At 40.6% G+C, this 110,864-nt stretch overlaps 2 protein-coding genes across 3 annotated transcripts; one reads left to right on the forward strand and one right to left on the reverse strand.

Moving 5' to 3' along the window:
* Window positions 1-1,378: 1,378 nt before the first annotated feature.
* Window positions 1,379-3,092, reverse strand: c2cd4a (C2 calcium dependent domain containing 4A). Its single transcript, XM_082540684.1, has 2 exons — window positions 2,878-3,092; window positions 1,379-2,761 (listed from the first exon to the last, which is right to left on the reverse strand). Exon 2 carries the CDS (start codon window positions 2,733-2,735, stop codon window positions 1,392-1,394), a length of 1,344 nt encoding a protein of 447 aa, XP_082396810.1. The 5' UTR covers window positions 2,736-2,761; window positions 2,878-3,092; the 3' UTR covers window positions 1,379-1,391.
* A 2,763-nt stretch (window positions 3,093-5,855) lies between these two features.
* Window positions 5,856-99,745, forward strand: tln2b (talin 2b). Of its 2 annotated transcripts, none has more exons than XM_082542534.1 (57): window positions 5,856-5,972; window positions 46,055-46,231; window positions 46,319-46,416; window positions 46,605-46,734; window positions 47,387-47,542; window positions 47,986-48,128; window positions 55,694-55,821; window positions 56,118-56,181; window positions 56,340-56,444; window positions 58,203-58,358; window positions 59,089-59,190; window positions 59,310-59,386; window positions 61,669-61,852; window positions 62,070-62,183; window positions 62,599-62,707; window positions 63,311-63,519; window positions 63,766-63,864; window positions 64,518-64,685; window positions 65,037-65,331; window positions 68,317-68,483; window positions 69,155-69,283; window positions 70,573-70,686; window positions 70,862-70,975; window positions 71,065-71,199; window positions 73,001-73,129; window positions 73,273-73,375; window positions 74,104-74,312; window positions 74,752-74,871; window positions 75,039-75,236; window positions 76,725-76,864; window positions 77,387-77,480; window positions 77,930-78,019; window positions 78,126-78,248; window positions 79,331-79,474; window positions 79,699-79,884; window positions 80,009-80,149; window positions 80,845-81,026; window positions 81,799-81,931; window positions 82,049-82,150; window positions 82,266-82,436; window positions 83,146-83,292; window positions 84,370-84,471; window positions 84,600-84,719; window positions 85,388-85,534; window positions 86,437-86,603; window positions 86,955-87,138; window positions 87,493-87,618; window positions 89,121-89,237; window positions 89,690-89,875; window positions 90,356-90,463; window positions 91,184-91,289; window positions 92,582-92,706; window positions 95,050-95,175; window positions 95,271-95,333; window positions 95,434-95,616; window positions 95,698-95,823; window positions 97,559-99,745. In XM_082542534.1, exons 2-57 carry the CDS (start codon window positions 46,096-46,098, stop codon window positions 97,685-97,687), a joined length of 7,659 nt encoding a protein of 2,552 aa, XP_082398660.1. In that variant the 5' UTR covers window positions 5,856-5,972; window positions 46,055-46,095; the 3' UTR covers window positions 97,688-99,745. The 2 variants fall into 2 exon arrangements, with proteins under 2 accessions (XP_082398660.1, XP_082398661.1); XM_082542535.1 differs by having other exon boundaries at window positions 79,699-79,860.
* Window positions 99,746-110,864: the final 11,119 nt, after the last annotated feature.

The following is a 110,864-nucleotide window of genomic DNA, read 5'->3' on the forward strand; positions in this document are numbered from 1 at the left end:
TATGACCTTTCACATTACAGTAATACAAATGTGTTGAACAACAAACTAAATAAAAAGGTTTATTTTCACACAAACAAGTGTGAGGAGAGGGGATTTTCAGGCCTTTCTGACTATTGTGGAGCTGTAGTTCAAACTAAAGCTCGCACTGAGCTGTGTTTGTCCAAAGGCTTTTCTCAGGGACGTCATTCAAACTGTAATCCAGTAAACATATTCATTAAAAGCATCTGGCTTTATAATAATTAAAATCCAGCAGGTTATTGTTATAGCTTTGGTAGTATTTTTTTATTGTTAATGTATTTGTTTATTTTTCCCATTTCCTTGCATTACTGCACATCATTTTGTTATATAGTTTAGTTTATAACCAAAAGTTGTAAGCCCCCCGTCAGAGACATTCTGAGCCTGGAGAAACATATTAATCTTTAACCAGTAGTTATCGTGGCAGCTGGTGCTTTTAAGCCGGATCTTTATTACTCAGAGCAGCAGGATATGCTTGGAGCGTGTCTGCATTTAGAGGTGCTGCTCTGCTCGGTCGAGTAAACATATGTGTATATACACACGTTGCACTAAGATGCTGGTTTTTGGCTATTAAGGTGGCTGGAAGGAGCAAACATATTTAACTCGTACACTGTATTTAACGAAAAGCAGTGTATTATATTCAGAAATTAAAGGGACTTTTTGTTTGTTTGTTTTTATTTCCCATTTACATTTTTGCTTTGCTGTATTCTAAATAAAAGAGGATATTAGCAGGTTATTATTTGATATAGATTGACTTGTATGTGAAGAAAGACTGTTTATTTAGGAAATATGAGAAAAAAAACTTTCTTTAACTACAATTTGGTGCATGAGATGCTCTTTTGATCTTCAGCAGATAATAATGAAATATGGCAGGAGGTGGATAAAGAAAACAGAGCTTCTCTTGTGCACCGCTGAAATTATACATACTCAAAGGTGAAATGGAAAAAAGCCCATGTGAGCTTTCTGGGTTTTATATATATTTTTGATCACAGAAAAGGTCAGGAAGAGGACAAAAGGCTTAGGAGAAATGGAGATGGGAGCCATCTCACTCCAGCGGATGGTACAACCACATTAACAAATTAATCACTGACAGGCTGTAAAGGGATATTTTTAAATGCGTGTTTTGTTTTTAACTTTTTCTTGGTGATTTGGACTTTTTTATTAAATAAAAATGTCTCTGTCCCAGGCTCAGTTTGTAATATCATGGTGTAACTCATCCTAAATTTAAAATTGAAAACGTACTCAAAAAATGTACTCGAGACAGATAAAGTCAACTTTTTCCATAATTTAATTATTACAAAATCTTCTTTTATAATACAAAAATTTAAATAAATAATTCAGTACATAAAAAAAAAAAACTGCCAAAGTACTTCACTTTATAAGGTTACAATGCTTGAAAGAGGCAAATCACAATCACCAAGCAGATAGTCTCTTTTCAGAGTGGACATTTTGTTCACGACTTTAAAGCGAAGGGACCGCTGGCTGAGGTCTTCCTCTGAGATACCATCAAAGAAGAAATCCTCATTGAAGATCGGATTACGGCTCTTTCTGATGACAGTGCTGCGTTGCTTCTGGATTTTTCCGGGAATCAGAGACAGGCTGACACTACAGTTGATAATCTTGGGGTCTACAGACAGAGGATAAAGGCCCTCTGCACTGATGAGTCGAACGCGCAGTCTTCGGTTATCTGGACAGTATTCTGCTGAGAGTCTCAGACTGCCCTCTTTTCCAATGGGCACCATTTTTTCCTTCATGACCCTCTCTCTATGCAGAATCAAGTCCATGGGGAAAATGGTGGGTGGTGCCAGGCTGTAGTTGCTGGGCAGCCCTTCAGCCAACCCCTCTGATGCCCTCCTCATGACATTGGGGCTGTTGTCGGTGGAGCTGCCTTCATCTGTGGACAGGGAATTGTTCCTAGACACCATTGCTTTCCTTATGTTCCTTGACAACAGCAGTTCATGGCTCAGCGCTTTGAAGAGGGAAGACTTGGCAGGGCACCTGGCCAGCAGCGGCGAGCTGAAAGGAGAGGATTCAGTAGAGGAAGTGGTATCACTGTCTAGAGTGGTCTGCCAGTTTAGGGTGTAGCCTCTTGGGGAAAGCCTGGAGGTCAGGCTGTTAAGGCTGAAGGAGGAAGGAGAGGAGGAGGGCGAGGTGGAGGGGGTGAGTTTGGAACACATGCTGGATCGACTTCTGGGCAGCAGCAGGGGAGAAGAGCCTGGATCAGAATGGAAAATTGACTCCTTTCTTCTTGTGTGGGGGCTCTCTAGTAAAGTGCAAAAGCCATAGCTGGTCTGGGTTTTGGCTAAGTGTGGAAGCGATAAGGCAGCCTGGCTCTGAGGGTCTGCATTGGTGCTCTCTTCATCACTGCAGCCATCGTAGGGGCTCTCATCCACACTTTCTACCTGAATAATGTGTTGGTTGAACGGCTCATGAAACGTCATCTCCGTCTCAGGGCTGGGTCCTTCACCTGGAGGCACCTTCATAATGCGAGCTGCTCGGCTTTGCTCCGTGTTCTTCTCCTGCAAGGACAGGATCGTTGGGGGAATGCAGAATTCTGGGATGTTGTCAGGGGTGATGATATTAGGACAAAGAGAAATCCGTTTGGATTTGTCAGCCTTTTCTCCCAGCATGATGTCACCAAGTTTATAGCTGAGTTCTGCTGTCAAGGTAGGCAGGCTAGTTCTCTCCACTGACATGCGGATCCTCTCCACCATCCACATGGGTCCTCTGGTAGAAATCCAAAACTCTGTGAAAAAATAAAATAAAATAATACTTGAGTTGCTGAATTATGTTTTGAAATCAAATGCATTCACAAATAGTCAGGATATCCCCAACAAGTACTTGGCAGGAAGGTTTTCTTACCTTATATTCTGGGGCTATGGATAATCCACAATATTATCCCAAAAAAGGACAAAAGCTCCAGTAAGGTGCTGAAAGATAGAGAAGTTGTAAGGGCTCTCTTGACAGCAGATGGAGGTCCTGCAGATCTGTGGCTCTTTGAGAGACGCAGGCGGTTTAAATGTAGCAGGAAACCAATAAATCTAACACACGCCTCCAGCTCAAACAGGATCCTCCTGCTCTCCTTAGCCGCTGGTTCCCATGGAAATATCCGAACCACAACAAAGCTCAGTGTGCCTGTAGTGGCTGCCGTGCTGTTTAGCAAGATAAGCGTGTTACTGTACTTTGAAAGTGAGCAGCTGGTTTTTAAACAAACTGTTTTTAAACAGACTTCTAAATCAGATGTTTGTTTTTCCATGGAAATTAAATTAGAATGTGGGCTTTACCTTGTTCTAAGAACATAAAAAAGGTGATCTGTTTGATAAGAGTTCTGAACACAATTAAATAATAACTCTTGCCATTGATGTCTAAATTGCATTGTCAAAAGTTCAGGACACAAAACTGCCTTGCGTATTAACTTTAGGAGACATCGTTTGGTTTAAAGAGTTTAAGAAAAATAAGCAACCTGGTTTTTAATATAATGCCGATGAGTGTTTTAATGAAATAAAGGTGGAAATTTCTGTTGTTTGAACCAGGTGAGGTTGTTTATATTTGCACTCTTATCAATGTCATACTTTTATGTAATGTGGCAATATGCATCGAGCATATTGGTGATGTAATGATGCAAAAGTAATTTACTGCCATATCACTGCATCACCAATATTCCTGATGCAGTTTGCTTCATTACACACATGTCCTTATAAATGAGCCGAGTACATTTTCTGTCTTGAGAGTACTTTGAATGTTTATTTGAAATTTGAGAGAAAGATAGCTTTCCGCACTACGGGACTGGAGTTTTATGAAGGAAATCATCTGTGAAATTGGAAAAATTAAGAATGTGCTAAATGTGCTTGCTGTAACTCTTAAAATGATTGCAAGAATTGCAACAATATTTTCGATGGCATTAAAATACAGGATCTTTAGAATCTCTCAGGAAAATAGATTTTTTTTCACCTAACTTCTATCTTTACATTACTTTTCTTGGTTAAAAAGATACAATCTGGAGAACTCGAGACCCCAAAAATAAAAAAATCCCATAACCTGATTCTTTTATATACAGATCTACTGTATTTATATCAATATGTTATAGATATACAGAGTATTTATCTATAAAAGATGACGTTTGATATACTGAAGAAGGTCCTATTACAAATCTGGCTTTTGAAATATCAATATCATAATTAAACAAAGGCCAATGATAACATTTATTGGTATACTGAACATTGCTCTTTAGATCTTCACATATCAATGCAATGTTATGTCAATGCTTCCCTCTTGTGGTGAGACAGTTTGACACCTAGATTTAATTTTTCTTGGACAGCACAACAAAAGTTAGCTTTAACTATTAGTTAAACTCAAACACTGCAGAAGAAAACCTACATCAGTTTTCTCTACCCTTTTTTTTTTAAATTACCTGGTACTACTACATCAAAGGCAGTTTGACCATCTTCATACTGAAAAGACCCAAGTGGAAAAAAACTCCACTCTGAACACGACAAAGTTCAAGTGGAGTAACTTGGTTACTGCGTGTTACCAGGCAATAAATGACAGGATGATGTCAGAGCTAACGCTGTACCTGGAAAGTGTCCTAAACGAGAGTCGCCACTTAGAAATGTTTGCCAAAATGTTCACGCCGCATCACTAATTCACACGTACCTTTCGAACACCTTGTACCCTTTATAGTATTGTATTATTTTGTGAAGTGAAGGCTCACATTGGATAGCGTGAGAAAATGAAAAAACAAAGCAAACACATTTTGATTGGGCTTTGTAGACTAGGATAATCGGTCCCGCTGTGATATTTTAATAGTCTTTTTGGAATACCAATCATCCATACCTATTTTGCAAAATACCGACAATACTTTTCACTCTGTCCGAGTCCATCCCTTATTTTCTCAGAGATGAGCATGTCCTTGTATTTCCTGTTGGAATGCTTTCAGACATGTTTTGTTGGATGCGCTAACAAATTGATTGAGTGATTGATTGTTTGAGTGATATATCAACTAGGTCGTATGTTGAGTGTCTGTATGGGGCCTTAGGCCTGGATTGCTTGGGTGTATCTACGGTATGAGAATACTGTATTTTATATGTATTTCTATCTTTTATATCCTATCATTATAGTTTTTAAGTATTTAATTATAGTTTTTAAGTATTTATCTTTTGTGATGTTGCACTGACCAGAGACATCTTTCAATTTCATTGTACCTGTGACAATGACAATAAAGAATATTCATACCATAAATGCTTCCATATCTCCATTAGGGGGTAGTATATGTTTAGAAAACAATAGTGCACCCACCGATAGGGGAGGTGCTGGCCATATTGATACATTAAATAATATTCTCATTTTGTCGCTAAAATATATCTTAATGCCTTATCTTAATTTGACTGCTTGATTATTGGGTTAGTGTAAGTGTAATTAATCACGAAAAAACAGACAGATACTCTTTTTCAATGTTGTGTGGGATGTACGTTCCTGCACGTTATAGCAAGACTTGTGGAGGTTGCCCCCACTTTAAACATAAACCTCCATGCCAGGCTTCCATTAACGCTTAGTGTGAAGACACGCTTTTGGCAGGTGCTCTACACTGCACAAATTAAAGCATTTTCAAAATAAGAGAGGTCAGTCTCTCAGATCTTCCGTGCGTCTATCCCTGTGCATGATTGCCAGGTTAATTTTATCTGCTCATCGCACTGGTAAGGTTGTAAATCTGTCTTCATCGGGATACATATTATCTGACACTGTGCGTGAGTGTGACGCCGCTTCCTTTTTGCGGCGCACAGATTTGTGGTCTTTTTTTTCTTCTCCCCCCCTCATCCTTCTCCACTGTACGATAAACGAGGAGGGGCTTGATGCCGTGGAGGAGGGAGGCAGTCAGGCTGAGCTGACCCGCTTGCGGTGTGTGTCGCTTCGCCTACATTCAAGTCAGCTCGCATGCACTGACGAGTGAGGGACATCAGGTAGGATTTTGCCTTTTAAGAGATTCTATCCAGTTTCTTTTTAAATCCTGGCGTTATTCTTCAAGGTGCTGTTCCTCCCAAATGATCTCACTACAGGGAGGCGGACCGCTCGATGTTGGCTCAGCAGAAGCGCTGGCAACATTTCACATGAGCAGTCTGCAGACGACCTTTTCACTTGATTAGTGTGATGTTTTCCACTCTGGTATTTCCTTTTGCTCTTCTTTGGACCTGACATCTGTCGATTCGTTTGCGCGTTAAAATAAGACTGGTAAATCTAGCCCATTTCTTCGCCTACTGTATAACTGATTGCTTTTGACATTGACAGATAAGAGGTAACAGTATTTGATTGACCCACTTGTTTGGCGTTGGTGTTGCATTTTAAATATCTAGGCTTCCCCAGTTTCGTCCTTAGAAGTACGCTAAATAGGTAACTAATGCTGCTCAGCTCCAGCATCCTCGCTGCTCTGCAAAAAAATGTTTTGTACAGTAACTTGGACTTGACCTGAATGTTATCTGGATCGGCTCAACATCAAAGCTGACATTGACGATGTGTAGTGCGCATGCAGGGATGTAGCCACTGGTGAATGACTTACTGTAGGTTAATGAAAATGTAGGGAGAATAAAATACTGGTCAGTATGTTAAGACTGTTAACGCTTGCAGGGACTGTTGTGCTTTGCCTCAGTTTTAAAAATCTGATCATTAATTCATCTTAGAAGAAAGATTAGTGCTTTTCCCTCGTCTGATACCTTTACCAATCCTCAGAGTGAACATTCACCTTATTTTCTCCATGATGCCAACAGGGAAGACGCATAACTTCTGAATGAAGGACACGTCTCCTTAACCATTAGAAGCCCTTCTGCCTCATACAGATGCGCTGTGAAGAGAGCTTTTTTGAGCTATGGGCTATGTGGGTGTTTCACAGATACAGCTGTCAATGCTGCTTCAGCACAGTGACTCTGGGCTGAAGGTGCCAAACTGTAAATCCCCGAGATGGTTTTACATTGAGTAACATGGATCATATGTGTTTTTACTGGTTTGACTCATATAGCAAACCACGTTAGCTGCAGACTTGCACAGCTTCTTTTCTCTGTAATGGAAAAACTGTTTTTTGTTGTTGTTGTTGTTGTCGTCGTCGTCGTCGTTTTTAAAGTCCATTTCCTCTTAAGTATATAATACAGCAGCTGTGCATTTACCACAAGAGGCATCCTGGATATTGATGGTCAATTCAAGGATACCGATGCCGTCAGGGAGTTTCAGACAGTGGAGTGACATGTTTTACCTGAGTGATGTGACTAGAAAGGTCAAGCTGTCTCAGCATGATGTCGACAGCTGAGATTCTGGATGGCTTAAAGGCATCACTGGCATGCTAGAGCTTTGATTCCAACTGGGAGTACCCATCCTTAAAATGCACTCCCAAATGGTACAGTAAGGCACTAGAGAGTGTGGGATAAAAGCTTCCACCAACCACACATTTCCAGCAAGAAATGGTGTAGGAGTACCTCTGTAGTGTGTTTAAAGCACCACTAATGCAAAACACTCTTGCATTTTACAAGGTATTTTGTGTGCCTTCCTGACTTTGTATCGCTTGGTCTTACTTTAAAGTGTAAGCATCATATATACAGCTTTATATTCATGGTAATTTGGGGCTTTAAATGGTTTCATTTAACTGTTAACTGCACAGCATACAGCTTTAATGACTTTAACAAGAATTGGGTGCACAAGTTTGAATTTATTGGATTTTTCTCTAATCTTGCATTAGAGTTAGACAAAAAGGAATTTTATCCCCAATTCTTTTAAATCTTTATGTTGATGGCTTGTCAAAGAAGCCGAGAACCCGTTAAACTTGGTGCAAGGTTGATAGTCTTTTAGCGAACCATATGATGTATGCAGATGATCCTGTGGTCTTTAGTCCTTGTAGTGCTGGTCTCCAGCAGCTCATCCACATACAGTGGTGTGGAAAAGTGTTTGCCCCCTTCCCCATGTCATATTTCTTTCTATGTTTGTCACACTTAAATGTCTCAGATCACCAAACAAATTTAAATATTTAAGAAAGAAAACATAAGTAAACACAAAATGCAGTTTCTAAATAAAGGTATTTTGAAACTGCTATCTGTGGTGTATCCCACAGATAGCTGAATTCAAACAAAGTGAAGATCTCTCAGTCTAGAAAAGGTTATAAAGTGATTTCTAAAGCAGTGGGACTCCAGCAAACCACAGTGAGAGACAATATCCACAAATGGCAATAACATGGCACAGTGATAAACCCTGAGTGGCTGGCTGACCAAAATTAGCCCAAGAGCACAGCGGCGACTCATCCAAGAGGTCACAAAAGACCCCAGAACAACATCCAAAGAACTGGAGGCCTCACTTGCCTCAGTTAAGGTCAGTGTTCATGATGCCACCATAAGAAATAGACTGGGCAAACACGGCCTGTTCTAAGATGAAAACCCCTGCTGAGCAAAAAGTTTGCCTCAGTTTTGACAGAAAACATCTTGATGATCCCCAAGACTTTGGGGAAAATACTGTGTGGACTGACAAGACAAAAGTTGAACTTTTTGGAAGGTGTTTGTCCCATTACATCCGGCATAAAAGTAACACAACATTTCAGAAAAGGAGCATCATACTAACAGTAAAATATTTTTGTGTTAGTTTGATAGTCTGGTGCTGTTTTACTGCATCAGGACCTGGAAGACTTGCTGTGGTAAATGGAACCATGAATTCTGTTGTCTACAAAAACATCCTGAAGGAGAATGTCAAGCCATCTCAAGCTGAAGCGCGTTTGGGTTCAGCAGCACCAATGAGGACAAACATCGAAGATTTCCAGAGTTTAAAATGTCAAATAATAATCTTGCTGTCTATAATAAGGTCAGACATCTTGAACATCTTATTACAGAACAAAAAAAGTTAATGCATATACAGATTGAATAAAGATCTCTTTATTTAGACAGATCTGTGGAATTACAGAAAAGCAAGTTTATGGAAATTTCATGTAGTTTATAATGTCACCATTATGTAATTAATGAAAAGAGCAAGACGCCTCAGTGCAAACATGTAACTGCTGGAGTCAGTACATTTGAAGCTTTATTAAGAAATCTCATATATACATTGATTTCCAGGCTCAACACTTAACAAATATAAGGTGTGGCACCACACATTATCAGTTTTTATTGTGGAGACATTGGTATAGTTGTTGCTTTGAGGGAAGGCGATTTGGGTGCCTTGCACTGAACGGGCTTTCAAGCATAGTCCAGAAATTTTCAGGGTAGAGGTAAAGTCTTCGGGAAGTCCATTCCAGTAGCTTATTGTTAGCCTGCTTTATCCATTCCAAAAAACAGCTTCAGTGCATGTTTGGCATCATTGTCCTGTTGGAACACCCAGCTGTGTCCAAGTCTAGCTATTGATTTGAGGTGAAGTTGAAGAATTTGAAGATAGTCTTCCTTCATTACTCCATCCACTGCAATATACCAGTACCACTGGAAGCAAAAAAGCCCCAAAGCATGATGTTACCGCCATCATGCTTGACAGTTGATACAGTGTTCTTAAATTTGAAAGCCTCACTTTACCGTGCCTCTTGTCATTATGGCCAAATATCTCAATCTTTGTCTCAGCTGACCATAAAACCTTTTTCAAGAAGGAACTTGGCTTGTTCATGTTGGTAGCTGCATATTTTAGTCAGTTTGAAGGTGTCCGTTTTGTAGCAGAGACTTCTGTCTTGGTTCATACCCTCTCAGTCAATGATGTGAAACTCACTTCACTGTGGACAGTGATCTTGGTGTCCAGCCACTTTTAGTTCATGGGCACCCAGAGCCATTATATTTCCTGGGTTGTTCTTGAACACCCCAACCAGTTTCCTCTCATCCAAGGGTGAAAGTTTGGGTCTTCTTCCAGACTCTAGCAAAGTGGAGACGAAAAGTTGAAAAGGTTGTACTTGGATACCTTGGAATCTGCAGTTGTTCAGAAATGGCTTGAAGAGACCTTCCTAACTTACATAAATCTGCAATCTGCAGATCGAGTTCTTAGGATTTTCTTTTCACTTGTTGTTCACAATATAAGCCCATGGCTTGCCTGTGTTTCAAAGAAGAGACCTTCTCCTGCCTGAGCATCTACAATGAGTTCTGTACGCTTTCTCCACAATACAGTATTACACAGATATAATTAGATCTCAGGAACACCAATGTCACAAGCTCACATGCAACATGCATCTGCCAGCGGCAACTGACTGCTGCTTCAAACAAAACACTAGATGCTATTCACAAGACCCAAGGTTATGAAAGCAGAGTTTGTAAGCTTCATCAAAAAGAGATATGAAAAGTTTAGCTCAGAACACAAATAGAGATTCAACACTTCTAAGATTAAATAATATTCAGTATTTCAGTTTTATTGAGCACTGGCAATTAAAACCAAGGACTATTTAAATTGTAGCTTTTCACATTTATTGCCAACTACTTCGGAGGTCATTACTGCAATGATTTTGTATTATAGGAAGCTATAGCAACATCTCTGCTAGCATAGCTGTAGTTCACACTTTCAGCTCAGTGCCTAATTTGCTAATTTACATGTTTCAAACGTGTTCATGAAATACACCACACTCTCTCATGAAACACTTTTAGTCTGTGTTTGTTCAATTTCTGCGTTCTGGGGCGCAATAAGTAACACTAAAACTGCTCCGTGAGAACAATAACAAGGTCATGCATTTACGAGTAACTATTTTGAGCCACAAAACATCGAGAACAAGCAAATGCTAAAGACAAGGCCTCCTGCTGTTCATTAGAGAAGTGATTTTCCTCTCAGCTGTTGTAGTTGCTCTGTCATCAAGAATATATTCCTGGTTGGAATTCCCCAGGAAATGTTCAGTTGGAGGGTGGGAAGTAAGGGTTCTGAGAGTCATTGGAGAGTGTGATTGTTGAACTATATTGGATGCACGAGTGTGTAGGAGGTGGAAACTAAAACACACCCCATGCTGTCGGTGTGACCCAGCCTTTGTGTTCTGTGTTTACAAGGGAAATAGATTGGTCCTGTGTTTTCTCTCGCTGCTGTCACTGTGATCACAGCCTCTTTAGGGGCTGGCTTGCGTTTAGATTACTTTCTATAGAACAAATGTTTGAGCTGGCCACCATTCCCAAACCCCTGCTATTACAGCAATCTGAAAGAACAGTTTCTCGAATTTTTCCATACAGATGAATGTGGCAGACAGGCAATTTGTTAAAGCTATATATAATGCGGATTTTTAATCGGCAAACACTTGACCATATTTCTAATTTGCTTTCAGATATGAAGTGAGGCTGAGCTCTCTTTCAATTAAGAAATGTAGTGGGATTAGATTAGACTGACTCCACACTTGATTAATAATGGTTGGACATTACAGCATAGCATTTAGACTGATCACATCCACAAGTCACTCAGTTGTTAAATTGTTAGTGCGTGAGGTTTAATGCAATATTGTTTTATTTTGGTGCTTTTAACTCACAGAAAAGCGAGCAAGCAATTCATTAATAATTCGAATTTCTATTATATACACATTTATATACACTATAAATGTGCTTTAAACTGGTGTGGCTGTGCCGGGATAAATCAACAGACTCAAAAAGTAGGTCAGTAGATGCCGCCATGATGTAGTTTAGGTCAGTGGCAGTCGCACAGCCTGTGGCACTTCTCATCAGCATGTCAAATTAAAATGCCAGTTTGAAGTACTAGACAACAGGTTTACCTTCGCTGCAATGCACACAGTATAGGGCTGTGCAAAATCTCATATCCTGATATAAGACATCTATCGTCCGATAACGATATAAATCACAAAAATGTAACATTTTCTGTTAATTCTGTGAATCTCGTGCACGTCGACTTGCGTGAAGTGTTTCCAGCTGCGCGTCGTGTACCTGGAGTCGAGTGTTTTAACTGATGCATGAAACTATACATTTTTAGAAATAAGTTGTAACAGCCGCTGTTTTCTTTGTGAGTATTTATTACACGGCGTGCTGCGGGGAAAAGCTTGTTCTAACGTTTGAGTCTAAGGTTTATTTTTTTAGCACCTGGCGGTTTTTTGTTTTTTTTTTTTACTTCTCATCCGTAATAATCTGCTCTTTAAGTGATTCAGTTTATTTTGAAAAGTTTTAACAGGATCTTGAGCTTTATTGTGAAAGGTTTATGTGGAACATAAACAACCGGACACGCAACAGTGTTACCGTCGTTGTTGCTAACGACAGCGCATAAAACAGGCTCTTGTCCGTCAGTAGTGTGGTTATATTAAATATAAGAGAAAGAGAGAAAGACGAAATTAATATAGCCACTACAGCGACCATCAAAAGGATGAAAACATATCGCCGTAAACAGTTTATTTTGCGACACCACGAAACAAATGATAGCATAAAATGAAACAGACGTTTTTATATCGTCATCCAATACATATCGGTATATCGAACAGCCCTAACGCAGTACACTATTCCAAATTGTGTTAGTGACATAAAGTGGCATCCTCTTACTTTCTGTGAATTTTTTTTCACATAAATTATTTGTAAATCAAAGAGTAATTGCTATTTTCCACTTAATTTGTGTGTGTGTTTTTTGAGTTCAGGCCACTTTGTTGACATTTAATCTAGCAGTGAGCACTTATCTAAATATTTGAACAAAGAAATTAAATTGTTTGCTCCTGTTCATATCGTATAAATTACTCATTGAGGAATCAGTTGTACTGGTAAAGTGCCAGTGAACAGGGTTGTGTTCAGCGCTGTTGACAGCACATACTAAGGGTTTTTTCAGTTAAAAAAAAAAAACATCAATGCTTTGGTTTTGAAGAGAAACATGATCTACTTTACTTGAATCAAACTAATGATCAGCGCTGAAGGTCATTTGATATATCCCATTAAAAGAGGAGCACAGCTCAACTTATGCCCCTTTGTCCCCAAAGAGTGAATACAGTTAGGTATTGCGTTTTCATTGCAGGAGCTGATTTGCTGCGTTTTTTTTAAGTCAGTTTATTTTGCTCTGTTTTTACAGTGCAAACGGCTGCTTCAGACAGGTTATCGCCTGGTTGTCTGTGTTGAGTTACAATGGTTTGATAATAATAATAATAATAATAATGGATACTTTATTGATCCCCATGGGGAAATTACTTGTTTTTCTCTGCATTTGACCCATTCACTCTGTGAAGCAGTGGGCAGCCCACTAAGCAGGCGCCCGGGGAGCAGTGTGTAGGGACGGTACCTTGCTCAGGGGTACCTCAGGGTAGCCGTTAAGTGGATTCGAACCGCCGACCTTCCGATCATGGGGCGACCACTTTACCTACTGAGTGAATAGTGACCATGCTGTAACCTGCCCAGTTTCTCTTTGCACCATTGTAAACTTACTGGTAGTGCCTCCAAGCTTCCTCTGCCAGAAACAGTGTGTTTGTGGGAACTGTGTATTGATATACTCAAAAGAAATCAAATACTTAAGTTTCTTATGCAGTCAAAGTCTTCTGAATAGCACCGTTATAATAATATTAATGCCAGCTGTAATTGCTTTACTACAGTCTAATGTACTGTATAGTGGTATTTATTTTTGTTCTGCTTTTGAAGACATTTCCATGTTCAGTTTCTGAAAGATCTCTCAAAGACATGATGGTACACCCACGATCCTCTTTTGTGAGAGCATTTTTCACTGGAATAGAATTCCCTTAAAATGCCACTCAACCAAAGGTCAATGTCAGTGTTGCCTAAATCCAACTATCCATCTGCTATGTGCGCGATAAATGCATCAAAGACAAATCCAGAGCACTGTAACGAAGTGCAGTTAAGACATTTTGTGGCTCGAAGACAAAAAAAGAGTAGCATTTGAAATATGAATGTGTCTACACCCTGCTAAATTTCTACATTTCTAAAATCCAATACACCGCTAAATCTCTAAAAACCAATCAAGTATGCGGGTCTATGACACAGATATGGAAGTTCAGGAAAATAAAAACAGGTGTATGGAACATGCAGCTGCACCGTGGGGAAAAAAAACAGCCAGAGTGTGTGGAAATATTTCATGTCTGTGTCACATGATCATAGACACAGATGTTTAAGATCTGTACAGATAATTCAAGGTGTGCTGGATTCAGTAACAGCCAGATAAAGTAACTAAAATGACATTATTATAGTATATTGGTTTAGGGACAATTGACGTGGCAGTGGTTTAACATCAAGGTTAATTGTGGGCTGTCAGGTCCTTTGTGTGCACAGTAGCTGTCAGCCTGTTTTTGCGACTGCTTGGGGAAAGGACTCCCCTGTCTGAAGAACAGCACTGAAATTACTGCTATCCTCTGCTCTGATCCTCTGCAGGCTGCTGACCAAGCGAGAACTCCTCCTTTTCTCCCCCTCTCTCCCCCCTGGCTCAGGGCTATGTAGTGTCAGCACCTCAGTTCTTCTTAGAGAACTGTGGACTCTCACAGACTATCAAAATTATTTTATATTGGTATGTCTAAAGTGCATTTAGCAGCCGGATGCTGTAAAGTGTAACTAATTGCGTTACTTAAGCCTTATATATTTAGATTAGGTGTACAGTATCTTATTGATATCTTATTCCAGTGTTTTTCTCTAATTTTTCTATACAACTTTGCACTGTCCACTGTTGTAACAAAACAAATTTCCCACACGTGAGACTAATAAAGCTTATCTTATCTTATCAGGAGTAGTGGCCTTGTGTTTAGAGCAAAATTATTGTCTGATTACATTGAGCAGAAGACACTATCAGGTTCTTTTTGAGGGGTTTTAGCAATTAGAGCTCATACAGCAATTGTTTTGGACTGAAACTGGATGAAACATATCTTGCTGTTCTTTAGAAACATGTAGGCCTTTCGTAGTCACACATAAAAAATAAAAAAAAAGTAGCTTTTTCAAAATTTACTTAGTGCTGATGTCATTTTATGTATATGGCTATAGACTGGCCACATATGAAGTACGCCAAAGACAGAGGATCAGCAGAGCTGTTTCACTAATGCTGCCTAACAGCAGCTAACACCAGCAACAAAACAGCAGCACTTACCAAGTGCTGTAGGATATCTTCAACAACTCACTTCTGTATCGCTGTCATCGGTCAGAAGTGAGCTTCACTGACTCATCGACTCGCATCCCTTTCATAAACCTTTACAACCTCCTCCACAGTGAACAGATGTAGACGCACATTGACAACTGAGGTAAAGAGCGGACTTGCAGCCTACACTGTAGATGAAAATAGGCCAGAGGTTGTCCTACACTGTAGGGGTGCAACGATACTCGTATCGATATTGAACCGTTCGATACAGTGCTTTCGGTTCGGTACACACATGTATCGAACAATACAAAATTTGTAATTTATTTTATCAACTTTCCTTCTGACGATGCTGTCTGTGTTGAGCGCTCAGTGAATCTGCGTTCGACTACTCCGCCTAGGCTGTGTGAGCTCAGACTCACTGGTGAGATGAAGTGAAGAAGACTGGATCATAAGTGAGGAAAACTCAGTATGATCCAATCTGTGTTATAAGAAAGAAAACTTAAAACAGAACAGTCATCAGTCATGTGCTTAACCTTAGTCCAGTCTTTATCTCAGTGTCCAGTTGGTCTAATTGGAGAAAAACACCTTTCTCTACTATTACAAATGACCTATTTTGAGCTGGAGATTTCTTTAACACGGAAAGCAGTCCTACAGAATGGTGAGTAGAACTATATCAAGGAAATTAAACTTGATGGGTAAATTAAAATGAAGAAAAAATATCCATCAACTAACAAAAAATACACAATTGAACTGCATGCTTCTGTCATCTATTGCTGCTAACCAGCCTGCAGGGCCTTGTTAGTCAGCAGCTTCACCTAAGTGCAAGCAGGATGCAACCCAATTGTGTATTTTTTGTTAGTTGATGGATATTTTTTCTTATATTAAACTATTTTATTTGCTGCACTGTCGAGCGCAGATCCACTGAGCGTTCAACACAGACAGCATCATCAGAAGGAAGAGCGCAGGGCAAACTAGCGAGACAGAAGTTAAGCTCTCCTTGCAACATGGCAAATTGAACCTCCCCCACCCTCATTCAGAACTGGCGTTTGGAATTATTTTGATTTTCATGTGACGTATGACCCTGAAGGTAAGCGCGTCATGGACTAAAGTAAAACAGTATGTTGGATGTGCCACGCAATGCTCAATTACATGGGTGGGAACTAGTGTGTTAGCGCAGTTAGCTCGTTAACGTGTTGGCCGTCTAGCCCCACGCACAGGGCGATCAGGGGTAGCTCGTTAACAAAGATTTACCGTGTTGTGGCGTTAACGTCATTTCAACGAGATTAACGCTGACAGCACTAGTGGGAACACAACGAATATGACTGCACATGTACACCGACATCATTCTAGTGCAAAGACAAGTGGAAGCAGACAAAAACAACAAGCATGCATGCTACTAACTTTACCCGAGTCATTTAGACAACCGTTAGCACATGATTCTCCTTATGGGGACCTGATATGTTTAATATTGTGGCGAGCTCAGACAAGGAGGAGACGGAGGTGTCGTTTGGTCTTGCTTCCCGTGAGCTAGCCAGGGAGCACAGCCGTTTATTGACATCTGCAGAAGAACACTGCCGCTAGCTAACTGCTCAGCGCGGCAACCGCACAGCAGTAACAACAACAACAACAACACACAGGGCGCCCCCTGACCCCAGAAGGACAGACCGTGGCAGCGAGAGGGCGTCACCTGTCACTATGGCAACATAAACAAAACAGAACTGTACAAACAGAACCCCGAACAGCCCTGACCCGCTACATAGCCCCCACCTAAGGGGTCAGTCGTCCCCGACGACCCCACTACCCCACACAAAGTCCTGCAAATGTCCAGGTGCCTTCTTTTGGCGCACCGGCCGGTCACGACTGGCGGGGGAAAAGTCACTCGGGTCAGAACATGGGGTGCCACCATCATCCCACTTCTGACACCAATGTGGCGAGCTCAGACAAGGAGGAGACGGAGGTGTCGTTTGGTCTTGCTTCCCGTGAGCTAGCCAGGGAGCACAGCCGTTTATTGACATCTGCAGAAGAACACTGCCGCTAGCTAACTGCTCAGCGCGGCAACCTCACAGCAACAACAACAACAACAACAACAACAACACACAGGGCGCCCTCTAACCCCGGAAGGACACACCGTTGCAGCGAGAGGGCGTCACCCGTCACTATGGCAACATAAACAAAACATAACTGTACAAACAGAACCCCAAACAGCCCTGACCCGCTACAATATGCTAGCGATTTTTCCAGTCGGGCTACCAAAATCTATCTCTGCCCTGCCCGTCGGGCTATTGTAGGAAGGAAAAATATATGTCAATGCTTTTGCATACTTTCGGAAATGTAGCTGGGTAATTATGTCATTGGCATCGGTGAGCCACTGTCAATATGTGACATATTGAAATCCCGTTTGAATTTGCGCTTGTTTTTTGCTTTCACTTGTTTCACTTTGCAATCGCGCAAACTGTGTATAGAGAGCGACAGCACTGATTGGTGAGTGATGATAATTTGCGCACCAATTCCTCTGACATCGTCTTATCAATCGTTAGCTTACTATACAAACATGACAAGTGAAATCTCCCGCAGCAAGCTTAAACATATGAGAGGTTGATCGCGCAGAGAATCGCTGACCGTTATGTGTGTGTGTGTGTGTGTGTGTGTGTGTGTGTGTGTGTGTGTGTGTGTGTGTGTGTGTGTGTGTGTGTGTGTGTGTGTGTAAAAGCAGCAGGATATATATTTTAGTTCTGCTGAGCCAAATAAGACAGGTCAGGGTGAAGGAGTGACAGCCAAAGAAAAGCTTACCACAAAACGGAAAAGTTATGACAAATCAGACTATAAGGCAAAAAGAAAGTGCAGCTTTATGGTTTCATGGACAAAAGAATTTCTGTGGCTGCAATATGACGAGCTATATAACCAGGGCTGCACATAAGTGGTCCGCAGGTGCGCATTCGCTGTCAAAAAAAAAAAAAACGCGCACAAGATATGAAGTTGCAACGCGTGTTTGCATACATAAGATTTTCTGGAGGAGAACAGACATTTGTTTAAAACTCTTAAAGATGTCGAAGAAGCTCCTTTAAGCAATTACTTTGGTGTTCCTCCACCTCCAAAGAAATGTCAGGAGTCCGAACCACAAAAGAAGCACGTATTCTCGGAAAAGTGGTTGCAGGAGGTGAGCTGGCTTCAAACAAATGATGAACGCACAGAGATGTGGTGCGGAATGTGCCGTGAAAATCCCACTCTAGCGGACAAAAACAGTGCTTTTTATATGGACGCAAACGCGCGTTGCAACTTCTTATCTGGTGCGCGTCTTTTATTTTGACAGCGAATGCGCACATGCGGACCACTTGTGTGCACCCGTGTAAATAACATAATGTTCTGCCGGGTGTGTTGTTGGTTGGTCGATTTATGAGTCGACAAGCGCCTTTGTTACTGGGACCAGTCATTTTAAGAAAGGCCCCCATTAGAACCCATGAGAAATGCAAGAAATGCATTATTGCTCAGTCTGCAATATCTTTCCCAGAACAAACACCAATTGAAAATAACATACTAAAAATAAACCTGAAAAATCTGTTTAGAACAGCGTACTATGTTGCAAAGAGTGAACCACCACTGGCAAAATTTAGCAGTCTTTGCAAACTTCAAAAAGCAAATGGCCTCGATCTTGGTTCCACTTGCCTCTTACTCGTGACTTCAGCGGAAATTTCAAATTCAGGATCTGACACAGACTGATTCATGTCCTACACAGTTCTTACAAGTTCATAGAAATTTCTGTTCAATTAGAACCAAGTATTTGAGTTGATGATTGTAATTTTTATACAATGTTGTAATTTGTTTTTCAACAATTTTTTGATTAATGTTTTGTTTCCTTTACAATATTATACTTTAATGTATAATATTGTAAAGGAAACAAAACATCAATCAAAAAAATTGCTCTCTTTTTTATTCAGGCTACTTACATTTATTTTGGGCTACCAAAAACTGAAGAGTCCCTGCCCGAAGGGCTACCAGGGATTTTGAAATTTTGAGAGCCCTGAGATATATTTATTTTTTTAATTACTTTTGTTTCAGCAACATTAAATTTAAAAACTGTACTTTTGAGTTAAAATATATATTTATAATTTTAATAAATGACAAATTAAAAAGGCATGAACATCTTTTTGTATCGAAAAAATATCGAACCGTGACACCAAAGTATCGAACCAAACCGAACCGTGAATTTTGTGTATCGTTGCACCCCTACTACACTGATCACTATAGTTAGAATTAAGCACTTGAATTTTGAAAACAGAATCCAGCTGACCGCAGTGTGCAATCTACTGACATCTGGAGGTGATATTTTACACACTGTAACATTAATTCACCAAACAATAAAGCTCAAACTGTTGCCTAACAGCTAAGATGTTCTCGATATAAACCTGCTTTGAGGCTATTTTGTGTGGAGCTTGTAAGCACTGAATCTCCGTATATTGATGGCTTTTTGTTATTTGTCTGTGCATGTCTGTGCATGTTAGACCCTGTCTTGTGGCCTGTCCAGGGTATCCTCTGCCTGTCACCAGGTAGTAAAGACTGGTTGGAAAGCAGTTAAAACAAATGGATAGGTGGAAATAAAATGTGCAGCATGTAACACCTGTTCTTTTCTCAGCAGTTGCAATCTTCTGACCTCGTGAGTTTTTTGTCACAACCTTAGTTGTTATGCTGATTCATTAGGCCAAGTCCAACATAAATCATAAATTACCGCTGTGGGAATAAGGATCAGGCTTAATGATACAACAACTTTAGCAAATGAGGATATTTTCATTCAAATCATGTATTAATTATACAAAATACTGATGCTATGTACTGTAACCTTGCTTGAGTGTACATTGCTGTTCCTAGAAAAGAACGAGCACTGAATATAAATGTTGACTTTCTTAAGAACATGCATTGTTTGGCAAACCCGTAATCAATTTCCTGTTACTGTGTGAGCAGCCACTAAAACAGAGAAGAAAGCAGAAGACTCATAAAGCAGAGGTTAACAAATATTTCTCTCTCAATGTTTTTTTTTTTTAATCTACTATGATTCCCAATTTTATCTATGGTTGTTAATGTGTGTTCATCTCTTGCAAAGTAAAGTCACTTTGACCTTTACAGTGGGGAAGGAAAAAGACTTTTTGCTATATAGCTGTTGGAACGGTCAACAAAAATAGCCCATCATATCATGTGTGCATTATTTGATTGTTTCCCTTCCATTATGCTCTCTAATTTCCTTCCTGCAGTCATTTGCTTGTGACAAATCTGTTACAAGCACAGGGAACATGCCTGCTGTGAACATGTGCATTATGGTAAAACAATTACTCAGCAGAATAATCATGATATTTATAGAAGAATTGTTCTGTTTCACTGTGAGTTTTAAAGTAGGTTGTCAAAGACATAAAAACAAGTGGTGATTGTTTCAATGAATTGCAGAACATCCTGAATAATTTTATAATGTAAGATGAGATATTAAAAAGCTTTAAATAGGGTATCAGCATAAACCTAAATCATGTATATTTCACAGATTTCTTCCTCAAGCAGTAAGATTTGATTTTTCATTTGGTGACAGCATATCTTAAATGATACTGTGTGCAATATTAATAAGATTAAAGCCACAGCTTTATCAGTCAAAGTGATGACTTGCTGTTTTTGATTCCCTTATCGTTAATGGGTTTTTTATATGGACAGATGACAGGTTTTTTTTTTAGACAAAAAGCAGCACTGTGTCTGCAAGCTTGTGTAAGTTTTCAAGTAAGTGTCTTAGCCCCAGGAAAAGAGAGAACCCTGAATATCATAAAAATTATGCAAACCTGCAGTTACATTTCAAATGTATAAAAAAAACACGTGTTATTTAAAATCATCATACCTTGATGTGCATTTGTAGAATTTACCTGTGTTTTTCAGGAAAGAATTTGAATGTTTTCGGCTTTGAATGCAGGGGCTGAAGTGCCGCTGGCAGCCCAGTAACTTTGTTACCATCCCTTGAAATACTGCAACATTTGTCACATTCCTGTCAGTGCGGGTGGCATAGGAAAAAAAAAATGATGCTGTTGATATGGAGCACGGTGTGCTGACACCAAGTGTCTAATTCCATAGCATATGAGGATGACTTGCAGGACACATGGCTCGGCATACTATCTCTCCCTCATATCTTGAAAAACGGTAAAAACACAACTTCTTTCCCATTTTCTGTGTCTTTTTATAAATAATGCCTGTCAATTTTTTCTTTTTTAAACCCCCAAACTGCTGCTGCGATACAGATAAGACTTTGGTATTGTGTTTTTATGCATGTACTGTTCAACAATATACACAAACTGCTTTACTGAACCATAAATTGTCATGCTGATAATAGATGGCTCTATATGCACCGCTCACTTTACGCAAGGAATCATCAAACCATTTTCTCATAGTGACAAATGTGAACAAATTGCATGCGTTGCGCTCTTCCAAATATATGCAAGATAAAATGTCATGCAAAAGCCAAGCATCAGTGCATTAGGCAGCCTGAGAAGTGTATTTTGTCAAAGTGGCAGACATGCGTCTTTTCTTTTCCCAAATTGAGATGCCGTGTGGATGTTTAAAATGATATGGTGTTACTTTTTTGCCACCATTACCATCTGCTCAGTCCACTATATGGCAGCTGTTTGCTTCTCCCTCTCTCCGTTGAGTCTTCAATTTCCACAGACACAGAGATTGATGGAGCTGCAGCTAATGGAGGGCGGCTGCCCACCCACAGTGGACACGGTACACTTGTGAGGCTATACCCACAAGATGACACTCTCCTTTCGGTCTGGCTGATCTGGTGTCATATAACATACATACCCAAGTGTATCTGTGCCAGGCTCGGGTCAAAGGTCGTTCCAGTACAAATGAGCACAGCTGGTTCTTTGCTGATCATGCCTTTAAAAACAGAATGACTTAGATGATTTTTGGGGGGCTTGATACCTCTGGTAATGCTGAATTTCTCCTGGTTTGCTTCTGGTGTGTCTCATTCATTAGCTATGCTTTCTGCCCTTTTCATAATCTCAAATCAAATGTACTGCTGCCACATGTGGGATTATTGATGCTGTTATTTAATGACTGTCAGGATCTCTGGCATTTATTTGTGATCTATGGTCTCTGTGAAGAGCTCATACTGGGAAACATGCACTATATTTACAGTTTGATTTGATTTCTCTGTGCCTGGGAAAAGGCTGTCATAAATTACAGGAATCTCATGGAGTGAGGCACTGTGAAGCTTTATAAATTCCCCACAGGGAGGAGGGACAAAGAGACAGTGGAGGAGGCTGTGCTCTGAAAGGGCGATCTGTATGCGACTTCAGTGGGAGACAGCATCCTCGACTCATGGCACAAGCTCAGAGGCATTGCTTAGAATGTGGCTGGCTTGTCATGTAAGGCGAGACTGGCCGAGGCTCTCTGCTAGCCTCGGCCTGGAAACGCTTCTCATTCAGTCCCTCTTTGTGTCGGTAATGTTTTTCATGAGCGCTAAGGGCATTTAAGGAGCAACATCTTCAAGATGCTATTAGATATATTCCTGCATTTTGGTGTTCTTAGCAGTCTTTTAGCAAATGACACTATCTAATTTGGACCATCAGCCTGATCTGCTGCCAATTTTTCGGTGCATACACCAGCACAGCACATCCTGGGTGTCGTCCAGTGAGATAGATCTGTCTCCCTCTCTTCGGTGCAGAACCGTGGGACTAATTGAATTACACTTCTTAGTCCCATGGGAGTGCACAACTAATCAGCTGGAATCTCCGTGTTTGAAGGGGATGGTATGTCGTATCAAGGCTATACAATGCTTCCCCTGTGAGAAAGCGTTTGTATAGTTTTCTGTGACTGTAACATCTCCGAAAGGTGCTTAATCGATTGTTCTTTAACCTCTTGCTCCGTTTCCTAAAACTCATCTAAATAAATGTTTTAATAACTGTGTTTCGTATGTTCCAATAGATTGTTTTTGTTTTCAGGTATTATCTTATGTATTAATTTATTCTATATATTATGAGGATAATATTAACTATTATTACCTATTTAGAAGATAAGCTCATAATATCTTTTACAAGACAAAGATGGACAAGTAAGCAGCCATACAACCCAAAACATCTCAAAAAGTGGCTTCTGAAAAGAAACAAGCCTCAAAGTCTTCTTCCCTAGATTCCTTAATGTTTTCAACAAGAGATAGAAGCATGTTTAAATTTAGGTCTTTCTGTAAATAATTACGCAATCGAGGTGCACAAGAAGAAAATGCTGTTTTCCCAAGGTATGTCAGAAGTCATCATACATACATCAAAAAGAAACAGTTTAGAAGAGCATATCTGGTAACTGGGACAGAGAAGGTTGCAGAAGTCAACTGAAAGTTTACCTAAAAGGGCTTTATAGGGGAAAATATGCCAGTGCTGTTCTTTGAGTAGTCAATAATAGCCCACCATAATAACCAACCCACCAAATCATTAAGAATGCAATGGTGAGTTAGAGACTTTGCTTTTGCAATCCTAGAAAACTGAACAAGAAGCATGCAGAAACTTGGGACATAATTAGGATAACAGACCTTTCCATGCACAAAGAAGAGGAGTGTGTGAATGCCAAACATTATTAAATGTTTTAAGGATACTGTGAAGACAATAAAATGTATTGTGAAAATGTCAGCAACTAGTAAAACTTTCTGATCATCATAATTTACAGATCGTATTAACAAAACACCAGCCTTTTTTGCTCGTATGAAATGGTTTTTGTTTGCTTTGTTTTCATCATGAAAGTTAATACCATGCTTATAAATTGACCTCTGGTTGCAGCTGCATGAAAGTGTGTTCTTCATTAGAAAACTACTCTCTTTCCTTGTTAAACACAGGTAAGGCTGTGGGGAGAACTGCGGGTGTCTCCTACTGTGGACCCCTTCGTCTGTGGCTTTCTTTGTTGTCACCCTTTCATAAATCAGATTTACTGCTACATCTGTAGTGCCCATACTAATGAAGTAACACCCAGTGCAGAGACACAGCATTGATTTCATTTCCTGCCTCTTTGCCTGCTCCCTGGGTAGCTCGATGGAGATTACATGATGATATCATATAAAAGAAGAGATTAAAAAATCTGTATCCAACTGCAGTGTCACAGCTGTGTGCTCAGCTTCACAATTAGGTGCTGGAGTTTAAGAGGGAACTGCAGAGATGACCCTCGGTACCATGGGATAAGTTTTTTTTTTTTTTTTTTTTTTTTTTTCTCCTCTTTGGAGATGCTTGGAGCATAATTTTTTTTGTCTCGTTAAACCACATCGTTTCAGATGGGGAGATTTTTTTTTCTTTTCTCTTTTCTTTCTTTGTTTTTTTTTTTAACTGGCCACCTTATTAGTTATGTCTGGTTGGGCTGAGCCCATTTTTGCTGTCAGAACTAGCTTAATTCTTAATTACACAGATTTAACTAAACGTCACACCGCACAGTTGCTGCACATTTGTCGGGTGCACATCAGTAACTCAAATCTCTGATTCCACCACATCCCAAATGAGATCTATTAGATTGAGATCTGGTGAGTGTGAAGGCCGTTTGAGAACAATGAACTCACTGTCATGTTCAAGAAATCAGTTTGAGATTAATTGGGCTTTGTGACATGATGCAGTATCCTGCTTAAAACAGCCACTAGAACATGGGCGCACTGTGTTCATAAAGGGGGGGTTGAACATGGTCAACAGCAATGCTCAGGTAGGCTGTGATGTTTTAACAATGCTCGATTGCAACTAAGGGGCAAAAGTGGGCCAAGAAAATCTCCCCACACCATTACACCACCAGCACAAGCCTGAACCACTGATACAAGGCAGGATGGATCCATGCTCTTGTGGTATTTACACCAATTTTTGACTAAACTATCTAAATGTTGCAATAATTTTTCACATTTTCTATATTAAATATATACATTGTAGCCTCAGCTTCCTGATCTTTGCTGATAGAAGTGGTAACTGGTGTGGTCTTCTGTTGCTGTACATAATCTGCTTCAAGGTTTGACATGTTGTGCATTCAGACATGCTCTTCTGACTACCTTGGTTGTACCAAGTAGCTATTTGAGTTACTGTTGCCCTCCTGTCAGCTGAGTGCAGTCCAGCCATTCTTCTCTGATTTTTGGCAACAAGGCATTTTTCCCAGAGCTGCCCCTCACTGGATATTTTCTCTATTTTAGACCATTCTCTGTGAACCCTGGAGATGGTCGTGTGGGATAATCCTAGTAGATCAGGAGTTTCTATAATAACAGCCAAGTCACATTCAAAGTCACTTAAATCACCTTTCTCCCCCATTCTGTTGCTCAGTTTGAACTTCACCAGGTCATCTCGACCATGTCTGCATACTTAAATGCTTTGAGCTCCTGTCATATCATTGGCTGATTATATATTTATGTTAATGAGCAGTTGAAAGGAATGTTTAATGAAGTGGCTGGTGAGGGTATCTAGTATTTAAAATGACGAACTTTACAAGACCGCTGACTGACAACTAATAATGAGACAGATTTTAATGTAAACAATAACATTGTGAAAAAATGATTAACACCAGGTTCAAAAAATTGCTGAGAGGAAACCATTTACAACAAAAAAGTGCAGCCAAAAGGTATAAACATGTTTTGCTTGCTTCTGTGTTGACTTTCTCAAACAGTTTTATGAGCTCTATTGCTCATCTTTCTTTTTGATCGTGCCATTAAACATATGGTTTGGAGAAATAATGCATTAGATGGAGTGCATTACAATAAATACTCGTGCAGTTTCTAGGATATTAGAATAAATGTTCTAGTTCATTCTTTGCTAACTTTATGATCCCCAAGAGGAAGAATGTGGAAGATTAACATGACAAGTTGATAATGCCAAAATTTTCTTAAGAACAGATCAAGAGAGAAAAAGAAAGAAGTTATATTTTGACTGTTTAATAATAACGCTAACTCATATGAAGAAGAATGATGTACATATAGTATAAACAGCTGATATTTTTAGTCAAGATAGATAATCATCCATCTGATGTCCTTTGATTTTTGTTTGCATGTTTTTGATGTTTTGGCATCTTGTTTCTACCTGCTGTAGTTTTTCCTTGAAATTGTCTCCGTGACATCTCTTTGTGGCAGATGATTGTCATGTTCTGATCAGGCACCACTGCCACACTTCTCATTTCTCATTTAATGGCAAACTGTGGAAAGCAGTTATTGAAAATAACATTTATTCTGAAAAGGGTGCGGGTAACATACAATTTCTGAGGTGTTGTTTTGTGTAGATAATGGACTGTTATCATAGTTACTCAAAAAGCAGAAATAATAAGTATTCAAGTTATCAGCTGGCTCAGTGCCCCCATTTAACTAATTAGAAGCCTGTGTCAGCATTAATGAGTTGTGCGCAATGGTGGCAGAATTCATTGGGCTAATTAGTGAATCTCAGAAAGCATGACACTCTGTGGCAATTTGCTGAGCTATACAGTCCATGGGTACCTCATAACTGACAGCCGTATGCAGGCCTGAGAATGACCATGGGTATAATAACAGTGGCAATCAGCCACGGAAAAATTACACATTATGCTGATGAACTGCACGTCTCATGCTTTAAGAAATGGGAGTGTGATGTAAAGTCTGATTTGTTGCACGTGTGTCATGGAAAAATCTGTTCCGCTGAGTGAGCAAATTAACTTTGTGTATGCAGGAATTAGGAGCAGATGATGAGAATATGCCATGAAAGAAACCTTTGTAATCTTCCAAATTTACATTCATCCATGCTATCTGTTTGCACCCCAGTTGTTGACTTTGAGCTGTTCAATAGTGAACAGAAAGGTCAACATCTGGGATAGATATTGTCTCTGAAATTATTGGGGAAAAGCAGAACATTGTGTTTATTTATAAACTCAGATACAGTAAGTTGATTTCATTAATGACCAACGCAGTGTGCCAAGGGGACGGCAAATTAACATGGGGCAGCAAACAAATACCACTTGTGAGGATGCAAGTAATCTACTAACAACAACACAGGCACAGCTTGTTACTTGAAATCTGACAAACATGATAAAGTTGTAGATTTTATTCATGTGTTTGTGAACAGTAGCACAGACCAAATGAGAGGCTGCTGAAGGACAAGCGGTCTGCTTTATAACTGGAAGTGTTAGTGGATCGTTCTACCAATTACAGGAAAATTACTCCAATGTTGCAATATTCGATCCACTCCCAAAAGGAACATCTATAACTATATTGTGGGGAAGTTTAATGCATTAGGGGAAAGGTGAATTTCCGTGGAATGGAGTTGTTTTTTGTTGCTTCCAGCTGGTTGTGGGACTGTTTTCAACATTAAAACATTGTTGTGTTTATGGATGCATTCTCCTAACTATATACAACACATGGCCTGCCTGATTATTAAAGTAACTATAAAAATCTGCCAATATGTAGCTGACAATTTAAAACAAACATTTATGGAACCATAATTAGATAAATAATCATAACATATTGACTGGCCTAGTGTTTAGTAGATCAAGATTTTTATCAGTCACACAGGAAGCAGATATGTGATGGTTATTGTTAATTATTTATAGTGTATTATTGTGTTACAGGACTTTATGGGTGAACCCAAATTACTATTATAACTTTCAAATTAGCTCACTCTACCGCTCCACTCATCTTGGCCACTTTCCCTGAATTTTCTCTCCATCTGGTAGCTGAAAGTTGGCAACCATGTCACAAACGCAACAATATTTCAGTGTGGAGTGACTAAACGCAAAGCAAAATTAAAGTAGACATTATTTAATAGGCAGTAGTACGAGATTAGCATGACAGCTGTGGCATGTAGATGTTATTTTGTTGTTTTTGTTCTTATAGTAAGGCTCATCTTTAACATATTATGATGCACTCGCCTAGATGCAATTTAAGAAAAAGATTGGAGAACAAAAGTGTGATGCTAAATGTCATTTCACAAAAAGATACATGACCCTTTTGTTACGTGCTGTGATTAAGATTCAAGGAGTAGCATGTCTTTTTCTGTTAACATCGTTGCAGAGATCCTTTTCACTCCCACAGGATTTGTCATTTACCAACCACTGGAGAGAAACCTACACACTTTCTATGTTTTTTTTAACAAGTTTTTCCGACTGTGTTTCAGTTTGAGTCATTATATATATCGGGCAAACTGACACAATTTGTTTTTGGTGGTATGTTTAAGAAATCATGAGAATCTTTCAGAAGCTAACCTGCAGAGCATGGAGATGAGTGGTGTAGCTCAGGGGATGTGATATCCTCAAGCACAGACAGATTTTTAGATTATTAAATGGAAATCTGCCAGTGATACATTTTCCTATACTTGTTAGCAACAATTAAACCTAGTTTAACCCTTTCAGGAAGTAACCTGTGTATCTTTATAGAGCAGACTGTCTAAACTCTGAATTATTGCATTTTAATGGGTCTTGAATGTAGCAGAAGGGGCAGAATACCTTTTTGTGAGCAGGACACTCTCAGCTGTTCTTGTAGTCACTTCATCCTTTGTAACAAGCTTCGTCGTTGACAGGCAGGGTAAAAAAACGGTGGCATTTTCAGTCTTGAAACCTGTGCACATAAAAACTAGGTGTGTGCACGTGAGATGAAAGCACAGAAAAGTGCCTTTGAGCAGAAAGGCATCCTTGCGAGGGAACATTAATTCTTTGCATTCACAAATCAGTTGTTTCTCTTGGAAAACGGCACCATCATTCAAAGAAGATCGCTTGGAGCTCGGTTCACAGAGGGTAAGAGGGTCTCTTAAGAGGATAAGCGTTCAGGGACCAGCAAAACCATTTAGCTTCCCCAATGGCATCTAGGCTATATGAGAAATATGGATTCTTACTGGACTGAGCTAAAATTTGCATACATATGCATCTAAGAAACACATCAGTTTATTTGAGTACACAGTTATAATCAGATTAACTGCTGTGGCTTGATTGATATATTGATAAGGCAGCTAACTGGAAATGCTCTCACTGATCTGCTATGTTCAATGAAAGGATGATCAGCCTCAGATACTGTATGTCTGATTTTGTGCAAATTTAAAACATGAACTTGAATCAGTAAATACTGCAATGTGGATCACAGCAATAGTAAATAAGGCATTTTATTTACTTACTTTTGCTTTAAACAACTAACAGCTGGTGATTTTTGTCGATGTTCAGTCAAAGGTTAAAAAATACTTTTGAGATAAAAGTTGAACCAACATAGACCTCACCTTGAACATTACCTTGAACATCCTTGTTAGACTCTCTAGAAAATTCTCATCTCTTATTTATTTTTAAACAATTTCAATAGAAAGAATTTTAAAAATAAAACACGTGTCCACTTCAGGCATGAACCTGTGACCTTTTGGGCCCATTTGGTTTCCTATGGAGCTAACTGATGCGACACTTAAGTAATTATATTACTCTGGACAAATTCAATAAATGTGACAGACGTTAGATGCACATAAATATAAATCGGTGTTGCTTTAAACAAACCTGTCTAAAACTAGTCTTTGTAAATGGGAAAAACACGATATGTGGCCATCCGTTCAAAACCATGCACTAACCAGCTTGGAAAAAACCCCACACAGTTGCATTTAAGTGCCGCATTGCAATAATTTTCACTGTGGTTAGCTTCACAGCAAGAAGGTCCTGAGTTCAATTCCACCATCAGGCCAGGGCCTTTCTGTGTGCAGCTTGCATGTTCTCCCCGTGTTCATGTGGTACTTCGGCTACCTCCCACAGTCCAAAGACATGCAGTTTTTTGGGGATAGATTAATTGGATTGGTTAGGTTAATTGTCAATGCACTAGCAGTGCGACCTGGGAAAGGTGTCAGGGTTTGATGTCCGTTGATAATGTCATTTTCTTAGGAACTATGATTGTTTTGCTGCATACGAATTTGCCAAAAATCACATCTTCCATGAAAACATAGCTTCCCTGAAACTAAATATGTTGTGTAACAGCCTATCAGACTTTTTCTTATTAGTGAGAAATAATAATGACTAGTTGTTCCTAAAATAAGTATCTACCTTCATGTCCTTTCCTCTAGTTAATGTATAGAGGTTTTCTCCCTTTTGTGTGTTGTTTCTTGTGAGTTTGGTCAGTTTTAGTTAGCTGAGTTTCGGTTTGATGAAGCCATCAGTTTAACTCTTTTATAGATTTTTCTTTTGTTCTTTTATACGTGTATTTGCATTTTTATAAATAGTGGTTCATATGTTTTGAGTAAAATTTAACCCATTTAAAAAAAATCTTATTTCTTTTGCCTCACCAGTTCAAAATATATGAAATTTATATTGTTTATTAAATATATGACATAAATTACATTATATATAACATTATAATTATTTGAATAGTATGAAAGTAAAACGTATTTCTGTGGACCCCCCACACTGTTGCTCAAACATGCTGTCTACTCTGGAAAAGTGAAATGCTGAGAATGAACAGCTGTGCCTTAATCTCCTAAACTTTGTTCCTTCTTAATGTGTTCTTATGTTCTTCTGTTTTTGATGAAGTACTATAATTACATTTTGAATTACATTTTCTTACTGCATGAGTCACATAGACTACATTGCAAATGCAATCACAAACCTGATGGGATGAAGTAACTACTAAACTTTTTTAAACTTTCTGCACAGGCACGGTAAGTGTGTATAGTGAAAGCATGATCATAAACCTAGGAAATGAAATCATTATTCATAACTTTATATGACTAAGATGAACAAATAATAGTAAACTCAGCATTTATTTATTTATTGCAGGCACTGAGTTGGGAATGATTTGTAATAGTCAGGTACATATATTTATACCTTTTTGGGGAAAAGGATCATTTATTTGCATTTTGACAGCTTCTCGATGATTTACCTCTTGCTTCACCTTCAGGAGAAAATTGCAGTTTCCTATTCTGATCCGCCTGTCTCTAACACTTTCTGGCTAATGGGCCATCTAGCTACAGAGGGTTGCAGCATGATGATGTGCTTTGCATTCAGCTAGGAGTGAGAGTCAGGGAGTGCAGTGTTGTTTGTCTACATCCACATTAGATGTTGTGCATCCAACAGTCTCTAAGCTCATTACGGTAATCAGGTTAAAGAGAGGAGAACTGGGGAGTGCTTGGCTTATGGCATGTTTCCTCTGGACTTCCCCAGTGAGAAGGAGAACCTCTCACACAAGCTCCGACTGAGCTTGTGGGACCCAGCCCTGCAGACGCCTGCTTCTAATGATCGGCTCCTGCTGCTTCTGTTTGTATGAAACCCACACTGGGGTATCCAAATGCACCCATGCTGTCATAATGACCAGCTTGTAATTGTAAAGCCTTTCTCATACACGCCCATTCTTTTCTGTGTTCTGAGTTTCTGACCCATTTATTGTGGTTTAGTTTAGTAAATAGAAAATCCTGCTTTGTGAAATGAACTGTGTTTTTTGTACATCTGGAGCAATCTGCAAGAATGCAACAGATAAAAAAACACATGAGTCTTTAATGTGTTCACAAATCTGCAAAAATAGTAGAGAACCTGTGGAATATAGTTGACTGTATAAAGCAGAGAAAAATTGTTGCCTTTGGTTTTTGTTAGTTATAGTTGTATGAGTCACAAAAGCTGTAATTCAGAGAAATAATAGTGTTTGCCCTGCATTTGCCTCTCCTGTTTATGCCTTGGTTTCTCCTGAAATTCTTGAACTCTTACTGCTGTTTGTGTTTTGCCTTCCTTGCGAGAAGCTGCATAAAAGTTCACTAAAAGTGTTTGAGACGCACTTCAGCTGGTCTGTGGCAGTGATGGGTTGTCTCTTAAAACACTGAGTGTTTGCGAAGCCATTCAAGTAAGTTCAGTTACCATCCTAAGAACTACTTCTCTTTTTTTTATTATCAATTGATTTCTTAAGCACACTGCACCCATTTTTTTTCCTGCTTTGGAGCTGACAAAAGCCACCTGACCTGAGAAATTCCCAAAACCAGGGTTTCCATGGCAACCAGCAGATGTAGAGCATGAAATATGGAGTCTGTGAGCCCTTAACTAAGCATGGCAGCATCCCTTAAATGCTCCACTCCATAGCATGTGGCTTCCCTATCTTAGCGAAGGTCCATGTCTGTGATGCTCCTCTGCCCCGCTGAGCACACACAAAAAAGGCTTTTAAACAGTCAGCATGGTTCTCATCAGTTGACCGTGTTGCACAATATGCCAAAGATTTCCACGCTGTGTGTGGGAGGGTGGTTAGTTGACCAGATGTTTCTGATGTGGATTTAAGCCAGAGATGTTTGTTTCAGCTAATCAAAAAGATTTTTTGTTTAGGGTTGGAACTCCAGAGAGTAGGTGTTGTCTGCACTTCTAGTCTTATAACAATATGAGGGTAATACACTGAACTCTTTCCCCTTCCCCTTCTTCTTCTTGTTTTTTTTTTTTTTATATATAATCAAAAATGCCTTTTTCTAAAGAAAATATTGTTGTGACTTTTGAGGGCTATGAAGTTTCTGTAAATACTTTTGTCGAATACAAAAATCTGAAATTTGCCCTTTTCTGTTTGCTGTTTCTGTGTGCTTCAAAAACATTCTTCAAAAAGTCTCCCAATTTGTCAGCGGGTCTCCTGCACTCAGCCTCTTCTCATAGAACTTTCTGAAGTGTACAGTGCTTGTGTGAGGGCACATTGTTGTATACACCTTCCCCAGCCAATTTAAACATTTGATTCTCCAGTGCTTTTAGTCCTTGCTGAGAGAAAAACAAAGCTGCGAGGAGTCACACAACAATACAGTGCCTGGAATGTACTCCCAAGCTAACTAAATAATGGGTTTTCTTGTTTGCCTTGGTCTTCCACAGTTTGCTCTAAATTTTTAGTTTCATTTGAGATATTGACCAATCATTCATCGTTTTTGGAGAGTTTGCACTAATGAAAGCTGTTTCATTATTGACTGGAGGGGAAAGGTTCTCACTTAAGGGCCTTCTCTGTACGTTGTGCGTCTGGCAGTCTTTGTGCATGTACATCTTCTTCACTATACTGTAGGGATCAATGCACCACTAGGCGATTTCACAGACAGTCTCTCATTCTCACAGCTCAGCTCTCCACACATAATACTATATTATGTTTCTCCGCAGAACCTTCAACAAAGCAGCGAAACTGAAATGACACTCTCACTGAAAGGTGTTTTCATTTTTCAGACATGCTCTATCAAAGTGAATCAAAGTCAACTCCTTCAATCTCTTTTTCTGCTTAACATCTCAACGTACTTGTGACAGGATAGCCGCGAGGCCCTGTGGATCAGCCAGGATTGCATAGTCGCGTACACAGAAGAAACAGCCCTTAAATTGTTGACGCTCACGCTTAGACGCTCGTCTAGTTGACATTTAAAAGCCAGCTTTACCTAAATTCCTTAAATAACTGCAGACTATCCTACACCCAGATGACCGCAGAAGAAGATGCAGCCTTGGACCAGAGGGCAGGAGGGTGATGGTGACTGCTCCTTCTGCTGCTGTCCAGCCTTATATGTCCAGGAAAAGGTGGACACGCCAGCAGCCATGGCAACTTGGGCAGAGTTGGTGATCTGGAAACAATGGGCCAACAACATAGCCTCTCCCTGAACCTCCTCTCGCATAACTACATAGTTTCACTCACTGCACTGTCAACAGTAGATATTACACTTACACAGACCATTTTGATTATTATTATTACTAGCAAAACTCCTCCTACAGTTGGTTATTACCAGACCTGTGGTCCCTTTTTTCTTCGCTCATGTCGCAGTGTGTTCTGATATCAGCTACTACACACAATGCATGTAATTTGTAAGGATTTGAACAGAGATGTTGATAATCGTCTTGCCCTACGCAGTTAAAACACTAAGTTCTAATTCGATAAAAATGTGTCTAGGACTTCGGGAACAGACAGGCATACACTACAATCATATTAGTAACTATTAGTGAGTTCAGTAATTATTATTACTATTATGTTAATAAGGGTTAAGGGTTAATACTTTACAACTGGACTAATTATTCTACTGATGATGCCCTTAGCTAGAGCGTGTTTCCTTTGCTTTCCTTTGTTTTGTTTTGCTTGAAGAGCCAGAACAACGAATCTCTACCATTGTGTCAAGATCCCTTCCTTACAGCATGCCAGAGGATATAAAATGCTGATAGAGTCCCTCACTGTATCACACTTTGGAGCGCAGCCAGCATATGTTCCATTTCACTGCTCTTGATACTGTAATCAGCATGCAAGTGGTAGTAGGCAACTGCCAGCTACTGAAGTATGAGAAAGTGACTCAGTGGTTGGGAGGCAGCGCAGACAGAAGATTGGAGTTACCTGATTTGGAGGATATGAGACTCCAGGCAGAACATACTGAGCGATCATGGGAGCAAGAGTCGTGAGAGTGCAGTCTAATACTTAATCCTCTAATACTGCTGTCTTTGATTGTCCACTGGAGGGTGATTCATTTTTGAATATTTAAATATGTGAAGTCTGTAGGGTTTGCATACAGAGTCCGGGTGTGCCACCGTGTGTTATATGTCTCAAGCTCTGTGCAGCCATCATCAAACATAAAAGACACGATCCCATCTCATTTGTTTTTCTGTCATTAAAAAATTGTGCTGTTCATTTTTTAACAAGTATTGTCATTATCAGTTGTCTGATTAGCAGACAGCTCTTGCAAGCTGGAAAGACGTCATATGTTTGATGCTGGTGTATGGTGTTGGAAGGGAGGAGAGAAACTGGTGTTGAGAAACTTAGAGTGGGGTTGGCATCTTAATTGTGACCTTTATAATTGTGATGCAATGATTTCATGAGCCGTGTCGGCCTTGTACTTACTTATTCTTCCACTAATTACTGTCACATCTGTGGAGTTTTTCCTTGCTACCCCTTAATCTTCCCAGTTCTAAAATTGTGTTATAGTTTATCACTGGTATATACTGTATTCCTACTATCAAAGCAGAATGTTTGAAAAATATGGATGAAAGAATCTATAAGAACACACCCTCTGACTCGGTTTAACTTTGCTGTGTACTGAAATTTATTTTGTGTTTAGAAAGGTTGCATACTATACAGGGTGTTATTAGAGAGCAGTAGTTGAAATGGTTCATTCAAATTGACTCTGCCCTTTTCTTCTGTGTGACCCTCAATTTGCACAGGGCTCAGCGGCATGTACTGTCTCATTGACTAAGTTGGCATCAACTTAGCATTCATCAGCGTTTTGCTAAAGGTCACAAATTACAGTCGAGAGTTAAGATCTGTCTAGGATCGCCCATTCTGCTGATGTCATTCAAGCTTATCAAAAGGACATTAAGATCTGGATAAAATCCAGTTGTGCCTGTTAGAGGTACAAAAACACTGTTTATTTGACTTTGTATTGCTCATTAAGGTGACATCCCATTTTTAATCCATAGGGTTTAATATGTGAGAACATCCTAAAAGTGTTCTGTTGGGTTGAGTTCAGGACTCTGTGCAGGCCAGTCAAGTTCTTCCACACCAAACTCACTTATCCATGTCTTTATGGATTTTTATTTGTGCACTGGTGTGTAATCATGTTGGAACAGGAGGTGCCAACCTCAAACTGTTACCGGAAATTTGGGAACATGAAATTTTCAAAAATATCTTGGTATACTGAAGCATTAAGAGTTCCTTTCACTGGTACTAAAGGGCTGAGCCCCACACCATAATCGCCCCTCCAACAAACTTTCCACTTTCCAAAGTTCAGTCAGACAAGTTGTCCTCCCAACCGCCAAAACCCAGACTATCCAACAGATTGCGAGACAGAGAAGCTTGATTTGTAACGCCAGAGAACACATCTCCACTGCTCTAGAGTTCAATCGCAGCGTGCTTTACACCAATGCATCCAAAGCTTTGCATTAAGTTTAGGGTGTACGGCTTGGGTGTAGCTGTTTCTGTGGAAACCATGAAACTCTCTATGCAATGGTCTTGAGCGAATCTGAAAGAAAGTTGGCGACCTCTGCACACTCTGCAATGACCGCGCTCATGGCCGTGTTTCCATTGTTCTCATTTGCTTCCACTTTCTTATAATACCAATAGCAGTTGACTGTGGGATATATAGTAGTGACTTGTTGCACCGGTGACATCCTATCACAGTATTTACTGAGCTCCCTAGAGCGACCCATTCTATCACACGTGTTTGTAGAAGCAGTCTGCATGCCAAGGTGCTTGATTTTATATACCTATGGCCAAGGAAGTGATTGGAATACCTGAGTTCAATGATGGGTAAGTGAATACGTTTGGGAATGTAGTGCAGATCAGTTATTGTTGGTGCTCATGTTCTGTCTAAAGTGTCGCCGTTGTCCCATGTTGAAGTGACCCTCATTAATTAAACAAACCTCATTTTATACAGCAGAAAATGAGGTTTTCTCCATCCATTATATCTCCTCCGATGAGCTGAGTGAGGTAGTTGATTGCATAACAAAACTCAGTTTTATTACTGTTGCACACAAGACACGTCTCAGATGACAGCGTAAATGGCAGGGTGATGCCATCAAAAACTGAAAGTATGAGTGCAAAAATGCATATGTGAAGTAGGAGATGTCCATCAAGTGACAAACTGTGATCAGCCCAGATTGTTTAGAGGTACCTGTTGAAACTGTTAGAATGAAACTGTCCTTTTTTGACATAAAATGAAAAGCAGTCTGCTTGTGTCGTTCTTTTACCTGTGCTGGCCGCTGGGACCACAGAGATGAGATGTTAGAACTGAGAGGCAATACTTTTTTTTTTTGGTTTTCTTTCTGTGAGCAGCAACTAAACACAAGATTATAGCTGAAAGCAGCAATCAGAGGGCAAAGCAGTAGGCACCAGCCTGTACAGCAAGAAGAGAGATGTTTTTTGTTTTGTTTTTTTGACAAGATCTAGAAAGTGTTTGAGCCAATACAGCCATTTCAATATTATTTTTTTACTTTTATTGAAATATGTATCTTCTACACTGATTTCAACTAGCTGTAATAAGCTAAAACTAAATTTCTGTAAGAGTTCATCTGTGTCAGTTCTCTTAAAGATTCCTTTAGATGGTGGGCCTTGTATTTGTTTGTATTTACTTAACCCTGAGTCACAATTCAAGTTTGGTTTTGACTGATCAAAATGATGCTTGGATATTACTTGATCTCTGTATTGGTGGCTTTGCACTGATTCTGACTGTTAATAATGGACGAACTCTTGGTAAAAATCCAAAATTCCATGATAACTTTGGTGAGAAGGTTTGGGCTTTTGAACTCTGCCGCAAAGTTCATTGAGGTTCTGAATATTGACTGATTTGAGGAATCTAAATGTTTCTTTATTTATTTATTTTTATTGATTGTACAGTAGATATCAGGAGAAGAACATGTTAGTTTTTGGCTGACTACAGCGTGTCTAACCTTTCCATGTGGACATTTGCATGTTTGCATTGTGTGTGTGTGGGGGTTTCCTGGGGATACTCTGGATTCCTCTTACGTGTCAGGTTAATTGGCGATTCTAAATTTGACATAGGTGTGGATGTGAGCGGGGATGGTTAAGTCTCCATGTTAGAGCTGTGATGGGCTGCTAACCTGTCCAGGGTAAATCCAGCCTCTTGCCATATGTTACTCATTGGCCACCAAGCCTATGCTACTTGAGCTGAAACATCTATGTAGTGATACTAACAGTAAAACCAAGTTTGATTATTAAGATCAGCATGAGCTTTCTGATGAAATGCTTTTTACAATGCTGAAGTGCTTTTTTTTTTTTTTTTTGGGCAAATTAGAATAATTCAACTATATTTGTGGATTATTAAAACACAAACAAAAAAACATCCATTGTATTTTTCTGGTTTTAAATTATATTCTGGATTTAATTGTGTAGAATTAATGCTTTCCAGACTGAACATAGAAAAATATGTTCAATCTGGAAACCCTCAAACCCACCATATGGTCGGCAGTGAGCAGTGCATAATAGGCACACCTGCGTGGATTGAGTGGTTGAATATACTTGACAAACACCTGTTCTGTATTTTATAGTCGTAATAATCATAAATACAGCGATCACGTACCCAAATATGTATCTGTGACATTGGATAAATCTGTAAAGAATTTACTTGTTACTCACTCCTCGGCATGAGCTAAGTGCTGCTCATTAACAGGGTAGTGGATAGCAGATTTTAATTATTACCATTTTTAAATAATTAAATATTTTTCTAAATTTTGGTACTTAAAGGAAATTTTCTACATCACTTTTGCTCTATTTTTATGTTCGTTTGAAATTTCACAACGCTGAACTACTGACTCCCAACATAGTTTCCATTTCATGTTATTGCATCACTTTGTCTGCCATAGTTGTTATCAGACAAAAAGCAGATGTAGGCCAGTGGAGTAGAGGCCACTTAGTGTAAATTCTCATTAAGAGATTTATGGCTAAAACTGTGCTTGACAATGATAATGAAATCATTGTGGGGTAAGATTTTCTGCTGGGGACTGATCTGTATCCATCAGTGTATGTCATAAAATAAAAATGTTTGGGCAACATCTGCCCGAGCCACAGTTAACCGCTCCCACTGCGAAGCCAGGCCAACTCACAGTCAGTCTCCCAACTTAGTGAATGGCTCAAGGACTGACTGACTGACTGACTGACTGATTGACTAAAGGACCAACTCACTGGTTGACTGAGTCCAGCTGGGAGGGTGGAGTTCTCCTCCTACAGAAGCTGTTTCTGCCTCCATTGATTAGGAAGCCAATTCTTCAAATCTCTAAATGAGGGATGGTACATTCAGAATATTTTCTGTGTTGTACTGAGTCCAAACTGCTGGACCTCCTAACGTAATGACATGTCAGTGTAACTTAGAAGAATTGGCATAAGGATGCACTTGCCCAAGTTCTCAATTTACCAGCTAATGTATTGAGTGCTTGTCTAACCTTGAAATAGAATAAAGAACTGTAAAGATTTTTTTATTTTTTTTTACTCCCTGTCAGCTACAAGTGTAAGTGAATGCCATTTGCTTTTAAAAATAAAGGAGAAAGTGTTAGATGTATTGCTCTGTTTCTGCTGTGGATCCTTTTGAAGCAGAGCTGCTGGAGGACGCTCTACTTCACTGGATATTTTTAGTGTAAGAGGAGCTGTTCTCTCCCTTCTTACAACAAGGACAAGAATCATAATTTCTGTCAGTATCTGTACCCACAAATTGCATTACAGCAGTGTGCATCACCCAAGAGCAAATCCTATAGTCCACACAATGGGTTACAGCTGCAAGGTTCTTTTATAAATGTAGCTGGGAAAAAACAAGTTGATGTAACTGTGAATGTCTCTCATTTTAGACTCTGGGTCTAATGCTTTTTTTAATCGTAATCAACAAGCACTGCTTGACTACCAGCCCATTAGTTAAAATAGTACTGTGCAAACCTCTTATAACAGCTTGTTCATAGTAATCATGCTGAACTTAAAATAGCAAGGGTCAGTGCAGCTTTATCATGCTGTCCATTGATTGCTATGTCCTGCATGAGCAATGATTAATTCATTTATGAAACGTGGAGGAAATGATAAGGGTTAGATGAAAGCCTTTGACTTATTAATTATTTGAATTGCATTCAGATTGGTGCAGTGACTTTCTTTCTGCATGGAAATGGGCGAAAGGACACCTTGATACAAAATTTGATATAGTCTCTGCAAGACATGTAAACCTAGTGTACTACTGTATTGTTGAGCTATATATTCCTTCAAAGAATAGAGCAAATATGCCCCACCCATCATTCTTTTGGCATTCCTTGAGTATTTAATTTTTTTTGCATCAGTGTACCATATTAGCTTCAGCTGAACAAAGGGTGTCTCTGTGGCTCCATGTGATTTTCAGATGAATAACCTGGGGCTATTAAAGCAACAATATGCATCATATCTTACTGTGGAAAGGGTCTCAGTTGTTTTGCAACAGCAAGAAGTGGCCGCTCGAGATCCTTATTGGTGCTACTTTTGTTTCTTTAATGTCTGTTTCATATGGACATCAGAATCTCTGGTTTTCTTGTCTGCTACAGCATAGAAGTCACACAGCCAGCACAGGAAGTTTCACAATTTCAGCTTACTACAGCGACCATGTCTCTAGTCGCCTAACGCCAGTGGTTGGGGTAGGGTATTTTGTAATCGGTGCATGAAGGTATATAAGTGCAGTGGAGGTAGGTTAAAAACCATAACTCATGCTGCTCTCCAGTGGTCACTTGCCAAGAAGTCTTTATTGTTTTTAGTGTTGGAGAGTAACTGGTTATATGTAATAGAGTAATTGAATTATAAAATTAATGTACCCTGGTTCTTCCATATCTTACATATTGTGTGGAAGTGTGGGGAAATGCATATAAAAATACAACTAATCCATTAGTCACAGTACAGAAACGAGCACTGCGTATTATTCACAGGGCTGGTTATCTAGATCATACTCACAAATTCTTTCTTCAGGCAAAGTTACTTAAATTCCAGGATCTGGTTGTATAAAGCTTTTACTAAACTTTTACCGGCAAATTTACAAACTAGATTTGAAATTCGAGAAAAGGTTTATAATGTGAGAGGCTTTGGAGAATTCAAATTACCCAGAACTCGAACAACCCGTAAAGGTTTTCGTGTGTCTGTATGGGGTGTGAAAATCTGGAACAGTCTGAGTTTACAACTGAAACAATGCAAAAATATTCGATTGATAGATTTAAATTTCTCTACAAACAGTTGGTCTGGTCACAGTATACTCAATGATGGTTTTTAGTGTGCTCTGTAATGTCTGTTCTCTTACCATTGCTGGTATGGATTCCAAAAAAAAAAAAAAGTGTGCGCATGTATGTACATATATGTACATGTGTGTGTAGATATATATGCATGTATATGTATATGTGTTTGTTACTTGTAGTTATTACTGCCTGTTACCTGTGGTAATGCAATTTATAATTTATATATTCTGTATTCAGTTATGAAGGCTCTAATTGTTGTTTGCGAGCTGCTGTTTAGATGCTTGTATGTGCCCGGGGCTGTTGATGGGTCTGTATGCAATGATGGGCGTAGCTGCGGGAAGTTTATTGTTTTTTTTGTTGCTGAGTGAGTATAGGGGTGGGATTTAATAAGTTTTCTTTGTCCCACTCCTTTTTCAGGCAATTTTTGTTTTTTGTTTTGTGCATTTTATGTTCAATATAGGTATTTGTTGTGCCTGAAAATGAACGAATGAATGAATGAATGTAGCTGTAATCAGATACTGTAAGAAGGCATGTAATTATAGTTGCTAATCAAAATCATCTGTAATTTCTTTAGTGAGGTGCTTCTATGCAGAAATTCATTCTGTTGCTTTACATCTTTTTGGGACATACTTCAGTGTTTATACATGAAACATTGGATGGCTTACAAAGAGCTTCCAGAATGTACTTTTCTTTTCTTTCTTTTCTGTTGTTTGAATTTGCAACACCTCATCTGCCTGCTCAACACAAAGTAAGTCTGCTATCCCTAAGCCCAGCTGGCCACGCTAAATTCAGTAGCCATGTCATCTAACAAGAAAATGTCTTCCAATGTTTTCTCTTTGACTTTTGAAAACTTCTCCCATATTAACTTTATTAATGTATAAAGCATATAAAGGTTGGCAAACCTGAAGAGCAAATCCTGCAGTGTATGCAGGAATTTCCTACTTTGTTGTAAAGTTTGTTGGAAAACAAATCAAAAAGTAATTATGATATAAGATTGTATATAATAAACGGGGTGGCTCAAGTGGTATAGCGTGTTGTCTACCAACTGGACAGTCAGTGAATGGATCCCTGACTTCTCCAGTCTGCATGCAGAAGCATGCAAAGCACCCTAGATAGCAGACCTGAGTTACTCCCAATGGATCAAACAGAGTGCGAACAATGGAATGTGTGTTTGAATGGGTGAATGAGACAGCTGTAGAAAGAGCTTTGAGTGCTCAACTGAGTAGAAAGACACTATACAAGGGCTAGTCCATTTAAATTAAACAACCTTTCATAAGGATCTTTTACAACTTTTGTCATTATGTTAACTGATTTGTCCTCTGATTGCTTGTTTTTCACCAGTGTACCGGCTAGCTTTAGCTGACTTTACAGTGATAACTTTAGTGAATACCATAGTGTATATACATATTTGGAGTAGCCTGATAGCTACATTTTCAAGAGAAGGTGAAAAATGAAACGCTATCTTTTGAATATTGCCCATTTTAAAAAGTCTGCACTGTGTTTGTTGTAAATGAAGTCATAATAAAGATGTACAGTATTTATGGTGGCTGATTATTGCCTGTTTTCTTTGTAACACATCTGAGCTTGGTTGCTCTCAGTTTGTGGAGCTAAATATAAATTTAGTTTGTGAATTGCTGAGATATAGAATTTAACTCCATAGCTGATTAAAAAGGCCCTCTCTTGCCATTACATGCCCTGCTGTTGAACTTTCCGCGCTCCAGATGGTATCCAGAGGCATACAGTGGACATGAAGGGAACTGACCTTGCTTTCAGTCAGGCAGGGATAAAAGGCTGATGTTTTGCTGAGTGTCAATGCAGGATGTAAAGAGGTGGCAGAGGAGGTGGGGTGTGGAGCGGTTTAGCCAGTTAACATTTTCTCATTGCACATATGCTTTAATGCTGCTGTTTGAACAGTCCTGAGAACTGCTGAAGTCGGGAATTACTCTCAGCTCTCCATTCATACAACATCTACCTTTCAAAATAATAATACACCATGGGCTGAAGATAATAATGCATACTATATAGCTACACTACCTGCTGTTTTACTGACGGCTTCGCTCCAGAGTTACATTCACTTGCATTCCAGCTTGTTAAAATCTAATTGTTGGTCTTTACAATAGCAGTGCTTAGTTTAGAGTTGCCCTGTGATCTACCTTTTATCTCAGAGTGGCTGTTTTTTATGCTCACAGTAATAGCTGCTGATTGTGTAAGTAGAATAAGAGTGGTTTGCATCTGCATGCCTATTTCTGTGACTTTTCTACAAATGCAGCAGAAAAAAATTCAAAGAAATAATTTCGGTCTTTCCAGTGTTGTAAGTTGCAGTGGAGTGACCTTGAAACTCCTGTTGCACTGTGTGGAAATATTTTATACTCAAAGAAAAAGCTATTGTAAATGAATAAAATATATATATATTTATCATTGTGCCACTGTTTTTTTTTTTTTTTTTTTGTTTCTTTTTCAGAAGGTTTTGTCAACCTAAAGCAATCATTTCAGAGAGCAATGTGCCGTAGTGTTACGTTATCCTTCAAGGATTGTCATTCGCACTTCTTTTAAGCCTCATTCTGCGTCAGGTTTTTCATTTTGTTTGGAAGCATTTATAAAATCAGGTCTGATTAGGCCCAATATTGTTTTCTGTCTAGCCACCTCCTCAGTTGTTCTGTGACAGACTTGTGCAATAATCCAAGCAGTTGTAGCTCTCAGGTTCTGCTCTGCTGCTGGTGTTACAGTCAGTCATTAGAGCTGTATCCTCTCCAGATGGCTCCTGACTTCCATCATCTCTATTGAATTGTACACGTTCAGACTCCCCAGCAAGCTGCTCTTTGGCCATTTTCATGTCTTAATATTTGCAGGAGCAAACAAACCTAATCTAATGCAGGACTCTGCTGATGGACTAGTGATGGTCAAGGGAGATGGAATTACAGAAATGTTTGTCTACCGTGCTGTTTTAGTGAGCGTGATAAAATACAAGAATATGAGGTTGAACAGAGAGGCACACACAGTCTTGATAAAAAAGGAAAGTATATCCTCCTTAAATTCTAAGGTTTTATGTACCAGGACACATATAAGTATGGTCTGGTCCTTAGTGGGTCTTGGAATTAGATAAATACAACTTCAGATGACCCATGACATATTACACTGTGTCATTATTATACAATCTAAACCAAAATTCAGGAGCAGTCCATGCACATCCTTACTGCTGAGAATAAATAGGAATTTAAAGGGTTAAGTAGCAGCCAGGTGCTGTTAATCAGATCCACATCATTAAGTAATTATCAGCGTCGCCACGACGGTAAGAGCAGATGTTTTGGCATTTTGCTTACTGCAGCATTCAGGAGTGGATTAACACAATGACAAGGAGGAAAAACATCAGCGGTGATCTTATAGAATCAATTGCTGCCCATCAGTCTGAGAAGGGTTATAAGACCATCTCAAAACAATTTGAAGTGAATTATTCTACAATCAGAAAAATTATTCGTGGGAAAAGTCAAATTCCAGACCTCAGCCTGATTGAAATTCTGTGGCGAGATTTTAGAAGAGCTCTGCATAAATGAATGGCTGCAGACCTCCATGAACTGAAACAATGTTGCAAAGAAGAATGAGCCAAAATTCCTCCACAATGATGTGCAAGACTTATTAAGTAATTTAAAAAATAATTAGTTCAAGTTACTGCTGCTAAAGGTGATTCTACAAGTTACTGAATCATGAGGTGCACTTATTTTTTTACACAATGCATTTCCATTTTGCCTTAATGTTAGTTAAACAAACGATGACAGTGTGATATGTCAGGCGTTGTTCGTCTCAGGCTGCACTGACCTAATTTTAAGGCCTCGTAAAATCCAGGATGAGTTTTCACTGACAGAGGGTGTGCTTTCTTTTCACCATGACTGTGAGTTTTGTCTCATCTTTTCTCGAAAGCAGAACTGAAGAAGTGTTGAATGCTTTCGAGTGTTTGCATGAGGATCTAAGTGAAAATTTTTCTCTCACACTACTGTAAGCTCAGGGATTATCATTATCCTTCTGGATTTCATCATGTGGTTTCGGCACTACTTACTCTCTGATGTCACCGATGCTACTGACAACTTACTAAAGCGACTGTTTCTGCAGACCCAGTCTCCACAAAGTATTTGTCATCACAGGTAACTGTTGCTTTTTGGATGAGACGGCCTCTGTTTTGAGAAACGTCCACAAAAATGCAAACATTTTCTGCTCCCTCCTTATATTTAGCGTGTGGTGGGAGATGCCACAGAGCCTGCTGTATCGTCAGTCTGGGGGTCTCTTGCTGCTTGTCTGGAAGAGTGTATCTGTGGAAGTGCTGGATGACAAAAACTCAGTGGGACTTCTCTACCAGCCTGCATAGAGGAGAGCTCATGCGGCGCCATTACCCCTTCTTCTTTGTGCTCATCTTTTCCACTTTGTTTGAAGAAAAACTCGTAGAAGGAAAGGAGCTATTGGAGAGGAACTCACGTCTATGACAGAGGCTCCATCACAGACGGTCTCATTCATGCCATCATTATAGAAAATTTACTTCGCAGACTTTCTCTGCTTCGACTCAAAGGGGGACTGTGGCTCAGCACAAAAAAACTCATTGTTTCCGAGTGTGGCTGAAGTCTGAATCCTGTCAGTGTGAAGACTTGAACTTTTGCCTTTATATTCAACCATGGAATAAAATACTAAAAATTCTTTTGGTGTCACAGTACATTTTAGAACATATAATCAAAAAAACATCAGATAGTCAAGTGTTAATTCAGAGCATAAATGTGTCTCTTTTTGATTTTCAGCTAAATATCTGGATATATAATATTTAGATCAGCAGTATGAATGTCTCCAGGTTTAAATGGATTTATCAGGCCATTGCCGATAAACTACCCAGGCTATAGGTCGTTTTATTTTTTCATTCATCTCTATGTAAAATTGAAGGTCAAGGAAAGCTGGAGGAACTCAGTCTCTTTCCTTTTTTTGCACACGCCTAAGAATACCAGAATTGACTCACCCTAATAGCAGTAAATGATAAGACACCCACTGATTTGTCTCACACTGAAGTCTTCTTCCGGAGGAGAGTGCGAACAGGGAGAAGTGAGAATAATGATGCAGGGGTGGGGGGTGTTTTGACTTGTCTCCGTTATTCTTGCCAATTAGAGAGATTTGCACTTCTTTTCCCCGCGCTCTTCTCCTGAAAGGTTATGTTTCTTGCCTTAGTTCAGCTAATTTTACATATACTGCAATCAGGCAGAAGCTCTTCTTGGGGTAACACTTTAATATCAGAACAACTCAGAAATGATGAGCTGCTAAGGCAGAGCACAATGCACATTCAATTCCAGGTAAAAATGCCCCCGCAGGAGGTAATTGTGAGGATTTGTTCTGCGCCTTTAGGTGTTATATTCGGCCCCTGAGATTTCCTTTTCACAGTTTTGACCTGAGTGTTGTTGGAGAGCGCGTTTTAATAATGACCTGTTGACATAGACGCAAACACATTGGAGCATTGATATGACTTCACAATCTCTCCTTCTGTGTCTTCCAGGAGTATAGGTCGGTCGCAAGGCCGTTATACTACCCACCAAGATGGTGGCCTTATCGTTGAAGATTTGCGTGCGCCAGTGCAATGTGGTGAAGACGATGCAGTTTGAACCGTCCACCCCTGTGTATGATGCCTGCAGAATCATCAGAGAGAGAGTCCCTGAAGCCCAGACAGGACAAGGTTGGAGGATGATTGGTGAAGCCGAGTTACATAATGGAACTTTATGGGCTTCTACATTTGTATTCTCTGTTGCTTTTTCTGTTTCAGCCTCGGATTATGGCCTCTTCCTGTCTGACGATGATCCCAGGAAAGGAATCTGGCTCGAGTCTGGAAGAACCCTGGATTACTACATGCTGCGAAACGGAGTAAGATTTAGTCATATAGTCCTGGGTGGAGAACTGTCAGTGTCAGTTATGGGTCCTTAAAGTGATCTATATTTTCTAGTGGAAGCCGAGACACTTATTCCTCCCAGCTTGCTGGAAGCGGCAGTTTACGGCTGAGGATGATTAGTAGGGCTGTGGATGTCATCGCGTTTCCTTTGCTGTTTTCTCAGGATGTCTTGGAGTATAAGAAGAAACAAAGGCCACAGAAGATCAAGATGCTGGATGGTGCCATTAAAACTATCATGGTGGATGACTCAAAAACAGTTGGCGAGCTGCTCGTCACCATATGCAGTAGAATAGGTTTGTATCTGTGCTATGAGTTCGGTGAAGATTAATCATGTCATGCCACCACCCAAAGCTTAAATTATTCATCTTCTGTTTTATTTTTAGTCAAAGGCATACCACTGACTTCATCTTCAGCTACATTAGGAGACTATGTTATCATGTGCTGTTTAGTTTGTATTTGAAAAGCATATTTGTCTATGCTTGATAAAGTCCTAATCGTGTTTTGCTTAGACCAATGTGGACATGATTCATCGGGATAAAACAAGCTTGTTTCTAATCAGCGACTTAAGTATTCTTCCTAATGCCCAGAAAATGCTGTCACTCTTTGTCATAGAGGTGTTCCCTAAGCTGTATATTTCAATTACAATGAGCTGCTCCCATGCCTAATTGGGTGAGGAAGAGAGGGATGTGTGTCTGGCAGATAGCTTTATTGGAAAATGTTTATTTAGAGTAGGGCTTTCTGCTTGGCTTCTTCTCCTCTTCAGCTTCAATTTTACTTTGCTGGCTCTATACCAGCTTTCCTGAACTTCTGTTTCAAAGCAAAGAGAAATGGATAAAAAGAGAGTTGCAACAGTATTGCAGTGATGCTTTTCTCTGTCGTGATTATTGAACCACTTACTTGAAGCATTTCCACCTCCTAAAAAAAACTCCCTGGCTAACTTTTCAGGAATCACCAACTATGAGGAATACTCCCTCATTCAAGAGGTGCCAGAGGATAAGAAGGAGGATGGGATGGGGACACTGAAGAAAGACAGGACCCTGCTGCTGAGAGATGAAAGGAAGATGGAAAAGCTCAAAGCAAAACTTCACACAGATGACGACTGTGAGTGCAAGCTTGAAAAAGCCAAAATGCTACTGGAATCTTGATGGCTTTACGGCAGCCATCTGACTCAACACCATCATATGGACGTGTACTTTATCACTCGAATCAAATTTATTGCATTGACATATGAAAGTTAATTAATTTTGTGTTATCTTTTTCCCCCAGAGGACACCAAAAATGTTTTTGCAAATGTATAAATCAACCTTCAACTAGCTTTCGTCTCAGCAGAAAATAATGCAAATGAGACTCTTCACGGCCCGTCAGGATTTTCACTTCCCAGTATTAAATTTGGTAGATTTTTTGTCAAAGCTGACGGGTCTGCAGTTCTCAAAATCCCTGGTTAATTTCACTATTACCATCCTCCTCTAGTAACATCTTTGTAAAACTGAATGCCTGTTCATTTTGATGTATTTAGTAATGGAGCATGTGTATTGATTGGGCAGTGAACTGGCTGGACCACAGCAGGACATTCAGAGAACAGGGGGTGGAGGAAAGCGAGACTCTACTGCTCAGGCGCAAGTTCTTCTATTCAGACCAGAATGTGGATTCACGGGATCCTGTTCAGCTAAACCTGCTCTATGTTCAGGTAAACCTGTTACACACATCTTTATAATAAGATAGCAAAAGAGAGAACAATAAGAGAGAGACCCGAACCCCCCCCCCCAATGTAAGGCCCATAATAACCAAGCATATGAAATATTTCAGACACAGGACCCAATAACTGTGTCGTCTTTGTGCCTGTAACTTCTGACCAGGCCCCGACAGACTGAAATGTGGTTAGCTTAGATGTGGTCCCGACAGGTTTGACTTGTTTCTTCGCTCTTACAATACAACAGCACAACAACACGGAAAGTTTGATCACCGGATGATGAAAGTAATATTTTTGTTTGGCTAATGTCTGCGGCAGAAAAAGTTATAAATAGTAGTAGGACAGAGTTATTCAGAACTTTCTGTTTGCTTGGCATTGCTCACAATGCATAATGAATACGGTCTGATAGAGCTCTATCCATCCATTCACTTTCTTCCACTTATCCAATTCATTTAAGGCAGGCTGGAGCCTATCCCAGCTGTCGTAGGGCAAAAGCCAAGGTGCATGTTGGACAGGTCGCTACTCTGTCACAAAGCTAACACAGATAGATAACCACTCATATTCACACCTACAGCCAATTTAGAATTGCCAGTTAACGAAACCAGGAGAACAAGCAGACTCCCAACCCTCCCAGTACAGTGGCTGGCAAAAGTATTCGGCCCCCTTGAACTTTTCCACATTTTGTCACATTACAGTCACAGACATGAATCAATTTTATTGGAATTCCACGTGAAAGACCAATACATAGTGGTGTACACGTGAGAAGTGGAATGAATGGCCCAGGATGTGAGTGGGCGTTAAGGCGTCTGGGGAGGGAACTCAAAAATGTGGTGTATGCTGTACAGTGCAGCGAGGAATGCCCAGACCTCTACATTGGAGAGACCAAACAGCCACTTCACAAGCGCATGGCACAACACAGAAGAGCCACCTCCACAGGACAAGACTCAGCTGTCCATCTGCATCTTAAGGATAAAGGACACTCTTTCGAGGATGCCAATGTTCACATTTTGGACAGAGAGGACAGATGGTTTGAAAGAGGAGTGAAAGAGCCATCTATGTCCACTGTGAGCAACCATCTTTGAACAGAGGCGGGGGTTTACGACACCAACTCTCTGCCATCTATAATCCAGTTTTGAGATCCCTTCCCAGACGCCTTAACGCCCACTCACATCCTGGGCCATCTGACCTCAGGAATTCGCATGATAAGGTGGGCCCAGGTTTCACAATGAGCTCACCCGAAACCCTGGCTGATTGGGACCCACGCCCAGTTTCCCACCTTGGCTCAGGCTATTAGAGGATCATCAGGGGGTCCTTTTGTCCCTCTTTGGGGGGATACTCCCACTAGGTTTAAATCTGGGACTCCCCACCATTTGACCTTAGAACTGAAGAAGCTTCTCGGATGAGAGGTGAAACGTCTTCAAGCAACTTAAAGAAGTCCAGACACTTTTCTTTGCAAGCTCCTTTGACTACGATGACCTGGATGACTGAGAACCTTCACAGACAATGAAAATCATACATGATTCCAAATATTTTTTACAAATAAAAAACTGAAAAGTGGGGTGTGCGTAATTATTCAGCCCCCTGAGTCAATACTTTGTAGAACCACCTTTTGATGCAATTACAGCTGCCAGTCTTTTAGGGTATGTCTCTACCAGCTTTGCACATGTAGAGACTGAAATCCTTGCTTCTTTGCAAAACAGCTCCAGCTCAGTCAGATTAGATGGACAGCGTTTTCAGATCTTGCCACAGATTCTCGATTGGATTTAGATCTGGACTTTGACTGGGCCATTCTAACTCATGGATATGTTTTGACTTAAACCATTTCATTGTTGCCCTGGCTTTATGTTTAGGGTCGTTGTCCTGCTGGAAGGTGAACCTCCGCCCCAGTCTCAAGTTTTTTGCAGACTCCAAGAGGTTTTCTTCCAAGATTGCCCTGTATTTGGCTCCATCCATCTTCCCATCAACTCTGACCAGCTTCCCTGTCCCTGTTGAAGAGAAGCACCCCCAGAGCATGATGCCGCCACCACTATATTTGACAGTGGGGATGGTGTGCTCAGAGTGATGTGCAGTGTTAGTTTTCCGCCACACATAGCGTTTTGCATTTTGGCCAAAAAGTTCCATTTTGGTCTCATCTGACCAGAGCACCTTCTTCCACATGTTTGCTGTGTCCCCCACATGGCTTGTGGCAAACTGCAAATGAGACTTCTTATGGTTTTCTGTTAACAATGGCTTTCTTCTTGCCACTCTTCCATAAAGGCCAACTTTGTGCAGTGCACGACTAATAGTTGTCCTATGGACAGATTCCCCCACTTGAGCTGTAGATCTCTGCAGCTCGTCCAGGTGGACGGCCTTGTCTTGGTAGGTTTACAGTTGTGCCATACTCCCTCCATTTCTGAATGATCGCTTGAACAGTGCTCCGTGGGATGTTCAAGGCTTGGGAAATCTTTTTGTAGCCTAAGCCTGCTTTAAATTTCTCAATAACTTTATCCCTGACCTGTCTGATGTGTTCTTTGGACTTCATGGTGTTGTTGCTCCCAATATTCTCTTAGACAACCTCTGAGGCCGTCACAGGGCAGCTGTATTTGTACTGACATTAGATTACACACAAGTGCACTCTATTTAGTCATTAGCACTCATCAGGCAATGTCTATGGGCAACTGACTGCACTCAGACCAAAGGGGGCTGAATAATTACGCACACCCCACTTTGCAGTTATTTATTTGTAAAAAATGTTTGGAATCATGTCTGATTTTTTTTTTTCCCACTTCTCACGTGTACACCACTTTGTGTTGGTCTTTCACGTGGAATTCCAATAAAATTGATTCATGTTTGTGGCTGTAATGTGACAAAATGTGGAAAAGTTCAAGGGGGCCGAATACTTTTGCAAGCCACTGTATATTCAAACCCAAGACCTTCTTGAGAACACAGTGCTAACCACTGCAGCACTGTAGTGCCCCCTATGAAATGTAACATTCATGGGATTAAAAAACTGGAGAGATGTGATTAAGGCAGTATAGCTCAAGTTTGAGATTTTTTACAGTATTTTAAACTAATAAAATACCTTTCTTTTTCTATCAGGGACACTACAAACCACTTTATGGGATGAGCCATTTAGGTTTCACACATTAGACAAGCAACAGCATGTTGTACATGCTACATAATTATACACCTAACATTTGCATACCACTGGAGTGCAGTGGCTAGCACTTTCGCCTAAATGCAAGTACATTACACATCATGTGTTGTCGACAGAAGTCATGTGTTAATTCCTTAAGCAACCGTTCATCCGTTACAAGAATGATAAGGTTTTATGTGCAAATTTCGGTTTTCCTGTCAGACCAAAACAAACAAAATGAGATTAGCATTGTTTGGTTTATTTTAATTCTAAAGATTAGGTGTACATTTGCTAAATATGAAATAAACTGTAGCCCTTTTTGCACAAAGAAATTATTATTTATTTAACTCCCTTCACTCCTGTTTACTGAGGGACTGCGCTGCAAGCCTCTGGACAAAATGCCGCCAATTTCCGTACAATGGAATTAATAGGACGTGAAGCAGCTCGGGGAATGGCTCTGGTATCAGCATGCATGTACGCTGATGCTAAATGCTTTCACTGATGAGAGCAGCGAGCGTAAATCAAAAGCAGAGTATTCGCACACAGTATAAAACAAAACAGGGAATTAAAAGAAGCTAAAATGCTCCATTAAGCTGAATGGAACTACAGAGCCTGTCAGGGTTTGTCACTACAAACAAGGCTTTTATTAAAAATCCACTATTTCTATGAAATATTGATTATTGCAGCTTTAAATCACCTTTTAATTGTAAACAAATAACAAATAAACATGTTTTTCTATATACAGACATGTACTCCAGAAACACATCACTAGCCAGTAGGGAGGAAATCCCCCCACTGACATCTGGAGATGAACAGCAGGGTGTGGAGTGCCCAGACAAACACACATACTGTACAGATGTACCCTCTGAGATTGAGGGAGAGCTCGAGAGTAGTGTTAATGCATTGGATGCTCCCCCTCACAAAAATGCATAATCTCTGAAAGCAGCAGAGATGTATATCGCAGCTGAAATGTATCTATACATATATAGTTATTTATATTTGACTCTCCCGTCTTTTCAGTTCCTCCTTCCTTGGAAGTTCTTGAATATGTTCAGAATTGACATCCTGCCATCCACCCTCTCTGTCTGCTACAGATGCTCTCCTCCCTTCTATCTGTCTGTTCCTGTTGTTGCCTCTATTTTTTTGTACCCTCCATTTCCTTATTTTGCAGTTTCTCTGTCTCCACTCCCTTTCCATCGCTTACACATTCTGACAGTCGCATACATCCCCACCCTGTTACCCTGGCACACATTACAACACTGTGTGTATCATGCTCTCCTCTCAACACAGGCTCATATTTCCTTTCACAATAACAACTCCGCCCCCTGCCCTTGCCCTCCCCCATCTATCTTTCCCGCGTTCTCTCTCTCTCTCTCACACACACACACACTCACACACACACACACACACACACACACACACACACACACACACACACACACACACACACACAGACGCGCGCACGCACTTGGCTCGGCACAAGGCAGGAGCTCTAATTTGTCATTGTGTTAAAAAGACCGAACACAGCCAGAAGAGTGGATCATACCACAGGCTGCTCTTGCTCTTTCTCAGTGTTCCTTTTTGAATTTTTTTTAGCCTACAAATGTTCCTCTTCGCCCTCTGTCATTCATAATTCCAGCAATTCTTAGAAACTCTGTACTATTATTGTGTAACTGTTCATGTAGTTCATGACATCATTGCTGGTCACTATTTGACAGGACCCTCCTGCATATTTGCAGTGATCTCATATATGTATTCATGATTTTAAGCTTACATGATTTCAAACTCAAACACCCTATTATGCCCACACACACACGCGCGCGCACACGCACTCTCACACAAACATTAATGAAAGCTCTGCCAGTAAAAGAGTAATCTTCTTTACCACTTGACCGCTCCCTTTGTATTTATCCTAAAACCAGCATAAATCTCCATAGCAATAGTATCACCCACTGAGTTTTGCTTTTACATTTAACCCTTGATCACTTAATCAGATGTATTACATGTGTCAAAAGTTGGCATATTTCAGCACAGGGTCAGATTAAGAATTTGTCTTCAGGACTTGATATTCTACAGGATGTAACACAGTTATAATGCTGATATTTTAGGGGTCAATTCAACCTTTACCGCACAATACATATAGAAAGAGAAGAGGAAAAAGGAATCCATTATTTTTAACTGGTTTTAATATTTCAGTCAAGCACTGCTATTTGACTATATACCTTTGCCATCATTTATTTTTGGGGCTATGTGTGCTGTCTGCTCTGCTTGGCCAGAGTGGAACAGTTGACCTCAGCGTTGTTGCCTCAGGCTGTATGTGTCACAGCTTCTGATGTCTTGTGCTTCACTAAAACCAGTTCTTGTATCACTTACCATATCTGCTTCGAGAAATTCGGGGTCTGTCTTCACTCTGTTGCCTTTTTACAAATATGGTATAATATTTATCCGACTGGTTCTGTGCCTAATGTGACCATTAATCTGAAATCAGCCACTGTCAATTAATTCTTTATCAATGGTCAGCTCTTACAGAAAGTATAAAACTAGTAATGAAATGCATAAAAATCAGCTTCATTCATAATTCGCCATCACTAGCTCACATGCAGCTGTGTGCCTGTCAATTTCCAGTAATGCACGTACACAATGAAACGACTACAGGCTAAACAGCATGCTGTATTTACATTGAATACAGTGACACCAGATATTTACCTCACTATACAAGTTATATTATCCAACAGTAATATTCTGATTGATGATTATTTGAGAGTCGAGCCATCATTTCTGAGCCAAAACAGCAATTGAGGATGAACCCACTTTGGTTTCTGGCTGAGTGACAGCTGTTACATTTACTCTGCTGAATATTGACTCCCTTATCTCATTGCGTTGAGGAACAGTGAAGAGCATACTTTGGATGTGCAGTCAACCTTCACTTTCATTTAAGTAAGGGTTTAGTATCCACTGATATGAAACCCCATTAAGTTTTTCTAAATCAGATTTTGTTTAAAGAAAAATTAAATAAAAACATAAATGAAATACCATGTGCATGCCACAGCTGTTCTAAATTAACAGCAAAAAATAATTAGCAAGATTATTTTTTATGTTTCTTTAACGATTAATCAACCAGAATGCGCAACGTCTAATGAAATGTATATTTTTAATGCTAAAATATAATTATGGTTGTTATGAATGAATTTTCAAATTTACCATTTTACAAAATAGCAGAAAAAACTGTAAAGCATCTTATTATTTTCTAATTAATTACTTCTTTTAGTTGTTTAATGTTACGCTTGATTAATTTCTGACTTATCAGACAACTCCAGTGTACATACCCACTCAAAATTAGGTATAAAAACATGAATTTGTTATTTACTTAATAAATACCAGTACACACACACACATGGATGGATGGATGAACTATGCTTTACACATTGTAATACCTCTCCATGATCGTCTGGTGCAATTGCCACCTAAATATTTTTTCTAAATACTTGTGAACCAACTGGTCGAAGGAAAACTCGGTGTACAGTGAACAGTGTGTAGCGGAGTGAATGGCATGTGTGAGGGCTAATTTTAGAGTGTCTTCTGTGTCCAGCAAGAGCTTATGTACTCCACAGTGAATTGCACTTGGGAAAAGACTTGATTGTGAGTAGAGGAGATTGTTGTTCTCATTACAGCAGTGAGCTGCTGCTTAGTGTTTCATTGATGTAATGGGACGTAAGAATGTATCAAGTCCACGCTGTGTACTGATATGCTAATGCTAAGAGCATGGATGGAGCCTCTATCACCAGCAAGGCCTCTCAGCTTTGCGGCGATTAAATTTGCTACAGTGAACTCGAAAGAGAGAGAGCAGGGGGCAAAGCTGACTGCCCCCTGGAGCACACAGGTACAAGCATTATACAGAAAGGCTTCTGCTTCTGTGTCACCCTAAAAGGTATACATATTATAAAGAGCCTGAAAATGTATTGAATCATAAATGACATCTCAGTAGCACCAAACAGACATAAGGGTTAAAAAAAAAAATTCTTCATTAGATTGCTTAACACCATACTGAGGACCATTCTGTGATGCAGACGGGTACTGTGAAAAACTGGTGCATTTTTGCGATATCCTTTCCTTTTTAATAACACATAACTGAGTGTGATGACAAATACTCGAAACTGTTACATTTGAAAGCCGCCAGAATTGCTTTCATTGTCACAAACAAATTTTATTTGGCTCCCCTGTGTGCCTTAGTCTGAGATATGATGTATATTCTCTAGAAATGCACTTAGTCACTTAGAAGACTTCATTCTTGATGCTACAGTGCACGCAAAGCGCACAATGAATTGTTCATTGGAGAGCTCTGTTTGGGTGAATTGTGGAGCATTCCCGTATCTTCGTGGTCTATTTCCTGGATGTGTGTTACTGCCTTACACTTATCCACCCATACCTCTTTTCATGTCTCCTCCAGGCTAGAGATGATATATTGAATGGATCCCACCCTGTCTCCTTTGATAAAGCATGTGAGTTTGCGGGGATCCAGGCTCAGATCCAGTTCGGACCCCACGTGGAGCACAAGCACAAGCCTGGATTCCTGGAGTAAGTTTTTATTATGAAGAAGATGCCTTGATACGAAGATTCAGAATACTTGTTTAGCACATGCTGTACTTTTATACACAGGCTTATTTCAGCTGTATGGTAGCTATTCCCTTCCATCAGTAATGGTTGTTACTTCAGGGATTTCCTCCCATGGAAAGCTCAGGGGTGATGTCAGCTGTTACAACTGTTTCCTGATATGTAGGCAGTAAGGCAAAAATGACCTCATAATTAGAGGTATGTTAGAAAAAGGAAATGCCTGTAGCTGAAACCAGTTAAAATGTCATTTGTCTCCGTAGCCTGAAGGAGTTCCTACCTAAAGAGTATATCAAGCAGAGAGGGGCCGAGAAGAAAATATTCCAAGTATGTACATTACACTTCTCAAATGCAGCATGCAAAAAGTGTAGTGTGTTCTCTGTTGAGGTGTAAAATACTTACATAACAGCCAGTACATGACATTTCAAGCATATTTACATATGTACTGATAGGTTTAAGTTGGAAATGTAACTGTTGTTTTCCAGGAACATAAAAACTGTGGAGAGATGTCTGAGATAGAAGGAAAAGTAAAGTATGTGAAGCTTGCTAGGTCCCTCCAGACATATGGAGTGTCCTTCTTTCTCGTGAAGGTAAGCGTTAGCAGGCTTTTTTCCCCCCCAAAAAATACATTTTTATACAATTAAAATAAAAATATCCTCACCTTCTCACAAAATAAGGTTAATTGTAATTGGGTCTTTCATAAGTTACAGTTGATGAGGGATTGTTATACCTTTTTAGATTTAACTTATTTAAGTAAAGCTTTAAATAATCTGGCTAAACTGGTGTATTTGTTTCTTTCCCCGTTGTTACTAAATGTGCTAGTAAAAAATGCAGTCCAGCGATATGAAACTAAAACCTAAAACAAATGTTAATTTAATGATACAGGCATGCAATGCTTTTGTTCTAAAGACTGGCAGCTACGACCAGAAAGCTGCCCCAATATGCAGAGTGTTGTCACACAGGAATGAGAGCTTGCTGAAAACACCAAAAAGCCCCATTATCACAACAAATCAGAGTCAGAATCGGAGTGGAAGCGTGTGTGCTTGGAGTTCAGCGCTGTGAAATACTTGTGACAATAGCAATTCTGCTCTGTTCTGCTTTGGCAAACACAAAAGTGGAATGGAAGTGCAGCATGTGAATGGGATAAAGTTGCAGCAGGTATTATTAAAGCTCTCTGACAGCGGCCCATTTGGCTACGGACTTGCAGGAAAGAGGGAAAAGAGTGAATGTGCAGTTGTCTGCTGGGGTCTTAATGGACGATAAATGGAATGTTTGGCCCCATAGTTAAAGTACACTGCAGGGTTCAAATTATCTTTGTGTGCATGGAAGAGTGCATGTGCATCTATGTGTGCGAGCGCTGTCTGTGCTCGATGAGGAGATGTAGTGATGGAGGTTTCAAGACTCTTAAATAATTCACTCCAGCTGCACTCTGCTCTTGACGCTTGCAAGGGCAAAAGCATAGGCCTGGCTTTGTTGGAGCATTTAATGTAACCTTCCATTTCTCACCTATGAGTGTCTAATCACTGCAGGTTTTAGGGCGAAAAGCTTTGTTTTACTGTAAGTATGTGTGTGTGTCACGTGGGGGAAAAGTAAGAAGCATATTTTCCCTAACCGATAACCAAGGTTAAGCAGTTTGAAATGATATTATACTTTCCACTTGAGATTAGAATACCACACTTCCTGCTTGAATGCGGCCTTGGTAATTATAACATTGAGGTGGCGTACCCTAAAACAATGGAAGTTTTTAATAAACCTTTGCACAAAGATATCATGATCACTGGGATAATGTTATCTGTCCTTGTGTTTAAGAGCAGTGAGCTTGAAAAGCTCTTCTACTTATTGGCCTTTGTGTGGTTCTCAGGGCTTTTCATTTTGACCCTGTGATAAAAACAACAAAAGGATTGGACACATTAAACATGAGCAGTCTGCACTCCCCGTCTCTGCTCACTGCTAATTTTTGTTTTGTCCTTCCTATTCCCCTTGGAGGGGAGCCAAGTGTAGGCTTGGCGTCTCAAGTGAGCTGTAATAGATTTTCAGTGGGCAGATAGTGGTGGGGCAGTGGAGCTGGTCAGACAGAGAGCTGGTGGAATAGCATGTTGCTGTGCTGACAGTCTGTGGAGACCCTGCTCAATAAAGCAGCAGTTAAACAAGACTGAACTCTGCTGGGTCACTTCGCAGCTGCCCTTCTCCTCCTCCAAGTGGGGCTTCAAGCCACAGACACAGCCATGTGTATTACGGCAGCATCGGGAGAACGGAACAATGATCTTGCATTTGCGCCTTGAATGAATCATCTGTGTAGGTGTTTAAGCACTGACATAAATGTCGTCTGATGTTTTCTTACTTGACAGGAAAAGATGAAGGGTAAAAATAAGCTGGTCCCGCGGCTGTTGGGGATAACCAAAGAGTCAGTGATGCGGGTGGATGAGAAGACGAAGGACGTGGTGCAGGAATGGCCACTGACAACAGTCAAGAGATGGGCAGCCTCCCCTAAGAGTTTCACCTTGGTACTGTGTCCTCAGCTCCACTTAGTGTGCTGTTATATACACTTCTAGTCCTATGCATTATTTGTATGCAGAGTGTGATACATACAACTCTTTGCTCTTTCCCCCATTTTTCTTCACTTTCCAATACAAACAGAATCCTAAAAATTGTAGAGACCTCAGACTGCAATATTGAATGGTTTTTGGCATTGCTAGCCGGCTATTTCTTCTGACTTAACAATAGATACCCGGGGGGAGACTGTGTTTGAATGTTTTATTTATCTGAAACCTTATTCAATTTTCTTTACCAGCTGTTGGCTGTTTTCTTTCTGTACTGGAAAGGGTCTACTCCATTTAAAGATTAATAGATTATGCAAAGTACTCTGAGGTATATTTGCCAACATTGATTTAAACTAAGAATACTCGCCCACGTGTTTCTGTGGAACGCTTTGAAGTGAGCAGTTTTCAGATTCACTACATCTCATTTTTAATCAGCTCTTTGGAGAAATCGGATGCTCCGTGGAAGCATGTCACTTTTTTTTTTCATTAAGAGCAGAAATGAGGAAGGTACTGCCATGTTTATTCAGCCCCAGTAAGGGTTTTTTGTTTGTTTTTTTTAATCTATGCACAGATAGTAAGGGTTTTATCACGAATAGAGTATTTCTGCAGTCTTGGGTAGATGTTACTATAAAATAATTTCAAATGACTAACTTGTCTTGCCCTGAATCTTTGGACTCTTCCTTGCATTACGAAGGATTTTGGAGAGTACCAGGAAAGCTACTACTCTGTCCAGACTACAGAGGGAGAGCAGATATCCCAACTCATTGCTGGTTATATTGACATCATTCTTAAAAAGGCAAGTAGTTGAAAATAAAATAAAAACACATATCTATCTGAATCAATATGAGATACATCCACCTCTTCACATATTCGGCCCACGGTATTCACTGGTGTCTGTTAAACTTCGCTCTGCAGAAGCAGAGTAAGGATCGTTTTGGCCTTGAGGGGGATGAGGAATCCACCATGCTGGAGGAATCAGTTTCCCCTAAGAAGTGAGTAGTATCTAGTGTATAAAAATGCTGACCATTGTGATTCTCTTCACACAGTCTAGTTATTCATGAATTTAAAGCTTACTGTTTAATTGTGCATGTAATTACATTTCTGCCTGCCCAGCAGTGTACTCCCCGAGAGACATGATGTTAGAATTAAACACAAAAAACAGCACTTTATACCTGAGACAATAACATTAATGCTCTTCTCGATACCCCAGAATACAATTTGTTAAATGGGTAGTTGTGTGATTTTTATAAAAGCTGCCTCAGGGTAAAGCTACTAGAATATAATTTTATTTTGGAAAAAAAACGTTGCATCATTTGGAGGTCAAGATATCACACCGGTAAAAAAAAGAAAAAGAAAAAAAGAAACAGCTTGCTAGAAGCTGTTTTAGTCAGGTATTTTTTTCCTATTTGGTTTCTGTCTGTCCAGATTTTCCAGTGTAGCTCAGTGACTGATGGAAATCGAGGTAAAGCAGCTGGACTAGGGCTCTGTCACACAGAATCTGGAAATTTGTTATCACTGGAAATCCACATGGCTGTCAGTGAAACCGCTCTGGCAGAATGGGGCATCATATTCCTGCTGCTTGTGGACCAATTGACTCATGTTGTGGTTCTCAGTACAAAAACATAATTGCTGCCTCTCAAAACAAGCCGTAATTAACTGGTGGAGTCAGGAGCATCTGTTGAGTTAGGCATGAAAACACTTTTTTTTGTACAGTATTTCTTCTGACGTTGCCTGCGTACTGTGGGAGCAGTTGTTGGTGCGTGATAATTGTTTTAATTATAATTCTGTCATTTTTGTCATTTCAGTTAGAAACAGTCACATTATCATTTTGAAGAGTTATTTAAAAAGATCCTCCTGAGTAATACAAGGGAAAAGTTTACTCTAAAATGCCTACATATGCAAGTAATTTCGTTTTTAAATTTTGTCTAGACGTACACGTAAATTTATGTGATAGAAGATCAGATTAAAAGCCTGACAGATGAGAAGATAAACATATACGCCCTATGATCTTGGCATGAAACTGGACAAAGACCAAAGGTAAACAAATACAGAGACAAAGGCTGACTATTCAGAGATGAGACAATGAGTGTGTAACACTCTTACAGTACTAACGAACAGGAATATAAATAGCAAAACTCACAAGCAGAAAGAACATCATTAACCTCCTAGGACCTGGCGTCCAAATATGCGGACATCACATTTTGGGTTGTCTGGACCACAATACTACATTTTGCTCTGATATCCACTTACAAGGACATTATACTGCCACTGTTCGAATGAAATTTATAAACGAATGTCCTCATATGTGGATATCAGGCCCTTTACAAAATGGAGTAAAAAGATAATTCTTTGTTTTTACACAATCATCAGGTCCCAATCAGCCCAAATAGCAAAGAGAAATTAAAAATGCATGCCATGAAAGAGTTCGGGTCTTCGGAGGTGAAACTAAGAAGACTAAATGTTAGAACTAGAACCTAAATCATTTCACCAGATCAGAAAATAAAGTGGGCGTTAAGGCGTCTGGGAAAGGATCTCAAAACTGGATTATAGATGGCAGACAGTTGGTGTCGTAAACCACCGCCTCTGTTCAAAGATGGTCGCTCACAGTGGACGTAAATGGCTTCTTTCACTCCTCTTTCAAACCATCTGTCCTCTCTGTCCAAAATGTGAACATTGGCATCCTCGAAAGAGTGACCTTTGTCCTTTAGATGCAGATGAACTGCTGAGTCTTGTCCCGTGGAGGTGGCTCTTCTATGTTGTGCCATGCGCTTGTGAAGTGGCTGTTTCTTCTTTCTTCTTCGTTCAGAAATTTGTTTGAAATGATGATCTTTAAATATGCAGTTGTTTAGAAACGGGTCCAAAAGGCCTTCCCAACTTAGAAATCTACAATTCTTCCTCTTCACAAAAAACACTTCAAAGAAACCATTTGAAGGCCAAAGTTACTATGACATTCATGCCCATGATGAGTGTAAGTAACCTTCTGACCACAACAGCATGTACAAGTATATAATGTGCATAGGGAACAGCTGTGGCTTGGGAAACAGTGTGGGTTGGCCACTAATCATATGGTCGGTGTTTTGATCCAAACCTCAGTGCTCCTAATGTAGGTGAATGGGTGAATGTGGCTTCTAGTATGAAGTACATTGAGTGGTCAATTAGACTGAAAAATGTTACAAATATGCGGTCTATTTACAATACATAAAGTTAATGTTTTGGTGTGATTAATTATAAAATTCTTCTTACTGCGTTCTATTTCTTTTTATTTTTTAATAAGGTCCACAATTTTGCAGCAGCAGTTCAATCGGGTAGGCCGTGTGGAGCACGGCTCGGTAGCCCTTCCAGGTATAATTCGGTCTGGGTCTATTGGCGGGCCTGACACTTTCAATATGGGTACTATGCCCTCTGCTCAGCAGCAAATCACCACAGGGCAAATGCACAGAGGACACATGCCTCCACTGGTGAGTAAGCGCTGACAAACATTCTGGTCTGTTTTTTCTTTTCTTTTTTGCTTTGATTCAGATAGTAACTGAAACTGTAGCTTCCAACCTGTGGGCCATTTAGGAAAAAATGTGCGACCTAAAGAAATCTGATCAAGAAAGTTTCACAATCTTGCAATCAGACTCCTTTTGTTAGGCCATTTGCAAACACTGTGTCTGTGTTGTTTGTTGCTGTCAGAGTCTAGCCCAGCAGGCCCTGATGGGGACCATCAACAGCAGTATGCAGGCTGTGCAGCAGGCCCAGGCTGACCTGGGACATGTCGATAATCTGCCTCCACTGGGCCATGACTTGGTGAGCCATATTACAACCAGTTACTTCAGTTGTGGAAAATATTTCAGAACAGTTGCACCATGCATAGATGGTGCACTCTACCACATTCCCACAATCCTAGCAATCCCTTGAGTTGTGCTTTTCTAACACTCGAGATTGTGTGCTTTCTGATATTACAGCCTCTGGATTTGCAAAGCAAAGATGGCTTAAAAAGAATCAAGCATTCTAATCACATCAAAGTCCATCAAATATCTCAAATATAATTAGGATGTAGGACTGACTGTAAATGTGGAGGCTGTATTTAATGCTTGAGTGTTTCCAAAGCCATAGGTGTTGTACTAGCCTAGTCCTTTAATCCTGTGAAAGAAAGCTGATATGAGCTGAAAATCACACACTACGATGAATGCCAATAGCTCTCATTTTCCTCCACCAAAAGGCATCCAGGGTTTGGGTTCAGAACAAAGTGGATGAATCCAAACATGAAATCCACTCTCAGGTTGATGCCATCACTGCTGGAACAGCATCTGTGGTCAATCTCACTGCAGGTGAGTGCCTGGGAAAATGCTAAATAACTAAAAAAAGAAAAAACAAGGGATGGCATATGTTATTATTTTCTGGTTTTATTAATTTCTATATATGAGCTTTGGTTTCTGAAGTCTGCACTGGGCATAGTGCAAATGGTGTAAATCAATATGTTTTCCAAGTCGGCGTTACTGAGATGGTATTAAAACTAAAATGTATGTCTCAATTTTGCCTCAAAAATATTTCTATGATTCATAAATCTTGAACTTGTTGTCCTGAAGCTGAGTTTACTGCCAGTGTCTCTTTCAGCGCCTCATGATTTTTGGCGCAATGCCAGTCAGGTTCCAGCCAGCCTTTTGCTTGGTTTTAATCTTACCTTGCCATCTGTTTGGTTGCACGTATGCTAGCTTCTCTGTCTAATACAAAGCGTTTTTGTCAGCGTGCTCATCTTCCATTTCAAATGGGTTCAAGCTACAGCACTGGCACTGATGTGCTTGTTGCAGCATGTGAAACACAAGCTTCTCCGTGGCTTAGCAAAATTAAGGTGGCAACAGCATAACATATTAAGATGCACAGCAGAGATGTAACCCGATTAGCTTGTCATGATGGCTATCCATCCTCTGCAGGTGAGCCGACAGAAACTGACTACACAGCAGTGGGCTGCGCCATCACCACCATCTCCTCCAACCTGACGGAAATGTCTAAGGGTGTTAAGTTGCTTGCGGCATTAATGGACGATGAGGTGGGCAGTGGACACAAGCTCATGGGTGCTGCCAGGATGCTGGCAGGAGCTGTGTCAGATCTGCTCAGATCTGTTGAGCCCGCAGCCGCAGAGGTGAGGCACCTGCTGATTATTGTAGTGATTTGGACCTCATCCTTATCTGTAATCGCAGTAGTCACAAAGGCACACACAGTTTTGAACTGCATTTTTTTTTAATCTGTGTCCCAGCAAAGATGTATTACAGAAGGTTTTACGGGGATGATTTTTTTGATCCTAAATTCTGTTTGGATAATTCATGGGAGCCTCTGTGAGAGCAAGCCAAGCCTGTGTAATGAATGTGATGATGTCATTCCCATACAGCCCAGGCAGACGGTGCTGACGGCAGCAGGAAGCATTGGACAAGCCAGCGGGGACCTGCTCCGTCACATGGGGGAGGGCGAGACTGATGAGAAGTTCCAGGTTGGGCGCCACCCCCTCACTGTTTCTATGACACTGCTGGCCAAACAGGAAGGCACACACATTTTCTGAACTCTCTTTAAAAATGTCAATACAAACTTATGTAATCACCTCAGACTTTATTATTAGACCCTCACTTTATGTGGATTTGAAACAAAGTGTCAGAAGGAGAGCTTTTAGTAGTAAAGTGGCAATGCATTGTTCCAGACCTCCACTAACAGCACCGTTTCAGTAGCCTTCTCTAGCTACCTAATTTATTCTCTTACTCTGAAATTCATTTACATGCCATATACACCTTAGTTTAGATGTCCTCTCGCAGCTTTTATACCACTCTCTTTAGTGTTAATGCCTGGAGAAGAGGGCTCATAAATCATCCACGGTCTTGTTCTCATTGACCTTGAGACAGTGTTCTTCTGTTACATTAACATAGTTTGTATTCCATTTGCTATACATAGTAGCACAGATGTGCTGCCTAAAATTCTTAACCATTTATCTCTTTCTGTTATGTGCTACACTTGTTCCACATGCATTAGCTGTGCAGTAATCACTCTATATCGATTGAAAAAATATGAAAACATTTACTTTCCTGATCCCATCCGTCACATGTTTGCAGCTGCGCTGTGTTTCAGTGAAGGACATTGATTAATATGTTGCAGGACACCCTGATGAATCTGGCAAAAGCAGTGGCCAATGCAGCTGCTATGTTAGTCCTGAAGGCCAAGAACGTGGCCCAGGTGGCCGAAGACACCATATTGCAGAACCGGGTGATTGCAGCTGCCACTCAGTGTGCCCTGTCCACCTCACAGCTGGTCGCCTGCACTAAGGTACTGATGTAAAACTTGTTCGTCTCAGCAGCCCAGTAGGTAAAGGACAAACTATTAACCAGAAAATGATCCAAAAAATATATATATGGGACTTATATGACATATTTAAAAAATATGTAATACTAATGTTTTATCCAATTGAAGCAGGTCATCATTGTATTTGTTGAATTCTTTAAATAGCAACTAAAGAAATGTATTCCGTATATATGTAGCAATATGTTTTATTTTAAAGCCTCACTTGTTGCATTTGGTTAGATGAGGTAAGATTAATTGTAGATGCAGTTTGTGTCTTCAAAATGTCTCTATTTTGTTTCCTTTGACTATTTCTGCCAACATCTGTGTGTGGTGCAGGTGGTGAGCCCAACCATCAGCTCCCCAGTGTGTCAGGAGCAGCTTGTCGAGGCCGGGAAGTTGGTGGACCGTTCCGTGGAAACCTGCGTCAAAGCTTGCCGCTCGGCCAGCGACGACGGTGAGCTGCTGAAGCAAGTTGGGGCAGCAGCTGGTGTGGTGAGCCAGGCTCTCAGCGACCTCCTGCAGCACGTCCGCCACTATGCCAGCTGCGGCGAGCCTATTGGACGTTATGACCAGGCCACGGATACGATTATGAACGTGACCGAAAACATTTTCACTTCCATGGGTGATGCTGGTGAGTGAATACCTGTGTTTATTTGAATTGTTTTAATGTGTTTTGACTTTATCACAGAGGTGCTGAAGGTATATTTGTGTTTATGTGTATGTTAAGTGATCTTAAAAGTCCTCGACGTGTTTTGAAAGCTGACACTGTTCGTAATGGCTTGAACCATGAGGCCGAAGAATTTTCAAACACAGTCGATTCTCAAGGGGTTATGGGAAACATGTCATCCAAAACCACTACAGAGTACTCAATCTGGTCCCAATCAGCATCAGGAAGACTTTGAAATTTAACAGAAAACACATGACCTGGGGATTTTTTGAGAGAACAAATGTTTAAATGCTGAGGCACTGCTACGCTTTTCTCATTTAATCTCTTTGTTGAGTTGATTGTCAACAGAGTGTGTTGGTTGAATCCCAAGAAATTAGCATGTAGGCTGTAATGCATATAAATGTATTTCATAGTCTTCTCTGGGTGAGCTATTTTTGAGCCGGAGGTGGGTGAGTGGGGAAACACAGCTCTTTGTAGCAGGTGTGTGTGGAGATGCAACATATATCAAAAGATTGTTTTATTTGTGGGAACAGGGATGACTCACTAGAAACCTAGCTATGAGAGTAGATGAAGATGGTGTGAACCTGCACGACTACAGAAATTTCTTACTGATGCACTAGGTTTGCCTGTTAGGATGAATTAATATACTGTGCTAATTTGTCGAACACTGAAATACTTACAGCTGTAATAGCTCTGGTCGTGTAAGTTTAAGTAGTATGATTTTTCAAATTTACATAAAAATTGTTTTACCTCTACAGTCTCATATGTAAGATGGTAATGAGAGCCGAACTTACCAGTAACAGTCATCGTCCAATCACATCAATTATGCCTTTAATGAAGATCTGTATGTATTAATGAGGCGCTCTTATAGTCAAAGTGTTAGAAATCCTTTTAGTGGCCTCACAAGCGTTTTGTCTACATTTTCATAGGTGGCAATATTTCCAAAACCTTTTAAAAAATATGCTGGCTGTCAAGGCTGATACAGATGTACAGTTGAGAATTACGTTATTAGTCTCCGAAATTTAAAGTTTTTGTCAAAATTTCCAGAGTGGCTTTTTAACACAGCAAGAAAGTTTTAATTTAGAAAGCATAAATTAATTCTGTTTGCACACAATAACTGGTGGATCATATCAGAATAAATAAAAATGACCAGGGTGAAATATTAATAACCCACTGAAAAACTGATCTTTTTATTGAGCCATAGCACAAACAACTGCTGTGCAAAGATTTGCTTTAACTCTGTAATGCTCGACGCTTGTACAATCAAGTTATTTTATGGTGTTTGTGTTAAAGAGTCATCAAGAAATTGTCAAAAATTCAAACAAAGCCACAAAGTACAGATCAGAGGAAGGATGTGGAAGATTTCAAGGACTCTGAAAAGCAAACTAGTGAGAGACGTGTTTCACACCAAGAACAACTCAATTTCTGCACATGAGATACCTTCAAGCCTGACTGAAGAATCCTAAGGACAACCTGGAGAATGATTATGTATACTGGAAGCATCTCTTTTGGTCAGATAAGATTCAATTAGAGCTCTTTGAACACAGAGATGTGTGGAGAAAGAAGGGAGTGGTGTACAATAAAAAAAATATCATCTTCACTGTTGAAACACGGTGGTGGGAGTATTATGCTGTGGGGATGCGTCAGTGCACCTGTAACTGAGAATCTTGTCAAGGTGGAAGGAATCACGAAGAAAGAAAGATATACAAAGATTCTGAAAGAAGGTTTTGACTGGTTTGCTCAAAGCCCTGACTTAAGATAAGATAAGCTAAGATAAGATAACCTTTATTAGTCCCACACGTGGGAAATTTGTTTTGTCACAGCAGGAAGTGGACAGTGCAAAAGTTATGACGCAAAAATTAGAATACAATAAGAATAAATACAGTACACAACTGTACAGAATAGAATAAAATAATATACTATATACAGTAGAATAAAATAGAATAAAAATATACAATAAGATAAAAATAGAATACGAATGCTATATACAACTGAGTAAAAATACGATGCCAGAAAAGATTATTGCACTTAGTGTTATTGCACATGTGTGGATGTGTGTGTTTGTTCAGTTAAAGTCTTTATTATGGAGTCTGACAGCAGTGGGGAGGAAAGACCTGCGAAATCTCTCCGTCCCACACCGTGGGTGCCGCAGTCTCCCACTGAAGGAGCTGCTCAGTGCTGTCACAGTCTGCTGCATGGGGTGGGAGATGTTGTCCATCAGGGATGACAGCTTAGCCGCCATTCTCCTGTCACTCACCACCTCCACTGGGTCCAGAGGGCATCCTAGAACAGAGCTGGCCCTTCGGATCACCCTGTTCAGTCTCTTCCTGTCCCCAGCAGAGATGCTGCCGCCCCAGCAGACCACACCATAAAAGATAGCAGAAGCCACCACAGAGTCATAGAAGGTCTTCAGGAGTGACTTGAATCTGATTAAAAATCTGTGGGTTGAATTGAAGACCACGGTCCATGCCAGAAGACCATCAGAGACTCAGACATTCGCCAAAGAACAATGGGCTGGGGTTGATTAGGAGATGTGTGTGAGGCTTGTTGAAAACTACAACAAAGGACTGCAGGTTATTGTCCAGCAAAATGATACACAATTGACTATTAGCTTTAGCAGGCTAATGACCCTAACCCTTGACCCTGCCAGCTTTAGTTTTTTGTTTGTTTGTTTTTTGTCATTTTGTTTTAAAGTAATATAAGTATCAAAACTAAAACTAGGCTGTTTGGAAAAAGAGTGTTAAAAATCACTGGCTTTCTAATAAAAATGACATTTTTGTGGAGGTGCTAATAATTCTGTCTTCAATAGCATAGATGTCATCACTGAAAAGACAAAAGAAAAATGTAAATGAACAAAAGCCCAAATCAGCTGAATTTCAGTTGTAACAGTTGTAATAGATCATTTTGATGTTTATACGGGGCACTAACTTGGTGTTTGCGTGTGAACAGGTGAGATGGTCCGTCAGGCCAGAGTTTTAGCCCAAGCTACCTCTGACTTGGTCAATGCCATGAGATCAGATGCAGAGGCAGAAGTTGATGTTGACAACTCCAAAAAATTGCTTGCTGCAGCCAAGCTCTTGGCTGATGCCACAGCTCGGATGGTGGAGGCTGCTAAGGTAGGAAAGCATCAGGCTTAACCTCACAATGCAGTGTGGTTAACATAATACCAGACAAGCTAACTGCTTTCAGTCATTATTACATTACTTTATTGTACCTTATTATATTCTACAAAATTTAATGATGAATCTTGATGCAGTGCATTTTATTTTGTTGTTGTTACATCTAGAACAGTTTTAAAGGAATTGAACTGAATATCTTCCCTTTGATAGAAAACAAGTGTTGGCATTACTGTATGCACTATCTACTAGCATCATTTCACATCCAAAATAAAAAGGCTGCTGCATCAGTGGCTCTTAATGAGCCCCTGGCACTGCTGAGCAGGATATTATCAGTGTGAAATACACAGGCATGTGAAACGCTGCTTATGGCTCGTTAGATGTTTTTGATCTGTGACACATTAATCACCACGTCACTGCCATTATCAAAGAGGAAGTGAGGATCTGGCACTGACGGTTTCCTTGGAAACTGTCAAAAAGCAGACAGATCTAAATGACTCTTTCCATCTATTGCACAACTTGCATAACCAGAGTTGTTTAAACTTTTATTGCTGAGATCTGATTGCTGTTGTTAGATTCTGTATGTGCAGTACAGTATGTGTGAGGGAGTGTGTGTCCGCGTGTGCACATCTGCACATGTGTACATGAATGTGTGTTAATGCGTCCCCCAGGGGGCAGCCGCCTACCCGGACAATGAAGACCAGCAACAGAGACTCAGAGAGGCAGCTGAAGGGCTACGTGTCGCCACTAACGCGGCGGCTCAGAACGCAATAAAGAAAAAAATAGTCAACAGGCTGGAGGTGAGTTAAAGGACTCAATGTGTCATCATTTTTTCTGTTGTCTGACCTTGATCAAAACATAAATCTTCTTCTTGTTTCACCTTACTGACAAAGGTGTGACCCAAACATCTCTTTCTGTTATTGTATAATACCTGCAAAAGAAAGATGGTGTAAAAATAAAAGGAGAAAGAAAACACTGAAAAGGATGAAAATAACCATGTAGAAACAACTGCTGGGCAATTTATTATATTTGTATTATTTCTCTTTCCTATAGCACTGTGCTATAAGCCCCATTAGTGCTGTGAATGAGCCACCTAAGTGTAAAGATCTGTATGTAGCCCTTGGTATCAGTTTGCCTCTAATGACTTCCTGCTCTCTGCACAAGGACACACAGTGTAGTGTTCAGTTTTCTAGGCACATAAACTATGCATTACTGAGGGCTCGAATAATCCTGCTATCAGACATGCAGCATCTCAGTCATCCTTCTTGCATCAGATGTTCACACTAATGATGGTAATAGCATCCTCTATCGAGACAGCATGTAAGCTGGGGAAGACCAGAATGTTGAGCATATCCAAGTGCATGTGACAAATATAACAGATGACACTATGACCCTTAAGACCCCTTAATTTATCCAGTTTTATACAGACAGCATGATGAGCATATCACTTTATGTATTCCACTGACAAGCCACAAGCTGAAGTGGCAGTGTAATAGGTGGGGTTTGTTTGTCTGTTTCTCTGCAAGATTATGCAAAAGCTACCAAGCCGAATTTCATGAAACTTGATTGAGTGGGTTAAGTTCAAAGGAAGAAGCCATTAAATTTTCTTTTGTATACTGATCACATTCTTTAAAATTGCAAAAGAATAACAAGGGCACTTGATCTATCTGTCTGTCTGTCTGTCTGTCTTTAGGGTTATGTGAATTTTCTCTATATAACGATACCATGTGTTACGTATATCTTTCCATCAGTATCTCCTCACCCATTTAACAGCTTTGTTTTCAGTCCCGTCATTGCTTCAAACCCTGTCTTGTGTCTATGAATTAATGTAAGCCAGGCTATTTTTAGCTTTAGTTCTGGAAATCTGCCCAAGCGAAGGCAGTACTGATCACTTCATGAAATCATGACCGAGCAGCATAGTTCCATCCATTTCCCTCTTCTTTTGGTTGTGACCCCTTTTAGTCTGATTAGAACTCTGTTGGAGTACAGAACATGACAGCATAATACTGCGCAGAGCAAAAGTGAACATTCCTCTTAGCCAAGCAGCACTCTCTTACTTACATTTTCTCCATTTGTGTCTTCTGAACAGATCGCTGCTAAGCAGGCAGCGGCTGCTGCTACACAGACCATCGCAGCTGCCCAAAACGCAGCTGCATCCAACAAAAATACAGCCTCACACCAACAGCTAGTTCACAGCTGCAAGGTATGATCCTGTAATCTTTGTGATGTGCTCTTTTGTACTAATGTTATAGCCTGTATTTACATATAATACATGTTGTCACAGGGAGTGTCTTGTTTGGGAGCCTTGTTAGCACCTTTCTCAGTAAGTCATGATGGTGTGGCATATGAAGCAAACATTATGTGGTGTTTAATTTCAGATGGTAGCAGATAGTATTCCCCAGTTGGTGCAGGGAATGAGGAGCAGCCAAGCCCAGCCTGAGGAGCTGGGCCCCCAACTCGCCCTCATCATGGCCAGCCAGAGCTTCTTACAGGTTTGTATTTCACCTTGACACAGTGAGTGACTGTAACCCTCTATCAAAGGAATCTCATTTCTTGGTGTGTTTCTATTACTGTCTCTCAGCCTGGGAGTAAGATGGTGGCGTCTGCAAAGTCAGCAGTTCCAACAGTGGCCGAACAAGCTGCTGCTATGCAACTGGGCCAGTGTGCCAAGAATTTAGCTACCTGCCTGGCGGAGCTCCGGACTGCCACGCAGAAGGTATCCGTGAGCATGATTCTTTTCACTGATGCAGGCCATCAGTGAAAAGATTCACTGTCCAATTAGAGTCTAATTCTGTGATCTCACATCACACATTTACAGTGGGGCAAAAAAGTATTTAGTCAGCCACCGATTGTGCAAGTTCCCCCACCTAAAATGATGACAGAGGTCAGTAATTTGCACCAGAGGTACACTTCAACTGTGAGAGACAGAATGTGAAAAAAAAATCCATGAATCCACATGGTAGGATTTGTAAAGAATTTATTCGTAAATCAGGGTGGAAAATAAGTATTTGGTCAATAACAAAAATACAACTCAATACTTTGTAACATAACCTTTGTTGGCAATAACAGAGGTCAAACGTTTACTATAGGTCTTTACCAGGTTTGCACACACAGTAGCTGGTATTTTGGCCCATTCCTCCATGCAGATCTTCTCGAGAGCAGTGATGTTTTGGGGCTGTCGCCGAGCAACACGGACTTTCAACTCCCGCCACAGATTTTCTATGGGGTTGAGGTCTGGAGACTGGCTAGGCCACTCCAGGGCTTTCAAATGCTTCTTACGGAGCCACTCCTTTGTTGCCCGGGCGGTGTGTTTTGGATCATTGTCATGTTGGAAGACCCAGCCTCGTTTCATCTTCAAAGTTCTCACTGATGGAAGGAGGTTTTGGCTCAAAATCTCACGATACATGGCCCCATTCATTCTGTCCTTAACACGGATCAGTCGTCCTGTCCCCTTGGCAGAAAAACAGCCCCATAGCATGATGTTTCCACCCCCATGCTTCACAGTAGGTATGGTGTTCTTGGGATGCAACTCAGTATTCTTCGTCCTCCAAACACGACGAGTTGAGTTTATACCAAAAAGTTCTACTTTGGTTTCATCTGACCACATGACATTCTCCCAATCCTCTGCTGTATCATCCATGTGCTCTCTGGCAAACTTCAGACGGGCCTGGACATGCACTGGCTTCAGCAGCGGAACACGTCTGGCACTGTGGGATTTGATTCCCTGCCATTGTAGTGTGTTACTGATGGTGACCTTTGTTACTTTGGTCCCAGCTCTCTGCAGGTCATTCACCAGGTCCCCCCGTGTGGTTCTGGGATCTTTGCTCACCGTTCTCATGATCATTTTGACCCCACGGGATGAGATCTTGCGTGGAGCCCCAGATCGAGGGAGATTATCAGTGGTCTTGTATGTCTTCCATTTTCTGATGATTGCTCCCACAGTTGATTTTTTTCACACCAAGCTGCTTGCCTATTGTAGATTCACTCTTCCCAGTCTGGTGCAGGTCTACAATACTTTTCCTGGTGTCCTTCGAAAGCTCTTTGGTCTTGGCCATGGCGGAGTTTGGAGTCTGACTGTTTGAGGCTGTGGACAGGTGTCTTTTATACAGATGATGAGTTCAAACAGGTGCCATTCATACAGGTAACGAGTGGGGGACAGAAAAGCTTCTTACAGAAGACGTTACAGGTCTGTGAGAGCCAGAGATTTTCCTTGTTTGAGGTGACCAAATACTTATTTTCCACCCTGATTTACGAATAAATTCTTTACAAATCCTACCATGTGGATTCATGGATTTTTTTTTCACATTCTGTCTCTCACAGTTGAAGTGTACCTCTGGTGCAAATTACTGACCTCTGTCATCATTTTAAGTGGGGGAACTTGCACAATCGGTGGCTGACTAAATACTTTTTTGCCCCACTGTACATGCAGGATTGCATCTTGTCTGCTGCGTATGGCTTGTGTTTAAGTAACAGCTATGTCTGTGGGGGTTTTTTTTACTTTTTTTTTTTTTTTTAAGGCACATGAAGCTTGTGGCCCTCTGGAGATTGACTTAGCCCTCAAAACTGTACAGACACTCAAGAGTGAACTTCAGGATGCCAAGATGTCTGTCATTGATGGCCAACTCAAACCACTTCCTGGAGAAACGGTCAGTAAATAGAAACAATTACAGTTTCTCATCTAGCCCATCTCATTAGGCTAGAGATAGCTGCTGTGTAGAGATACCAAAATGCTAAAGAAATCTTAGCCATGAGTCAAATGAGTTATTTATGTGTTCTGTCGCTTATACAGCTGGAAAAATGCGCTCAGGATTTGGGAAGTACGTCTAAGACTGTGGGTTCTTCCATGGCCCAGTTGCTGACATGCGCTGCGCAAGGCAATGAACATTACACAGGTAGTGTATTTTATACACGAGTGGGGCTGAGAAGTTTGAGCAGCCATTTAGATACATATGGAATACTGCCTGTGACTTTTATTTAAAAGGAATTCTCAAAATTGTGCCGAGTGTCAGTCTTGAGGATAAACCAAGCTAAAGATGTTATTTTATTTGTGCTGTCATTACCGCCTTGAACCGAACCCCGGGAATCCAACATGGCTTCACTGCTTTGCCGTCAGTTTTGGCTCAAACGGGGATCTCAGTGGAATTGAGATGAAGACGGATAAAGAATAACATTTATAACAATGAGTGCTCCGAGGCAATACTTCATGCTGTGGCCCAGGGTGCTGCTCTCTACTCATTAATCTTTTTTTTCACTGGATTTAACATTCCATCAGCAAATGGCTCCACTCTGCTGGTTAATGCAATTTTATGCAATTTGCAGCTTTTTCTTTTTTTTCCCCAGTTCTATGTGTAATAAGCTGAGGGGACCTCCAGTGTGAGGCTTTATTTATCATATTAAGTGATTTATTTAAACAATGAAGTTATTTGAGTATAATGATTTTTTTTTCTTTTTTTCACAGTGTGGTGCTGCGAAATCCTGCTTGTTGACTTGCACAATGTCATTACAGTTTTAGTAAAGACAAGAAATACACATAGCTCTCAGTTAGTACTGCTTAAACAGGGCTGCTGAAATGCGACACTGGAATTAATGTATTTGCTAAATCGTCACTCATTTTTCACAGGTGTTGCTGCTAGGGAAACAGCACAGGCTCTGAGGACATTAGCTCAAGCCGCTCGAGGTGTGGCAGCCAGCACCAAGGAGCCTCAGGCTGCAGCTGCCATGCTGGACTCAGCCCAGTGTGTGATGGAGGGCTCAGCCATGCTCATCCATGAAGCACATCAGGCCCTGGTTCATCCTGGTGATGCTGAGAGTCAGCAGAGACTGGCACAGGTAGCATACCACTTATTAGCAGATAGATAGATAGATCTGATAGATCTGATAGACTGATTGATTGAGGAGCACTGATGGCCCGTCTCCCTCATCTACTGATTTGTAAAGATTTTCCCATTAGAGTCGTCCCCTCTACTAAGTGTTGCTCTTTTTTTCCTGTCTGCTATGCATTTCTCGGCTGGTTTCCCTCTCTCAGGAGAGGTTTTGCTGGAGTAAAATTGTTCATTCTCCTGCAGCCCTTCAGGGGATAAACATATTGTTTGGCATATATCTGTGACAGCAGCATAAATTAGTGACACGGATTATTGTGCACTGCCGTGAGCCCAATTTGCATTTGAGATATTTCTCCACATATAGCTTTGCTCTGGGGCTTTGTTGTGTAGCACATTTTTAGAATGACTAATGACGGACCATTGACAGATGTTGTACTGTGTTGCAGGTGGCCAAAGCTGTTTCGCACTCCCTTAATAATTGTGTGAATTGCCTGCCAGGCCAGAAGGATGTTGACATGGCCCTCAGGAGCATAGGCGAGGCCAGCAAGAAGCTACTAGTGGACTTCGTGAGTGTTGCTTAAGCTTTTTCTTAGGGATTTCTTGCCTTTTATGTTTGCATAATGACATGAGAGTATTTATATATCGACCCTTTATCCCCAAACAGAATATTTCCTTTTGCCTGCAGTTTTAATATTCCAAAGTGTGGCCTAATGTGCATGTCTTGTCTTTGAAGCTCCCTCCCTGCAGTAAGACATTCCAAGAGGCTCAGTCTGATCTGAACCACACAGCAGCTGAACTCAACCACTCCGCAGGCGAGGTCGTCCACTCCTCTCGTGGAAGAAGCAGCCAGCTGGCTGCAGCCTCAGGGAAGTTTAGCCAAGACTTTGATGAGTTCCTGGATGCTGGCATTGAGATGGCAGGACACACCCAGGTAGGTTTCATGACCATACAAAGACTTCATGCTCCAGTGACACAGTTTAATAGTGATCCAGTGCCAGCAGTTCATTTAAAGCTTTTATCAAGTAAACTCAAAAGCTTCAAATGCAGAGTGCATCTTTGCATTACTTTACTAACCAAAAGCTATTGCATTCAGTTAGTCACGCTAATTCCTCCAAAGAGCTCTAAAGTATTCAGATGCTTTGTGTGATGTTCTTGTTCTGAATATTTTGCTCATTCATTCAAAATTCTAAATATCAGACACTGAAGAGGATGTACACTAGTACACATGGGAAATTTTATCTCATGTGTCCTGAAGATACTCCCACAGCTTGGACTGGTTTGTAGGTCCTGACTCCTGTCTAAGTAGAATACTATCAAACTGATCGCTCACCACCCAGACTGTGCTGGTCATTCCATGGTAAACAGAATAAAGGCGAACTAGGTATGTTGCATAATTTGGGGTTACATGTTGAGTTCGTTCTTTACCTTTTATAGGAGCAAATTGGCTCCAATGAAGTGGTGTCCACTGCATAAGAAAAGTAAAGGGACTACCTTTCTTGTTCAAGACTGTTTTTAACCTGTACTAATCTCTTACTTTACAACAGCTATCGCATTTCTTCAACATGTCTGCATGGAATTAAACACCTCAGATGTTTATTTTGTTTGTCCACAACTTTTTTTTTTTTCAGATTCCCCTGATAACGTTTGTGTTTTTCTGCCACAAATGGCTCATTTTAGTGTATAGTCTCAGATATAAGCTTTTTCTTTGTAACCATGCCTTCAAGGCCAGCATCTTGGAATCACCTCTTCACTTTTGGCGCTGAAATTGATTTTTGTGGATACCATTTAATGAAGCTGCCAGTTGAGGACCCATGAGGTGTCGGTTTCAAAGTCTAGAGACTCTGATTAACTTGTCCCCTTGTTCTTTTCTACACCGGAGGCTCCTGCTTCTCTTTTATTCTGGTTAGAGCCGGTTTGTGCTGCTCTGTGAAAGGAGGCGTGCGCACCGTTGTCGGAAATCTTTCCCACATGAAATAGCCTAACGGTCTTGGGTACTCTGAGTTTCAGGAGAAAATTCAATTTTGTGGGGAATTTATGAGACTAAAGTCAAACCCACAAAGGCTCATATAAGTGCATTACTTCTTTAATCAGAACAGCAGTTTTTAGCCGTGACAACAAAAATTAGAGTTAGGCTTTTTGATATAATAAACTTGGAACACAATAATATTGCATACAAATTATTAATCGATAATTGTCACTTATACACACAATATTAATTTGACTAAAAAACAAACATTACATAAATTTGACAATCAAAGACTCAAAAATACCTGTTATGTGACAAAAGAGGATAGCCATTACTGTAAAGTAGAACACTCTAACCAATACTGTTTAATAATTGTAACACAACATTTAATACAGATTTGAAACCATCAAAAACAAAATTCACCTGAATTTTTCTTCTTCCTTGCATGTACAGAGTAAGGATGACCAGATCCAAGTCATCGGTAATCTGAAGAACATCTCCATGGCATCCAGTAAGCTGCTACTGGCTGCCAAATCTCTGTCTGTGGATCCAGGTGCAGCCAATGCTAAGAATCTCCTAGCTGTGGCAGCAAGGTGCGATAAAACTCAAGCAGTACCTGAAATGTGTCAAATTTTCTGAATGCTATGTTGTATTTGCCAGTGAGGTGAACAGCTCAGTAGTATATATCATGTGAATCCTGGCTCAAGATCTGTAGCAAGTAATGATAGCTATAGAAAACAGCTTCTTACTACATCTGTATGCCGCTCCTACAGCGTGTCTGTTCGGCATTGCTAGGGGGAGTACGTATCCTCCCCTTAGTGGAGAGAAGCCAAGCAGCTGGTCCCGCAGGGCTTTAGGCCTGACTGACTTCTCTCTGTCTAATTAGGAAGATGGAAGCCTTGGCTTGAGCCTGTCTGTGCTCAGCAAGGCTGAACACAAACTCGAGACAATCTCGGCACTCCTGTGAGCTGTGTTATCCAATCGCAGCGAGAAGCCGGCAGTGCCGTGCTTGAATAGGGGGGCTAAAAGCATGTGTGAGTGAAGCCAGCCTGTGCGTGCATGCAGAGGACACATGTGAGAGCTAAAGAGGCTGTGTGGCTGCCTGTGTGTTTCAGGGCGGTGACAGAGAGTATTAACCAGCTGATAACGCTCTGTACACAGCAAGCAGCAGGACAAAAGGAGTGTGACAACGCCTTGAGGGAGTTGGAGGTAGCTTTCCTCACATACAGGATACCACACAGACGTTTTCTGGTTTCTATGCATGCCTGCATTTCATGTTTTTTAAATAAAGTTTATGAGTTTTGTATTTTTTTCTCATGGTTTCCCACTATTTTCCATTAGATTCCTCCTATATAGCCATGTTTTATAGCTGGATAATACATTCAGAACAATAGTACAGTAGCTGCATTAGCAACACTAATATAACAGGAGCATTTTTACATTCTGAAGCCTAACGATGATTATACTATGAATAGTTTTAAATGATATTAATATTGTTCATTTAAGGCCTTGATTATGATGATTTATCTCTGCACAGATCAATTTATAATTATAATGTTAGCCTCGGGTCTGAATTAAGTAGCTGATAAATTTCCAAGGATATCAACGTAGAAATGCAATATTGTAGTTTAAGTTGTTGTGTCTCCATCTGTATTCAGGCTGTCAGAGGTCTGCTGGATAACCCCAGTGAGCCCGTCAACGAGCTCTCCTACTTTGATTGCATCGAGAGCGTCATGGAGAACTCAAAAGTACAGGCGTATAAAATAACCGAGTGCACTAACTGTCAAATATTTTACATGGTAGGCAGCTGAAGAGCTAATTTGTCCACATTTTCTCCATTTTCATCTGCCTCAGGTCCTAGGGGAGTCAATGGCAGGCATTTCTCAGCACTGTAAGACAGGTGATGTGGTGGCCTTCGGGGAGAGCGTGGGCTTGGCGTCCAAAGCTCTGTGTGGGCTGACAGAGGCTGCAGGACAGGTGAGATCACAGCGCCATACTAACTCGCTCTGACTTACCCTGCTTCTGCGCTCGCCTTCCCTTTTTCTCTTTATTTTTAGATACCTAGAATTAAACACACACTTTGTTTAAAAAAGCAAATTGCTATCAATTTTTAAGGTTGACATAGCCCAAGACATACGGCATAAAAGGAAATTGAGACATCTTCACAAGGTGGAAATCACTTTCACGCATGAATTGCTGCCCTGAACCCTTCTAGTCGATACCCAACAGAGGTGCAAATATCTGACATACTCAGAGCAGACACCCTGCCAGCTGACTAGTACCAACTTTGTGTGATGTCCTATTGGATCGATCTGCACCAGTCTAAGAACAGTGGAGGTATTAGCCTTGTGAATCAACAGCTATGAATGATGTAACGGATCTCTTCCTTGGCCTTGCACTGCTGGGTTTTCCCCTGGTTGTCCTTCTGTGTTGTCTTGCAGGTTCCTAGTAGGTGGGGTTAAGTAATACAACTGGGAGCACTTGGCCGGGATCATTTAAGATCTGGCTTTCTTAGCTTTTGCTCCCTCTTTATTAACCGAGCTTCAGCCTGGTTATTTAAGGTGTTACCCCATACAGAATCACACATCTAACATTGGATCACTACTTGAAATGCAGAGGAGTGGGGTCATCTTCTTGTGTGTTCCACAGAAAATGTCAGATGATTGTGGGACATCCAGTCCTTTCTGTTGTGCTCTGTTGGTGGCCACACAGAGTCATTGTCTTTGTTGTTTTGTGTGGGTTTTGGGTTGTTTTGGGTTTTGGTGTGAAGCTCTTGTCCACTCAGTCATAGATATAGGCACTCGCATTGTTGTTGGCGTAGAGAATTTCAGTGTTTGTGCAGGTTCTCTTGATGGTTTTCATGGACCATGGTTGTTCAACATTTATCAGCTCTTGGTGTCCCAACCACAGACTCATAAGATGTGGACCCCATTCCTATGGAGTGGGTGTAGCAGCCTTGGCCACGGCCTGCTCTGTATTCCCCTTTGTGTCCCTTTGTGTTTGGGGGGTATCCAGTGTAACTGGGAGCACATAACACGCTTTTGTTTTCTACTCCACAGGCCTCTTATCTTGTAGGCGTTTCTGATCCCAGTAGTCAGTCAGGCCACGAGGGGCTGGTGGATCCCATTCAGTTTGCACGAGCCCACCAAGCTATACAGATGGCTTGTCAGAACTTAGTGGATCCTGCCAGCAGTCCCTCACAGGTAAGATCCATTAAAGGCTGCAGAACATTAGTCCCCTGGCATATGGAGACTGAGTAGTCTTTAATAACTTGCTGTTAATTCTGTCATATCTCTTTAATTAAATACAGTTTTTAAGAATAAACCTGACCTCTGTGTTTAAAGAATCAATGCCCCCATGCCTTACCTAATTTTATTTTATACAGCTGTTCCTCTTTGTTAATGGTTTTGGTTCATTTGTTCATAAGGTCTTGTCTGCAGCAACAATTGTAGCCAAGCACACCTCGGCTCTCTGTAACGCCTGTCGCCTGGCCTCTTCTAAAACTTCCAACCCAGTGGCTAGGAGACAGTTTGTCCAGTCAGCCAAAGAGGTGGCCAACACCACAGCCAACCTCGTCAAAACCATCAAGGTCAACTCTCCAACTGATCAAAACGTTGAGTGTAAATTTGTTACAGATATCTTTTTCGTCAAGTGAGAAGATACAGATGTGTGTATAAGTAGTTACACACTTACAAAAACAGCCAAATGAACAAATATTCATGACTGTCTTATTTCAGGCCTTGGATGGGGATTTTTCCGAAGAGAATAGAAACAGGTGCCGCGTTGCTACAGCCCCGCTCCTCGAGGCTGTGGAAAACCTGACGACCTTTGCCAACAACCCCGATTTTGCAAGCATTCCAGCTCAGATCAGCAATGAGGTATTCGTTCAGTTGATGCTTGTTTATAATGCTCCTTTAAAATGTCCTTCACCTTTTCTAGTTAAATGACGGAAAGTTAATAAAAATCTTTTCAACAACACAAATGAGATCTGTGACTGTTTTTTTTAGGAGCAGTGAAAATGTTCAGTTCATCCTACAGAAGATATTGCGCTTTTCAGTGAGATTAAACGAGTGTTTGTGACTTGTGTATTCAGTTTGCTTAAAAACTGCCTTTTACTTGAGCCAACAAGCAAAGGTTTGTGCTGTGAGCAGGAGAGGAAATTGAATTGAGGTCCTTTTGTTATTGTCAAGGAAAGGCTCAAAAAGAAGGATGTATTTTTTGTTCAATCTGAGTGCAATAGTTTGCGCATAGTCCTCTAAAAGCTTTATGGCTGTAATCTGTTGGAGGGCAGTGTTTAACGGCACTTTCTCTTAGCACAGCTGCTCTAATCTTCAGCTTGTTAATCTAATTGTCAAGGGGGGGTTTTGCTCGTATCATAAAGACTGAAGGTGTTTCTTCGTGAGTCTGTGTAAAGCTGCCTGTCTAATCTCATCCCTCCCTTTGATTGCACCTTTGATCTCGCTCAGGTAGTCAAGGAATATTAACAGCTGTCAGACCAGTATAGCTAGCTCTTCACTGTCGAGCTGTTACCTGGGCCGTTGTTTCTCCTACACTAATCTTTTCATTTCCACAGGGCTCAGCAGCACAGGAGCCCATTGTGCGTTCAGCCCGCTCCATGCTCGATAGCTCCACTTACCTTCTAGAAACAGCCCGCTCACTGGTCCTTAACCCCAAAGATCCCCCCACCTGGTCCATACTAGCCGGCCACTCCAGGACAGTTTCTGACTCCATCAAGAGTCTCATCACCTCTATTAGGTTTGTGTTAATCCCGCCTGTGATCATATCTGTCTCTGCAGCCATGTCTTCAAAGTTTAGAAAGGTTTCCTTGCAGTGAGAGAAAATAAATTCTCATATTGGAGGACTTTTTTGTGACATCTTTTCAGCTAAGCAGGAAATTGCTGCATTAGTATATAGCTACTGAGTTCCCCACTGCTTAGTAATAGATTAGTGAACGGTGGGGCTCGCTACGGTGGATCTGAAACACATTTCATTATGTGGTGTCCTATCAGCTCTCACAGCAACTAAGACCTACAATTAACAGACATTAACATTTAACCTTGACTGTCAGTATTTTTCGAGTATTCAAGCATTTGAAGGAAACGTGTTGCCACTTTCTCTCGGGAGCTGAATGAAAAATGATGGCGTTCTCATGCCTGCATAACAAAAATGAGTTTCAAGCCAGTGGCTGATTAGCTAGGCAGACCATTGTGACTATGTGCTGATTGCCTGGTAAAGCCCATGGTAATAATATGACTGCAAGATTACAGATTGCATTACAGATTCATTTGTGAGCTTTAGGGCTTTAGGTGAATATATTTTTTCATTTTTTGATCTTTATTTTTTTTTAACCAAGCAAGCTTCTTTTCCTTGTTTTCACTGTTTATATTTATCTAAGCTAATCTGCTATGGGTAGATATGAGCATCATTTTTCTTACAACTCAAATCTCCAGATTTTCTTATTATATATTTATTTGCACATTAAGGTGGAGACATTTGTCTCTTTTTTTCCCATTATTTCTGGTGACAGGGACAAGGCACCGGGACAGAGGGAGTGTGATTACTCCATTGATAACATCAATAAGTGTATCCGGGACATTGAGCAAGCTTCACTAGCAGCGGTTGGCCAGACCCTACCCTGCAGAGATGATATCTCCATGGAAGTGAGTTCAAATCCCCCATCAGCTGTATCCTGTGTGAGAGGGAAGAGGAACTTAATGAGATCTGTAGTCTTTCTGTTGAGACTTTTACTGTAATTCTCTGCTGTTGTAACTCACCAGGCACTCCAGGAGCAGCTGACATCCTCGGTACAGGAGATTGGTCATCTCATTGATCCAGTCTTTACAGCTGCCCGAGGCGAAGCTGCCCAACTAGGACACAAGGTGCTAGTCTGACAGTGTATCTCTTCATTCCCTCTGAATTTAGGAGGCAAACACACAGTTTTGTATGTTTTGGTTCAACTTTTCTCTGACTACTGTCCTAAATGCTTTGTCTCAGGTAACCCAGCTGGCCAGTTACTTTGAGCCACTCATTATGGCATCGGTGGGCCTGGCCTCTAAGCTGCATGACCATCAGCAGCAGATGACCATCCTGGACCAGACCAAGACGCTTGCTGAGTCCGCCCTGCAGATGCTTTATGCTGCCAAGGAAGGCGGGGGAAACCCAAAGGTAGTGCACAGAGTCAATTTTACTATTCGTGTCGATGCTGTGTTTTGCCTGACTTCAGAGATGAGCTGTAATGGAATGGAAAACAACGAGTTTCAAAAATAATGGAACATCTTTGTCCATCGTTGTCAGTCCATTCATTGTTGCACATTAATGAATCCCTTCTTTCACAGTTTCTCTAATTCTTTCAGCTATAAACCATTTGTATTATCAAACTGAGCAGAACAAAGCCTCAGGAGTTCTTTTTAAGTTTTCTATATTAGTGCTGGAATTGATTTTAAGATTTAAGTGATTTTTTTAAAACCTGTTCATTGCACAACTTCTAATCCCATTCTGAAATGATTGTGCTTTTACTCAAACTCTGCTGCCATCATTACAGCCATAAAACATTGAAATGAGCTCCTTAGAAGCTTTTTTTTCCTTATCAGATTGTCTGACTACCCCAGGCTTTTATAATTTTATTTTTATGGCTACATTCTGAGATATAGATTTACAATTGTACAAACTAGACTAAGTTTGAATTATTAGCCAGCAGGGATGATGTCTGTTCTTAAATCAGAAAGGAACCAGCCTGGTGACACGTCCTCTAGTTGGACACTGAGTTCTTACTAGCTTGAGGTGCACTGTAGAGCTGTTGTCAAGCTGATGAATTACCTCCTGGCTAAACCGAGATGGCGTCACAGTAACGTTAATCAGCTGCCCGTGTCCTCAGGCATCCCACACACACGATGCCATCAATGAAGCAGCCCAGCTGATGAAGGAGGCTGTTGACGACATCATGGTGACTCTGAATGAGGCAGCGAGCGAGGGCGGCATGGTTGGGGGTATGGTAGAGTCCATCGCTGAGGCTATGGGCAGGGTGAGTAAAGATTGTTGTTGTCGTCATTCAGTTTCAAGAGAATGTTTCTTGGGTACTTTGAGTGGATTTCAAGTTGCCACTTGACCCCCGACTTGTCTGAAAGCAGAATGAGCTTTCTCTCAAAGCCACAGTGGGTGTTCTGAAAGAGTGTGCTTGTCTATGACTCTTATTAGTCCAGAAGATGGCACGTTTTAAAATCCACAGCCCACTGGTGATGTTAGTTTTCAGTCATATTGCTAGAGGACATGTGTGTTGACAGTCTAGTTAGTAACTGACAGCGACATGTGCAAACTCAGATGTAAAGCACTTGGCCCAGTTCAGCAAACACCTATTTTTTCCCTTCTTGTGCCTTTTACACTTTTAATTAGAATGTGCATGTTATCTAGAAAATGGAATATCCGTGAAGAACACAAAGTGGAAACGGCTTAATAAATGTATACATTTAAAAAAATATATCATTTGACACGTAACTGTGAAACAAATGGGGTTGTATCTGCTTCAGGGGAAAGAAATAAGGTTGGAATTAGCAAATTCAGCACAGCACTTTTAATCTATTCATTGTAGACTTTTGTAGGAATTGTAGGAAATTTCATATGTATCCTTCACATGTGAAGTAAAGAATAAAAATTGTATACTGTTTTGGTGTAATCTGACATCCAGGACATTACAAGTATTTTGTCTATCTAAGATTTATTGACTTTGTCAATGCACTGCAACCAACATATTTACTAATTCACTGGACATTCTCCAGCTGAAAAAATAAAACACTCAGCGCTCTCTCTTTGGACTCAGAGCACAAATGCATCTGAAAAAGGCAGATAGCATATCATCCTTACATATTTAATGATCAGCCTGATCTGTCTGGTGTGCAAAAATTTTCCATTTCTTTCTGGAACCTGCATCAATGGACAAAGCAAGATACACTTAAAGGATTTTCAAATGATGCAGAATAAAACTAACTCTGTATTGTTCATTATTAAGCGAAATTAGGTTATTGATTTTCTAATTCATATTTGTGAATATTTGTTTATGTATACACCTTAAACCAAATCTGTAGCTACCGTTTAATCTTTACAGCTGGCTGAAGGAACACCCCCTGAACCCGAGGGTTCCTTTGTAGACTACCAAACCACCATGGTCAAATTTTCTAAGGCCATTGCCATCACAGCACAGGAGATGGTGAGCATGCAAATGCATTACAATATTCATGCGTAACTCACGTCTGCAGTATTTACATTAAATCTTCAATGCCAATGTTTGACAATAGTGCTGAAGGAACATTAATCAGTTGATGCATATTCTCGCAGATGACTAAGTCGGTAACCTGCCCCGAAGAGCTCGGTGGCCTTGCCTCTCAGGTGACGGTGGACTACGGACAGCTGGCACACCAAGGATACCTTGCTGCAGCCACTGCAGAGCCAGAGGAGGTGAGAACACTTTTTTTCTTTTTTCTTTTTTGTGGAGGATGTGGGGGGAACGTTACACTCCTGTATGGAAAAAAAAAATCATTATTCATTGCATCTTTTAGCAATTGTGCTGCAGAAATGTCAGACTGAGTTATCAGCATAGGTCTGCATTTTACACCAAAATGCTTCCGGATGTATTTGCTCACACACTGATCAGAGCAGATGTTTGGTGTTCTTTGATATGACGCCTCTTCCTCAAGGCTGCACCAGCAATGTGAGATCAAACAGAAATGTAACCCTCCAGCATCAGTCTCTCGCAGCACCCACGGACTCTTGACTTAAAGCTTTTCTCTGTTGTCCAGAGGACAGCAATGTGTGGAAATATTGCACTAATAAGCACACCGCTCTTATCAATATCTTGTATATAACAGACTGCTGGTTACCATAGCGACATTTTGCCTCTACAAGTCTAAAAGCCTATAGTGATGCTTGTAATGAAGTACCACCCACCCATGAATTGCAGTCTGGAAATTAAAGGTGTAGTGCCAGCATTCCCTCTCTGAGGGTGCTTGAAATCATTTATCACCCACCCGCTCGATAAGAGAGATGCCAGTTAAGGAGATTATTGTGTAGTATAATGACACAAATGAGATGGCTGCAGTGAAGCTGATGCCTGGTTATGCTTTCAGGTTGGCTTCCAGATAAAGACGCGGGTGCAAGAATTGGGCCATGGCTGTATTTACCTGGTCCAGAAGGCTGGAGCCCTGCAGCTCAGCCCTACTGACAGCTTCTCCAAACGGGAGCTCATCGAGTGCGCCCGTGCAGTCACAGAGAAGGTAAGCGATATGGATAGAAACCTAAACGGCTCATTCAGGGGAAAAAGCTAATTTTCCACATTATTTTGACTTTCAAAATCTCATCTATGTAACATGAAACATGAATTCAGTTTTAGCATTTTACAAAATGGTTAAATCATTGCTCAGTGTTATAGCTGTATTCTTTAATTATAGCTAATCACATAAAGCTATAAAGAAGATAAGCTTGTGCAGTAATATATAATAATACAATAATTTATTATTATTATTATTTTTTTAATCTTACATTTTGTAGAAAAAAAGATTAAATGAATCAAATTTTAGTGTCGCCTCACTGTATTATTGTAGCACTCATGAGGCCATGTTCTTCTGACCACCCTCACACTGTGCAGTTGACAATATTAATGTCTCCACGCTGTGACCCTGGCAGCTTCTAGCCATGCTGCTCACACATTTTGTCTTCACTCCAAGGAAATGATTTGATTCGGCGCTCATATCAGTCTTGAATAATTTGTGCTCTCACACTTGTTGATATGTGAAGCTTGTGCCTTGTTGAAATGCACACCTCAGGGCCCTCCATTTGTTTATGAGTGATGAGCAGACACGAGTCTTCGAGGGAGTTGTGTGACTTGCAGCATTAGGCTCACTGACTTAATGTGAATGAATAGCAGACTCTGATTTAACGTTTAGTGGGGCCCATTCCTCTTATTCCCAGCTTCCTTGTTTAATCTATATCTTCCAGATGTTTCTGAACATTTGCAGGGTAACTCATTTCACTTATAAAAGTCTCAGAAAACACCTGCTGTACAATCATTAAACCGGCACATTATATCAACAAGGTTAACTTTTAGCTGTTTTACGCCTTCTAACAAGATGTTTAAGGGACCTTGCTGTCTAACTATTGTAACACATGCATGTTCCAGGTGTCCTTGGTACTTTCAGCCCTACAAGCAGGAAACAAAGGCACTCAGGCCTGTATCACTGCAGCAGGCGCAGTTTCTGGAATTATTGCTGACCTGGACACCACCATCATGTTCGCCTCAGCTGGAACACTTAACCCTGAGAATGAAGAGTCCTTTGCAGACCACAGGTGCGATGAGACACAAGCAAGACATTCAGACAAAGACCAAAACTCTAAACCTCCTGTTACCATAAAGTCCCATTTCAGATGTTAAAAATGTGAAATGGATTTACAGATTCGCGGCACATGGGAGTTATATCTTTAAGTTGCTGCACTTACACTGTTCTCCATACACTTGAGCCTCAATCTTGTTTTGATGACTCACTTGAAAGAAATGCAGCTGCCAATAAAGCTAAATACTGACCTGCATTTCACATAATGTGCAGTAGTTTTGCTCAGAAAGCAGTCATGGCTTCCTTTCCTATCGCTGTTAAGTGTGACTTTGGAGCAGATTGTGTCACAATGTGTCCCATCCTTTAGGGAAAGCATCTTGAAGACAGCCAAGGCACTAGTGGAAGACACCAAGCTGCTGGTTGCTGGGGCAGCGTCAACCCAGGAGAAACTGGCCCAGGCTGCCCAGTCTTCAGCAAAGACCATCACTCAGCTCACAGAAGTGGTCAAACTGGGAGCAACCAGTATGGGCTCTGAGGACCCAGAGACACAGGTAATCAGAATCTGAAATAGAGTGGTTAAAAAAGTATATATTTATCTCCAGAAAGCACTTTTATAATTCAGCAGTCATCATAATATGGTACTCTATTGTTAGTCATCTACTATCTTTCTTGTAGATAGTAGTAAGTATGTAAGATTTTTCTATATAATTGCAGTTTGATCTGATAAACATGGTCTCTTCCTTCCCCTGTGTATATGTCTCTATCTCTACCCTCCACTAAGTCTGAAGTATCATGACAAGGTGGGAGTGATAAGGACTGCAGTGGTAAATCCTCTCCCTAGGGCTCAACTGATAAACCTTTACTTTGACCATTGTGCTGTATTGATTCCAGCTCTATCCCCCCAGGTGGTTCTGATAAACGCGGTGCGGGATGTGGCCAAGGCTCTGGCCGAACTCATTGGTGCCACCAAATGTGCTGCAGGCAAACCAGCTGACGACCCCTCCATGTATCAGCTGAAGAGTGCTGCCAAGGTGAGGAAATAAACCACTCAAACTGTCATATCTGTTTAGCTGTGCAGTGATTTTTTTTTTCTTTCTTTATTTTTTTTGTGGCGCGTATCTTTAATTTATTGTTCAGCTGAGTCTCGCTCACAGAGAGGATGCTCCATGTAGATATGTATTTATAAATTTTCTCCTTGCATTGTTGCTCTAGTTTGATATATGTGGTTGCAATGCAGCGTGAAGCTGTTTTTTGCAAGGAGGATATGACAGCTGTTATCAGGATGTGTAAGATTTGTCGTATCTGTGGGACTTGAGCCATCACTTTCTATGCAGGAGAGAGAGGGAGGGGACTGTGTGCTTTACTGAAAACTATAACAAGATGTTCTGCATTGTCACTGCTGGAACTACAGTAATGCAGGGTTTTTGTACCGGCTTTAATATCAGTGGAAGGAAGACACAGGCACAATGTAGAAGATTCACAGTGTCATAAAATGTAAAAATACAGTGAAGATGGTGGTGCACATCTAATGTGGTGTGCATATTGCAAAAGGGATCAAAAATAAATTATATTAATACAGCTGATGGATGGCTTTTCTATGTATGAAGAGGATACAAATACAGATAAAATCAGTAATCAACACTAATCAGTTGAATCAGTTAGCTGAGGTTTTGTTGGTCTAATTTATAATTTATGCATCCCCTATTACTGTTTCTTTTAAGGGTATTAAATATCTAAAACACCCAACAGGCATCCAGCAACAATGGAACGGGTGAAATTTTTTAAATATTTGGTCTGGAAACAATGGTTTAGAACAGGGGTAGGCAACTCCAGGCCTCGAGTGCTGGTGTCCTGCAGGTTTTAGATGTGTCCATGATCCATCACAGCTGATTTAAAGGGCTAAATGACTCCTCAGCATTTCTTGAAGTTCTCCAGAGGCCTGGTAATGAACTAATCATTTGATTCAGGTGTGTTAACCCAGGGTGCGATCTAAAACCTGCAGGACACCGGCACTCGAGGCCTGGAGTTGCCTACCCCTGGTTTAGAAAATAAACTTCTGGTCCAAATGGGGGTTGTTTTCTCATATAAACTGAATTGGGGCCCACCCATGGACAACCTCATGTTGACAGATTGTTTCAGTTCATCCAACATATGGTGACCTCCAAATGGGACCCTTCCAAACCCCTGGTGGCGTTTCTCAAATTCCCAAGCACATAATGCACACTTTGCTTGAATACAGCACAGACAGAGCAGAATGTGTCGCCATGAGTCAGTGAAATTTTAATCGCTTTTTTTCCACATCTGTGACAGTAAATAAACTACATTACCAGTATTTAATAATCCTGTATTTTAATTTGAAATGCACCACTCCGTCTTGATCTCCATTAGATAAGCACCCTCAACACCATTTTCTCTGTATAAGAATCATTGAAGAGAAAAGCAATGATAATGTAATATGTTTTGCCATTGAGGAGAAAGAGCTCCACCTCCTGGTTTGTCTATAGGTCTCATCGTTGCGCTCCTTATTTGACAGGTCATGGTCACCAACGTGACGTCGCTCCTCAAAACAGTGAAGGCAGTAGAGGATGAAGCCACCCGTGGGACGAGGGCACTTGAAGCCGCCATTGAGTGCATCAAGCAGGAGCTGACGGTAAGCGCACCTGACAGGTCAAAGGTCTTCTTTATGATTTATTTGGAGTCAAAATGTTGAGACCCTGCTTTTCTGGAAAAAAGATCTCAAGGAAGATATCTGTATCTATAATTCAGGGGACAGAGAAGCTTTTTGTTCTGTGTTCTTTTGTTATGGCCAGTTCTTTTCCTCCTGATTCCTTCTTAACTCCTGCAGGTTTCCCACAACACTTATCAGGGTCTGGGTAGCAGATGTGAGTGAGGAAGGAAGATTTTAAGACTGTTTTTTTCCCTTGAATAAACTGCTAATTCTTATCAGATGACCTTACATTCTAATTATTCTGGTTTCTATGTCAATATTTTCTGTCCATTTAAGTCTATAACTGCTCTACAACATTCACGTGCACTCGTGTATTATCATATCTGAGCTCCATGGCTATATCAACCTGTGCTTGTGGCTCATCATCGTGTCAGGTGTTCCAGTCCAAGGACATCCCAGAAAAGTCCACTTCACCTGAGGAGTTCACCCGCATGACAAAGGGCATCACCATAGCAACAGCCAAGGCAGTGGCCGCAGGCAACTCTGCTCAGCAGGAGGATGTGATCGCCACTGCCAACCTGAGCCGCAAAGCCATCTCCGATATGCTGACTACCTGCAAGGTGCTAATCCACACTGCTCGACCAAAGCAGACCTCACGCAGACAGCACCAGGCTGCCAGGGAGCATGTGAGCCCAGCCTGTGGAGAGCAGATATTACAGAGGCTAGTCTACTGTATGTCTGCTCCCACTGCTAATGACTCAGTCACTTTTCAAAGTCATGCAGCGAAGCATCACTCAGGACGTCCTTCAGCAAACAGCAGGGCGCTTGTAAAAAGACAAAAATAAAACCATGTACAAACATTGCAGGCTGTGGTTTTAAAAATCAAAGCACAACAGTGACTGAAGACTTGATTTTCTGGTAGCTTTGAATTTTATCTGTAATTGGAACTATGTAATGTGCAAAATGCTCTCTCAATATGCTCTCCCTGACCCCACGCAGCGCATTTGCACTCGTGTTAAATGTTACCTTTCCTATGGGAACAATTTCAGTGTCCTATCCTAAATCTCCTGTTCTCCTGTATTGTTTTCTTACCCTTGCAGCAAGCAGCATATCACCCTGAAGTCAGTGAGGAACAGAGGAGTAAAGCCCTGCAATATGGCTCTGAGTGCACCACCGGATACATCAACCTTCTGGAGCAAGTCTTGCAGGTTGGAAAGAAGTAGTCTCATAAATAAAGGATACAAGTGATTTTGTGTGCATCTCCTGGCCTCTTGCACTCACCCTGCACTGATAAAAAAGTCTCAGACTTCCTCATAGGATAAAACGCAAAAATTGTGTTAGGCCGCTATGCAAGCCTTTAGAAAATCTGATTTTGATTTTTGTTTATTTTTTCTGTTGTTGAATATATTTGCATAGAAATTAGCAACTCATTATGATGAAATTGCTTTGTTGCAAAAATTACTGCATGAAGACTGCGTGAAGACAAGTGTGTCCATGTGAGACAAATTGCCAGTTAATGCATTAAGTATCATAATTACGGATCTCGTTTGCATAATTAATGGGCACATCATACCGAGTCTGGCAAGACATCAGGCACACGAAGGACTTTAAAATCCACAATATATAACTTAGTTACAGAAATAGTTGCTCAAGTAACAAAAACGGATCCTCAACTTTTACATTCTGCAACATAGGTTAGTGTCTTTCAGCAAGTTAATTATAAATTATACTCTGAATTCTTAACATGTAATCAAGAAAGATTAAAAATGAACAGATTTGTTTTGTAAAGAATTATCTCTGACTAATCTTTTACCTTGTGTTTACCTTTGCTTCTTGTGTGTGTGTGTGTGTGTGTGTGTGTGTGTGTGTGTGTGTGTGTGTGTGTGTGTGTGTGCGCCTTTGCACATGTTTGGCTCTTGTGTTTTCAGGTGCTGCAGAAGCCCACACCAGAGCAGAAGCAGCAGCTGGCTGTGCACTCGAAGCATGTGGCAGCGTGTGTGACGGAGCTCGTCCAGATCGCCGAGGCCATGAAAGGTGAGTCCAGACGCACAGCTGATGACACACACGCTCTCACAGAACACACAAAAAAAGAATAGCTTGATAGTCTTTACTTACGAGTGACCCCATCCTGACTGATGTCAGGATTTTACGGATGCACATAAAAGTTGTGCATGCTTAACTTTTCAAGTGTTTCTCTAAATACTGTTTCTCTAAACAGTATTTTGAAAAGGACACATTCATTTTATGAAGGTATGGGTGATAACCATATAGTTTTGACTGAACGCTTTTGTTTTATAAATGACTGTAGGTACACTTGGTGTAAAACCCTAAAGAGAAAACTGGATAATACATTTTTCAAGGAGGGGAATTTCCCCTAGGAGCCAACTCAATCAGATAAAATGTAAAAAAAAAAAACATGACAGGATTGTGGAGATGGCAGAGATTAGTCAAAGGAGCCCTAATCCTCTTGTGCGTGAATATCATGGTGCTAGTCAAGCTCCCAAACCTGTGTGTGTGTGTGTGTGTGTGCACACCCTGATAAAGATGGGTCACGAGAATCACTTTAGAATATTGAAATCACACCAAAGAGTGATTACCGTGCTGTCTTTCAAATTAAGCTCTGTAGGATGGTTATGACACAAACATATTAGAGGAGTGTTTTTTTTCTCTAGATGTTGCAATGCTCCATCTGACAGGAGTAATAGATTGTGTTTGGATGAGAATTTGATTTCAGCGTACTGCCTGAGACACAGCGGGGCTATCCACTTCACCTCTCTAATGTCCCATGTGTTCTCTCCCTCTCTCTCCTCCCTGCTCTTTCCTTGCTGCCTCAGACGGAGGTAAGTGGGATACGGTCTGTTTTGTTCCTCCAGATCACCTTTCATGCAGTCAGAAGGGGGTAGAGAGTAGATGGTTTCGGGGTAGGGTGGGGGTGCAGAACAGATTTCCCCAGAGCTCGAGATAATCTATGAAAACATCGTTCCATCTGCTTTACCAAGCTGTTCAAAAACGGCTACATTTTATGGGCACTTAAAAACGTCCAAAAAAACAACGATCCATCAAGTGTGCATTTCGTCTAATTTTAGCCAGCTTAATCACTTTTCAGACATTACTGTCATACTGCAAACAGTTTGTGGGAATGTATAGAAAGCTCAGATTTAAGACATACAAGGCATCCTGCGTGTGAATAGGAACATTTGTTTGAAGCAAAGCAGGGCTATTTCTTACTTAAAATTATACCATCACTTTTTTCTTGTACTTTTTTGAAAGTCTGTTCAAAAACTACTGCGATAATCACTGTTTGGCTACGTTTTGATCTCTTCCAGGATCAGAGTGCGTGGACCCCGAGGACCCCACTGTCATCGCTGAGACTGAGCTGCTCGGAGCAGCAGCATCCATTGAAGCTGCAGCCAAGAAACTAGAGCAGCTGAAACCCAGGGCCAAGCCCAAGGTAAAAGTGCCCCTCTCAACCTTTTCCACCCACGCAAACCCACGCACAGGTTTTTGCCATTAATCAGCAGGGAGACAACGTGGGGTGTAGGCAGGAAAAGGTGACACCGGCTTTGAAGTGGAGTCTTTCTTTTTTTCGTTTTCTTTCTATTAACCGAGCTGCAAACATGGGATCATAAAAGGATAAAAATTATTCTGTTACACATGCCGTGTTGACTCAGACAACTCGGTCCAGTGATCTAACTTGTACGACTTTCTTAAAAGGTAGTTTGAGACTTTATTTTGAGTTGCGCTGCCAAGAGACGCAATTACACAGCTGGGTCTTCAAGCTTATTTTGGAAGGGAGTTCAAAAGTGCGATGAACTGTTGTGACCCTTTGTGAAAGAGGTTCTCTGCCTTATTGGACACATTTCCTTTTGTTTCTTTGCAGTGTTCGTCATTTCTAAACGAAACAGGGAGGTTTTCTCAGCCTGTTGTTCACCTTCCCCCACACACACATTGCAGTATTGCCTAAAAAAACAGAGCGACTTTAGCCCTTAACAAGCAGATAACTGTGCTTTTGTGAAGTCAAATTACTCGTGTTTTGTATGCAATACAGGATTGTGGTTTGAGGTGTGCTCTGCATGATTGTGTCTGTCTCTGGAGACTGGATAGTTAGATCTATGTGGTCTTGCTTTTTGTGCCTCTAGTGCTTTTCCCCTTTTCTATCAGTTCAAACCTCTGTCTGTGTGTGATTTCAAAATCTCTATATTTATAATACATCAGCTTTTATGAAGACTCTATAATGCTCTGCTTTGTACTACAATTCCAGAGCTGCAGACTGCATTTATGATGACCTTTGTGTTTATGAAAGGGGATTAGTGGGTGAAAGGCGCTTCCTCTTTTTGATGTCAGTGTCTCCCTCTAGTGATCTAAGAGGAAGCTTTAGTATTTAAAAGGTCCTGAACTAATCTGTCCTTGTGAGCAATTTATTTTTATTTATATATATATATATACATTTGTAGCTGTGCTGTCCTGTCATTTGTGCTCATGTAGCTTACAGGACAAAACTAAATCCCAGGTCTGAGATACAGATTTTATGGGGATGTGAAGCAAGACGGTGAACTGTACGAGCTATTTTTTTTTTAATATCACAAAGCAGGCCTAATGTCTCTTAAAAAAACACATGGGTTCAAACAGATGTTTAGGTTATTTGTTTAAAACTGCTTGAATTCTTCCTCGTCTCCCCCCCCTCCCTTCCTTTCTGCTCCTTCATCCCTCCCATCCAAAAGGAGGGAGGGCTCTCCTGCCCCCCAAGCATGCTTCCTTGCTCCCTACCCCTCAAGCCATTGTAGACCTGGAAGCCTTCTCTGCAGGGCTCTGTCTGATATGTTTGATATATTAGGTTGTTATTCAGTCCAACTATATATCAAACATATTCCTACAGTGTCCCGCCCTGTCTCCAGCCGCGTGTGCCTTATGTGTTTATCGAGGTCTGTGATCAACTGCATGCTGTTGACTGATGTTGCAGAGATGGCCATTTGTTGAATGTTCTTGAACTGATGCCTCTTGTTTACTTTGGTGTAATGACTGGAATTATCATATCACATATCTGCTGCCACTTTGTGTAACGCTAAAACTTAAGCAGTACTGCTTATGTTCCATTATCAGGACAAAGATGCAATTGAGGACAACGTGTTGTTTTTTTCTTTAATTCTGAAGGTTTTAGAAAGTAGTACAAGGCAGAGTGTTTAGTTTGGATATACTGTATTTTTAAGCCATTCTAATGTTCTAAAATAATTTGTGGGCACAATTATTCCAAGTTGGCACAGTATTATGAGATTCTTGGTGCTGGGTTACACAACACATTAAGTTTAGTCATCTATAAAGATGTGTATAGAGAACAGATTAAAATTTCTAGGTTTGAAAAATGAAGCAGTTTCTCACAAACTTGTGCTTTACCATGGCTTTGAGCTCTTAGTATCAGCACTGAGGTTATAGCACCATTCGTCTAATAACACAAAGGATTTATGAGCAGTATTTGCCAGTATATAAGTAAATTGTAATAGAAGAAAACACCACAATTATCAAAGCTTTGGCAGTCTCCATATACGGGTGTGAATGTGCAAGAGTGTGAAGCAGGTTTTGATTGGACTGACTGTGGAGGATCCGAGCTTGGCCAAGACACGTTGTAAAAATAAAAATTGTTTTTGTGAAATTGTTTTTAAATTAGGATTGTACTCTGTATTTTAATTAGTCCTCTACATGCCACAGATGCGTCTCCCAGGAGTGTAGATGCAAAGGTGATGATGTCTTTAACTAATTAAATTCACTTTAAATGTAAGCTATGTGGTTTACCTTCCAGCAGGCAGATGAGACGCTGGATTTTGAGGAGCAGATCTTAGAAGCAGCAAAGTCCATTGCTGCAGCAACTAGCGCTCTTGTTAAATCTGCATCTGCAGCTCAGAGAGAACTGGTGGCACAGGGCAAGGTCAGTCTACACAATCTGCAAACCTTAGGCACTTGTAAAGTACTCTGTAGTAACACAGTGCAACATCTGAATTTCTCCCCCAAACTCTACCTCAGGTGGGATCCAATCAAGCCAATGCAGTCGACGATGGCCAGTGGTCACAGGGTCTCATATCAGCTGTAAGTCGCTGTGAATTATTCTAAAACCTTCCTTCTATAACACCAAATGAGACTTTAAATAAAGCCAACTTGTTACATGCATATTTCTTCAATGCTGCAGGCACGTATGGTAGCAGCAGCCACCAGTAATCTGTGTGAGGCAGCTAATGCTTCAGTGCAGGGCCACGCCAGTGAGGAGAAGCTCATCTCTTCAGCCAAGCAGGTTGCAGCCTCGACAGCTCAGCTGCTGGTGGCCTGCAAGGTGAAGGCAGACCAGGATTCAGAAGCCATGAGGAGACTACAGGTAGTACTGAAACACACTTTTTAATTCGTCCCTGGAAACGTTTATTGCACATGTACTAATTTTGGGGATGTCACTAAAAAGGTGGCTGGTAATGCTGTGAAGCGAGCATCGGACAATCTAGTCAAGGCGGCTCAGAAAGCAGCATTTGACAAGACTGAGGATGACAGCGTTGTGGTGAAGACCAAGTTTGTTGGAGGCATAGCTCAGGTAAGAATCCTGGAAAGAAAAAATGTTTGAGGGCTAGAAGAGAAATCACTACTTCTCTGTGATGTGCCCTTTTCTTGCCAATATGCCAAAATGCCACAGTTGTTTTTCTGAAATCGCTGAGAGCTGCTGTAGATGAGAAGCCCGTCAGTTTTGTTTCTCACTTGTTTACCAGGTTTGCAAGGCACCCACAGCTGAATATCTTTTGAAAGCCTTTAGTGTATTTCTCTTCCGGCAGAAACAAATAACAGTACTTTCTGTGGCCGTGACTGGTTTCCCAAATTAGTGCTGCACCCCAGCTGGACTTCAGCCTGTCACCTGTCACTGCTGAGTACTGTATTCAAAAGACATCAAAAAGTTTTAAGTTCATCGGTTGCTTTTTTTTATTCTGGTTTGTTCACATTGGTACAGGGTGAACATCCAGTCCTCATGGGCCAGTGTGCTGAAAAACATGTGTCCCTGCTGCAACACACCTGGATAAAATTAGTAGGTCATTGGCAAAGCTTTATAGAACTTGACTGCATGCTGAGGTGGCAATTCAGCCATTTGATTCATGTTACAGCAGCTCATGAATGAATTAACATGATGCAACAAAAGTACTTTTACAAGTACATTTTTTCAGAAAGTACATTTATTTAAGGTTCCCATCTCACCATGCAGTCAGTTCTTGCTAATGGCCTACGGATTTTATTCAGGTGTGTTGCAGCAGGGACACATTTAAAAGTTTCAGGACACCGGCCCTCGAGTTCAACACCCCTGGTCTAAGTAGTTAACACGTTTTGATTCTTCACAAAAATGTCACTCGTATATTTTCAATTTTATGTATATATTTATAACGTAGTTACAGTCAGTTACCTATTTTATGGTTTGCTGAGGTTTTATTAGATAATGATCAGTGGCGACGGGGATATCCTTCTGGATGTGCGAGCGAGTCTCAATGCCGCATGGATGAAGTGGCGTCAAGTGACGGGTGTGCTATGCAACCGTCGAATGCCAGACCAGCTCAAGGCGAAAATTTACAAGACTGTAGTCCCGGTTTCCCTGTATGGATCGGAGTGCTGGCCAGCCACTGCCAACCACGAACAGGCCCTGCACACAATGGAAATGCGAATGCTCAGGTGGTGTCTAGGCCTCACGTGTTGGGACCAAGTCAAGAATGAAGACGTCAGAAAGCGGCTCGGCATTGCACCAATCACGGTGAAAATGCGCAAGGCACAGCTACGGTGGTACGGACACATATTACGCTCAGACGACAGCTCAGTGGCGAAAACGGCAATGAGGCTTGAACCCGGTGGCCAGCGACCCCGTGGCAGGCTGACGAAACGGTGGATGGATAGAATAAAGGAAGACATGAAGATCGTCAATGCCGCCCCAGAAGACGTCCTCAGTCGTGCCAAATGGAGACGGATTTGCCGCAAAGCGGACCCTGCCATGCAGGACAAACGCTAGGAAGAAGAAGATGAGGTTTTATTAGATATGTAAATCTGACAAACTCAATTATCAATGAAGCTGTCTGACAGCTTCATTGATATTTGAGTACAATCAGCTCAGTTTGCCATAAAGTTTCTAGCAAAATATATTTCGTACTGTTTAAATTTATATTTCTATCTACATAATGAAAGTCTTGGTGTTCTGCCATGTTCTGTGCTCGGGACATGGCAGCAAGGGTTTATCATGTCAGCCTATCCACAGGCATAGTAGTGGTGAATCTTCTGTCAATTGTTCTCATTTTCCTCAGATCATTGCGGCTCAGGAGGAGATGCTGAGGAAGGAGCGAGAGCTGGAGGAAGCTCGGAAGAAGCTGGCTCAGATCAGACAGCAGCAGTACAAGTTCCTGCCCAGCGAACTGAGGGAGGACGAAGGCTGACGGACGCAGCGGATGGGGACGTGCGCTGCGCTGACGAGACCTTCTTGTCACGGGGAGGTGCCAGTCAAGTATTGGTTATTTCAACTCTCATAAAACCAAGGACAATATAGCACTTGAAGCAGGCCTGTTTGGTGATAAAACAAGTGCCTGTGCTCGGTGTATTTCTGTGTGTATGTGGCTGTGTGTGTGCGTGTATGTATTTGTCAGTGAATGGCATTGACATTCAGACTTTAATATGAAGAAAGCTGTTCCTATAAGCAAGTTGAGAAAGTTTAAGTCGTACGATAAACGTGTCATTAATTTGTGGGTGTTACTGCATCATGAGCATTACTGACTGTTACAATCATGAATCAAAGAAATCTCGTATAATCACTGAATGTTCTCAAAAGTGTTTGAGGTTTAAAACAAATAGAAAGGAACTGGTGATATCGATGTAACCGGCAAATTCAATCTAAGGGTCCACAGTTTGTATTCCAGGTATACAAAGTATTAATAGAAAGGCAGGAAGATTTCTCACGTCTCATTTCACCACTGGCTTGCATGCACCATAATGTCTAAACATATCAGCGAAGCTACTAACCAATAGAGTAGTATAGAGTAAAAGACACTTGTATTTTACTAAAAAAAATGTGAACACGTGGTTTGCTGTTAAACTAGCAAATCTTGAAAAGAGAAAAATCAATGATTATGATTAAACTATGTTGTTCTGCTTGATGCCAAACGATGAGAGTCTCTAAATGATAATATAACATGACCACTGGCCATCACTAGCTATAAAGATGTTTATTCTTGACCACTTTCTTATATAGGTATAATCTGTGGTATTCAGAGTATCTGGATGATATGTGACCAAATATGTCTTGCTGCTTGTACATTATGTCATTTGATGTAACCCATCCCCCCCCCCCCCCCCCCCCCGCGCTCACAGTTCTTCCCACACACGCTTGTGTAAGGAATACTTGTTTACATTTTTTGTCATGTTTGTTCTCGCTCGTCTTTGTGTTTTTAATTCCTTCTCCATTTACACTGGCCAGATTCTCTTTGGGTGTCGCCAGTGCTTTTATTCTACGTACACGCAGTCACTGCCCCTGTCCTGCTAAAGTCATTTCACTTCAGATGGTCTGTCTATAGCAATACTTTACACTGAATATTTGAGAAAGATAATACGAGTCTGCGCTGTTATTGTTTGGAAGAGTGTGCAATCATATTGAACTCTAGGCTCTTGAATGAAATGAGCACACACTGTGCTATAAAGTGGCTCATAACTTTATGCACTGAATTTAAAGCTCCCATTATATTGAATGGAGGACATTTGCTTAACAAACTAGAAGGAAATGGCATCACACTCTGAGAAAACTGATTTTCTTTTCCTTTATTAATATATAATGTATTTCAAATTTTCAGCATTCAGCTCCACCATCTGTCCGCGTCAGTGTCTGGTCTGCATTTTTATTTTTTATTTTTTGTACTAGTGCCTTACTTGAGTCTGCCCTACGAGCAGCTGAAAACCAGGTTGGGTGGGAGCCTGAGCCTTGTCCTCTCTGGATCAAAGCATTATGCCAGTCTATTCCCTATTGGGGTCTTAATTTAAAAAAAAAAAGCCCTTTGCCATACAGTACAATGCCTTGGCTGGTGGCCTACCTGCTGACAGTGTTCTAATGCTGATATAAAAGGGCATCTGTGGATACATTAGGATTTAAAGACTAACGCTAGACTGCATTCAATGAGCATGTGGCAATTTGTGTATGAAGTTGAGAAATTGTTTAAATTCATTATGCCAAGTCCCTCTTAAATGTTTCATTGTCTAACCACTATAAGAATTAAGTTTCTATCAGTAAATGTAAGAATTACCCTGAAATATATTGTCTGACCGATTTGTCAAAGTATTAATGGAAAATAGAAAAAGTTATTAGCTCTGTTTATGAATACGTGTTGTGCTTTCTTTAACAGAATGTGTTTGTTTTCTGATTTGATGCTGTATGTATGATATTTATCTGGTCACAAAAGTATTTTTTGTATTCACCACAAATAAAGCTTTCAGACAACCGGTAACATTAAGATGATTGTTGCTTTTGTTTTTCATGTGAAATAGTGTCCCCTGCAGCTCTACTACTACTCTGACCCCAGATAAGGAGACCAAAATCAGGCAAAAGTATGTCTACTCTTTAATATATCTATATACATATATATTATTTTTTGAAACCTCAAGATAAAAGATGTCCAGTCGAATAACTCATCCTGCATTCTTGCCAGAAGATGTCAGCATTTATCCTTCATAGCTGAATCAGGAGGTCAGAGGATGTTCAAGTGGAAGGACTGGCAAAGTTAGCCAGACCAAATATGGACATTGTGGATGCATTTTTTTCTCCTTGCTTTACAGGCCAGACCTTGAAATATGCAACAATCCCCACTTAGATATTTTGGTCAATAATGAGAGTTCACAGTATTTTTATACTCTGGGTTACTGTTCCACAGCTACAGCCTTTATAAGCCTCATGTTTGAAGAATTAGTCAATCAGGAGAGTGAACTTGACCTTTTTTTCTTCTCGGGTGATACATTGCTTATTTCGTACTAAAGCTGATCCTTCTGTGCTAGAAGAAAATGTGGGCATAGTGTGCAAAGTATGGTTAAAGGTGGCCAGCACAGCACACTGTCCTTCTAATGAACACCATATTTGGTAGTTTGAATGTTTTGGTCTCATGCAAGGCAAGGCCACAGTGAAGAGGGGAAACTGAAGCCATGTGTTTAAGAGCGAGTACCCATCTACTACTCACCCTCTCCCCTCCATCTCCATTCAGTGCCTGAGACCAAAAAGATTTTTGTTTTGTTTTGTTTGTTTTTTGGTGAACTTTGGAAAAACTCAGCAAATTTACGAGTTAATAGAGAAACCGTTCAATTCCTTCCTGCTATTGACCTGCACTTAATAATTTTGCCATGAGCTAAGCTGCATTTATTGTTTTCTTCTGCAAAACACAAAAAGGGGTATTTTAACCCACACCCTTTTACCTTTTCAGTGTGTGGCTTTTTCTTAAGCGCTCTGTCTTTTTTAGTCACTTGGCACGTCGCATATTAAACAAACGGCGCGTAAAGGAAAGAAGATGCAAGATATGTTTAGCTTAATTAGAGGAAAGTGTTTAGGAAACAAAAATTAAAGGTTGAATTGAATTTGCTAAAGGAAACTTCAGAACCTGCTAATAGTTTTTGAGTATTTAAAAGCTTCATGACACACTTAGTAATCCCTTGCACCGACAGTGTAAATCTCCGGCATCCTGAATGTTCTAAACTTGCTGTGTTGGAAAGTTTGTTTTGCTGTGTCTTGTGCCATGCCTAATCCCTGCAGTCTGGCAGCCATTTAGTCCAGGCTTTGTTCCACGCTCAAGTTCCTAAAAGTGAAGCCAGGCTAACACATAGCTGGGCCAAATGACACTTGATCACCTCTACACTTTAATCATTTCAGAGCTAATCTAAGGTCTGCTTAAGGCTGATACTGGTTTATATGTTTTCCAGTTTCAGTGGCAGGCATTTTAATATAAGGTCCGAAGTAATGCAGGAATGGAATTAGGGCTTAACACTAAGAAAAGCCTATGTGAGCTTGGGAGTTGTCACACTGGAAAGCTGTGTAGGCACTTTTTGATAATGCTCTGTCAAATTTTAGTTTTCCATGTCCTGGTTTGGGTTTCAGGGATTTCTTTAATAGTGTAAACAGCGGTGAATGCTTTATAAATTAAGAAAAACATTCATAAGTCTCATGCTAAAAAAGCCTCTATGTGAACTCACTGTATCATTATTATTATTTTGAATTCGGTTCAGGTAAGGCTAAACCAAACAGACTGAGAAAGTATAAAGGTCTGTGAATTCACAGAGAGTGAGACAGCCTTTACCCTGAGCTATTTTTTCTTTTCACTTTTAGAGAACGTGATGAAAGAGGAAGAGAGGTTTGGAAAAAATGCACATCAGGAAAGGCTTTTGGGTTTTTGGGCTGGGCCTTTTTGTCCACAGCGTGCTACTGAGGTTTTCCTCTTTTATGTTGTTGCCTTTGTGCACAGACAACATTTTAACCTGACAGTGTCCTTCTTGGGTCTTTCTCTGAACAAGCAGCCTGTGAACAAAAAGTTATTGCTAGCTATGATCTCTGGGAATACAAGATGTTTTTCTTTCCAAGCGCACTCATTCTTCCACCTTTTTTACGGTAACATGTTTTTTTTTTTATAATCCTACTGAGACACATATTTCAGTGCAAAGAAGTCTAGAAGAAGGCCATAAAATAAGCTTATCAGTTCTTCAGCAGCCGTGTCAGGCTGAAAGTAATTTTCAAATTATTCAGGCTGATACAACACTGGAAACCAGTATTGTTTATGGGTTGAATGGCTACTTGGCTTCAGTCCATTTTTTCCCAAAACTCTTACAAGGTCCAGACCCAAACAAGGTATGATAACATAAAAGAAGAACATATTTAACAAGCTGTTCCTTACAAAACTCTCCATGGAATTTGCTTTTCCTGTTATTTATATTATATCTTCTCAATATTAGCATGGTTTTAATGTATTTTCCAAATCTGAAATTCAACCCTGCATCTGGGGAAAGGCACTTTTACAGCCAAACAAAGTTTTCTTCAGCTGAAATGATAAACCACTTCATGTCTCACAGATACTGCCAAGAGCTTTGTGTAAATATGCTTGTACTGTCTTGGTAATCACATTGTCTAACAGTTATATAGAAGAATACAGTGAGGAATCACAGCATGGTTTTACCTAAATGAATGAGGTCATTGTTTCAGAGGATGCCTGCTGTTTAGGCATACTCACATACCACTGCTCTGAGAAGCAGAGCTCCCTAACATAAACCTGGGAGACAGCAGCTGATGGATCTTAAAGAGCATTTCACTCCACTCTGGAAAACATGACTATTTTAGGTAATTAGCGGGGTTGTCCCAACATGTTGACTTCTCCACTTACAGTAACTAACAGTGTATAACCTTTAATTTAAAACTAAACAGAGTCAATATAGATGATCTCTTTCATAACTTTGAGCTCGTTATTGTCTAATTGCTGTGATTTCACAAGCTTAAAACACAGGTTAAAATAATAGTACAGGTATGTTCATACTTGGACTACATAAAATAGAATACACCAATTTCCAAAAGATAAGAGCATAATGGGTGTATTTTTTTAAAGGTAGGTAGGTTAGAAAACAGTCACACTCAGAATCTCAATCGGCCTGCTGAGTGACAAAATTCACTGTCTACCTTTCCCCTGACAGCACAGCAGCTCCTTCAGTCATCGCGTAAGGAAGGCACAGTATTTCTCAGTCAGCAATGAGAGGAGGGCTATATTGGGACTGAGCTGAGACTTAAAACTTGGGTGCTAAATTTGGAGAGCTTCACAAGTAACATCAGGAATATCTATTAAATGATATCCTCTGACTCCAAACACGTTCTTCCACAGTCAGGTTTTCCTCAGCAACTTACTTACACTTTGCTCAGTTTTGCTGAAAACGGTGTCGTGATAGAGAGCTGAGGAGCAGCCTGTCTCAGATGGTGCTGCCGGATGCATCTGATCTGCAGAGCCTCCTTGGATTTAAGCTGTCCAGAATGAAACGTAATACTCCGCCATCCAAATGCTTCTGTCTTAATAAGGAGACTTTGCTTAGCACTCGTCAGATGACAGGCCGCATTTCTGTGGAGGAGAAAAAAAGAGTCATTGGCTCCTTTCTTCACTCAATCCTGTGGCCTCCCCACCCTGTGTTAAAGCTGAATAAACACTCTCTGCTCAGCGAGGTTTTCTCAACACTGACATCAAATTTCACACAATTTTGGTGTGAGAACCTACATTTAATGTGTCATTCTATTATTGTATAGACATAGGGGGCTTGGGGGCACCCCTGTTATGAACACAGAACATACATACATAATATATATGTACATATTACTCCAAAGTAATATGTACAATACTGTGCAAAAGTCTTGAGCCAAACCTCATTTCTTCATACTTTGTTCTCAAGGAGCAACAAAAGTGGTTTCAAACAATAGCTCTCCAGGCTTTCTGAAGGTATTCCAAAGTTTTTCTTCGGACACTGACTGCTTGTCCTTATTCTTATCCAATCATTGCAAAGGAGGTTTTTTTTTTTTTTTGATTGATTTTTTTTTTTGGGGGGGGGGGGGGGGGGGTTGTTTGTGTGTTTGTTTTTGCTACCCCACTTATCACTGATCTATCACTGATCTATTCAAGCACATAATATGCACCTAACTCAAGGGATGAACCAATATGTGTCTGCACAACTTTTAAATTGTATCTCCAGGTTCTTTGTTACTAGCAGCCTGTTATAAAAACACAAGTGTTCTCATTTTCTTGGTCAAATCTACAGAAATACCAAACTCAGGAGAAAGGCACAATGGTGAACACAGAAAAGTAATGTCAGATTTTAATCCACCATACAATACCATCTGGAAAACATCTCATTAACAAAACATTAAGAAACAATTCTAAATACACTGCCAGTGGAAAAGCAAACCATGGATAGAAACACACAGTGGAACACTATCAGTGGTAGATTGGCCTCCCCAGACCCCAAACCTCAACATTATTGCAGCAGCGTGGGGCCATTTCGACAGATGGCAGAACAAAAGGCAGCCAATATCCAAATAAGATGTTTGAATGTCCTTCAAGTCGCCTGGAGAGCTACTCCTGAAGACTACTTAAAGAAATTACAGAAAAGCATAACTAAGAGAATCCTTGGTGTGCTGAATAAAGGTGGTGGTTAAACCAAATATTGACTTTAAATCTTGCCTTATATGCCTTATATATTGTCTTTCCATGTATGTTCATGCATGGAAAGACATGCTTCAGTAATTTGTTACAACTATTTCCAATTTTTCTGATTGAGACTTTTCGACAGTAACTTCTTTGATTCTGTGGGGTTTTGATGAAAACAGTTCTGAAGATGCACTTGAAGCAACAGTTGACGATTTTTTTCCCAAAATAGCAAAGCCATTAAGAGCATATAAAGGACATGTGCTAATTGCACAAAGGTCAAAATGTGATTGATTAGGAAGCTAGGAATCATAAAGGAATAGCATTTAGATACCTCAGCTAACTTGACTCTATTCCTATAAATATAGTGGTTTAGGCCAGTTTCTTAAGCCAACACACTGGGAAGCCACAAGCGCTCACAAATGTGCACTCTCATTGCAATTTATCTGCTTCCCCCAGGCCTGGAAAAAGGAAAGGGTTGTTTTGCTGCCTTCCAAAACCTGACTGGCTCACTAAAAGTAGTTTGTGCAGAAAAAAAAAACATGCTTTAGATGAAGCCCCCCCACAAATATGCCAGTGATCCCACATCTGTCCATTGGCTTAATTCTGCCTTTCATGAAGTGAATTTCAGTGTAAATAAACCATTAAGTTTGCATATAAGCATGCATCAGTGCTCTGAGTACATTTTGCTGATAACATTTTCTGCATTTGTACTGAAGTACGATTTAATTCATCTAATTCACGAAGCAAGATTTTACATTCATGTCCTGGTGTTTTTATTTAATAAAGGGATCCTCCCACCACCAGTCTTTCCTGTTCTTTTGATGGGAGTGTCTTCGGGCAGCCTCAGCATAATGATCCTTTTATCGTACTGTACATTGTTATCTCTGACATCCAAGGCCCCAGCGCAGGAACTAAGCAGACCACACCAAATGAGTGTCTATTTATTTTCATGTCTATCCGCTCAGCTGCTTTATGACCGACTTTGCACAACTGTTTTATCTAGATCCCTAGCTGTGTGGTGAGTCGTCGCTTTGCTGGGAAAACTGTCGTGGCATCTGATCAAACGTGGGGCCACAAGACAGGCTTTGGTATGAAAATGCAGGTGTTGCAGAGTTGTGGGTTCCTGTGGCATTTCTCGCTGCGGAGAGGCCACTGTGACCCAGGCACAGTGAACACAGTGCGTGTGTTCAAACAGCCAGCCAGAACCACACTGGAATGTCTCATCACCAGAGGTTCTCACACACACTTCACATTATGGCCCTTTCATTTAGTCAGCTTGAAGTCTGGAACTCATACGAAAACATGATATGAACCATCGTCTCCTGTTTTGGATTTACAACATGCAAAGTCTTTTGCTTACTGACATGGCAGTTGTAAGTAAGGAAAATCACTCTCCCTCGAAAAGAATTCTCATGAGAGGATGCATTAAGAAAAGTTTGTATGAAGTGATTTAGATTACATCAAGCAAAACCACAGAAATACAACACAATCTCAGCATCCTCCTCCTCTGGCCATCCGTGCCAGAGAGCTCTGACAGGCAGGGAGAACAGTGGCTGAGCTAGAAGTGCATACCAAGACATTTTATAGCCCCAAGGAATGAAAAGAAATATCGAGTATGCTTTTGGACCTCACAAAAAGCCCCCGCAAGTTAGCCCTCTCATATGTCTACCTCACTTACACCAGAGAGCCCATATATGGACACATATATGAAAGGTTTTTCGTTCGTGCGCAAACACGGAAACTTCTAGCCCTGTGACACGAAGGGCAAAAGATTGAAGGCAAATATTTGAATAGAGCTATCCTCGAGATATTCGGCAGCTGCGAACTCAGATGTACAATGCGACAATAATTGGTTGAGTACGTCAGCAAGCACAAAGCAATAGATGGGCATTTAAGTTAATGATAGAAAAACACACAGGAAAGAGGTTTAGAAAAATGTTTTAACAGCTTTAAATCCACCAAGAGTAAATTTTTGGACTCCTTATCTGGAACCGGGAGATGTCAAAGCTGCCTGTAAACAACAGTTCACTGCACTTCCGGCTTGACTCGCCCTTCTGTGTACAAATAAAAACAAAGGCCAAAAAATGTGATTTTGCTGGAGACATATTTGTAAAGCTGACTGTCTCACAAATCAGTGTTTTGTTTTTTTTTCCTTTCACTATTCGTGCCTTGACATTTCTTGGCTTTTGAGAATTTGATTTTACACTAGGATTGTGGCATGGCATCCCACATAAGTGTGAAATGAATCGTGACAGTTCCCCACAGATGCCAACCCCACCCGCTTCTAGTCTAAGCTGACTGAGCAGCATCAGATATGGCTTACAATCTTCCCTCTCTGTGTGTCCCCCCTCTAAGAGGGGAAGAACACAAACAAACTGTCTGGGAGGCGCCCTGCCGAGGCCACAAATATTCCTCCATTATGACTTCTACCCACATTTGTGTTTGCTCTACTGAACGTGTTAACTTTTGGAATTTTCCTCCATAGCTCAGCTTTTTCTCAATAACTTGTTGTGGCTTTGGTATTGTCACAGAGGCTTTTCTGCAAACTTGAAAAATGAGCTTTAAATCTCAGCTTTGACCGATTATGAATTTCAAAAATGCATTTAGAAATTTATTTCAGGACTCCCAGGGAGCATCTTAGACATATGTGTTTTTTATAAAACTGAAAGGTTTGTGTCTCATTCGTGGACTGTAAGAGGATTTTCTTTCCACAGCCTGTGGGATGACAGATCCTTTCTTTTAACAGCACCTACTTGTGCTGTAGCAAAATCTTGGCACTGGAAGAAAGCTACCCATCTTCAGTGGAACACCTGCAGCTGAATTATGTTGACCTTCATACCAAAGGAATTTGCTTTTGGCGAAAACTGTGAATTCTGATCAGCTCATACTGTACTTTCAGTGTTTGTCATTTAAACAATAGGTTTGCTGGGATTAAAACAGAACAAGGAACGTGCCGGTGTGATTTACACCCTTAATGACAGATTTATCACCACACAAAAAGGAGTGACTCAAAGTGTCACAGCCTTATTGCAACTATCCATCAAGTTAAATACTGTAGCTGTCTCTGTGCCATGGTTGGATGTCCACATGGTTAGATGTCCACCTGTGCTCAATAATAAACCAGTTCAAGTCTTACGACTACCAGTATATGTCAGTGGAACATTACTGTGGATAAACCAATCATCAGTAGGGCATGGGCTGGGCTTGGGTTACATCTTAAGTTGCACCCTCCCAGAACCCCATCTCAGTTTTTGCTATGCTAAATGCCCCTGCATGGAGCTATCTAATCACGGGGGTACCGTCCCAAAGGGCCAAGAAGTTTTCTCTCTATATATATCTGGATGATGTCTGCAGAAACCTTAAGATGTTATTTGACGAGGGGTCTGCAATCACTGTACTTCACTCAGCAGCCATGCACTCAACATGGAGGAGAACCGCCCTTGAAACGTTCACTGCTGTGTATCGGTGCAATCAGTAATACCGTGCATCATTAGAAAATAATCACTCACAAGTTGGCTTGTGGTTTCAAAGCATATGGCAAAACCTCAGGAAAGTTTTTAAGTGTTTTCCTGGAAGAACTTCCAGTCTTTGCATCCAATAACCTTTGTAAATGCACACAACACAATAAACAGAACAGAAGCAAATGGATCCTTTCTCTAATGTAGTAACATTTAAGCCATGACTAGACCCTGAATATCTCTCCCAAGTGTCTTCTTATGCAAACATGGGTTCAGGCACAGCGGCCAAGTAAAGCTCGGCTACTCCCAGAGCGTCAGCTGAGGAGAACCGGACATTCCACATACAGAGTGGGCCGTCATTGTAGGACTAACAGATTAACTATTACAGTGTTACAATATTATAAAGCAGCTCCAAATGGCTGCTTTGTGTCATTTAAATTCGGGAGGATCACAAACGGTCCGTAATTGAAAGACTTTCTTTCTACCAGCTTTTGACCTTTTTGCGTCTATATTTATGTGTTTAACATGCTCTAATTCGATTATGTATGGCATCCTTTTTTAAACCCTTATTTATAAACATGTGAGCTGCAAAAGCTTTCACTGATTTGAATTTGAATATGACGATAGCCCCACCTGTCTCACTCAGCTGTCCCCTCCTGCAGACCAAATCATGATACGGGGAGACAATCAGAAGTCCAACATGACAGAGTATCCCAGACCTGTCCAGAAAATAGGCAACAGTTGTCTGATTGCAAGTCTGTGTTTTCAACTCACAGTAGGACGGAATTCTTCCTTGACTGTATTCCCCTCAGTTGTTTCCACCTCTAAGGATAATTGTTAAGAATATTCATGGCCTTTAAATGAGTATTTACTGTTTTCAACACAAGAAATTCTTTACTGATGCGGCAAAGCTTTGTGGGAGAAGACTGCATAATAAGAGTGAAGTTATTTATAATGTTCCAACAAGTAAGTCCCAAGAAAGCATTTATCTTTAAATCCCAGCTTCAATGCTGCATATTGTAGGACGTAGGCTTAGACTTATTTAAGGTTGGCAGCTTTAATGGGCTTCAGAGACCGAGTTTTTTCTTTTCTTTCAAAGAGCTCAAAATTACATGTCTAGATCTTTTCTTTTTCTTTTCTTTTTTTCATTCTGCAGCCTTGAAAAAAAAACACTTTTTCCATGTGGTGGCTTTCTTAAATGCCTTAAGCCTCAAATACTGAAAGAGTTTGTTATTGCTTTCTCATTTGTAAAAATGAAAGAAAACTTAAGTGTTACCTTCAGCTGTGAGAGTACCTTTAATTTTCCAGTGGAATGCAACTTGGAGCTCGGCAGGTTTTCACTAATATCTGGATTTCATTCAAAATAAACATATTAGGCCCTGGGACATTCTTAATGTGCCAACGATTTACAGTAAAACATGATAAAAGGAGCTTATTTTCATTCCAGGGGTGCTACAGGAACTCTGGCATGCCTTTTAACTGGAAATACTGTTTAAGATAATGAATATGGAATTCCAAATCAAGAACAACCAGCAGTGCACTATAAATTATACATTACTGAAAACATAAATGGCAAACTGTGCATAGGTATTGTAACCAGAAACATCCACAATGCTGTGAACGATATGGCAACAAACAAACAAAAAAAAGGACTGAACACTCAAAGTGTTAAATAAATGAAGTGGCTTAATTTACTAAGTCAGTCATGCAAGACTCAAGAAAGACCTCTTCAGCAACCTTGCAGACTTCCTTATTTATAGAGAAAAGCTTTCCAGAGCTTTGATTTTAGTGTGAGAGAAAAGCAATTAGACACAAACTCTGTAAACAGTGTCTTTCATTGCCATTAATAATTAGAAAACAAAGGCTGTCCCCAGATTAGCAAAATGCATTTTCTTTTAGGGCTCATGACAGTCAAATGTAAAACAAACAAACAAAAAAACAACCACTAATGGCTAAATTGGAAAGAGACAAATAAATCAATAGGATAAGAAGTCTCATCTTTCTCTGGCACTGTAAAAATCATAATTTGCTCCTTATTATGTAATTATTTCTTTTATTCAGTCTGCTAAGCATAGCAACAATATTCTATAAAACAGGCCAAAGCCTGAGCAAGACAGCGATTATTTTAAGAGACATATCTAATGCCTTTAGACCTTCCACTCTTGGCACAGTGTCTTGGATCCATTACAGACTAAGGCAGGTGCATGGAAGAAAAGTCGATCCTAAAAATATCCTTGAGAAGACTAAAAGACACTTGGAGTGTCCTCAGTCACCGTAGTGTGCTTTGACTTTTCACTAAGTTACTGCAGAGGGATCATTACTTGATATAATTTCTGTTAGGCATATTGTTATAATCGCATTGAATAATAATTGCTTAAATTTAGTAAGGCTAGTAATAAATATGCAATATGATGTGAAATTGTCTTCTTCATTAGTTTTTAAAACAGTAAACATTTCACAAATCACAAGCCAATCAGTGACTTAGCCGCTCTTATTGAAGTACAAAGCTGCCAGGATGCTGTGATGCCAGACAAATGACACATCAACGGTTTACATGAGGGATATCTGATACATTATCAGGTAAACACTTCCCTCTGTTGAGCCCCCTGGACTGTGAACAATGCCTCTAGGGCTTGCGTGGCTAACCAAAAGCATCTCATATCACAGAGAGCCACTACAGCATATTCCAAGTGAACTTACACTCAGCCACCCAAACACACTCAGGCAGAGATAAAGAGCTACCATAGACTACACGGTGACAAAAGCTTGTTCTGCAGCTGGCTCTGGTCCCTCTCCCAGCTTTTCCAAAGTAAGAAGAGATGCAGGAAAACAGGAATGCACTGCCACTGTGAAATAAGGCCAGAAAACGTAATTTCCTTGCAAATTAAACATATGCCAACTTTCAGAAACTTTGGGAAAGTGCAGGCCACTCAATTCAGAGACAGAGGCTGCATGTTGCTTTTAAA

The sequence above is a fragment of the Aulonocara stuartgranti genome, assembly GCF_965226115.1.
Source record: "Aulonocara stuartgranti genome assembly, chromosome: 7".
Lineage (NCBI taxonomy): Eukaryota > Metazoa > Chordata > Actinopteri > Cichliformes > Cichlidae > Aulonocara > Aulonocara stuartgranti.

What these genes read in the sequence shown, in the direction of transcription:
- c2cd4a (XM_082540684.1), bottom strand. Translation starts at nt 2,735, where the DNA reads ATGTGGATGGTGGAGAGGATCCGCATGTCAGTGGAGAGAACTAGCCTG.
- tln2b (XM_082542534.1), top strand. Translation starts at nt 46,096, where the DNA reads ATGGTGGCCTTATCGTTGAAGATTTGCGTGCGCCAGTGCAATGTGGTG. An exon ending in AGCTAGTTCACAGCTGCAAG is followed by an intron (nt 70,687 to 70,861) that starts GTATGATCCTGT and finishes GTTTAATTTCAG; the next exon opens with ATGGTAGCAGATAGTATTCC. An exon ending in GTCAGCAGAGACTGGCACAG is followed by an intron (nt 74,313 to 74,751) that starts GTAGCATACCAC and finishes ACTGTGTTGCAG; the next exon opens with GTGGCCAAAGCTGTTTCGCA.